This window comes from Larus michahellis, chromosome 12 (assembly GCF_964199755.1).
Source record: "Larus michahellis chromosome 12, bLarMic1.1, whole genome shotgun sequence".
In the NCBI taxonomy this organism is placed as follows: Eukaryota; Metazoa; Chordata; class Aves; order Charadriiformes; family Laridae; genus Larus; species Larus michahellis.
In genome coordinates, this window is record NC_133907.1 from 1,067,181 (window position 1) to 1,198,958 (window position 131,778).

Genomic DNA, 131,778 nt, shown 5'->3' on the forward strand with positions numbered 1-131,778 from the left:
TCCAGAAGCCCCCATCTATGAAGAAGTAGCTTTTCTTTCCTTTGAAGGTTCTTGTCACCACATTTGCAATTCCACTACGTAAGTCAGTGACCTGACTTAAATAAAGCCCGTGCAATGTCTCAGGTAAAGGCAGGCTGAGATTTCAAGACAGAAAAACCTGAGAAAAATCCAGAGCGCCAGCTTCGACTACAGTGTAGTGCTGTAGACATGTGCGTTAAATGTCAGGTAAGAGCAGTTGGTACTTCAGCTCCGGGAACAGTGAAGTATGCCCAGGAGAGAATTCACAGACTGTAATTTCATAAGCTCTTAATGGAAGGCGATGCGTATTTCAAAATGTTTTAAAGTCGTCTTTGGTTGAAGAGAGAATGGCCTCTCTGTCTCGCCCATGGAACTGACTCTTCTTGGAGAAGCCCTGAAAGGCAGAGCTGCAGCCCGAAACCGTAGGTGACGGAGCTGCAGAGGAGACGGTAAATCCTCCGTCAGACCCTGCCCTGGTGTGCCGTCCCACCGCAGAGGAACGACGCGCCCCCGAGAGCCCTTTTCACATTCACAGGAGATTCTGGCCGAATGTCACGGGGTCAGTAAGCAAATTCATTCCCTGTTCCACTCACACTGCAGGCATTCTTCACGAGTGAAAAAAGACAAGTTTGTGACCAGATCTTCAGAAACCTGTGTCTGCCTGAGTGTGAGGCAGCAGCGCGGTCTATGAGCTGCCGAGTGACGACACCGCTCCGCTCCGCTCCAGCACACTCCTTTGGAGCTGACTGAAGAACAACGAGGAGAGATGTAGTTTTTGTTACTGAGCATTTAATGTCTCTCCCTTCCCCCAGAAAACCCCACACCTTGAAACAAAACCCTAAACCCCACCAACATCCTCCCTCCGTGCCTCCCATCCCCCCCCCAAAAAAGAAAAAAGCCATTCAAACCCTGTCATATTTGCTTCAGAACATTTCGTTTAAGCTAGGGTACATAAAAAATGTGCATTTAATAGAGTGATCTGGCACTAGCCCTGGAACAAATATTTGATCTTCAGATTCCTTTTATTTTATTCTTCTGCCATAAAAAGTCCTAAGAGGCTTAAAGCTGCACAACTTCAGAGCGCTGTTGCCTCATGTGCAAAACTGGCCAAACACCTTCCTTACCAAGCAAGCGACGCATCTACGGCAGCTGTGAAACGCACTAACGCTCCACACTAACGGGGCTCTAACGCTGCTCAGACCCTTTGAATGCAAACAATTATTTTCCTTACCAGTTTCTCCCCCACCTGCCGACATGCCAAATGTAGAAAATCAAGGTGCAGCAGCAGCCAGCTGGGCACTCGCGGCCTCAGCAGCAGCGAACCGCCTGCTCTCAAGGTCAGGTTTTCCACCTGGGATCCGCGGGGTTTGCTGTGACGTTCTGAGATCCACGGTGGCGGGATCCGCCGCGTTGCAGCGCTGCGCTGCAGTCACGCTTGGCAGCAGGGCTCTCAGACAGGTAGTACGTGGCCCTGAAATGGCTTTTGGCTAGTGAATGGCTTGGTTTCAATTTAAAAACCGACACAAAATTTGTAACAAGGTATGTGCTGTATGACTCCTTAGAACCATGAATTTTTTTTTTTTTCATTGATTGTGCAATTTCCTTGACTTCCATGGTTCAGGGAGCTCGATTATGGCTACACACACAGTTCCATCTTGCCCGCGCCATTAGCAGGAGCAGCAGCCGGCAGCGGGTGTTTGACTGAAGTGCAGATACAGGAGAGTGCACGGCTCATGGACGCGATACAACTGTTCTGTTGTCTGGGAAACAGTCTCTTAAACTCTGCATAATATGACAGTTACCAGCCAGATAATGTTTTTTCTTGCAAGCATCACAAATGTGCATGTGATCAAGTAGGCAGATGATAATCTCATGTTATCACCCACAGCTCATGAGCAAGCACAGCAACAGCACAATTAAAGACAAAACCACATATTTTAAAGTACTTCGAAATTGCTGATAATTTTGTGTTGTTTGGAAATAATCATGCTTCTCCCCTACATCTGATCCTCGGTTAATCCTAAAGATGACAACATTTCTTATAAAAAAACACCATGCTATCAAACATTTGTTGAATGCAACTTTCTAACAGAAACCCTTGAAGAACCAGCCACGACAGGTAGTGGTCATAACATATTACATGTTAAATCACAAACACAGAGTTATATATTCACCCATGGTCTTCAAACCGTGTGCCTGTATCCAAAATTTATATAAAGCTCTTTCTTTCAGAAATCTTGTACTCGATCAGCTATCTTTCGACATGGTTGAAAGAAACCGCAACCTGGAAAGAAAAGTTGAGAATTCTTCATACACAAACTACTGCATGAAAGTGGCGACTTAGTCATCAGTGCTGGCATATTAAATATCATAGAGACAATTATCGCATCAATTATAAATCAAACGGTCCTGAGATCCCTCCAGCCCGCGTCTGTCCGTGGCTGACCACAGAGCTGTGGTGAAGGCAAGCCATTAAATCATTTTTGTTCAGTTTTGTGGGCCAGAGAGCAGCTAGATCCCAGATTTAAGCCTATTTATGCTGCCCTCGTCACTGGGATTGTACCTGCCACCTCTTTGGGAGGGGGAGGATCCGGTCCCAGCAATCAAGGGCGCAAGAACCCAGCTCTGGGACTAAGTCCTTGGACCTTTAATAGTAGCAGCAACTCAAGGCTCAGCGGGGCCTGACAGCAGCAATTCCCAACTCCCAGCTGAGGAGACCTTCTGGTGTTTGGATGGAACTGACAACCCACCGAGAAACAGCCTGAAAGTTAAAAATTGCCCCAGAAAGTGGCCCTTCTGGCAATGAGACACTCCCACAGCTCCGACATTGTGATACCCGACCTACCAGGCCAGCGTAGTTTCCTGTTTGTGGCTTCACTGAAAATCTGTAGCTTTCCCAAGTGGTCTTCTGAGGGTTTTTCATGAGTTTATTTCATCCAACCTAAGGGATAAACTATAAAAAAAAACAAATAACAATACTAATCAAACAGGAGAGTTTAAGATAGAAACGTAATACAAGTATCTTCTATGCAAATAAAGTAATAGAATACTCTTCACGTACAGTTGGGACAAAAGTATTTTCTTCCATGGTATTCTCTAATAAACATTTTAAACTAATAAACAGATTCCATAAAATCTTCATTAATGTAAAAATGATAGATTTCCATTTAGGAAAATTAAAAATCAAAATCAAAGGCAATGAGATGGTGTGATCAGAATTGTCAGTGTCCAGCTAGATCAAATGACTGACTCTGCTCCGTACCACAACCACCGTCTGATGCTTCCCACAGGCCACGGATGGGTTTTATACACTTAACTGTGAGATATTATAGCACTTAAAGAAAATGAAAAGAATATGCGGGAAAACTTACCATCCCAGAACTCCTGCAAAAGAAGTGGGCTGCCTTCTCCAGAGCTGTCCTGACCCGAAGCCAAACACATCTAACAGGCTGGTACAAGCCTGGGGCGTACAGAATAAGCAAATTCAAGTAAAAGTTATGCAACGCCTTAAAGAAGATCTAAGAATTCAGTAAGTATTACAAGTACGTACGGGCTGTTACAAATACAGTGAGAGAACAGCACTTGAAGCGTTGCACTTTGCGAGGTTAATGCCACCACAGCCGTAACTCCAGCCCGCGCACGCTAGTTCTTAATTGGGGCAGCTTCATTAGTGATGATTAACAAGAGAGCACTTTGGGAGACAAAAGCTTTTTCATCATCGTACTACCCACACTTCATGTGATGATGAAACCAGCTGTACACTAAGCTGTCTGCAACTGTTTCAGCAAAAGCAATAATTAAAGGAATAAACAGCATGTATAAATGAAAAAAAGGTTAAATTCAAAGCCACCGAGAAAGCATCAACCTTACCATGATATGATTAAGCCAACTTGGATTAATGCCGTCCGTGTCTTCAGGATACCTATATACGTTCTCTGTTGTATGTGTATAGAGTCCAAAACGTTAACAGCCACAAAATGAAGTGAAAAATATCTTAAAAAGAAATAAATACTTGCAAAAAGTAGCTTTAACAATGACTAGTATTCTCACAAAACAACCATTTCAAGTGTAATTTTTCATATCTGGTTCTCGCATAGTGTACATTAAAGCACTTCCCTACTAGCTGCCTCAATTTATTTATTTCTCTAAACTTGAGTCATTTAAGAACTACTTCAAGTTGCTGCACAAGTAAATAACATTTATATCAGTTCTACTGCACTAAATCAGCAGGATATGCATTGTTTTCACTGCGGGTTCACGGCTACTAAGGTGGCAAAAGTGGAGTTTGACCTTCTCGGTTGGTGTCAACGTATGGTTCTCGTGCTCAGAAACAGGAACAGTTTTTGTATACGCTTCCTACCAGTGACAAATTCTGAGCATCCAGCAGCTCTCTGAAACACATAAAATACCGCAAATCAGTAATTATTAGGTATGCATTCCAAACCTGCAATACTAAAAAATAAATATCAGAGAATCTGTTTTCTGAAAACCACAGTTATAAATGGAGAGAGGAGCACAACTGTTAGCCTCACTGAAACACACAATTTTTGGAAGAAGAACAAAATGGGATCGCACCTGTCAGCTTTGTCAGTTAATTTGAGTGCGTCAATTTTTTCTGTCTTTTCAGAAATAATATGAGAAAGCACGAGAGCTCCGGCAGATCACAGAGAACGCTCGCTAAGCCAAGGGGGAAGAGCAGCACTGCGAAAACGCAGTCTTCCACGGGGAGCGGTCTGGGTAACAAACTCCTCTCTTTGGCAGTTGTGAGTGTAAGAACAAAATAAATTACGACACACATCCCAAACAACAAAGCCTGCAGAATTTAAACAGTTAAAGAGTGTTAAGAAAAATTCTGTCTTTTCAGTACTTTATTTTTGCCATATTGATTTCCCAAGAGAAAAATGTGAAAGCACCTAGCAATTGCTTGTCCTGGCAATCACTGATACTCCTTTTCACTTGACTTAAATCCACTTAAACATTTTCCAGGTTTGGGCACGTTTATTGACTAATATGAGAGAGGCTGAAAATATTTTGAAGGAAAAAAAAAAATTTTCTGTGTTGACATCTTAATTGGCCCCAAGGTGGAATGCCAACGCATCCCCAAGGTGGAATGCCAACATGTCCCCAAGGCTGGATGCCAACACGTTTCCTGACAGGGTTTTCCTGCGAGTCGAGCCCCTGGGGCTGAGCCTGCTGCGGAGCGGCGTCGCCAAGCCCAGCGCAGCCCAGCCCGCGGCTGAAAACCTTTGGGGGGTGGAGATTCCATGGACTCACTTTTAATGTTCTTTAAGCTGAATTCAAGAACATGTTCTTTAGTAGTTTGGTTTAGGAAAGAGATAGTGTCTAAGGAGTCAAATTCAAGGCTCAATTAAAAGGACTAACAAAAGCATTGCTCCATTTAAGTGATGAGTAGAATATTGCTGAGGTATCACTGGCCTCAGGAGGGGAAATCAGCTGGGTTTCAACACTGACGTGTTTCTGAGTGCTTTTTGTTTTCCTGCTTCCCTGAAGCTCAATGGAGGTACTTGAATTTTACCAATGAATTCATTATGTTTGGATGTTTCGTTACACATTTTACAATGCTATCCGTAGTTGATATCTTTTCAGTTTTTCAGTGTTAGGAAATGTTCCCATTACAAGCCATAATAACTGGTGTTTTGTGTAGGAATAAAGAGGTAGGATATAACCTTCTTGGTACAGATGATTTTGATTAAAAAAAAAAAGAGAGATAAAAGATAAAGGTAAAAAGTGTGCATTTACAGTCTTAAATTGCAGCAACTAAATAGCATAATCAATATAACTAGCCAGGAAACTATTTACGTCTGACAAGTTAAGTGAGAATGACCACTAACTCAAATAAAAACTCCTAATTGTGTCGCAGATTCTTCAATGGCTTTATTCAAGAAAATTAAGAAATACTTATGCCCACAGAACTCTAGTGAAATAAGTAAGTAGTAGTATCTCAGATGTTACAAATATGAAAATGTTGCGGAATTTTCTCAAAGCTCTAGAATCAGCTAAGGACTCGGTGCCCAGGAAAGGACTAGTGGGAGCTGAGCTTCCAACTTGCATTTATCTTTTTCAAGGTCTGTCTTCGATGGCTTTTCCAAGACAAAAGAATGGTTCATCTGTGATTAGAATTTGAGGATTCGCAGTTCCCAGTTCAGCCAACGAAGCCACGTTTTCTCACTGAGCTTTCTTATATTTTTTTCTTTCCACGCACACAGGCTGTGTGTGCAGAGGAGTCCTTGAACAGGACACACAGCTTAAAAATTTGCTTTCCTGAAGTAATTTTACTAATGAATTTTGGGGTGGACAGGTCATCTTTTTCCCCAAAACTTTGCAGATGCTAGAGATTTGGAAAGGTAGGTAACTATTGAAAGGGCACTGTAATTTTAACATATGTTTTGTTCTAATGCTGTATTTTTAATCTGGAGCCTTGAGGTGTTTGTTAAATTGCTAAATATTTCAGAAACTTAGTTTTTATTAGAAGGAATCCTGAAAGGATAGCTTAGTAGTGGGTCTTTACAAACACAATAATTGAAATATATAACACGCGGACAGCTGCTAAGATGGCTGTTTCCATAACAGCACCCATCTACAGTCGGGTCCCCAATGGCAGAGGACACTGTTTCTATGGCAATGGAGCGTCTTAGCCTCAAGGATGCACAGAAATCCATTATGAACAGCAGGAACGCATATTTTAGATTAAAGGGGCTTCCTTGTTTATACTTACCTGCGTCTAGCCACTTGTCACCCTTTTCTTATACCTAGATTGTAAAGTGGTTGTGTTGGTGACTCTCTTTAGCTTGTTTTCCTAAAGCAATAGGTGGTATCGAGTCATTCTCTCTGTCCTCCTCTTACAACTTCTTAAAGTGTTGGTTAATTGTGACCAAGTCAGACTGTGGGACCGGGACTCAGCAGTCAGAGCGCAGCCGCCCAGCACTCAGAATCCAGACGGTGGACTCCGCTGCCGCTGGTCCTGCCGCGCGGGCAGGCAGCCGCCATGGGGACGAGGGGACACGGGACGAGCTGTGCCCACTCTGAGGCCCGGAGGAAACGGAGAGACCAGAAAGGAAGGGTAAGGGTATAGAATATGCATCTATGGGGCTTTGTAGACACACTGAACAGGCTAGTAAACTGTAACAAATAAATCCGAAGTGTTAGAAGACGGCACGGTAACAATTTTGGCACGGTAGGAGTGTGCACAGACACAGACAGACAGACACGTACATCAGCCTGTCTGGGAGTTCCAGTTTTTGTCTTCAGAAAAAGTGAGTTATTCCCCTGTTAGGTAATACCAGTTCTTAGCAACGCTGGTGCTCTCAGGTCTGTGCTTCGTCCACGTTCCTGTACCCAGTGTGCTAGCTATGTGGCCATAAAAACTCTCCCAGATTCTTCTGGGGCCAAACTTACAGAGGGTCAGTAACATGTCAGATGGGGGGGTTAACACCCAGCAGATTCACAATGGAACCTTTGCAGGTGCCCGTCAGAAATCAAAACTAATACCACTGAAAAACAGACTATTTTCAGTAATTTCAGCTCATATTTTGTGCCAAGATGAAGGCACTTTGGGGCAGGCATTTGGAAATTCAGCTTGTGCCAAATAGATGTCCGTTCAGTACAGACACGGTCAGGGAAACTTCCAATTAAAAGTTAACCGTCATGTTTCATTGTGGTTATTTAAGGAATCTTTAGCAACTTGCAACAGAAGAGCAAACAGGCTGAATCTCCCCAGTTTTGCATATAAATTATTAGCATGGACAGACACCCACATTTAAGTACAAGAAGAGATTGCCCATTCTTGCTAAGAACTCAATGACTTCGGTGAGAGACCACGTACAGAGTCTGAGCCTGGGTGAGCGAGCGCTTGAGGCTGAAGACACTTCTTAGCGTGTACCCAGTGTTTCAGGACAAGGAGATAACAAGCGTTAATAGCTGGAAAACTGCTGATACAGTTTTGGTGTCTGGTTTTGAAAATCAGAGCTGTTAACGGTGTCAATAAATTACAAAAAGTCATGGTAATCCAATTACTGCTATTTTAAAACACTAAGGTTCCTTTGTAGCTATGGAAACAAAAATGCAGACATTAATGAGCAAGGGGGAAAAAACCCCGGTGTTTCCTTGACAACAGATAAAAGCATAGCTCCATGAAACCCGAAGGAGAGAGGGACAGAAATACCTTTTACCATGACACACACCTGGAAGATGAGTCCGGTGCAATAACACGTCACCCTGCCCCGAAGCTCCGGGACTCCTCCACGCGACCACTTCCCACCTTTGCGCTGAAGTCACCCAGTAGCTCGAGCCATTCTGTAGGTTTCCCCCAGCATCCTCCTGAGGGCGAGAATTACAATGGCACGTTGTACCACAAAGCCTGTGATAAGAACTGGAGCGGTTTGTGGCACGCGTGGATTGCGCGCACACCCCTCCCTCTTTTCTCAATGAAAATCTGTGTAAATATTGGTAAGATTACCACACAGAAAGGGATATAAGGAGTGTACAACTTCAACTTAATTATTATCACTTCAAATTTAACTGGCGGCTCTCACACCATCCAGGAATATTTTGGTCAGAAGAATTCCACGTGGTTCAAAGCCAGTAGGATGAGAGGGATTGTGATAGAGGTGAATAAGAGGACACCAACAAGATTACGGGGCTGTTTTCCAGTGGGTAGCATACAGCATAATAGAATATCAACATGCAAAATAATTTAATGAAATTAATAAATAGAAGAGTTAATTGGCAAATTTCCCATAGGCATTTTGGAAGAACCAAATCTTCCAAACAAGGTCTTCCTTCAACTCTACGCAGCTTATGGTACTAAGAGCATCCCTTCCTAGTGGGAAGGAAAGTGTATCAATCCATTCAAAATCCTAAATTGTTTTGTGTCTGTAGCAATAAAGAGCTGGATACTAAGCTACAAGACTGTAGGGTTTCCTTGACAACATATTGGGAAAAAGCACAACTACATAAAAGCTTATGGAGAAAATAAAAAAAAAGTATAGTTGAGTTGTCTGAACGGCGTGGCACAGGACCGGTGCTGGTCTGGGGGCGCGGTGAGGGGAACGCTCTGTGTCTACAGCTCCAGCTATCGACGCCTCCTTCTGCTCTTCTGACGCTGACCTGAAAGCTGGTTCAAATGATCAGTGACCCTGTCAAATTCTTGTCTCTTTTTCTGTGAAGGACATTTCAGTTAGTGTAGCTGCGGGCTTTTAGAGCACTTCTGAATGCTGTCAGAAGTTCTGCACTTATGTTTTTCTACGAAAAATAGGAAACAGATGGAAAAATTAGTACGTCTACACTCTAGTTTGTGCACATGTAAAAACCAGCTAACCTTCCTGACTTTTTGAGTTGAAGCAACTGTTCCTCCGAAAGCTACATTGATTCGAAGTGCATCATAATTGTAATTACTCATATTTATGATGTGATACGCCTGAAAATACTATCGCTTATTACTCCAGCAATCTAAAAGAACTGGAAAACCCCTTCATATTCCTCCTGCAACACATCTACTTTGTAGAAGAGGCATCGCTACAATCTCCACTTTTTAACACCTTCACTGTCAGCAAAAGCCTGACTTGAGCGAGGAGGCGCAACTGGGGCTCTCTCCGTCCCCCGTCACCTGGCACTCCTGAAGCAAAGCCAGACTCACACGGCTGCTTTTCTGCTCAGATGTCTAGGTGTTTCCTTGGGTTGTAACTACCCTTGTGAATTAATCCATAGAACGGTCCTTCACCAGACCTGCTAAATACTGAAGAAACAAAGCAAATAAAACCCCAAATCAACCCTGTAAGATGATTCAGCATTTAGAGCCTTACCTAAAACGCATTCAATCTAAATTTGGAAAAATGGTCTGTGGGATTTTAATGGAAGATAGTTTGAGGCTAGCTTTTCTTCTTCTTTTCCCCCTTGGGTGAGTGTCTACACGTACAGCCCTGCTGTTGGGGCGTGAAAGTAACCCAGGCACTCTAACGAAGCAATTCAGTTCTTGGTGCAACACTCAGGTCGTATGCACAACCAGCTGGACCGTTTCATTTTTGTGATTGCCTTAGCATTTCCTCGGCAGCCCTTGGGTCTTTTCCCTATGGGATTCATTACTTTTGCCTTGTGTTTTAATTTTTCCCCTTGTACTGGCTTTTCTTTGGCAAGCAGACCCGTGTTTGCCGCTAATGAAGCTGTGTCTCTCCCTTTTGCTGTTCAAGCACATTTTTGTTTGCTCTTGGACTTTTTGTTTTGGCATGGCCTGACCAATATGTGGGGGTTACCCTCCTCGGCAGGGTGGCAGTTCTTCCTGCCTCAACAAAATATTCCAAAGCGCCATAGGAATCTCAGTGCTTATTATGCAGTATTGATGTGAGGGTGATGGTTGGCCGTCCCATTTACTAGAATGCCTTCATTCCTCCTGCTTTGAAGGTTCTTTTAATATATAAAATTTTCCAGGTTTTTAACACTTGCTTTAAAAGATTCTGTCAATTTACAGAGCAGTGATCTCTGGGGGAAAAAACCCATGTTAAGTGCTACAGTGGAAATGTGCGTTTGGTCAATGAAAGTTGAGCAGGCACCTGTGATTTCTGTACATTCAAAGTTAAGAGTTCACCTCTATAAAAGAAATATTGCTACTCGCGATAACAGACAGCAGCGCTACATAATGATTCTTCATGGGGATTAGTCCTCAGAGGAGGGTTAGGTGCATTTAGACATTCCAGATGTTACTTTACCTGCAGCAAAGCGTCCAGTGCCATGGCAGAAATGACGAATGCTGCGACGCCCGGGAAATGTGAGTGCTACAGAGTCACTGTACACAGCTGGCCGTGACGCACGGGGACAAAAATGAGCACGTACACCTTTCAGAGCTACTGCTTCAGGCTATGTATTTTGTTACTACACTTTTCAAACTGGGTCGAGAAAACTGTAATTAGTACTTTTTTTAAAAAATATGAATTATAGTAAAAGATTCAAATGATACTACTCATTAATAACACACAGTGTTTAACTGAGCAAAAAGTGTCTTCACTGAGCAGACAGTACACTGAGATTAATTTAGATTTTAGCGAAAGACAAAGTAGTAAAAAAGGTAAAAATCTGTCTTTTTACTTTGATAAAGACAAAAAATTTACAACACTAGAAAAATTACCAGTTTTACTGAATTGATGTAAGCAGTTTCAGTTTGCAGTCTCCACCAGACTGTACAACTGCACACCGTCCGCATGACTGTTACCCTGCTGGGAGCCAGATTCCTTTTCTCTCCAAACGTGCACTTTTCTGCATCACCTGAGGCCACAGACATTTCTCTGGCCAGATTTTCATGGAGCTGACCTCAGCCGTTAGTTTATGCATGGAAGAATAATTTAAGCTTCTACTGTGGCCAGTAGCCAGACCCCACTTAATACCCAGCCAGCCTGTACTTCTATGTATTAGCGGCAGTATCTCTTTGACAGTTTTACCAGACAGATAGAGAATTGAAGATCGTTTTTCACTCACTGCAGCACGAGTCATTGTTTAACTACCTTTATCAGACTCTTTGTTGAAGGCTGGGATTATTAGTCTGAAGTGCTCGAGTCCAGCCGTGCTGGTTTCACTCACTCGCTGCATTCTGCGGATCCGCGTTTGGCTCTGGGCCCTCCCCGCTGGAGCTCTCGGCCGCGGCAGGAGCCGGGGCGAAGGATGGCCAGTGACACTGCCCAGCAGTACGGGCACCAGGCCGCGTCACCTCTCTGCCCCGTCCCCTTTGCCCCTGTATCCAGTTACCCTGCTTTATATTGTCAGCAAAATACCAAACACAATAGGAATCCTATTTGATTTGAGGCTCATTTGAACATCTGAAAAAAAATACACACCTAAACCATTACGCTCAAGAATGCACACGCCTTGTGTCCAAGCGTGTGATTTTCCAGCTGAACATCTTCTCTCATACATACATGAAGATACGTATTTAACAAGTGTTAGTCCCTTCCTATCCTGGAGCGGCCAAATCATAAAGGTTCCTTGAAGTTTTAAGGCTCCTTCCTAAAACTGTTTTGTCTCTGTTTCACTCTTTGGGGCCAAAAATATGTCTGAGGAGTGCTCTCGCTTGTCTGACAAAAACCTTCCACCCGTCCCTCCCCAAACCAGTGCATTCATAACCATTTATATTCACCTTCTCTTGCGCCAATAATTAAATTTTAGCTTAAACAGCATTTTCCTCTCACTGCCCATATTATTATAGAGAACAGCCCCTTTGTCTCGCTCCCGGTGGTCGTCTCTGCACCCAGGAGTTGCAGCCAACATTCGGTTCCCTGCCCGCCGTGGAGGGGGAGGCCCCGCCATTGCCAGGCTACTGCCCAGAAACGGGCTGCCAGGATGTCCCTCTTCTCCTGGCTGTGTTTTGTGGAATACCCAAGGGGACAGTCACGGTCTAAGATCTCCCACCTGGCGGCTGTGCGGTGGCCCATCGCCCCACGCCACTCGGTGCTGCCAAGAGTTGGGCACCTATTCAGCATGGTCAAAGGCAGAAATAGAGGTCTCCTCTGAAGACTTTCACTGTGGAAACCTAGATGCCTTTTGGAACACGGGCTCTTGTAGGTTAATTAAAAAATATCAGCAAAAATCATAATAAAATGTTCTCACTACATAAAATCAAAAACCTTCCTAAAGACTTAATTTCCCTTTTTAAATTTAGAAGCTGAGGAATAAACTTGACTGGATTACATCTGTTAAGTTAAAAAAAAAAACCAAACCAAACAAAACACAAACCAACAAACAAGCCTTAGAAAAAGATAAAAGAAAAAAAGTAATAATTTTTCATTTGTGCCTGATGGGGTTGTGTGTTTTTTTTTTTTAACTGTTTGCAAATCTTCAGTGTAATGGTTTGAAACCCAGTCGTGTCATTTCTTTACGCCCACACACAGAGCTGCAGTAGTGCAGACACCGAGGCAGGCAAACCACATTACCAGCATCGGCCATTAAAACTCTTCCCACACCAAGCGTGGGCTGGCTGCACCCCCTCCGCTCCTCGCGCACACCCCACCACCCACCCTCCAATTTTCAAACGCTTAAAAAAAAGAGAAGAGAAAGACACTGAAAAAAGAAAACAGGATGCTTCTTTTGTTTCAACGCTATTCCAGGGAGACCTGAACCTCTCCACCTGCCTGTGAATTGGCCACCTAAAGGTTAGCAAGTGTTTCGTTATCATTTTATATAGACAGAGATATCATTAAGACAGAAATTTTAAAGTTATAATATTTTTTTATGTGATGGATTTTTCACTTAGCAGTGAGAACGATTTTGCCCTAAAACACAAAGCATTTTAGTAATGGCCCCACTTCTATTTCTAAGAGGGCTTTAATCAGTATGTTTTCATCGTTTAGTCCAACCTCCGAAACTTTAAAAGATGGATTAGGGTTATTATTTCTCTGTTAGAGCAACCTGTTGATTACAGACTGCTGGCTGGAGGTTGTTAACTCTTTCCTAACAAGGGAAATGCACAGGAGTGAATTTGATGAAAGGACAAAAGAATGGAAATCCTTTAAGCTCTTTAGATTTTTTAAGCACTAACAATCCTATTTTTTTTTTTCATTGTGAAGCCACCAACAGTGTTACAAAACCAACAGATGTGTTAAATATGTCTCTTTTTAGAAAGAAGTGGTATAAATTTTAAATAAATACATATAATAAACTAGAAAGCATTTCTTATGGTAGCAGCATAAGAAGTAGAATAGGAAATATTCTCTGATACAAATTGCAGGAAGAGATCAAAAGGGCCAATACGATGCTTACTTACGCATTAAAATATATTTTAGCTAACAACGTTCTTATTGATTTAAGCCTTTTGAATGTTTTCATTTATGAATATTCAAGAAAAGGAGAATCAAAAAGATAGCAAACTGTATATTTAATAATGATGAAAACACTGGTGCTGTTCTAGAATGAAGGAAAGGCATCACAGATCACATTCAACTTAAAAGGTTCTAATGCTGTATTCTGGTATGGTGTTTACAAAAATAAACCAATTTCACTGATATTACACAATCCTGTGAGTACAGTGTCAAAAACACTTGTCCTCAGGATGTGGTACAAGAATTTCAAAGTTCGATCAGTGTGTTCTCTAGTGGCTTTGTACTTTGACAACATGCCAGGCAGGGCAAAACTTCGGGAGCAATGACTTCGTAACAAGTAGCAAGATTTCCCAAAGTCAGAATCTGGGCAAGAAATGTTATCACTGAAAGATCATGAGGGTTTTGGATGATTAGGGAACCACACATTTTCATCCTAATTCTGCAGGGGGCTGAGCCTCTCACCTTTGTTGACAAGGGTTGAGTGCTCTGCACGCTGCTGCGCTCCTGCGAGAGCGGCCACAGCCCTTCCGAGCACGTGAGAGGTGAAGTCAGTACTTCTGTTATGAGACATTTCAGGGTATGAAGTCAAACTGAGAAACGGGCAAAGGCAGAAATAGGAGAAAACAAGATTAACAGTAATTTCTGGGTTAATCAGGAAATGTATCAGTTCCGTTTTGCTAGTTTGAATTAAGGTCTACAAAGCCCCAGAATCAGGGTACACTCCTAAACTTTTCCATCAAACAGGTGGTGTTTAAAGTACCTGCACAAAATTTATTTCAGCCCCTACGGTTCACTATTACTGTATTATGCTACTGTTTCAGTAGCAGCTTTGTCTAGTCAATCAAGGGAGCTCCTCATCAACACCGGCCCCTTGCGCCAGCCGTCAGGGGTGGACTGGCAACAGGAAACGGCAGTTCCAGCGTCTGTAACTTCTGCTGACAGTAAGACACCACGTGCTGTTCTCAGCATCATCGTCCCCATAAGAAAAATGAACAATTAACAATCCTATAAGATACTTTCTTTTCATTCAAGTTTGTAAAGTACTTTAAAATATGTAGTTGATAGGATCTTTGAAATCTATTTCCTTATTAGTACAGGAAGCACGCTTATCGCCACTTTCCCTTGCGCCCCTCTTTGACTAAAGCCCGTAGGTACCTCTGAAGGACCGAGGGTTTCAGACATCCGGGCAGGAGCCCTTTCCGCAGACTGCTGGAACCCAGAAACGCATACCAGCGGTGGGGGGGTTATCTCCCCGGATCCTCACGACGACATGAATCGAGAGTGAAGGGCGATGCAGCACCACGTACTCCCTACTGTGTAGCGCCTGACGCTGGGCTCACCTTTCTACAGAGCTGCAACAGATATTTTGCTGTATGTTGAGCCAACTGAAGTTAATTGGGTTTCTCTGAGCAGGAAAAGGTTTTGAACATAAATGAATGTAAGCAATCTTGCATAGAGATCCTGGAGAGGCGGTCGATGCCCCACGCCTGGCAGCGTTCAGGAGGCATCTGGACAATGACCTCAGTAACATGCTTTAACTTACGGCCAGCCCTGAGTTGGTCAGGCAGTTGGACTAGACAATTGTTCCCTTCCAACTGAAATACTCCTATTCTAATTATTCTATTCTATTCTATTCTATTCTATTCTATTCTATTCTATTCTATTCAGATTCCAGCCTAGGAAGTGACATCCAAAAACAGATTGGTTAAAAAAAAGAAAACAAAAATAACTTAATTTCAAATAGAACTAATGCAGTTTAATAGTGGTCCTCTCTATTAAGTGCACAGCTCAAATTACTTGTAGGCATTACAGCAGTCTGTTCATCCCTAGGAATGGGAAGAATCGTAGGGTGCTGTGGAGTCAGCCTGATTCCAGAGCCACTTATTCAAGATTCAGAGATTTTAGACAAAACTTCAAAAGATTCTTCTACACGCTGAAACCTGTGTGACAGTGCCAGACATCCATGCAGCCACTTGCTTCAGTTGTAACTTGCTTTATTTAATTTTTGTTTCTTTAAGCCTCTCAGGATAAAAAGTTTACAGTTTTAGCATTTTGAAGTCAATATGCTACTGAGTGTTCTAAATAATGAATTTTAAAAGCATATTTATGTTTCAGAGTTGTTACTAGTTCCAGGATACCACTGGAATTGTTAGTACTGTTTGAGATAAGTGTCCCTTTTAAGTAAGTTAATCTTAACTTAAAATAATAATAGTCTGTCTCAAAGTGGAATAAAATATAACAGAATTCAGATATGTGATAAAACCAAAGTGAAACTAATTTTGACTGCTTATGTAAAATGCCCATAATCTTCTGTTTGTATGACTTGATTCATGCCAGTATTCTGTTACAAGATACGCATCTTTTGTTTCACCGTTACTTTGTTGACTGTAGCATGCAATAACCCTCCAGAAGATCTCACTTACACGTGAGAATCCGTTCCTTTAGGAACGTTATCTCCCAGGAGAGCTGAAACTAGTTGCTGCATGTAGTTGTATCCATATGGACAGACTGAGCCTGCAGACGAGAAGCGTGACTCACCGTGAAGCAGTTCGCAGTGTCATGTTGTTTTAGAGATTCACTGATTTTAAGCATGTGCAGCGCCATTACCAATCACTGGGAGCATTTCGGGGTATAATAGAAACTAGAAGGATTTTAAGCAACAATACTAGGCCCTGTTAAGAGGTTTTTTGTCCCCTGAATAACTAAATGACAAGCAAAAAAGATAAGAAGAATAAAACAGAAATATTTCTCCAACTCCAGAATTAGAGGCCTACTAAAACAGGGCCCAGAAACAACCTGAAAGCAGCCCAAACCACAGGCAAAGCTCTCCAAGAGCAATAAAGCTGTGCAGAATGACAATCCATTGACACCTCCGGCATTAATCTATCATCTGAATTACTAAAATAAAGAGCTTCCACTGAAGTGGATGCTCGACAACCACAACATTACGCTTTCACCAGTCTCCAATGTACAAGGTACAGGCTGCGGCTATCGGAATTGGGCAGGTGCTCACCGCGCTAAATTATAACCAGATTAAAAGCTACATCTTCCAAAACACAATATTCCTAAGGAATTTTTACAGATCAGATATGCTGATTTTGTAAGACTACAGGGAATGCATACTGCGGTTTGGGATGCACTCAGTCCAACAGCAGCAGAGGACGCAGCCATTCCCGCTCCCCCAAAGGACGCCGCGCTCCACCGACTGCTTTATCCGAGGACTCGTTATGAAGCCAACCCACAAACAAAGCCTACACTCTTAAAATGATCTTTTCACTTCTCTTGACTGTCCCTTATCCCGTTTTCCCTACAGCTTTTCCCAGAGTTTAGGGAGGTCTGTGGAGCATGACTTAAACACTTTTGACCCTCTTTCACCGCTTTCCCCCCTGGTTACGCCCTACCCCACCGCCGGGCAGCGGGGGAAGCAGCCGGTGGGTAATGCCCACGCTGGATGAGGAGTTTAGCATTTCAAATGTAGCAAGTGTCTTCTCTCCACCATTCTTTTATTTTCCGACACATCTTAAGAGAGATCTTTACCGTAAAGTTACAAGGAAATTACCTTTAGGGGTATAAAGAAAAAAACTCTACCATTGTGTCCGTGTATTTGACTGGATGATACAACTGAATGCGGTGTACAGAATGCTACATTTCGCAGACAGCTGATTCTGTTTATAGGTTCCTACATGAATAATGATAAAGGAGACGAAGAGATTGAAATGCTACTTCACTTTCTTCTGTTTCACCTCTTCCTGTTTTCTGAAGGTTGTTACTGTGTAAAAAAAAAAAGAAAAAACAACTTCCTACTTCTAATCTGTTTCAAGTCTTTGTCCTCGTTTCCCTCTGCTTGCATCAAGTATTGACAGAAATGAAACTTCTTTTGCTGAAATGCCTGGCTCGATGAAAGGTACGTAAGCTAAAATTATTTACAGACTAAAGAGGATTCCACTTCTGTATGCTCTCTGGTATTATATTTAAGGTAGGGATCACCAAAAGCTTTTAAAAAAGACAAAGACTTCTACAATATAGTACACTATCTATGTTGAGAACGTTGAAAAGCTGCTTCTGGGTGGTTACAAAAATAAACTAACTCTATCATGTCTACAGATAACAGCTGTAGACCAAGCCAGGGGCCTGAGCACTGCATCTGCTTAAAGACTATGATGCTCCTTCCTCTCAATGGTGTGTCAAAAAAATTACTTGTAAGTGCAGGAAATAAATAGTTACATGCTTATTTTATGACTTTATTAATAATGATGGGCAGTTGATGGTGCATTTACGTGTGCCATGCAGAAGACAAAAGTCTTTTGCTTGTATAATCCAAGATTACTATAACAGGTCTGATAAAATGAAGCAAAGTTTATCAAATATATTTGAAATTAAGGGGAAATTATATAGAAAAGAGGAACACGTTGGATTTAAAATGAGTTTTTTATACCCCGCCTTATTGAAATACTTTATACTTAGTCTACTATGCTGATTTGTCATCTGAAACTTCTCCAACTTTTTGACTTTTCAGTGTTCCACAAACCTGAAGGTATAATTCAATCTAGGAACAAAACAGTTGTACTTAAATGGAATTTTAATGACCACTTTTGACAGCTTAAGAAACTAATTTAGAAAATTTTGGACAGGTCAAATCTTGCTTTTAGTTTTGCTTATTGGAAATTTTTCCTTATCTAATTAGGATCCAGTTTTTACACTAGTAGTTGGATGCTACACGTTACAAATTGAGTTCAGAACATGAGGCAGATGCTCAGTAATGGAGCCTGGGGGGTCATCAACAAAGGAAGTTTTTCTACTTTAGGCAAGGACTCCCCTGGATTAGCCTCGGGGTGGAATTAATTTGAGATAAGCTATTTTTGTCAGTGTACAAAGAAATACAGCGGCTTTTTTTTTAATATATATAAATGACAGACGTGAAAAGTGTGATCATATTCGCTGCAGTAGAATACAAGCCACGGAAGATTCACTTAGGAAGGAAGTATCTTTTGTTTGCTGTGAAGAGCAGCAAACTATCACAGCTGGTAGAAATGTACCATTAAACTATTAAAAGTAATGAGATTGTGTATCACCATTTTATTTGTTTAGCATTAGTTAAAACTTCCCTTTAAATTCTCTGTAATCATTTAAGTATTTTCTTTGTAGAACATTACAGAGCACTGAAATGAGCGGGGAGAAAAGGCAAAATCTAACACGTTGCTGTGTGCAGATCAGTTCACTTGACGGGTTCTTTTCTGGGGTTTTTATTACACTAAAATCTTTGGGTGAAGACAGAGTCCCACCGGGCAGCGACGCCTTTCCCATCAACGGTCTGACCCTCAGCCCTCGGCAGCTGGCCACTGACGGCCGGGGCTGAGGCGCAGTTTTGCTGGGGCAGGTACCGCGCGCAGAGAAGCCAATGGCCTGGCCCGTGCCCAGAAGGGAAGTCAGGGAGCGCGCCCGGGGACTGCAGTGCTGGCGTTTTCTCCACTTTTCCAGTTCTTGCAATCAGCAAGGCAGATCAGAGAGAAAGTGGAAGAAGCCCTGGCTGTGAAACACAAGCTGCCAGCCAGCAACAGAACTTCCCAAAGGGGTGCGGAGTGAGGAGCGCAGAGGAACAGGTGCCGGGTTCTTGGTATGTTAGTTTTCGGGTGCTCAAGGAGACAAGTATTTACAGTTGCATTGTGAGCTACGCAGAGGGATGAAATAATCAGTGGGATTAGAAGCAATATCCTAATATGCAAAACCTTTTCCTTTGCAGAAGACTAATAACCAAGAGGGTTGCTTTATCCTTCAGTTTCAGAGGTGCATACATTTAATATGAAAACTACCTGAATTCCTAGTCTATTTATTGAGATGCTAATTACATTTATTACTGAGCACATAACTCATTTGATCATTCATAGAAAGTTATTTTCCCATTTTTTCACATGACGTGAGTGAGACACTATCATTTTCAGTTGTGAAGGAACAGAACTTCTCTTGGATCTCCATCCAACTCGGTATCAGCTTACCAGCTTTATTAACTATTCTAACAGTAACTCTAATGGTACTCAAAATCAGTTACATTGAGTTTGCCATTTCTCCTTTATGTCAATTATTCCAAAATTCTCAGTAACTACATGCGACGGAGACTTTGCTTTGAATAATGGTAACGTAGTGAGTGTGTCACGTGGAACCAGTCCAAATTTCATATAATATTTTTGAGTAAGTTGTTTTACTATTTCCTAGTAATGATTACGTATTCAAATGATCCAAGGAAGGTACACAAACACCACTACAGACAACACAGTAAGGCAACAAACTGCAGGTTTCACATTTAGCCACTGATGATGTTATTTCAACTGGGGGTTTTATGACGGTTTGCACAAGAACGGCTCATTATTCGTAACAGCCAATGGATACAGAGTTGTGAGTAGAGTTTAATAAGAATTTGAATAAACGTTCCCAGATCACCTTCTAATTTTCACCCAAACTATAAGAGGGTATGCCAATGACTTTATCAGCTCTTCCAAAAATAATTTTCAACTAGTTTATCTGGATAGTTTCCTAATTTGTTTCTAAGAAAGAAAAAAGATAAGACATATTTTTGTAAAATAAGAAGTAGTCTGGACCACCACCACCCCTGACTATATTTGGACAGATTCCATAAGAATAGGTTCACTTTTTCAAAAACCATGTCTACAAAATGTTCTCATCTGGGATTGAAAGCAGTATACCACAGTATCACCTTTAATTAGACAAAATTAATTTGGGCTACACAAAAGATACCTTTAATTTATCCCACTATTTTGCTCTGATACCATCTTTTCTACTTCATACGTATTTATGTAAAACTCACTTGTAAAACAGGACATCGGTTTCATTTTGTTCAGATATTTTCATTTTGCATCACTCGTTGCTATGTGTCTGGCCTTTGCTTGCTTAAATTGGGTAAACGCAGGTAATATGCAGCCGTGTTTAACGTCCTGTGTTTGGGCAGGGTTGCCCACAGAAGCCGTGCAGTTTTCATTCCCAGAGATTTTCACACCCAGGCTGGAGAGACCCCTGTGCAACCCCAGCTGAGCGCGGGGCTCACGCGAGCCCTCCTGAGGCCCCTTCCAGCCTTAATTGTTCCGTGCTTCTATGTTAACATTTATTAATATAAATTCTTAAATTAAAAAACATGGTACAAGTATGTAATGGGAATAGAACCATAGAATGGCTTGGGTGGGAAGGGACCTTAAAGATAAACCAGTGGCACCCCCTGCCCTGGGCAGGGACACCTCCCACCAGCCCAGGTTGCTCCAAGCCCCGTCCAACCTGGCCTTGAACCCCTCCAGGGATGGGGCAGCCACAGCTTCTCTGGGCAGCCTGGGCCAGGGGCTCACCACCCTCACAGCAGAGAATTTCTGCCTGAGATCTCATCTCAATCTCCCCTCTTGCAGTGTAAAACCCTTCCCCCTCATCCCATGGCTCCCCTCCCTGCTCCAGAGTCCCTCCCCAGCTTCCCTGGAGCCCCTTTAGGGACTGGAAGGGGCTCTAAGGTCTCCCTGGAGCCTTCTCTTCTCCAGGCTGAATATGGTTCCAGAAAATTTAAAATTTATTACTTCTGGGGTGCTGAGATCCTCCATTTGCAAATCTGATGCTCAGATTTATTCCTAATACTTTGGGTACTTACTGTAGGGTCTAAGTGCAATGTTCAACGTTCTTTACACCGTACCGAACTTTAATTCCTAGCTAAGAAATGAAAGATGAGCCAATTTAACTGGAAAATGAAGTAAGTATTGCCTGCATATAAGATTCGTGTTATTCTTAATTGCTAACTTTCCCAGTCTGGCCGTGGCAAGTGTTTAATTTGTTTCATTCTCCTACTTTGTTTCCCCTCTCGTACAGCTACCTCCGTGTATGGCAGCCGGCCTTCGCGATGGAGCAGCCCGCCGTCACAGCTGCGGGGGCAGAGCCACCGGCTCCCGCGGCCCCTCTTCACCCCGCGCAGGTTCGGCAGCGGGGGCCAGCGCCGCCCCAGCCCCTCTATGTGAAAGCGCTCCCCGTGCCGCTGTACCAGCCCGGGGGCTGGCAGCCCGGCAGCCCGCTGGTGACCGGCAGGAGCTGCGTGCGGCTGGAGGGCAGCGGCCTGCCGCTCATCCTCAACACGCTGCTGCCCGCTGACGGCTCCCAGCAGCCTCCCTCCGCTTTTCAGAAGCAGCTCGGGCAAACCCTGACGCTGAACATAGTGAGCACTTTGCCGGTTTTATCATCACCAAATTCTTGTGTAAGTGCGTCTATTGGAAGCCCAGGAAAATCAAAAAAAGCTGGGAAATATATCTGCAAACACTGTGGACGAGATTGTTTGAAGCCAAGTGTCCTTGAGAAGCACATTCGCTCTCACACGGGCGAGAGGCCCTTCCCTTGCACCACTTGTGGTATCGCGTTTAAAACTCAGAGCAATTTGTATAAGCACAGAAGAACTCAAACACACGTCAACAACACCAGACTGCCCTCAGACTCGGACAACACTGCCATATTGGAGCAAAATGAGAAATCAGCAGAGAGCATTGCGTCACATCAAAGCAGCAAACTGCTCAGTAGCACCGGGGAGGACAAGGGGGTGCAAATGGAACAAGTGAGTTCAGAGACCAGCGCGGACACTAAGAAACTTCCTAATGACCTTTCGCTGCCGGCCACAAGCAATTCATCATTTGCTTTGGAAAGTCAAGAAACCACAAATCAGTCCTCTAGTTCAAAGGCTAATCAGGGGGTTCCTGAAAGAGAACCCCAAAGCTCATCATCTCCAGGGGCTTTGCCAAATGGTCAGTGCCAGAGAAAGAAGATACAGGAGCAAAGAAGCCCAACTGCCAATAAGCACATTCAGCTGCAAAGGCAGCAGGCAACCTCTTCGGAAAAGCAGTGGGATTACAAGCCGTTTGACTGCAAGCTGAAGAAGTGTGAGAGCACGGACTCGGGGTACCTGTCCCGCTCCGACAGTGCGGAGCTGCAGCTGGCGTCCCCCAGCCCGCTCCACAGCCTCTGCCAGCCCAGCGCCGAGCTGGAAAACCAGCCTGCCCTCGGCACCCCGGGCTGCGCCAGGCTGGAGGTGGCTGAGAAAGCTACGGCCTTGATGCTAGAGAAAAAGAGGCTGGAAGAACACATTTCAAAACTTATTTCTCATAACAAAAGCGTGGTGGATGACACCCAGTTAGACAACGTTAGGCCCAGAAAAACTGTCCTTTCTAAACAGGGGAGCATTGATCTGCCAATGCCTTACACGTACAAAGACTCTTTCCATTTTGACATCAGAACCTGTGATGTAAATAGGAAGAAGAACCTTTCCCTCTGTTCAGCAAAATCTACCTTCGCACCCCTAGAAAAATGCAAGCCAATGTTTTTCCACTCGGTCCCCACCCAGTTCTCCACCACCATCGACGCCGTGCCCGTCACCCGGAGCAACTCCCTGCCCTTTGTGGAGGGCACCAGAGCGGCCCAGGACAAAGCCGGCTGCTCCAAGCCGCTTTCTCTTACGAAGCAGCCGGTAAATCCGGGTGCTGCTGCTTTGCTGCCTAGCAACAATCTTGCTGCAAATTCAGTGGATTTTCCCAACAGCCATCCCCGAGCGCTAGTCCGACAAACAGCAGTGGATGATTTGCCGCTCAGTAACGTGGCTGATCATCCTCCTGCCCCAGGGGAGCTGCAAGGGAGCAACAGGCTTGGGGCTGGAGAAGGAATCGGTGCCAAAAATAAGAAACACCATCAAAGGAAGTTAAAGATGTTCTCTCAAGAAAAATGGCAAATGTATGGAGATGAAACATTTAAAAAAATCTACCAGAAAATGAAAAGCAGTCAAAATGCCAAGAAAATTAAACAAAGGGGGAATAAGCTTACAGATACTGCAAGCTTCACTCCTGACTCAAAGGAATCAGGCAGCAGTACTGAAATTGCTGAGGAGAGAGATGGCGGGAGCTCTGCAAGTGACAGCCTCTCCTCCCTCGTGACAACAGGTTTGAACACCAGTAAATCAGAAACCTGTACTAATGGTAACCATATTGTACAGGATGTGTCCTCTGGGGAAACTGCCAACAGTTCAACCTACGCCACGGAGACACCGCACTCAGGAAACGCTGGTGCGCAGGCTGTGACGAGCAGGACTTCCCGAGAGCTCGGTGGCAGCGACACAGACAAGTGCTCAGGTGGCCACGGCGCGTCACCAGCTCCCAGCAGCTGTGAGCTCAGGCTCCAAAACCCGCCCTGTCCGCTCAACGCGAACGGCAGGAACGACGACCGCTTGCCAGCACAGAGTAGCAAATGGGGAAAACCAAGCCCTGGGAAAGAATCCAGTACATCTGAATCAGGGTGTAAAAGCACTTCAAATGACGACGGAAACCGTAGCAGGAGCAAGGGGACCGGCCCGCGCGACCTGACGCCCCCGGGGGCCCATTGCAGCAGCAACAGAGAAGCTGCAGGGAAGTCCCAGAATTTACCATCAGAAAGAAAAAAGCTGAAATTTGAAGTGGAGAAGACAGAAGACATTACTTCAAAGTCCAGCCCTACTCCCAGTAGTGAAAGCAATGGGGGAAAAGAAGCAGAGAGGGTCTATCGCACCAGCGCCCAGTGTCTGTCCATGGCACCGCTGACACGCTCCAGTAAAGCAGAGGGGCAAAAATTAAGCACAGGAAATAATGAATGCACTGGAGGTACTGAGAATGTGGAGTATATGAAAACAATCAAACTCCCCACAAAAGCTCTTAATTACAGTGATGTTAACCCTCTTTCACATTCAGCAGGTACCTCAAAAGCTTCATTTGTGGGATTTTTAGGGCCTGAATTAAGGGGAAGTGATTGCAATTCTTTTGCCTTGCAGAATGCAACAGATGAAGATGTCAAAACACGTCTTGTGGAAACAGGAGCAAAAGCACCGCTTTTCAGTGACAATGCTGTTGACATGTCTTCTACAATTCATCCTCGGCAACCTGGTCGTTTAACTCCAGTCCCACAACAAAACGCCTTTGCTCCAAAATATATCCTCAAATTGCCGCAAGACAAGAGAGCCTCAGATTTGTCGCTTTTGCTTGGACCAGAACAGAAGATTTCACCTTGCACGTCTGCAACAGACACCTCAAGCAGCCCCCCTGGCTCCCCCACCAGCGCAGCACTCCGTTCTCACTCTAACGATGTGGTTTGGTCCCCTGTAAGACTTGAAGCCAGACAAAAGGCCAGCAAAGGAGAGCTACGGTGGAACGTACACGCCAACTGGAAAACTCCAGTATTTTGTTCACCAGTCCATTCAGAAACAACAAATAGCTTAACCACAGCAGGTAACACCTTTTATAACCAAAACTTCAGGCAGCCGGATATTATAAGAGATGCTTGGAAAAACAAACAGAACAAAAATAAATTAAATTATCAAAAGCAAACAGAAGAGAAGTGGATGCGCATAACTACTTCTTCTACACAGACCCCCAGGAAGAACATACGCTTTACTTCTATGTATCCAAGTGGTTTCTTCATATCAGCTGACATCAAAGAAGAGAGGAAGGTTTTACATCGCCTTCGCTCAGGAAGCGACTCTCTGATGATGCCGCCAGCCTCTAGCAAGGACGCAGAGCCAGCGGCCGAGGGCTGGGAGGGAGGAGGAGCTCCCTGCGTTCTGAGGGACCCTTCACCAGCGCTGCAGGACACGCAGCATCCTCAGCGCTCGACGGACAGCCCCACCTGGTTTTGCCATTCTTTTGGCACTTTCTATTGCCACACTCTCACCACTCGCAGTAAAGAATTCCCAGCACCACCCCACAATAATCTGACTTGCTGCTCTGGAAGTTTAATAGCAGCAAGCACGAAGGGCACCTTCCCATCACTAAATGCTGAACCTCGATTAACGTGGTGTTGTTTAACGAGAAGCCTCCCTCTGCCTGCCGAGCAGAAGGGGAGTGCAGACTCTGCCTACTCCTCCATGCACACCCGCGGCAAGGAGTCAAGCAATGAATGCACGCTGTCAAAATACGATATTTCTATTTTCAAAATGAAAAATATTAGACACAGCAAGACTGTGGCATACGGCTTAACAAACAGGAGTTCAAAAACATTGGTTTCATCCCTTTCTAAAGGACAACAGACGCGGGAGGTAATACTAATAATCCTATTTCCTTTCTCAAGAGGGTGCAATTGGCTAACACCCCCACCCCCATTAGAAAAATAAAATTATTATCAAAACTGTATTTACGGACATTTACAGGCTTTGTCGATACAGAATTTACAATTTGTGCTTTAATAAGATAAGTTACATATTCATTTGATGAATGAAAACCACATTCTTTTGCGTCAACATTTAAGTTTCTTTCACTCGGGAATTTCAGTAGGAATGCTGTCTAGGGCGAAGAGTGCATTTCTATGTCCTGATTTTCCCCTTACATACATATTCTTCTATAACAGCATATGTATTTCACTGTTTTCATTTGAAATGACTATTTCAATTAGAGTAGGCCTTCAGCAGACCATTAATGTCAAGACTTTATTGTTCTTGGAGACACTTGGAGTCAAAGACAGCCCGTGTGCTCGATCTCTCATTGTTTAGATACATGAAACGTCCACAAACCCAAACTGCATTAATGCCCTGTGAAGTGTTTAAGATTTGAAAGTTTTTCTTTTTCAGGTAAGTGAAGACAGACTGGTCTATCTGTCAGATCCTAGAGCAGCTCTGTAAGGCTAAGCTTACTTTTTACATAGGAAGAAGAATACGAAAGAACATGCACTAATTCTATATAGATCCACAAAAGCAGTGAGTTGTTTCAATTTTGTTTTATAAAAGTAGATGGACAAAGTGATTAGAAAAAACTAACAGACAAATTCTAGGAAAAATTCAGAGTTGTGCTATTTAACTACTATACTATTCAGTGCTATTTAAAAAGAGCATGGATTTCCAATCTCTCAGTTAATGTAATTCACAATTTTAATGTACTTAATTTTTTTCCAATATTCTCAACAGTTAAGCTCAGCAGCTCCTGGTGGTGCTTTCAGAAATATTTCAGAGCAAAAGAAGAAAATGGTAGTTTGCAAAAAGGAAAAACTCTCAACAAACAAAGTCAAGAGGAGCCACAAACAGAAAAAGATTAAAGTCACCCCAAAATGGTATGGAATATGGTTTTCACCTTCCCTAGATACAGACATAATTTTGCTAAAATGGGTGTAAAAGCGCCACAGAAAATAGAAAGTCATCCCCAAAATTCAACCTTGTCAAAATTGGGGGAAAAAATTAATCTCTCAGCAAGAGCAGCAGTTCCACAAAGGTAAACTATAAAAAATGTCCGTACGGGGTTTACTATCAGGAACAGACTTTTCTAAGCAAAACAGACATATGCCAAAGAAAGATGATGCCTGGTCAGTTGAATCTCACTCTGCTTTAGAAATGATTCCTGTCTGCCAGAATTGTCAGCATTTACTTTTATTTGACGGGAACCAAAAGACTTCCATTTTTAATCCTGTTACACCTAAAAGCCCCGTGCGAGACCCTTTTGTCCTCAGGAGATCTAGGTCCCGAACTTGTGTTCACAAGAGAATGCAGAAGAATAAATATCAAGTTCTACCACAAACTAACAAAGCCATCTGTAGTTTAAAGGATCGTTCGGTTTAAATAAAAAGCAGGAAGAACTTGGGTATAGAACTATCAAAGGCACATTGTATCAGGCAGCAGAGTTTCTCCGTTTTTAATGGGAGCTCGTATCGGTGGAAGATTTAGCCTCCGCTCCTTGAAGAGCGTGGGTAGCAGATGGCTGCTGACTTGCTCCAATAAGAAACACATATTGTGCACGTATATCCCTCTTATTTTATTTCACGACCAAAACCAGACAGAGTGACTCCCTTGTGCACAAATCAGTGTCGGTAACTTAATCACCGTGGCCAGTTTGAAAACAGCACTGCAATTTTGAAGGATCATAAGAACAAAAATAGAAAACTCAGGCCAACGTCACCCAGTCCAGTGACATTCCTCTAGGACTTCTTTTTCTGGGTTGTTTTGGGGGCGTTTTTTTGTTTTGTTTTGTTTTCCTGCTGGTCTCAGAATTTATTTATTTGGCTATACCAAGTAAGTACAGGGTGCTGAAAGCTCAGGGCATGCATATTAGCAGCTAACCGCCCAAACTGTTAATCATGAAATGTAATATATTTTTCTAATAATGCCAGACACCTGAATAAGCACACCCTTTTAGATTTACTTATTACTCTGTGTATAGTGACCGATTCCATCGATAGAGGAATGGGACCTTCCGACGTCCTTCGGTCCCAACCGTTGGGAGTTACCGAGGGACGTGGCCAGAGCAGGGGACGCGGCAGAGCCGGGTTATCCAGCGACTGGCATTAGTGCTGATGAGTAGGTAGCACATAGGAAGTGAAACGTAACAAAGCCAACAACTATGCGCTCGCAGGTGATTCCTGTGTGATTCACGTCTTCATGAAGTATGTTGTTTTAAAATTCCAGATATAGGAAAAAGCATCTGTTATTCCTGAATCCTTTTCTCTTAGCAAACCAAGAATTTACTGAATCCTACTGAGGAAAAACTTAATAAAATAATTGTGGGTCTCTTGCCTAAAATCCTGCTTTTTTTTTTTTTTGGAATCGACATAAATTAACATCTTCACAGTGGTAAATTGCTGTTAGACTTAAATTTACGGGATGATGTGGCATTATTCTACTCTGGCTGCTTTTCAATCCCACATACTTGTTTACCCTTTCGATGCCGTCGGCCACGCAGGACCCGGGGGAGGCACACGCACGGATACGCTCAGCTGAAACTGAGCCGCCCGAGCAAGCGGCACGGCTTCCCAAATAGAGCCCTGGAGGCTTTGAAGAAGGGCTCTTCGTCACAACCCTGTAAATTTAACAAGAAGTGCCATTCTGCTCAATCAAAGGTACACGGTAAGTATTTTGAACATTTTTTAAATGTACTGAATATTTATTTTTTAAGAGAATGAACATTAGCAGTATCTCTGATGCGCACCTGTTCCACATGGAACTGCAAACCCCTTTTTGTCCTTCACTTTGTTTCGCGAGTAAGAATACAAACACCTCGCACATTTTCAGAACCGAATGCATGATTTTCATTCACATACTTACATATGTGAATTTGACAATCAGGAGGACATTTTAAAAAGAAATAACTCAAAATAACCTTCCACTAGCAGCCTAAACAGTTTTAAGACAGATCTTTATCTGTTTCTGAAACAAGACGGTATGTTGCAGTGGGAAAGGGGCTTGGCGTGTTGATTTGCTTCCGTGTTTCAGACCAGCACCCCCATTTAATTAGCGGTATTAATGCAAATGATGTTTATGCCACAACCATCTTGGAAGCAGGGACAATACCCTGTCTCCGTTCATAGCAGATATCAACAGCTATTACTTTGCAGGGCAATAATGGCCAAGAAAACCCCCAAACCCAAACACGTATAAGTAAATGAGAAAATGTATCAGGCTTAGAATAAAAATGTACAGAAAATAGTAAAAACATAGAAGTTAGTTCAGTGATATGATGAGAAATTTAGTAAATTCTAGCATGTGGGGGAATAAAAATAAAAGTAAAAGTTTCTTTGACCTCTTTTCAATAGAAAATTACCTATACCAGCAAAAAGACACATCTCGTTCCACCTCAGACAAGCCACTTTGCAGGAGGAAAAAAGAAGGAAAGAATAACTCAGGAATATCTTCACATATTGAAAATCTAAACCATGTTAAAGAAAAAGACAAAATGGATAAAAAAGTAGGTATTGTACCTTAATTCATGTATTGCTTTTTTATTAAAAGAAAAGAAAAAGATATTGGGATATTGGTAATTAAAACTTGAATTATATTCAGCTGTTTTAAAGTTCAAGTTGAGACTACTTTGTGTCACAGATTTTGTTTAAAAATGTGTTAAAGGTATTTGTGGGGTTAAAATATCATGAAAACTTACTAATGTTAGAATTAGTTGTTTTAAAAGAACAATCACACTTGCATCAATTGACACGGATCATCGGCACCGCCGATGTCGGAGGTGCCAGCAGACGCAGCACAGCGTATCCTGAGGCACAGACAGGGAGCCTGAAACTAGGGAAGCGCAATGGCCACGTCGCATGGGAAGAACACGTACCCAGGCTGGCACCCCAATTTCGTTAGCCCTTGTGGAAGCTGGTGCCGCTGGGGTTTTGGCCGTGGCGGGACGGGCCGCAGGTCTCCGGGCAGCGCTCGCTGCGCGGCCTCGTGGCACTGACGCCGAGGCTTCCCCTGGCCCCGCGCGAGGACGAGAGCTGCCGAGGCAGACCGCTGCTGGGCGGCGTGAGCGCTGCTTCTTCAGGTACCATAAGCAGCATCATATTTAGGAACCTAATCCTGAAAATGTTTTTTACTAAGTAATTTTATTTCCTACACGTATCTCACCGCCTCGAACACTGTAATATTTCGTACAGATTCATCACAAACCTTTCCCCCTGCATTGCACAAACATCATTGCAATACTTTTAAATAGATATTAAAGATATTAAAAGATATAAAGATATTAAAATATCTTAACAAGAAGAACATCATCCTAGACGGTACATAAGAATGCAGCTTGAAACCCCCAACCCCTCTCACCCATAAATTATTAGCATGGTCTGTCACCCACCCAAGAAAAAAAAAACCTAAGGAAAAAATATATCCTTTACTACACCTCCCACACACACTGTGAGAAAAAAAAAGTTTTCTTATAAAAAGAGGGATGAGTAACTCGGTCTGCAGTAATGAAAAAAAAAGAGTGCAAATATAATCACAGTTGTATAAATAGAGGCTGACATTATGCTTAATTACTCAGTTGATACGAGTTACAGCAGAGGTAAATGTTTTCTCCTGATACAGTCAACTAAGATAATCACTGCACTTTTATGAAGGATGGAATTGCTCTGGATTGAAAATTGTACATGTAAATCTTCCCCCCCCCCAGTTTCTACAGGACATTTCTGGGCAAATCAGGGAACACACAAGAACGAACTTCTCTTTTCAGAACGTTACAGCTCCTCTGGAAACACCTCTGGCAGCCCATTCCTTCTCCTCCCCTGTGAGCACAGCCACCCCGCCGGCCGGCAGCGAGCCGGAGTCCTGCTGCACCGCGACACAACCCCCCCTGCTGCCCCCCGGCCCAGGGCAGTCGCAGCCAAGAGTCCCCAGCGACTCAACGGCATCTGCTGCTTGGTCCTGCCCCTCTGATTCTACAAGTACAGGCAGAGGTGACCAACCTGACAGCTCACACGCAGAGACTACTGGTCCTCTGCCCTTACATCCAGAAGCAAGCCAGGGAAACACACTGAATATGGACCCAGAGAGTCAAAGATTTGGTACGTTCGAGCCGCTGACCCAAGCCTCGGGAAGGCAAAACCTTCCAGCTGAAGCAAACGCATACTCATCTCCAAAAGACAACTCAATGCCCCGTTCCCAGCCTGGACGTTCACGTTTATTGGGACCAAAGGCAGAGTCAGTCACAAGGGCGGAATTACCCAGCACAGACTACACCGAGCAGCCAAACTTCTCTCAAAAAATCCTCGCCCTTCAGGGAGGCACAGAGAGGGACGGAGCCCACCTGCAGGCCAACAGCCACGGAAGGCCACGCAGAACGGCCACTGCTGCCTTTACAGAGCCCCCAGTTACTCTCAGGTCCCCCGAGTCCGAGACTTACTCTGCAACACCTTCCAAGGCATACAAGAAGAGAGGGTTAGAGATGATGAGGAAGCAAACCAGAGTTGAGTATGATGACACTAGCAGTGATGATGAAGATAGGCTTGTTATAGAAATATAGCACACGGGCTGCTAACGAGATGCTCGTATGATGGCCCATGACAGAAGGAAATACCTCGGATGTTTGATCTGTCTTTCTGAAGCACCTTAAAATCAGAGAAGCCATTCCTCTGTGCAATAGGCAGCATTCTCTTCTGAAGAGAGCCCTTTACTTCAAGGACTCAAACTTTTTAAAAAAAGCTCATTTGAAGAAAAGAGGGAGCTGGCATCACACACTTAAATGCAAGTGGTAAACCCATGTTTACGAGGGGTTTCCAGCATTGTAAACATTCTTAGCTAATTCCCACAAGTGCTAGCTGCCAGTGGCTGTATTATTAAAAGGCTATGGTGTATTTATTTACTACTAACAATACTGTAGTAGCTGCTGCCTCGGTATATGAGCTAAGATCTCCTGGAAGGGTACAGACATGTTCTTGTCTATATACTCTTCTTTTCCTGTAGGCACTTCCATCTGGACTCGGAGCGATACACTGGCATTAAGGGTCTGGAAGGATATTGGAAGGGTCTGGAAAAATGCTGATCTTTTTCCATGTTGCACAAATGTCAATGCTTCTTTGTGACAAATGACACAAGCATGCTTTGCCTTGTGTTTTGTGCCTTTTATGCCAAGATCTACTCAAATATTCTTGATTTCTAGTTGGAGAATATGGGTGTTAGCTATTGATATTTCCTTGTGGTAACATTTCTGACAAGGATTTTCTTGTTATATTCATCACATTGTGCTCCAACCAATATAATCTGGAATGTTTCACTTTTATTGTAATCTTAGGTTTATCTGCAATGATGCTACTTTATTGAGTGTAAAGAAGCTATATGGCATAACTTGTTTTCTTTTTTTAACAAAAAGTTTTGTGCTACGAACCCTGAAATTTACTGGTTTCTATGTGAATAAATAATTAGATATTTTAATTTGACCAAGTGTGTTCACTTGCTTGATTAAACTGATAAACATTAAAAACATTCCACTTCTACATTATAGTCAAATTCTATACTTACGCTTCTACCGCTCTTATATTGCATCACACATAGGGTTTTAAGGATTAACCTACAGGGATATTCAGAATTGTTTTTACTTTAATAATGCACAGGTAAGCTTATATAGATCATAGTCACAAAAAGATCAGGTATACTACATGAGAAAAATAAATGTATATGTGCAAAAAGATACCAGAACATCTAAGAGAGAGAACAAGTGCCAAGTCCCACGCAATTCCTGTGTTTTCAGATGTCTTACGAACATGAGAAGACTTGAGGTCATCCATACAGAGCTTCACCTTTAGCCTCAAATTATGTTCATAAATTTATTACTGGTACAGAAAACAAAAATAACTATCAAAATATTACCACGATTCCTAATTCTAATGTGTTAACAGAAAAAGTCAGGAAAAAAATCTACTTTCTCAGAATAGAGGATGAACCACGAAAGGTATTTTTCCCTTTCTAAAAATGTACAATATTACACCAATTACAGCAGTAACTGGGGCCAAAACTGCAAGGAAAAAATCTAGGAATGTTAGTTTAAGGGTGGTTTCTAGAATCAACTGCAGAGACGCAAGTCCAAGACGGTCAGTAATTCCCGAGCGTAGAGCGGGTGCTGTGCCATTCACGGGCTTTCTGCAGGCACGTCTGTTCTGAAATACGGGCACGGACATACCTGATGGGCCCCGCGTTCCTGTTCCTAACCGCCGGGAGAAGCTGCCAGCAGACTAGGACAGACTTGTAGAGAGCCTATATATAAATTCATTTTATACATAAAACAGCTTAATGTATAATATGTGGCAATATTCTTAGTACATTAACTAGTATTACAGTTCAAGCATATGAACATTTAATGATTTTTAGTAGCAATTATGCTAAATTTCTTAGTCCACCTCAAACCTTATCAGAAGAACTACCGTGTTACTCAGGAAACTTCTACGTGAGATTATTAGCAAGAAAAATGTTGATACCATCACTAACAGGACGAGTTTCACTAGGTTTGGTATTACAAGGACAAGAAAGATCAAAGCAAAAACTGTCCTGAAATCTTTCTTGCTCTGTTCAGAATTTGTGCTCCAAGACAAACCTGAGAGGTTTTGGGTGAATCCCGGGTGCAAAGAATGTAAATAGTGCGAGTTCAAAGAAGTACACACTAATATAACTGCAATTTGGGAGAAAAAGAGGAAAAGAAGAGGGAGAGGGAGGAGAGGACATCAATATTGCCACAACGTTCAGGAATGTTTTCTGATGGAATCACTCAAAGTCACAGCTGGATTCTGAATCTGCAGGAGCAGCTGGAGAAAAAGAAACGCAACGCTCCCAGAGACAGAGGGCAGCGCTCCCACAACGCTGCTGGGCACGCGCCGCCAAAGCTGCGCGACTGCGGGCCCGCAGGTACCTGCACGAACACGGTCATTACATTAGACAGCCAGACTAACAAAAGGCATGTGCCTGGTTTAAGCCTCTTTAACTTCAGATCTTTTTCCATCCTCATTTTCAAACTCCCTATCCATCTTTGTTAATAGTACTACGGATGACAAAAAAAAAAATATTTTCAAATTTTAATCAGAATTTTCACTTCTGTGCCACTCCATCCAAAAATTTGACAAAGTAAAATTTCAAATGCTTCAAAGTTCTGCAAAAAATGTATATTCTTTTAGAGCTAATGGAAGATTTCCATACCTATTAAACCTATCTGATGCAGCTGTAAAGAAAAGCTTTGACAAGCACCTTGACAAAGCCATGGCATCAAACCACACCAGCAGCCTCCGCGGCAACTATAGGCACCTCTTGCTTGTGCAAGAGTTTTATTATTATAATTTATGGACATGTAATAAATATGCTACATAAGTTTTTTGCATAATGTTTGTGGCTAAATGATGTGTTTTAAAGTGGAATTTCCAGATCAGTAATTTAGAAATATTCTAACGACAGGCTCAGGAGTGCTGCGCAAAGAAGCGTTTATCCTGTGTATATTTTACAGCGTTAAATATAGAAATTTCTTTGTCATACCGCAGCTGTAGCTGGAAGAAAAATGGAACAATTTTAAATTAGCTGAGAAAGAATGTTTTAAACTCTTTCCTGATAGAAGTAATCCTGGACATTTTAGCTCAGTATACGCTATAAAAATTTGCCCTAACATTAGAGCTGAAAACCAAAAATTCATAGCTTTTAAAAGCACCAATAGATCTAGGGTGGCATTTTTAACAGTATTGCTAAAGAAGGTAGCAGCTGTAGCACAAATCTGTTCAGCCATAACCCCCCTGGGAGGAGAACGGTCTGAACCACGAACATCCGTGTGTGATGGCTGGGAGAAAGGTTCGTGGTTTAGGGTCGGGAACTGGAGGAGTTTGCAAATCCAAACCCAACTGGACATATGGCAACAGCATCTTTTGGCTTTCTGGAAGATTCTGGATTCACAGAAGAACATGCAAGGCTCTGCAGGCAAATTATTTTCTACCTTTTACACCGCAGAAGTGTCAGCCACGCAGCGATGTATTTAATTAATCTGCAAGAAGCTGAACGTCAAAGCCACATGAGGGCACCAGGCACAGAGAAAAAACTGTGTTTCTTTATCCTTCAAAGTCAGCAGCAGTTCTGATGGATCATTGCTTCACTATAAGCAAATCTGAAATTCCTTTGCACATGAATGCATCTCATCAACTTTTTCCTCCTCCTCTTGCAGGAAGCAAATTAATAAAGAATGCTGATCACTGATAAGATCTATAGTCAACATCTACTCAAATAGACGGTAAATAAGAGGATTTTTCAGATTTTCCCTCTTTACACATGAACAGACTATTTCTTCTTGTTTCAAACTGTTGTATTAAACCTCACTAACTATTGATACTTCACCGATCTGCCTGGCAAACCCCAGCTCATACACAAGGGTGGGCGAGAGGGGGGCGAACCAACCAGAGCAAGCCCAGAGATCGCCAACAAATATAAAGATACACCCTGAATACATAATTTATGAGAAAAGATAACAAGAGCTGGCTAGCTATCAGAAGAGAAAATTACGGCAATATGCACAAAAAAGTTCAGTAGAAGAATGCGGGAAGACTCACAATCTTCTGTCTTCCACATCCATTCTGGGAGGATATGAAACGAAGGGCTTAATTTGCAGCATATAAACTAGATATCAAGAAAAGCTTCCCACTGCAGGAGCAACTAAGCACGTAACAAGTAACTCAGGGAGATCAGAGACTCCTCATCACTTGGGAACTTCAGTAACAGTTAAGGCAAGTATTTCTTATTATAGGTATAATATTATTTAGGGCTGGAACAGGCTTTCTTTCCAGTCCTGTTTTTCATTCCTAAATTCTTGTTTGTCAATAGCTTCCCCAAAACACAATGCCTAAAGTATTTCATACTGCCGCGGCTGTGCTCTGTGCCACTACTGGTACCCGGGGCGGTACCGAAGCACATTTGGGTTGCATTACTTGCACTCTGTGTCTGGTTTTGTACCTTGCCTGTGTTCTAGTTACACAACCAAATTTCTTCCCATTTGTGACTGTTTGTATTATAATCATTTTCATGTAGTTAAGTAGCTTTATAAAACCATTAATTTTACCTTAAGGATTTGCGTGGAATTAATGGCTGCAGATTAAGACTCCTGGCCTGTATTTTTCATTTACCATCAGCATTCCACAAAAGTCACATGGATGAAAAGGTCAATAGTTTTTTTTTTTTCTAGACTTTAAAATACTGTGAGATTTTAACAGCACATTTAAAGCGTCCGGGTGGAACCCGATAAATGTCACGTAGATGCGCATAACTTAAAAGCTGTGTCTCCCAGGGAACTGGAGTGTTACCACAGCTTGGTTATCAGCCATTCTCTTCAGTTTCAGCAGTACTTAAATAGAAAAAAGCGGTTTTCTTTCTCACAGTCAAAGCCAATGTACCTATTGAGTGCTCACGATGACTGCCTAAATATGTTCTGGTTTTATGTAATGCTTGAGTTTAGAAGAACTACAAGAGCCAGTCAGACAAGGGATGAACTCACTTGAACAAATCTGTGGGTGCTTTGCAAAGTACTCAGAAAGGATTCTTATGCCATGGGTGTATAGACTACTTTGGCTTTAAAAAACCCACTGGAAGTGTCTCATTAGCACTCCCTAATGATTGTTAGGGTTTAAAAAAACAAAACAAGGTGATTCTAACACAGTCGATTAATTAATCCACACTCCAGTTTTTTAAGCATCACAAGTTTTGTGTATATGCGTTTGTAGCATGTTTTTGTTTCACTGATTCACAAAACAAGCAACGCTAAGTACACGATTGGACAGAATATTAGGAGTATGTACTTGATCCAGCAACGATTGGAAGTATTTCAAAGTGAGCTAGTTGAGATATATTAGGCTGATTCTTATCAAAGATTCTTATGCCATTAACAAAACGAGCACTTGGACGGAATCCGTGGGAGCTGTGTTTCATAACCTACTGTGGGCTTGTTTTCCAGATGTCTCGGAATGCTACTTAGGTTCAGCAGTACTGCTGCCGAGGTCAGCCCTTCTAGACCAACGTGGACAGCCAAGCCCTTACGGAGTCGGGCTTCAGTGTGTCTTTCTGAATTACACTTAACCTCTGCAAAGCAAAGCCTCTGACACATTACAGAGGCATTCGCGGGGCAAAAGTAAGGTCGCATCAACAGCCCTCCCCACTCTTTCCACACTGAAAGCGCGATGTGACGGGGTCATTCAGATGAGCTGCTGTTGTCCCCTCTCCTCTGTAAAAAAGGACCCGTTACAGAAACTTCCCCCCACTCCATCAAAATGGTTAATGCGAAAAGAAAAGAACAAAATTTATTCCTGTAGCATGCTTTGGCAGCAACCTAGGTTAGTGACTAAACAGGGGAAAGGGAGCCAGGGTTGTTCCTACCTATGTTAGGAAACCACAGTCTGCGAGAGGAATACTCCACCGGGAGGCCAGGGCTGTAATAGCTAGCTCCCATCTCAAACCCTGTGTGTACAAACGCGATTACAAGATCGGCACAACTAGCAATTCCGATAGCTATGTGCACATACATGTTTATGTGTGTTGGCTGGAAGGAGGAACAGGGAAAATGACACCTCTTAAAAAGTAATTTGACCGTTAACTGTACAAGGCTTCTTAATGTTCTCATTGCTTCCGGAGAATAATTTGCGTTGAGGTCCTCAAATGGAAGGGAATACAGGCATAAAACACAGCACTGCAGCTGCTGCAGCCCACGAGGGGTTTTTATTCCAACTCTTCCTCTTATGAAGAAGTTTTGCATAACTTTGTTGATTCTAGTTACGGGTTATGCTAGCTCCAAATGAAGCAAATATTCAAAAGGGAAATGATACAAAGGTCTCAGACCTCAAATCACTAGTTGTCCAGAAGCAAGAAAGTAAATAGAGCTAAGTAAAGCAGAAAAAAGCTGCCTCATCCTGTGCAATATTATAAAGCTTATGAGATTATATAAAAAGGATTTACAAACTTCGATTTAAAAATTAGAACAAAAGCAAAATGGTCATTATGACATGTTTAATATGAAAAACCCAAGAACTTTTTTATTTGTACCAGATGTGGATAGGCAGATGCGAACTGTTGGACAATAGTCAGAGAAGTGGAATTAGGGAAATATCCATAATTAATAACATGCCTGCGGAAACATGTTCTGTGCTTCAAAAAGAATTCAGGTGCTATTGGAACAGGGAGAACCTCCTTACCCTGAAGACGTTGACAAATTTGAAGACATTCCAAGCAGGGGAAAAAACTGATTGGGGAAATAGATTACTTATGCAGAAAGATTAAAGAAACCCGTCTTCTGCTCTCACTTACACCAATGTGGTCCAATTAAATTCACTGACAAGGTACCAATATAACCAGGAGAGAAGCTTGACTGAAACGTATGATAGGAAGAATTTGCTTAGAAATGCTCAGAGAAAGAATTCTCTTTAGGAAGGAAAGGAATTGGTAAAATATTTTAGGGAAACTATAGGTCCCGTAATAAGGTTTAAACTGAAAAGAAGGAAAATATGGCCACAGAATGTTCCACTGCAGTTACATCTACTAAATACCTCTTCTGGGATATTTAATGTGAAGCTAGAACACAGCCACTCACTGGACAAAATAATTATACCCAGGAGGTCGCCAGAGAATGCAATCAAGCGGTTCTCTTAGATATCCCTGTCATTCACAGAATCAGACACAACGTCTACGTTCACTGTTTCTATGCCTACACCCCTTATTTCTCTCCACCTTAATTCACATAGTAGCGACTAATGCAGTACGAGAATGTATCCAAGCTGGATCGGTTACGAAAAGGTAATTGCATTGCCTTTATGTGCTAAACCTACCAGATGTTCGATTTTGTATTCATCAAGAACACACTGTGTAAGAAGAGCTCCTCAAAAAAAAAATAATCAAAAACCCACACCATTCTTGATTTAATTACAATGACACCGCAAAAAAAAAAAAAAGACAGGGCCAGAAGGAGAGCAATCTTATCACTTATCCTTGCCTCCTCGATAATATGATCAAATGACAGTTTCTACAGTAGATCTGGAAATACACATATATGCTGGTATTTTGCTTTTGGAAGCAACAACAATGCTTGCCAGTATTTTAATTTATGAAGCACTAGGCAAAGAGATTCAGAGCATGTGCACTTAAGCCCAAAACGCATCAAAATTCTGCAAGTGGGAATCCAGATAGAAATAAAGAAGGCAGAAAAATGTTTGCAAACATTCATATCACTATCATGTTCAGGGTTAACAATTGGAAATTTAGCCTCATTGTTAGAAGTACCCTAGCAGCAAGCACTTAAACCTATTGTTCATCATTAAAAGTATCTGCCAAATCTCTGAAATCGGTCACTCACAGTTCAGATGTGCGACTACATTCTCGACTGTATTCTTCCTCTTCCAACTTCCAGATCTTGCCCTTAAGATTCCTTCCTCCAGTCTTACAACTAAAATCTCTGTGTAGAGCTTTCAGACAGAGTGACTAAGTCAAATCTACACCAGTGCGATGAAACTCATAAACCAAATGGAATTGTCTCACTGTATTTCTGAGTAGACGAACATTCAAGGTCCACATCCTGGTGGTAGTTTCCGTAGGCAGCATAAAACCCTCCATGAAGAGACGAGCGGACCGGATTTCTTTTATTTGCTTAGATGTTATTTATTTCATAGAATCATTCAGGTTGGAAGGCACCCAAGGGGTTTCTCCAGTCAGATTTTGAAAACCTCTATTGAATGGAGATTCAAGAATCATTCTGAGAAACTTGTTCCAATGCATAATTATCCTCAGAATGGTTTTTCCCCACCTTTTATATGCCGCTGGAATCTCCTGTTTCAACTTCTGATTATTGTGTGTCATTGTCCCAACAGGCAGCTCAGTAAAGACTCCAGTTCCATCTAGTTGGTAACTGCCTCAGAATTATTGGCATGCTGGTACTCAAACCCAAAGACATCTTCTCTTTTCCAGGGTGAACATTGTCTCAGACTTGCCTCGCTGACTACAGGCTCCAGCCTCTGGATCGTATTGGTGGCCCTGCACTAAACTTGCTCATATTTACCATCTCTGTGGTACCGGGGAGCCTAAAACTGGACATGGCAATCAGGATGGGCTCTAATGAGTGCTGAGTAAGGGGGATAATCACTTCCTTCAACCTACTGATTATGTTCGTGTTGATACAGCCCAGGATAGTGCTGGTGCGTGGTTAGCCCACCAGAACTCCTGATCCTGCTCAGAAGAGCTGCCACGCAGCCAGTCATCCATTGAATGAGGTCGGTCCATCCCAGACGTGGGACTTTGCATTTATCCTTGCTGAATTTCATGAGGTTGTGGTTGGTCCGTTCCTCCAGGCTATCCGGGTCATTCTAAACAGTCACGCTACCTTCGTGTGTATTGACTGCTCCCTCCAATTTGGTGTCAAGCAAATTTAATCAAGCTGCATTCCATTTCCTTCTCCAGGTCATCAATAAAGATATTCAATAGGATATTACACAGATAGGTCCAAGAACAGACTCTCAGGAGCTCTGTGGGTAACTGGACTCCAGGCACAGAATCAGCTATTAACTGGTACCCTCTGAGGGCACTAGTCCAGCCATTTTTTGCATCCACCTAGTATTCCACCTGGCTACACTAACATCCCAAGTCGGACCCAAGGATGCCATGGGAGACTATGTCAAAAGTCTCGCTACAGTTGAGGCACACAATAGCCACTGCAATCCCCTCATCCACTGATGTAGTCATTTCATCAGAGAAGGCAATGAATCCATGCTGACTAATCCCAATCGTGACCCTCTTCTTCTGTCCAGAAATTCCTTCAGGATATGGCTGAGGTTCACATGCCGGGCAAGAGACATGCTTTACTCATCTTACAAAACCAAACCTGAATGATGTAGAACTACTATTGTTTAAGTGGAACAAAGAAAACGGGTAACACGTTAACTTGATGCTATCTATGAGTATCCGTATTGCATGAACAGGAATTCCAGAAACACTGTGTTCTTTGTACTTTCAATTCAACTAAGCTGAAACAAAGTTAGACTAACACCAAACATTCTAAAAAATACATGTCTTAGTCTACACACAAAGCACACGTCCCATGCCAAGTTACTTGAGCCATTCTGATGACTCTGCTATCCACCTCTGCAATTCTATAATGTTTCTGGCTTCAGAAATCAGTGGAAATCTTAAGCCCCAAAAATAACAATACCAAATCTTCAGCATAGCAAAGAATCCATCTAAAATTAAATAGGATTTAATTTGTCTCTCAAGCTCTAGCTGTGACAAATTTCAGAACAATGAGATATGAAACATTTAGAAGTCGGTACTCAAAATAGCGTTTCTGATGGAAAGATTCCAGATTGGACTGTAGCAACAGTAACTATGTTGCAGTAAGGCCAAGTCTAAAAAAGCCACTAAGATACACAAAGCGAGAGCACCATTTTTTCACCCTTCGTCACATGCATATTTCTACCACCCTTGATCCCATGCTGCGTGACAATAAGAAAAAGAGAGCTTGAGTCAACAGAAGACTATTCAGTTGACTATCCCTAAGCTCTTTACATAGCTTGTATTGCTTTAAATATCTTTGCCCCCGAAAAGTTAAATTCATTCTACATTCTTCTGGGAAGACTCAGGGCTAGCGTTCCAACAGGCAGTTAACTTGGATGTTGAATTCCCTCTGTTGAAGTGTGTCAGATAATTTTGTTGAAAAAAAGAATATGTTTAAATTACCCATGAATGGATCTTTCTGTTGTTTCCCATAATCTACATAAATGCTAACACAGTAGCAAGCTACATGCCTTGTTTCAAACATCTTTTGAAAAGAAAGCCAAAAAAGGCAGTTACGTGCAATAGTTATTTAACTAGTGCCTGACTTTTGCTTAAAAGCGATAGTCTTTTTAATATACGTACACCAGTGGCAGACCAACTTTATAGCTTGCTCTTCTTTTGTCTCACTAGATGCATTCTATTACTCTGAAATCTGCAATTCGATATTTTAATAAAGTAATTCCATTGGAGACAGCCAAAACATTTATTACTAAAAACAAACCTAAAACTTAGCAAGTTTTTCTTAACTAGTCTGTTTGTAGGAAGTACTGCATCTCTGGGAGAGCTTTTCAGGAACATGTTGATTTTTCACCACCACCTGTTTTTCCACTTCATTCCATTGCTCTCGCTTCCCTTGGCTCCATTTACACGCTGGTTTCCTCCATTTACATGCTGCGTGGACATTCCGATGTGCTTTTGGGTTCAGGAAGAACTAAGCTGGCTCTGTCCAAACTCTCTTAACTCGGGTTAGTACTGGAAACATGGAAGATCAGAACAGACATATCAAGCCGGCTTGAATTAAACTGATTCAGAGTCTAGTTATGCTTATGGGGAGCTGCACCTAAGCCAACAAGCCCTGTTGAGAAGCCTTGGAACTTCTACAAGTGATAAAAAATGGAATTTCAAAGCATTTAATGAATAGCTGTGTCATCAGACTACTTCCAACATACCCTTGAGGACTGGTTTCAATGCAACATTTCAGGCTGGAGTGTGTTTCCAGTCTACTCAGAATCTCTCTCATTCACCAAGTCCATCTTCACTTGCCAAGTTAACGCACTTGAGAGAACTGAAGGAAAAGCGGCAAGGGGATCCAGTCAGGTAGAGTTTTAATTCATGTTTGTTCTTTATTTCCAAATTCCAATGGGTGAGGAGGGAAAGGGCTAGGCTGCGGGTCGTTGTGGAAAAAATACTAGCGGAAGGATAGCGATAGGTATCTGCCAGAAGACAACTCTATTATTCAAGCAACCAAAGAGAGGAGATGTCGTTCTGCAGTAGAGGAATTCAGGACAGGGAATGAAGCACAGGACTGTAACAGCAACGGGGTGCTGCAGGGAGACGACGTAGCTGCAGAGCAAAGCTCAGACAGAAAAACTTCTTATTCAGCCATGGATATTGTTTAGGGAGTTAATGCTGAAGAGCTGCATTTTCAGGGCAGAGAGCAACAAAGAGACCTCTGGTGCCTTCCCCCGCCAGGAACCATGGCAGAGGCTCTGGGGATTAGCTGATGAGCGGGTGCTGAAACCAACAGAGATAACAGCCTGAAAAATGGGCATGGGAGCGAGATCAGCAGCAAATAAAGGAAACCCGTGAACATGAATTAGGAAGAACCTTGCCCAAACACGTGGGAAAGCGTAGGTTTGTGAATTTTCTCTCTCAGTGCTGTACCAGCAGTGCCAGAAGGAGACTCAGCACCGCAGCGATATCAGACCAACGAGGGATGACCTTCCTCTCCCTCCCAGAGAACTGCCTGACGAATGTTAGTAGCCATTGGCCTGCAGCACCCAAGAGGAGTCTTACAGAACTGAAATGTATTCACAGGTACTTTCCTCTCCTCCACCAAGTGAGAAATCAAAATTATGCAATGGAGGGAGAATTAACATCATTTGGGAGACAAAGGCTTCACAGAACAGCACAACTTAAAACAGACCACAAGCCTGCATTAAACGCACTCAACTCCAGACAGAAATACAGAAAGCAGTAAATTGCTCCAAGGGTTTCTAAGCCTGCAAGTCTTTTTTTTTTTGAAATGAAATGAAATACTAATAGTCCCTTATCAGACTAAAGGATTTAAATTCTTTCACTCACTCAATCAAGTCATAGGATTTATTCAGAAGAAATTATACTTTACCAATGATGCTCTGCAGGACTGTACGACCCTAACAAACATAAATGCTGTAGTCAATGAAAATAAGACTTGTTCTTCCACTCAAGGCTACGGATCTGATCCTGCTTCAAGTTGTTTGTAGAGTCGCTATGTTCTGCTATGTTTAGATGAAAGTGAGTCCGAACACAGAGTGCAGGTTACAAAATTGAATATTACTTGCAAATAATGATTTAGTGGAAACTCCTGCTTTCAAGTTTCCTATTTTCATTTTGTCAACATAGGGAATTTAGCATGATATTTTCCTCTATGCACTGTCTGACGCAAACAAACTTCCATGGAAAGACTTTCAGAGAGGAAGTAGGTACATACCTGTGCAACCAATAATTACTTTAATGGATCTCATCTCTTTGAGGCTGCGCAGAAGTCCTGCCTCCCTGAAAAGATCTCAATCTGTTGGCAAGGCGCAACTAGCTAATGTCTTCACTTTACCAATGTCGCTTTGGCTTCACCAGCTTAGTGGCACGCTCACAGTAAACAACTTGCTGTACTCTGCCCAATTTCTGTTACATTCACATTGTACAAAACTGAGACGCTCTTCTACTCTTCTTTCCCCTAAATGGGCATGAAATGGAACTCTGGCAACAAGACATTTCAAGAGAAAAATATGGATGCCATTGTTTCAAATATTACTAGCCCGTTTTGTTCACCAGTGGAACAGAAATATTTGTTAGTTGTTGCAGCTAAACAACATTATAACTGGCCTAGTTAAAACCAACAAGAAATCAATTCCTTGTGCCAGCTGCGTAATTTCATTCACAATTATACTTCATCTTTTAAGCAATCTCAAAAGCCCTCAGGCCCTCCCCAGATGCAGAAAGAAGGAAGCCTGTGCTATTTTGTTTTGCAAATACCCTCAATTGCTAGTTCAATTTAACACCTTATGGATTTCTGTACATCCTATTTTTACAGGCTGCCATTGCAAAGCAGGTACTTTTACTCATAGAACAAAATTATCTGCTACAATGCAGGACATCTGACTTGGACATCAGGTTGCAGAGTAATTTTAAAATTTTCTGTAAGTATTTCTTTACTGTACAACCTTTTCTTTCAGATAATGCGGTGTAGAGAACGGCTATAGCTAGTAGTGTTTGCGGGGTTTTTATCTACTCAATGAGCACTTCTAGTTCTACCTAACCTTGGATTTTCCTTCCATGAATAGTTCACGTCACACGTATCAGCTCGGAAGTTCCATCTTTATGCCAGTCACACAGGCCTTAGCGTCTTCTACAGCATTTTATTACATGGGAAGAATATGATCCCTTATGAAAAATAGAAATTAATTACTCAATACTTAATTCCAGAGCTATTAGTGTGCTAAGAAAGAATACTCTTTCAACTGGGGCTAAAGGTTTTAAGCTTCTTTAAATGATAAAAGAAAACAAGCAGCCTGCCATGACTATAACACTGTCCAACAATTCACACACAAAACACAAGTTTCCAGCTTTCTGCTGACAGAGAACAGCCATCCTCAGTGTTAAAAAAGCAGTTTCCCCATTAGGTGCCCTCACAAAGTTTTCAAACTGTTCAAATGCAGAGGCATAAATCAAGAAAACAATGTTGGTGCAAGATGTTACATGTAAGTTATACTAAGACATTAAAGAAAACCATCTGGGCATAAAATGTATATACAGCCAACACACAAAAATTAAGACGAAAATAAGATCAACCACACATTTCAAATGCCCCAAATACAGAGCCTTCATTCTGTAAGACCACTGAATTTTAACTCCAAACATCCATCTCAAACAAGACATCCAGCTTTCAAAATATCACTGAAACAGAAGACTAAAGCTTATGCAAGATGCAGCTTTTTCCAAGTCTTTGGCTTCCTTAAGATCCGGTTCTTTAAGACAGGGAATAGCCAGCCTCTCTTCAGTGGTACTTACGAATCAAAGCTGGAGTCACTAGAGGGACTTACCATTAGATATTTTGTATTTCAGTTGTAGTTAGAGTCAAAATGCAAATACTGAGGCAGATTTCACACAAAAGACGCGGAGAATTTGCCTCAAACACTTATAACCTAAAGAGCCGGGCCTGAGGAACACCCCTGCCCCGTTTGTAACATGCTACCAGAAAGAGATGGTGACTTCCTAAATCATAATGAAAATTTCTATTGGAATTAACCCTAAAAGGTTTGTTTCAGCCTCCTATATTGCTGTATCTTCAGTTTCCGAACGGTAAAGCAATCTGGACGTGCTTCAGAGACCCGAGAGACTGTGGGTAATGCTGAGAAGCAGAAAGAAGGAGAGAAAAAAGCAAACGGCTAGAGAGACAGCCCAAAGAGAGGAGGCTGCAGCACTGGAGGAAGAAAGGCTCTATTTCTGTAAAGCAACTGCTTTTCAGAGGTATCTAAAACAAATTAAAAAAAAATCTTTTTAAAACCCAAACCTATATTTTAAGGGGATAAAATACCAGAACTCTGGATTTTTCATGCTGACTTAGTTCGGATCACTTGCATAAGCAACATGCTTGAGGTTTGATTACATAGCTAGATTTTTTGTTTATTTATTTACTTTTAAACAGGATGCTTGCTTGGGTTTAACTTAGTTTGGGGAAAGGGAAGTAAGGAAGATTTTTGAAAACAAACAAATTACTTACAAACAAACAAGTTAAAAAAGAGAATCTGTCGTGCCAGAGCCCCCTGTCTCTGGAGGCTGGTACCTTTGGGCTCCCAGCACCCTCCTCCTCCTCCTGCCGGGCCGAGGCAGCCTCAGCCCTGGCAGAGCCCAGCTCCCCGGCGACGGGCCGCAGTGTGTCACTGGCTTCTGAGATGATTATCGAGGCAGGGAATCCTGGCTTCAGTTCCCGATTCAAGAAGGGAGTACGTGATCCCAATTATAAACCATACAGGGAGCAGCAAATGATGTCTTAACAGCATTTATAGCTGAAGTTTAAAATACTCATGCAGTTTGTATAAAACAGATGTGAATTTTCAAACTAAACGACAGATTTTTACTGAGAGGAAAGAAGTTGAAGCAACAGAGGAGAGCAGTTTGTCTGTCCTCCTCTGCTTCTGAGGAATCAAAAAGTGAATGATGGGTCTCTGACAGCTAATGTAATAAGTTTCAATTTTCCTGCTGATCTGTTTTTATTCTCCTTTTCCAAACAAATTTTTCCTGGTCTGCTTTTCATATTTATAGGAAATTCTAGCTACACGTGACTTTGTTGACAGGTCTCATCTGTTTATTTAAAAATATATGTTTTTTCTTCCCCACGGATATGATTTTTTATTACAGTCTTCTGTGTTGAAGTTATTGTCCCAGATATTGTATTTGCTTGGGCCTTTTGCCTGGAATCTGCATCCGTTCTTAACCCATTTATTTCGCTATAGGAGCCCTAATGCATCTGTAGAAGGATCTCAAGTCACCAATGTGTTAGGCTCTTTCTCCCTCCTCTCCTGGACTACACAATGTGGAATAGCCTGGGCCATATCCTGGAATGACTGTATTTTCTAGTGGCCAGATCAGTTCCTGGATTTAATTGCACTTGGCTTCATAATGCTTTGTGTAATAAAGAGGGACTGCTAGAGACTGCTCATATTGAACTTGTTCTGCATAAAAACCATTACTGTCAGTTATTTATTCTATCTGATGTCAGGCAAAGGTGTTTCACAGTATTTTCCTTTTTGAAATCGATCTTTTCTAAATCATCTAACCTACCACTGCCTTCGGTTTTCCAGCTGTGCAAACCTACTGTCTTCACCAGGAACGATGAGAATGGAGGAGGCAGGAACTGCTCCTTATGCAGGTGTGGTGTATCTAGCAATCACATCCTTCCTCTGTTTTGGCCCTTTAAGTTGATGCTACAAACCAAACATTAAAAATAAAAAATAAAATCGCTCCATGTCATTTTCAGGGAGGCCTGTGTAGCCTAATGCTCACACAGTCTGTTCTTTCACTCTGGAAAGCATATACTGAAAAATTTCTACTGATCGTTATTTAGCTGTGAAGTCATGCTGAGTGTTAGGATGGCAAGAGAAACAAAATAAAATAGTGAATAAAAGAGAAGCGTTCACTGAAAACTGGCAACTAAACCTGAACCTTAATAGAAAACCACCGACTTAGAGCAGAATTTTCTTTATGCATAAGAAATAAAATTTACCCTTTAATTAAAGCTTAACATGTTTCTGCCAAGCATTGATGTGAACAGGCGCAGAAAGTACAGTGGAGATTTCCAGTGCCTGATGTGGCATTGCCTCGAGTGGTGCTGTGTTGGAAAGAAGTGCTTTTTTAGAATCAATTTGAACTGTGACACAAACTTTTCATGAATGACAGTCTCAATGGGTTGAGGCATTCTGAAATTACAGGAACTGTAAAAAAATCTATCCAGATTATCAGGAAAACAACTTTTGATTTTTGGAAAAAGCCCAGGAGAAGCAGCAATGGCGCCGTGCCACGGTACCGGAACTCTGCAGAGCACCAGTAGAAGAAACGCATCCAATTGACTCAGAATTCAAACGCCTCCCCCCCAAACCCATGCAAAACTGGCTTCTGATTGTTTCAATAAACAATCGTGGGGATTTTCTGCGTAGCAGACATATATGGAGTTTAAACAGTGTCAGCCCTTCATCCCCTGCGAACTGCAATGTCTGGCCATCGGGCACAGCGGCTGTCCCTGCCTGCGCTCCCAGTTTGATAACAGGAACCTCTGACAACTGTAAATCATGATTTGTGTTGCTGCTCCATAACTTCTCCTCCCTCATCTGGCTTTCTCTACTTATTTTACTGGCAGTAAAACTCAGAAGATTAATAATGCTATTAATATTTTACTTTCTCTGCCAGATCTTCTTGGGTGGCCAGTTTCCAGCAGTGTAACTATCTTTCCTTCCTCACATCTCCTTATTCTCGATGCCAACCCTTTTTAGCATTTTTATTATGTTCTGCAAATGTTAAGGTCCCAGTGCATTTTCAGAATCACAAATATAAACTATCTGAAGCAGACACATTAAAGCAATGGTTAGTTACAATTACCAATAACTCGTGCATCTTTTCACTAAGCAACTAAAGGCAAATCAAGCTATCTGAATGGATCTCTGGCTGATCAGACACCTACTAGATTCAGTGAAAAACTATTCCGTGAAAAACTGACAGTCACTACCCAATTCATATGATATGCTATTTAACTGGAACCTGTAATAATCATCACCCTTTTTGCAGCTACCTTATAGTAAGGCAGTGAATTTCTGCCCATCACGATTATGACAATGATGGACATACAAAATCCTTGCCCCTGGATTCTGATTCATCACAAAATGAATACGAGTCCTGTGTCCTCCTCAGCTCTATATCATTACAACCAATAGTCACTACCGGTCTAACTTTAACTGGTATAGACATTAGGTCGATCTTTGCTTGCAAAATTGCAAATACAAAAAGTGGAAAGTCTGACTCCTAGTTCTCTATTCCTAGTCTGAGAAAACACAAAACAGTAAAAGAGAAAAGTGTCAAAAAAACCGATAAACTATTTCAGAGCCAGGGATAATACATTTCATTATGGGGCTTCTAACATGTGAAGCGCTGTTTTTCAAAACTCAAAACGTATGCAAACAATTGCACTTCAGCACGAGAAAAGTATGATCACGACTCTTTTGTTCTTCTAGTACAAACATGTGTCCGCACACGCGGCCCTTGCCGGCAGCTGTGATGCATTGTCTCGTTAGGCCAGCGAGGTGTACCCAGACTTCAGAGAACAGCTTGGAGCATCATTGTTTCTTTGGAAGTGAAAGTCTAAAAATACTGAGAAAGGAATGCAGCCAGACTGTTAACAGAGTTGTACAGATTCCAGTCCTTCTTCATTCCCTCCCTCATCAAGTCCTTCAATCAATAAAATAGCTTTTTGAACTTGCCTTTTGTTCTAGTTTACCTCAATATTATTTTCAATGTTTACCACAATCTATCTTCTAAAATGTACGAAAAGTAACGCTTACTAAGAAATTACCTCAGATTGTCTCTTTCTCCATGCCCTTAACAACACAACCATGGCCTGAAAGCATTTGCAGCTGAAGAATTTTCGGCAGGGAAATAGCATAGTACCTAGGAAGCTCAAATGACAGCCAACTAATCTAAACAGCCTAGTGCCTGGCTATTTGCTTTAAAGCAGCACTCGGGGGCAAGAAGCAGAAGCAAAATCCTAGCCATGCTTACTGTTAGAGGGGTATACTTGACCCTTGGGAAGAGATTAGCATCGCATTTTCTTCCTCTAGGCTGTTTCTGTATTCCTTTTCTCTACTTCCCCCATTAAATTTCCCATTGTGTTTTTTATTTTTTGGTTGTTGCTCATCCTTTTTCCTTTTGTTGTCTTTATATAGAAAAGATACTTCTGTGAAAAGCGAGTGAATTGACCTTCTCCTTTCCCCTTCCTTTGGCCATTCTTTTTCCCCTGTTATCTTTCCTATTTTCCCACAAAGACTGCTAACTTCCCCGGTCTCTTTTGGTTAATGCCCCAGTAATTCTTCCCCAGCAGCTAGGGGAGAACGTTCTTCTGGCACCCGCTCTTTTCCTATAATCAGATGTACGAGCACTTGCTTTGCCAGCCCTGGCAGTTGTAGAAAACGTGAGAAAGGGAGAAGCTGCAGCAGCTGCATTCAAACCGGGCACGCAGGTTGTACGGCGCGCTTACTCTCCACCTCTCTTCCTGTCCTGATGTCTCAACCACAGAGAAAATAACGCATGTACTTAAATGTACAAAACTCCTGCCACGTCTAAAGTACTGCGCTGCTGTCATTCCCAGGCTTACGTTATTAAACTGGATGTGAGGTTGAGACCCTCCAGAATAAGTACGACCATGGCCATGAGAACAGCTAAACAGATTAAGAATTCCCATGTTACATCAGGCTTATGTTCATCCTGTAGCTCTCTACGCTCTGCAGGTTTCTGCCTCTTCTGGAGAGCACTGTTCCTTTTGAACCATCAAGAAGGATGCTGCCAACTCTTGTTCTTCCAGCAAATCCGACTCAACACAACATAGCCACAGACACAAATTTCCTACGACTCCCTTGGATGCCTGTGCCATCTGTTATTTACCAACAGCAACCCAAGCTGAAAACGAGCTGGTAATCTGGACCTGGATGGTAATGATCTCTTTGCCGTAAGATGTGCTAGGCCCGTAATGCACACCTAAATGGATTTTCAGAATGCACAAAAATAGCTGTGCACCCTCCGTGCACTGCAGAAAGGGCCAGAGCATAGCTCATAGGCTTTGGCAACACAGGAGCTTCCTTAGCCCCGTTAGTTAAGTCTGCAGCAGCCCCAGGCCACGCAGCCGGCGCAGATGGCCCCCAGTCTACCCCAGGGCTCACGCGCAGCCCCTGGTCCCCACACACAGGCTGCCCAGGTACTAGAAGGATTTAACCCCCGCAGGCTGTGCACCCAGCCTCAACGCTCCCGGGGGACTGAGAGTCAGGTCACTCACGACACAGATGCCTTTCTGTTCAGACATTTGTGTGACTTCATCCCAACAAATGGTCTGAAGAAAATCTGGAGGATTACAATATTGTGCCATTGCACCCGTGTTCACAAAGCCAGGTTCAGCAACTAAAGGTTCGGGTTCAGTCAAAGCTTATCAACAAAGCCCGGGCCCTCAGAGGGCTAGGTGTGAGCAGCACTTGCAGTTTGTCATGTCACACTGTTTAAATAATACAGGTTCATTTTTCATTCTGTTTTCCCTTTACTAGTTCATACAGGCAGACACTTGTTTATTTCTCTCTGAAAGACTTTTCTTAGTGAGAGATAAGTTACTTGGGGAGCGGAGAGGTTATATATTCAAACACGGTGTCAAGGTTGTTGCTAGACTGATGAGTCTCAGCTGTGGATCCTCCACAAAAAGAAACGGTCAGACCTGTACTTGTACGTAAAATTGGATTTACCAAGAAGCTGCAATAGGGAGACACTAACTTCGTTATTAGCTGGTAACTGCAGCAGAACTTTTATTGACACTACCCTACAAGGCAGCACCAGAAACGTTAATCTCTTACCAATGTTGTTAACTACAGATGTGAAGAGGAGATTTGCCACAGAATAAAGGTAGTTACGCCCAGCCTGTTTGGTCTTCATATAGGCGAATAAATTATTTTCTCACAGTATACTGACTGCTGCATGTATGTTAACAGTCTTGTCCACCTGCGCATATCACATAAGAGTTTTTTTTAGTGATGCGCACATATTTTGCTACTGTGCATTTTATTAAGCTTTGTTCCAGACCGCCCTTATTAGGTAACAATATTGGCTGTTAGAAGACACCCATCTCATCTACGGATTTGTAAAAAGATGTTCCTGTGTATCAGTGGTCCAACATAGGGGTTTTTAAGCTCCTGCAGTCACCTGCATGTCCCATCACTAAGCCACACTGCGAAAAGGCCCCTACTGCTTAACCAGGCAAAGAGGAATTGTCACTACTCAAAGAGGCCAACCATTTCCACAAAATCCACGTTCTCAGATGAAATCCAGCAGATGTTGTAAAGCCTTCACAGCCAGAAGGGCTACGAACACAAGGGCTTGCAACACAAGCTTCAGGCTTTTATTCCACCCAAGCTGCTGCATCTCTGGACAAAGGGAGCCGTGGAAAGGAGCGTGGCTGCGGTGCCCCAGCATCCTGGTGACGGCCATGCAGCGCCCAGGCGCACAGCGATGGCAATGGCAGACACTCACCTCTCCAGCCGCCCAGCGCATCCCTCCCTGCGGATCCTGCTCCAGACAGGACAGTCGCTCCAGGGTTTCTGGTCCTTTGGCTTTCCAACAAATGCAAAAAATGCCCTCTTCAAAGGCACGCAGGCAGGCTGCAGCTCAGCGCGCTCCAAGAAGGGGAGCTCTCAGGGAGGTGCTGTCAGAGAAACACATGAATTTCACTTTTTGTAGAATAGCCTGAGGGCCTGCCAGAGTCGTCAGGACGTACCTGGTTTCTAGCCACCTTCCTCCTTACCTTTACACCTCCCTTTCCTCCCACCACCACAGACTTCCGCAGTCACTCGCTACAAACAACTGACCACAAGTTCCCTACCAGGCCGCTGAGGAAGGAAACCCAGGCCAGAACCCCAATCCCGATCCCTGCACCCCACTCCCCGCTCTTCTCATCACCCTCCAGACCAGCTCCTGCCCAAACTGAGGTGCTCTGGGGCTCCTGTTGTCTCCCCCTGGCCGCGCACCCCCAGCACCCCGCTGTCCCTCCCGCGGGGCCTGTCTCTGCCTCACGCCGTCCCAAACGTGCCAAGTTCTTCGGGCAGAAGAGCCACCTCGGTTCCCACCTCTAGCTCTTGTTTGCTGGCACCTCCCATCCATTCTTTACAAACACAAGAAGTGTTCAGATTGATCATATTTTGATACGGAATTCGCTTTGTTCGGTAACGTGCCCAAACCTGAATACATCTCGAGGAAAAGAACTGTTTCACATAATAATTATAGAAAATTCTCTTCCTGTAAAATCCTGTTATTTTGACAAAGACGGAGATTGTTTGGGTGCAGGAAGTGAGGTCAGGTTCAGATCCTGGGGAGAGTGGTGGGGAGCGATAATAACACTTCGGATTTTTGCAGCATTCCTTATCCAGAGATCTGAGCCCTGTCTCCAGTATATTACAACAGCAGGATATGTTATCTTATGCAAACTCCTTCCTAAATTTCACAATAGCTGAAACAAGCAGGAATCATTAAATTTGTATGTTATTGCTCTGCTGCTATGAAGGTTGAAAAACAGCAATACGGTTCCTTCTTTACTTTGCTTTTATCTAAATAAATCGTAATATGATCAGAGCAGAGTCGTTTGTCCTCTTCACTGTTTGCCAAGAATCTACATTATTTTTAATGGTGTATAAATATGAAAAATAATAAAAAGAATGGGAGAACAGAAATGGGTAACAGAACTCTCCTCCTTTAAGCAAGTTGCCCAACTGCGAGCCCTACAAAATGCTCAGTTGCCCTTTTGCTACATCTGGTTCAAAGGCCACTAAAAATGGGATTCTTTGCGCTGCCGTCAAAGGGCTGTGCATAGGGCTGGCTGTAACAGGAGGGGAGACAAGATTAACTTCAGCTTTCTGGCTACGGAACCCGAGCAAAAAGTAACTCAAATAACAATCAGAAGATAACGTTTTCTGGAGAACCTACTGATTTCAGCACATTTTTTCAAACACCAGCTACCACCTATTAAGTTGCTTGCTTTGTGAGAGCGATGCAGAGCGCGCTAAAGACAGTGCGTGCAGCTTGGTACGATCTTTTCTTTCAGTAGCAGTGAAGAACACTGTGATTAAGAAGGAAATGAGAGAGTGGGAAGAGAGATACAAATGGTGTATAAACGTAATAAACAGAGGGGTTGCCTTTACTTAGTATCACATTTGTATTGATCAGCCTTTTCCTTTCCTCTTGGCCTGCTGAGAAGCTGTAAGAATAGATACCAGTGCCAAAAGATTCCCCACGGCTGCTGAAACCCTACCCTGCCTTTTACACACAGGCTTTATTACTAGTGTAAATATATCCTAGAAGGTTGGCTTTTTAAGTGGTTTCTCTCAGTAACCAACCTGATTTAAACACATCTGGAACTTCTTTATAACTCGTAACTATTTTGTGTAGTCACCTGTATGATGAAGGTTAAATGCTGTGGAATTACCGCGGGGGTCTCTGATTGCCTCACAATCGCACGAGTGTATTTACAAAGTAGGGATCCAAGGGGCAGACAAGTACTAAACAAAACCAAGATTATGTTCCTAATTGAAATGGCAGTTCAGGGTTTTCAAATATAAAATCTGGAATCTGAGCTTACTTTTCTTAACATCACCCGTTTCAGCTGCTCCGCATTCCAGGACTCCTTCAGCCTTGACCTCATCCCTAAGATATATTCTCCCTTCAGTCAATTAGAAGTTCTCAAATATACAGTATTGCCACCCGGCACCAGGGCAGATCTGCTGATTGTCTTCCTGCCGCTGCCTGGGTGGCCCTCAGGAGGAGGAAGCGTCCTGGCGGGGGAATTCCCCTGGGCGAGGAGCGGAGCGGGGTCCCCCCGGGAGGCTGCTGCAGCGGGGCCGGGGGAGACCGCTGGAGGTGGGAGGGGAGGGTAGGAGGAGAAGCACTAACTCCCCACATTTTGTCCGGGGCTCTCGAGAGTTTTGCGAAGTACCCATCCACCCTGAACATCTTGACACTGAAACAGAAAAAGGAACCTACAAAATTTAAACTATTTCGGAGGAAAAGCTGTAAAATAATACGAGTTGGATCTCTTGGCTTCCAACCTATGCCCGCTACCTCAAGAGCTGCTACCTTTTATTTTAACTAAATGAAAATATTAACCCTCAAACAGATTTACAAAACCATTTTGCATCACGTTAGTACCACTGACACTGATATCCAGACATCATTTATAACTACCCCAATTCAAAATGGACCCTTGCATTTTAAAAATGTATTATTTGTTGCTCTTCACTTAACCAGCATCCTTCTTCTGTGACTGCTGTATCTGCTGAATGAGAGAGTCTCGAGTCATTAGGCATTAGGTGACACACACAACTTGACAATCAATGTAAATGAGCATCAGTCCCACAGTCCAGAAGTATTAACGCCTTTAACGAGAGTCTCTCTCTTCCTGTAGAGCCTATGCCTTACCTTCTTCTAAAGCTTACCTGAGGTCATCTGACCAAAACCTTGCCCTGCTTAATTTCTGAACCCTGATAGCTAATTTCAGAATATATTTTATTACTTCTTTTGTTTGCACAGCACTCGGTATCAGTGCTGATATGGCCTCCCCTGGCTTTTCAGAGATTAAACAGCACACGGAAGAAAAAATAAAGCAATATAGAAGAGACCTTCAAAATATCATTTTAAAAAACCAGAACAATATTTTTTAGAAAAATGGGGTTAAATCAATTGACAACACGTGACCTTTTTATGCCATAACAAACCTATACGGATGATAGTTATATATTACTCATTTTAAACTTTTTATTACTATGATAATTTGACATCATTATTAAAAAAATACGTTGCAATGAAGAAAATGAAATTCATAAATGAGAATGTGGACTCATGTCATTGTTATTTATCACACCAGCAACATATAACCCGTACTTCCCACTCCCTGCAGTGACGAGTTCTGTTAAACAGTAACTGCACAATAAATCTCTTTTTATTTTTCCTTTTTCAGGCAAGTTAAAACACAATCACCTATCCAAGAGTATCAGAGTACAGTATCTAGAGCTTCCCGATTTGAAGCAATTAATTTTTCTACTTATGTATGAAACAGAAAGAACTTCAAACCCTTTCTTTTTTCAGAGATGTTTTGTGACGATATCTTTCCAAGTGGCAGCAGCTACACAACTCGGAAGCCTAAGCGTCACCCTGCTGATGCTCGGGGAGCGTGACACACAAGCCCGGGCGCAGCCCCGCCACTGCACCAACAGCCCGGTCACTGCGACGATCCCGCTCGCAGGGGAGCCGGCCCCGGCTTTCCCACACCCAGCGTGAACTTCAGCACAATGCTGCCGTCAGGGACTTACCTGGCATCTCCTTTACCCCCCGGTATTACTCATGAGGACGTTAGCGACTGCAGTGAAACTATTTCAAATTAGCAGAACTACATTTGTTGTCACTACCCGAGCAAACTACTTGCAGCTACGTCCTCGTGCACTGCGCTCACTGCGGTGGGTACAAGCCCTAGAAATTTACTGAAACCTTGTTTTTTCTAACCGGGTTTTGGAGACAGGGCACGATTAATGCTTCTGACATTTCACTTCTATACTGCAAAGTCTGGGCATTTGCATAAACTGTGCGAAACAAAAGCATTTTAAGTTTCCACAGAGAGCCGTAGTCTCAGCAAAACTTGAGAAAACGGAACTTTCTCGCTATGACCCTGCCTTTGATGACCATCGTCCTGTTGTCATTATCTGGGAATAGGGTCAACTAACGTTCTCCCACAAAACTCAATCTTTAGAAACTGGCAAAAGGCAAGGTTTGACAAAGTGACAAAACATGACATCTTAATGAGGTTTTGGTAAGTCTTGGTACTGAATAGTCCTTGCCAGAAGCTGGAATTGGGGGAGGAACACGATGCGGGAGAGAATGGTGTTCCTACTTCAGATAACATGACCTAAGCCATCCTACAACTAGTTTTCTACTTGCAGAACAGATTTTAGTGAATATGTCAAATTGGCATGATACATAAAAGCAACTTTGGCTGCAGCTCTTTCTGTTAGCACTGAAAGATTCTTAAATAAAACACTGTGTTTTGATTTAAAATGTCCACAATTAAATTTGCTAACCTTTCTCCACGTGCTATCTACACATATGTTTCCTATAACAGGATGTATTACGCATACTACTGTAAGAAAAGATATAGCCAGTTCCCTTAACCCTTAGACCTTGCCTATTATCACCGAATGGCTGATGTTGAGATAGCAAACGGGGCCACATGCAGGAGTGGTTTTCTAGGCACAAGCGTCAGGTATTTCATACAATTCAAAATCGCCTTTTACCTTAAGTTTTGCACTCTAGGTAAGTTTGTCTGCAAGGAGGCGTCACAATTAAGTGGGGAGAAAGAAAGTATTAGTTAATTGGTGACTTAATTTCACCTGGAAAACAAGTAGCAGAGCCCTGGGAAAAAAGTCCCAAACAATTCCTAAATTTGTAGCCCAGGTTTGAGTGAGAACTTTGCGTTTTTATGGCACAAGCCCTCTCCTCTCTCCTCCTGGAGCTGCCCGCAGGCAGCCGGCTCGGACCATCCACAAGCGACGGGCTCGGCCGGGGCGAGGACCGGGCTGTGCCGACCCCCGGCCCTGGCGGCGGCGCTGCCCCGGCCCCTCACCTGCCGGCCGGGCGGGGGGCGGCGGGGGGCGGCGGGAGGCGGGGGGTGCCGCGGGGGGAGGCGTCTGCGGCTCGGGTTTCTGCCGGGCTGCGGGGGTGGGGTGGGAGGTGTGTGTGGGAAAAGCCGCGCCATGGAGCTTCCCTCCCTCTGACACCGCTCCCCGGCGGGACGGAACAGCGCGGCGGGAGCGGGGCTGCGGGGGCGCACCCCGCGGCGAGCTCGGCAGCGGCGGGAGCCACTAGCCCCGCACCGGCACCGGGACTGCCCCGGGAACGGCTCACCTTTGCCTGCCGTTAACGAGCGTGTAATTTGGGGTTAATGGAGCTGGGTTTATTGTTCCTCTTTGGACTTACAGTTACGTCGACTGCAGGTAACGAGGGTTTCTCTCTGCGCCCCCCGCACGCACACAAAGGCGGGCCCGGGGCTGGGGACCGGGGGGTGGGTTTTGTACTTCCCGAGGGCTGCGAGCCGCCGCGGTGCGCGGTGAATCGCCGGACGGCAGAGGCACGGCTTGCCCGGGCTTAAAGCCGACTCGCCGCCGAGCGATGCTCCCCAGGCCGGGGGCCGCGGGAGCTCCCCCGCCGCAGCGAGTACCCGCGTAACGGTGCCCTGGGCAGCCCCGGCGCGTTCGGGGACGGATGGCGGGTCGGGTCCCGTTACACGCGGGGGCGGGGGGGGTATGTGGGGTGTCGGTGCTGTGGCGGGGGGAGCTGAGCGCTGCCTTTGCCTTCCCGCCGTGCAGGGTGGGCGCTGCCCCGCGCCCCGCCGCAGCCGCCCGGGGCCCCGCGCCCGGCGGCGCTGGGGCAGAGGCAGCGGGAGGAGAGCGGGGCGGCGGCGCTGCCCGGCGGCGGCAGGGCCCGGGCGGACGGCGGGGCGGCGCGGCGGCGGGCCCGGCGCTGCACTTGCTACACCTACAAGGACAAGGAGTGCGTCTACTACTGCCACCTCGACATCATCTGGATCAACACCCCCGAGTGAGTGAGTGCGGGCGGGACGCGAAACGGCGGGGCGGGCCGGGGTGCGGGGCGGGGGCTCCCTGCGCGTCCCCGGGGCAGCCGCGAGGGACCGGCCGCGGGGGGGCGGGGGCAGCCCGCCCCGCTCCCCGGGCATCCCGGGCCCGCCGCCGGCCCCGGCAGCGGGCGGGGGGCTGGGGCTCCGCCGCACCGCACCGACGGGGCGGCCCCCGGCCACCCGCGGAGCGCGGCCGCGCCCGGGCACCGCCGGGGGGGAACCCGTCCCGGGGAGAAAAGTAGCTATTTGGGAGGAGAGCTCTGGTTCTAATAAACCACTCCTTGGGAAAGGAGGAATAGTGTGTGTGTGTGCAACTGTACTGGTTTTGATAAAAATTCATGTGGAAAAATACTTTAACACAAAAATAATAATTGTTGAAAGCCTCAATACACCAGATTTAAGATGTTGCAAAATAGTGCCTTTTCCAATTATGTTTTATGAGAATGGTGAGCACCAGGTTTTGTTTCAACTCACAATAAAAACAACTTTTGGAAACGTGATGTTTCCCATGCGCTGGCGACGCCGGGTGTCACGCAGGTCAGGGGGGGAACTCGCATCCAGCAAAGCAGAGTCTGGTCCTAGCAGCACTTAATGAAAAGAAACCATCCCGCAAGAAAGACGCTCTGCCTACATCCCAAGGGTCAGAGGCCGCCTTTTCCTAGACCATTCCCTACATCCTCTCTCTCTGAGTAACTAAAACAGCCTTAAGGATTTGTAAAGATTTTCCTCGGTTTCCATCCTGTAGCAACCACAGCCATCAGTTAATTAAAAATAATCAGGACATCAGATGAATCAAAACCAGCTTTCTTTTGATGGACTTCAAGAATTACAGACCATCGGACTGTATGTGAACTTCTACACGCCATCAAGCACTCCACCAACTACCGTTTGGGAACAGTTGTACTAACTCGGATCTGCCTCTGCATCAATTGCAAAGCTTTTAATCAGATTAAAATAACAATAGAAAAATAGAAAGTAGCAGTAAAATAGGTTACGTCAAATGGGGTTTTAGGGTGCTTAATTTGTAAATTCATGTGTGTGTCCTGGCTGGAGGCCATGCCTGAGGATGGGTCCTTTGAACTTCTACCAGCCTGTAAGCATCATGTATTCACACAAGTCATTCAGTTCTTTGAGTTCCGTACCTGCACTAATCCACCCCAGGATTACTTAGAATTATTTTAGCCAAATATTATGACTCAGTATATTTAAGTCAGAGCTCGCCAGTGAAAACGGGGAAATGACACTCCTTTTCCCCTACACACTGAATACATAGAATTCTACTGATTTTAAACACCCTCCCCCTCTCTTTTTTTTTTTTTTTTTTTTTTTTTTTTTAGGATATCCTGTTTTAAGTCTACAGGAATTACAATTTTCATTCCAGCGGGAAAAGTATTTAATATGCACTAATTCAGCAATGTGGAGAATTTTTTCCTACGTGAAAGTTTTGTGCAAACATCACCAAAAAAAGAACAAAAAATAGAGAATAGAGATCTATAACATTTTCATGATACCTGTAGCATTAGCAATGAAGTACGTATAATAACCCAAATAATAAACAGTCAGGACTATAAGCATCTGCTTTCTTAACAGCAGTCAGTCGTACATAAATTAACAGCAAATCTCTCAGATATGTAAGGGCTACCCCCGCTGCCCAGTGTGAAGGTTAGTGGTGATGATTCGCTGTCAGTTCTGGGAGATTCTGATTCTTACCGCACCTAATTTTTAGGCCATTTGACCAGCCATTTCTATGCAAGCTCCAGAATGAATATATTAAATTTAAATATTCAATTTGAATATTAAATATTCACATAGAATGGTAACTTTTATCTACTGCGCTCCGAAGAGCTGAACCTGTATACCCTAGTAACACTGTTGGCACTGGGTTAACCAGGATGCTGGGGGCCCTCTGGGGTTGATAAATGGTGAGTGGATATGGGTGGAAAGCAGGGGAATTAGGAAGTGAGTTTTCTGGAATCTGTAAGTGCCCATTAGAACTGGAGAAGGGGGGTCCTCCCAAAGGTGGCTGCCTGCGGTGGCTTTGGCTGGGAGAGCCGGGTGTCAGAGCCGTCCCGCTCCTCTGCCTGCCCCCGCAGACCTGCCCGCGGCGGGCCAGCACGGCCAGCCAGCAGGGAAAAGCTCTGCTCCAGGTGAGGTACCTCTGCGCATCTCCCTCTAGCCCGAAAGAGGCAGTCTCCATTTTCAAAAATCCTAGGAGCCTTCCTAGGAGTGCGTCTGTATGCAAGGGCAGAGGTAGTCCCTGAAATGAGTGGAGCTATCAGACATTTTGGACCACGTTCAGTGCAACAGAAGCAGGATTAAGATTTCCCATCACGCATCTGAATGAAGAGGCACTGATTCTGGCCTGGTGTCCCACCTGGAGCGATGTCTCAGCAAGCCAAAAGGTGCTTGGGGGGGCGAATGAGAGCAGGCAGGCCTGCCCGTGCGATTTAGTATCCCGCGCCAGTTACACTGCTGCTCTTAAATGGAAGTAACCACTGGACGTGTACAGACTGGCTGTTTGTAAATGGGGCTTTTCTGTTGCTGTTGTAGGCATGTTGTTGAAAGTGTTTATATTTACTAAAAATTTGGCTCAAATGCAACTTTGAGGACCATACACACAATGGGAGACCAGAAAGATGGTGTTAAAGATTGGAGAAATTTTCCTGACATCTGTTGATTCTGATCTTTTTCCTGCTTATTTACTTATCACATCTTTTTGTGGTTTATTTCCTACATCACACGCTACAGTTGCTTTTTATTATTTTTTTTTCTTTCTTATCCCCCCTGGCTTATGTCCTTCACTTTATCGTTTCTTATTCCCATCACAAATTCCTTAATACTTTCTGTTTCCAGGTTACTCTCTTCTCCATACTTCAAAGACAAACTTTACTTCCCCCTCTGGTTTCTTGCCCCTGTTTTTCCCAACAGAAGAGACTGGTAAGCGTTGTTGTAATACATTCAAAACAAACCTTGGTCACAGCCTCTCCTCCTTTTCTGGAGAAGTGCTTAAAGTTCTTACTGAAACTGCTGGGGGCAGAGTGATGACAGAGGGTCTGTTCCTGAAAAACCACTTCCATCAGCAGGGTGGCAGTTGTAGAACTGCAGAATGCGCAGCCTCTGACGCTATTGCCAATTAAATGAGACGTTACCCCTGCGCTTTGTACTTGCCCGTGAGCCACTGGGCTAGTCCAGAGCACTGAGCGCACCAGTGGTATTTTGACAGTGAGTCTTTTACACTGGGAACAGTGAGAGCCTTAACTGGGAAAGAAGATGCCTTAAAGTTGGGTAAGTCAGAACAGACTAATGCAATTATGTGGTGTAGAGAAAGGCTGCTTAACAAAGATAATTAAAAGCTGGTAAATTGTTCTCACTGATAAGATTGATTACTCAGGAATTAGTTGGCGATGTGTGTTTTTTTTGTCAAGTGATTAATTACGCTTATCTTGATCTATTGCTACAGACATATTTTAAAGAAGAAGGAATGGTTTATCTCTTAAACAGTACCCACTGATGTAATACAGCCACAACTTGGTGCTTAATTCTGTCAGTTAAAGAAGAAAATAGAGGCGAGACTTCTTTTAGATCTGCACTTCTTCAAAGGGGCCCTATATTTCAATATGAACTGAGCTCGTGCATCAGACAGCAAAATGTGGTTCGATTAATAGCATTAATGTTGCTGTGTGAAGCTTTAGAGATGCTCAGAATGATTAGTAAAAGATTAAAAGGTGAGGACTATAAGCAAGTGATGCTATCGTAAGGACACGGCATCAGATACTCAAGCGGTCTTCATTTCTGCAATAAGTGTAACAAGGATTTTCACAGGAGAATTAGCATAGATCCACAATGGTAAAGGTATTGCCTCACTCAGACTAAGCACTAAACCCAGTCATTTCTTGAAGCGTCTAAATCAAGGCAAAAGGTTTTTTTTCTAGACGACATGCCTTTTTTCAGTATTCACTGTTATGCTCAATAGAGGAGTAACTGAATGAAATTCTGTGACCATGTTATAAAGACCAGCTTATGTGATGATCCAACATCTCTCTGCCAATTACATGAATTTCTGAATCGGGAGAACTGGACGGACAGAGTGGAAGGAAGCATCTGATCTAACCTTGTGTTTGCTGCTCCGACCCTCTGCGCTTACACATCTCCCCTTTCCTCGGTGGAAGGCCAAGGGCAGGCGCGGGCTGGCAGGCGCTGCTTTGTCCTGTGGGACAGGCTGGTAGAGGGTGTGGCGAGCGTTTCACGGAGTGCGGTCACATGGGGACACTACAAGGATGTGGCGCTTTGTCACTTCAATAAGGAAGAAATTTGTTTCTGTAACATATGCGAGTCAGCTATTCCTTAGCACTAGGCTGACTCCAGATAGTTCCCCCGTAGAAATCTCTTTTCCTGACCTTTTGTGACACCTGTTGGGGTCATTTTTCTGGTCTTTCCTGGAAGTGATGACAAATGGTTTTGTTAGGGGTCCAGGACTTGTCAGAAGCTACACGGACAACAGCAGCTGATTCCACGTGGGATCAGCTCTCTAACAGTTAGAAGTTAATGATCTTTGCTCATTACTGGCTCAGGTCACCAGCAGAAAGTCATCTTAGAATGGAAGCAACTTGTACCCTATCATCGCTTCACTCCTAGTTTTGCTGATATATAGAGTGGGAGTGATGCCTTGGGATGCTGTGACAAAAAACTTCCAACAACCAGTTGGATTCTCCTGTTCTAACTGGATGCTCTGCTGGCTAACTTTTCCTTCATCGCGTCTTCTTGTTACCCGCACGTCACTGGGGATTGCATTTTGTTGAACAGAAGCCCACAGAGCGTAATTTAAAATGCTCTTCACCCTTATGGATATTAAGTGGTATTACAAAGTATTACAATTACTCCATTTTTTGAGAATTATCTCCATCATTAGATAAGTATAGATGATGTCCTGTATATTACTGGAAATAAAAGTACACAGCTAAAGATCTCTTGTTCAGGAAAACAATTAAGCACATGCTTATAATCTTAGTAGGTCAGACTGAAAATACCTGCTAGCCAAAGGCATGATGATAAAACAGTGGCTGCATGCCAGGCAGTTCAAATAAAGAAGCTGATGTGTTGGTTAAACAGCGCGCATGGTTAACCATCAGCACAAGGTGCCAAAAAGGAAGCCGTGAATCTTCTCTTGAGTTGATTTTATTTTTCTGAATGAAGTTTGCCCTGCGTTTTGCAGACTTTGCTATCCACATGTTTGCTGCAATCTATTACATGTGTGGATGTTACCAAGATTAGACTGTATGCCCTAATGTAGCCTGAATGTGGAAGGATAAAAAGAAAAATCTTAACAAGCCAGGAACTATTGCAATAACTAAAGCTATAGAATCTGTGGTCATACTTACTGGTAGAAAAAATACCAAGTATAAAGCAGATTATCTTCCTTATCTCCATCAATTCCTTTTAATTCTTCCTTTTTTTCTTTTCTAGTTACAAGTTTTTGGGAAAATTTAAATGACTGATTGCAAATATCTGCAGTCCTAAAAATTGGAGGATCTTTGGTGTTGAAAAGCTGCACGTATCTTCACATCAAATGGAGAGTATTTCAAATAGATTCACTGAACACAGCAATAGGCTCCTGCTGTGACTGTTATGTTTTATCACGGAGAAACTGATTTGATTTTTAGGCCTGTTTTCAAACATAGTTATTCTTTCATATTTGAATCGTGCACTGACTTCACACTTCCAGTGTCTTACTGTCTGAAACCTGCACAGCTTGCATGCCCTCCACCGTCTAAAAGTAGAATATATCCCTTAGCCTTTCTGTAGAGCTTCTTTACCATACTCACAGTATTGCCGTTTTAACAGCAGCATTCTCAGAAAGACTCGGAATGATTTGGCTCCGCAGGCTGGAATCTCCTGTGGCCGCAGAGCTGCCCCTGCAGCCGGTGGGTGAGAGATGGGTCACAGCCAGAGCTCGTGCCTGGGCCTTTCACCACTGCAGCTCCTGCGGCTCTAAGTCTAAGAATGAACAGTCTCGAGGGCTGTCAAACCACAGTCACTTTCATCAGTCTTAAATTTTAACACCATGTGTTTATCTTCCCCCCAGGTTTTTGTTCTATTTATTTTTAAACCAGCAGTGGATTTTGAACCATATACACTGTGGAGAGTGGTAGAACCGTACATGAGAGCGCCTGTCCTTCCTGCGCACTGGCACGGTGGCTTCAGAAGCTAGCAATAAGTACTCTGTATTTGAGTTTGAAAAAGCGACCATTTGACACCTAGCTTGATTCCTTTCATCCATATTTTCCAGCTGCTCTGCCTTTTGGGATTTACCTCAGTGTATCTGCGCCAGAACCAGCCCACGTACTAGTAATGCTCCCTGCCACTCGGAGGAAGAAAAAGGAATAAGGGGAGTTTGGGCCTCTCAGACAGAAAATGCTGCACTGGATTTTTTTTTTTTTTTTTATACTAACAATCATATACCTTGCCATAAAACTGGGAGCAGATTAGGATTGGTATGAGGTACTGAAGGATATGAGCGGTGTTGCTTTTAGAGGTATTTCTGGGAAACAACGGCTCGGTTTATTAGGGCAGGTGAGCTCTACCCAGCCTCTCTGGGCTTTTGGGCTGGTAATGGAAAAATACACCCCCCCACGCTTGCTTCATATTGCTACCTCCAAAAACGTACCCAGCTTTTCCCTCAACAGCTCAAGATATTTTTCTGATCATATTTGAAAAACAAAACGTGTAACGTCTTTTAGACGGCTGCAGGAGGAGGATGACCAGCAATACAAAGCCTTCAGCTTCTCCCACAGCGCTTAACTTGGGTACCACGACGTCCCAGTAGGAGGGAAATCAAAGAACTCACGTGGTCGGTGAAACTGGATGATGAAGCAGATGTGTGCAATCCTGAGCTTATTAACTATGTTAGCTATAGCTAATTAACTAATTTGGGTCCTCACAAACTAGCAAGTATTAATTAAAGAATAAGACTGAAAAAAAAAGTGAAGGTTCAACCAAATCTAGCAAGATTGAGGAGGTACATCTTTTTGGATATCAGCAGTCTCTTAGGTGTCTAGGAACACTGATTACTACTAAATTGAGGATTTGGAAAATAAAGGTGTGTCTATAAAGGATAAAAGTTTAAGTTTCCTCTGAAAATAATTCTAACTGCAAAAAGCTACTCAGAAAAAGTACGTCTTTTGCGAATGGAGCATGTGGTTAGGGTGACAAGACCAACAAGTCAGGCATTTCTTTGAAGAAGGCGTTTTACTTCTTCAATGATGATGGTGAGGATGAGGAGGAAGGGATACTGTGGGAGATACACCTATTGTGAACTACTCTGTTAAAAAATATGCTTGTTACAGAAAGAGCTGGAGCCGGCTCTCAGAGCAGCCGATGATTTCTTCATCTGCAGAGCCACACAGTATTCCTGCAGCAGCTTTAGATCAAAGTATGCACAGAAATATCTGGTATTTCCCCCAAGCATCTTTCATTCTGGAGACATTTTGTTTCACTTGGAGGATGTTAAATTTTGCTTCCTTTCCACGTTCTTTGTTCTCCGTGGTCCTTACAGGGATCTCATACATTTCGAGATTGTCTGAAACCGCTGGAGACTGTTGGGAGCCTTGTTGGCCTGGACGCACGCCAGAAAATATATTGCTGAATACTGAAATCACAGCATCTGAGATGATTGCTGCAACCCCCTCATCCCTTTGTTTTGGCTGAAACTCTCAAGTGCCCTGGAGGTATCTACTGTGTTTAAGTGGCTGGGAAAGTAGAAAATAATAGCAGCTCATAGGTCAATTATAAGATAGCATGAGAAACTCAGCCACATGTTATAAAAATTAAAATTAACCAATTGGATTTGTCTGCCTGAATTCTGAATGTTCACTGTAGTATAAACAAGGGGCAGCAGGACTTAGGCAAATCATACTTCCCGATTAGACTTGAAGGTATTAGTCATTCAATGGGCAGGGTTTTTCTGTGGGAAATTTTCACCGATATCCCTGGTTTAGAACGGCTGTTTCACTCGTACTCAGTACTTCTTGTCTTTTTCAACAAACAAATGCCTATTTCTGTTAATTTAACGGCAAAAACTTGCTTCAAGAGCTAGCTGACTTTTAGGGGGAGAGCTATTACGATTGTGTTTTGTGGACACAAAGTACAGAAATAATCTAGGTTATTTCATAGAATCATAGAGTTGCTGAGGTTGGAAGGGACCTTTAAGATCATCAAGTCCAACCATTAACCTACCCTGACAAAAACCACTTCTAAACCATGTCCCTAAGTGCCCCATCTACCCTTTTTTTAAACACCTCCAGGGATGGTGAATCCACCACCTCCCTGGGCAGCCTATTCCAATGTTTAATAACCCTTTCAGTGAAAAAACGTTTCCTAATATCTAATCTAAACCTGCCCTGACGTAACTTGAACCCGTTTCCTCTTGTCCTATCACTTGTCACCAGGGAGAAGAGGTCAGCCCCCATCTCTCTACACCCTCCTTTCAGGGAGTTGTAGAGGGTGATAAGGTCTCCCCTCAGCCTCCTCTTCTCCAGGCTAAACAGCATCTGAGTATCCAGTCTGCAGATCTATACATTTTTTTTTCTTAAATTCTCAGAGAAACATTGGCTGACCTAAAGATTGCTGTGTGTTCCTTCCATTGCAAAATCCAAGAGCACACTGTGCTTTGATTAGCTTTGTGCTGCGCTCTCTCTCTAAGATATGTATAGATGTATATCTATCTTCAGATAACAGATCTGTTGCACTGACTAATTATAATTTCATCATATGGAATAATTCCAGGTACTGGAGAGTTGTGTTAGCATCTTCTTTTTTTTTTTTGCATACAGACTAAAGAACAAATAGCGCATACTGAAGCAGAAACTATTTCCTTAAACTCAGACCTTCTGTAATTTAGCAAGTGTTTTAAAACCGAGTATGTAGATGTTTACACACCCACTCCCTGGCTGCAGTGGTCATACTGGTAACTGAATTCTACAAGAGAGGGTCACTCCCACAGAAACCTCAAGTTCGTATGTTGCCACGCAGATACCAGGTCAAAGATGTACCTTGGAAAGGCTGATCCAGAACTGCATAGGTTGGTTTGTTCTCCACTTCACAGAGAAGAAGGGTGTAAAGGACACACAGTACACATTAGCTCTTAAAAATGTGGAAAGCCCTTTCGCTGCTTCAGGTGAATTTCATTCTCCTAAAGAAAGCAACGATGCATACTGAGTTAAAGGCCAGAAATTCAAAATTTCTTGCAAAATGTAGATGTTAAGAAAATGTAAAGAACGTGTGGATTTTGCATAGAAATTTCAAGCAAGTTTGCAAATGGCTCTTAGGCAGTACTTTGGCCAGGGACCTGGTGGTAACCGCGAGGAGCACAGCGTCAGGGCACTGGTTGTTCAGCATCTGCAGGAGCCTGGCGCGTGGCTGGCGACAACCCTGCCTCTGCTGAACTGTTCCTCCTCTTCACCCTGGAGACACGAACTGCCCTGCGCATTCTACAGCCAGCTCTGGCTAAAGACAGCTGGTGCCTCACCTGAAATGGAAAGCGAAGGGACTTCTTAGCAACACAAATGCTCAGTGGCAGTTACATGTCGACAGCCTTTCCTATTCAGCATGTAGAAACTGTGATTCTACTTAACTCATCTGGGACTGAGTGTTGCAGCACCATAAAAATATTAATAATAACAGTAAAAAGCAGCATTTGTTAATCACGTGCCAATCTAAGATGAAGCATGCTGCTAGGCAAATGCTTCTGCTGCTTGTTCAACTGAACGGCTTTGGCGTCTCCCCTCGCTTCTGAGGTGCTGAGAAAGAGGCATGAACTAACTTGAAATCCCAGCGCGTTCAGCTGCTGGAACGATAACCCTACACGCACCAACATTTGCTTAAGGGTTCTGATTTATGAGTTGCAGAGTAACTGACAGGCAAGAAAACATCTACTATATTTTTTAGCTCTTTCTGAACGCTGTTGGAAAGACTCTGGGTTGCTATTGAAGTTTACCTGGTTTGGGTTTGAATTTTTGGGTTAGAAATCAAACGCAGGCATATTGGGAGAATTATTGTTTCCATCTCTGATTGGCACACCTGCACATTAGCTTACATAAAAATTTTTGCGTGGGCATTCTAGTTAAGATTCTTACACTCGAAAATATCATTGCATTGGCATGTATTTCTGGACCTCTGAGAATGAAGGGGTCTTGAGTACATTTTGCAAGCTATGAAGCATACTTGTATCAGCATTCTATGTTTCATAGAACATGAGGCACTTCATACTAGTCTTCTCCTTCGCTTAGGGCTGTGGTTCATGTTTCTTATCACCTGTAATCACACTGTATTCTCCACCCCTGCCTGTTCGATGGAATTTACTGTCTCTTAGGAAAGACAGCAGACTGTTAACGTGCCCGTTCCTCAATCGCTGTAGTTCACATACGGATGGATTCAGATAAAACTGAAGCTGGTGACAGTTCTAGTTGGTCCATTAATTTGCAAACTGCAGCAACAAAGGAATACACGTGTCCTTCTTCCTCTCAGGCCATTCAGGCAGAACCTCTGACGCAGGGCAAACTGCAGAGATTCCGATTTAGAGAGTCAGAGTAAGAAAAAACAGTCCCATATTGTGTAAAAGTGGTCTTTTTACCAAGGAACCACTTTAAATAATGGGAATAACATGCTACAGTATGTCTTGTTAGCACAGTGTGGGATGACATCTGCAAAAGCTTTAAAAAGCTGCTTTATCCCCTGGCATGCTATCTGCCATGAAATAGGGGGTTCACGTTTGGCCAGACCAAGCAAAATTCGTCTTTTCCTTTCAGCCTAAATCTGAGCGGGAAGTTGAATAACAGAATTTTACCAGACAGTTTTCATGGAGGGCTTGCCTTGCCACTCTTAAAAATACAACTTCCTCCTGTTCCTGTCTCTAGATACCAGCCATTACTTCATAAAAAACACGAACGTATAAAAAATATGACCATATAAGTAATTATTTATGTTAGAAGTTACCCACGTTAGCTATTTAGCATTCATTACTCTAAAGTAGATGGCAGTATAGAGTTATTAATATTCTTCAATCATAAAATGGGACTCACTCCTAATCCTGAAGACAACAAAAAGATTTTTAAATGACTGTTTGAGAAAGGGGGCCAAAATCAAGTCCTAAAGTCTTCTAAGACTAATGTGCGTATTCTTGGTCTCTCCCAGTGTCTAGGCATAGCTGTAGAATGAAGGAAGTAGTGAAAATACGCAACAATTTTCTACATACAGGCGAGGGAGACCAGCATCTGCTGCAGTAAGACAATCTCCTGGTCTCTGACACACAGAAATTCTGCTTGTGACTTTCTGTCTTTCAGTATGATTTGATGATAAGTCTATAGATGATGGGCGCACTCTGGTTCAGGCTGGGAGAGCCGAGACGTGCTGTTAGAAGCTCCAGGTACTGTAAGTGCAGAGGTTTGAATGAGTGATTTGCATCAACTGCACTGATGTTACATCAAAAATTATTGCAGAGATTAGGAAAATAATGTTTCTGAGCCTTTCAGCCCACCATGAGTGTGGGAAAACGGAAAGTTTGCAGCTTTCAGTTAACAGCCTAATGATGTTTTTATGAAAGCAAATGAGAGAAGCACAACTATGTGGCTCCAGACTGATTATTCAGGCTTTGTTCTGTAACCTTTCTGTAACCTTTCTAGACCTGTTCTTGCGTCCTCTCCCTGGCCCTTCTATTTTCCTCTCCACTCCTCTTTCTCACTTTTGAAGATGAGATTCTTTTCAGATATTTAGTATTTGTGGATTTGTGGGTTGCTTAGCCCGTCCCTCAAGTACACAGGAACTTCGGTGTGTCTCCAGAAGTTCCATGTGGTGTACACCTGCTATCCATCGAGATTCTTTAACAACTTGTAGGAGAATAATTTATGATATCAGTCTAAACTATCCCAGGCTTTTTGGCGATGTTAGCAGGCAGTGACGAAGCACGTCCTTTTCTGATAATAATATTGAATATAACCCGTGAAAGAACAAAGCATGCCAGACTGCAGGGAAATAAAGAGAACTACCTCTTAGTATTTCTTGGTGTGCTGTGGTACAGAATATGATCTGTCGTAGAAAAGTACCAATAGATACACATGAGGAAGATTATTGAGCTGTTTCTCATTTTTATAACTCCATGGGTCATGTTCCAAACATGATGTGGTAAATGAATCATGCTGACAGTTTTCTCCATTTCTCAGTCATAAAATTAATGGCAAATCCGGCTCTGAATCATGAAGATGCCAACAACGACATGATGTTACTCATGTGGTGGCAATCGGCACAGCTCCTTTGTCACTTCATACCAGCGACGGCACTGAACGTCACAAGTTTTGTGCATGCGTGGGAGGAAACCAGCACAATACGGGAGTAAGCAGTGAAATAAGCAACAAGCTGGGATGTATTTGTATCAGCTGTTAGGTAATCACAATTTTTTTAGATAGCCAGTGCAGTTACCAATTAATTCTGCCAGTTGAGCTGATTATCTGCTACTTTATAACTTTGTGAAGGCTTGAGCTGATTGAGCAGAAGTGGTGATCCGTTACAGGCAGAACTTCTTACATAAGCACAGGGTTTGATTTTTGTGCCGCTCTTTATTGCTTTGCATCAATAGATCTATTTTCCAAAACAGAAGAGATATGGAATATCATTTCACTTGGCTTCTAAAATACACAGTATTTGTGATTCTCACAACAGGAGGACTGTGCCATATGGGCTCTCTAACTTCAGAGGCAGTTTTAGAGGCAAAAGGTCTACAGGCCAGATGCAAAGCACTTTCCAGCCTTCCTTTCGGTGTTCTTGTTTGGATGCTCACGACAAACAGTGTATGCAGTTTTGCAGAAGAATGCAAGACAGAAGAAGGTGAGTATCTTTTCTTAATATTGCAGACTGTCTACATGATTTGACTAGTTAATGGAGATAAATTAAGCAAGTTGCACGTACCAAATGAAACCGATTAACAAATATATTGATTTTAAATAAAATTCTCATCTCCGGTTGTGGTGGGTTAACCCTGGCCAGCAGCCAAGCACTTACACAGTCGCTTGTTCCCTTCCCCCTGATGGGGGACGGGGGAGTGAATGGGAAGAACAAAAGCCAGAAAACTCACGTGTCACAACCAAGAGAGTTTAACAGGTGGAGGACAGAGGCCAGACCCAGCACAGTACTGCTCTGAATTTTCTTTTTACTCTTTCTCTTTATGATGTGGTAGTTTTGAAACAGCAGATCTCCTGTCCAGTTAGAAGCATGCTTAACATTGCACTATTTTAGAGTGTTTTAAGTTTTATCTAGTCTAATGAAGAGTATAACATTGTCATTTTAGAACGGCTCTGTAAGGGTAATTGATGAGAAGACAGTGACAAACTTAGAAAATCTCTCTCCCCCAGAAATCATGGATCACTAAAAAAGACAGAGGAGAAAGACCAATGCAAAGAAGAGGAACACGCTTTCTTTCAATAGCGTAGAGAGTTCGGAGGATTCTGAAGAGTCAGGTATGCGACAGATGTTTAACATTGAAAATAAGTATTAATTTTTCCTAAATTTTCTTTGTATTTGCAGAACTCTAAATTCTTTCAACTGAATATTATCAATTCTTGCTAAATAAGGTCAGAATTTGGCCCACGGGTTGTTTGATTGGTTTTTCAATTTATTTTTCAAAACCTTTAGCATACACAGAACTACTACAACCTTCCTCACGCTGATATAGCTCCTTCAAAAGTTGGATTCTTTGGCTATAAGCCAATACATATTTTGGCAACAGTCCCCCCCCCTTTTTTCTTTTCTTTTTTTTTTAGGGCAAGGGCTGTTCCTGTCTATCATCTTTTTGCTCATTTAGCACTGCAACAACTTAAGCTACGTGTCCCAGTGCAGTGCTTCAGTAGAACATAAATTGTGAAGGTAAAGAAACAGAACAATCTTTGTGGAAAAAGTATTTGGAGGGAAAAATAAATCTACTTTAGATGTCAGATGTAGAGAGGTTACTGTGACCTAATAGCCAGTTTCAAAAAGTTCCAGTTCCAAATCTACCCAAATCTACTATTGCTACATACGAAATGCAAAAGGGTGTCAGGATAAGCAAATACTCGTAGTTCTGGGTAAAATGAAGCAGCCATTAGAACTAGAAAAGTCTGGTTTTTTTCTAAAAAAGACACACTATTACCCAAAATTTTTCGCTACGAAGGAAAGCACTTGGATTACAAGTCCCCAGGCTGAACATATTGCTATGATTATTGGGTCAGAGCTAATTAGACAACTGGGTAGCATTCACTGGGTGTACACATAATCAAGGGGATGAACCACAGTTCTAACAGGTAATAGGGAGCTAGTTCTGGGTAATGAAGCAGTTTGGGTTTTGGTTGGTTGGTTGGTTGGTTTGTGGATTTTTTTAAAGCCTTAATGTTTATTTGCTGAAGCTCAGAAGCAAGACTACAGCTCTCCCTTGAGATGGACAACCGTGACGCTTCAGTCTGATGCCACGGAGAACTCAGCTGTGTGCGACACTTCCATTTCGGCAACACCGCGCTGAGGGCACGTGAACCTGTACGAAGCAGCTTTCTCCCACGCTGCCCTCGCCAGAGTCTCAGTACAGGATAATCTTTATCAGGTAACCTGGCAGGGAATGTATCACCGGTGAAGAAAACTTCCAAGGCAGATCCGAGCTTCGGCAACACAAAGTTTCACGGAACATTTTTCTACGTGATTTAAAAAAGTACAACAGAAATCTACTGTTCCACTTACTGTTTGCTGTATGTCTGAAGAATCCATCCACAGCTTTATGCAGGCAACTGTAAAAGGAGAATGTGATGAGTTAGAGAGGGGTTGCTTATACATGAGTTCTCATTAAGAATAAACAGATACAAAATATTTCTCTTGTTAATGTATGCAAGCCTGAATCATCATATTGTAACTGCGTGGCAGATATTTAAATGACAGTATCTATGCAGAATAAATATGAATGGCTAATATAAATATTATTATAAACTATAGCAAGTTAAGAGTATACATTGAGTATTCAATAGATCACCTAATTTAGGCACAAATTATTCCTGCACTTCAAAGTTCCATTCAAAAACATCTACAGTGATTTATTTAAGGATGCACTGTAGTCGATGAACAGAACTCCAATTATTCATCCCCAAAGAATCTCCTACAGATGAAGGGGTAGGACTGTGGAACTTCACGTAAAACTTCATCCAATCAGAACAACTTACGGTACTAGACCATTTGCCGTTCTAAGCCTCTACATACGTTATCATCCACAGTACATACACTCGTCTTTGCAAGCACCATACATCACATTTTTATCTCTTCATTGAAACAATCATCACCGAATAACTTGGAAACTTGGCAATAAGGATTAAATCCAACCCTGGACGTTTTTCAATGTAAATGATTTCTTCAGAAATTACGGACTTTTTTTTTTGATAGGACGATGCAAGAGTAAGCTAGGGAAAAAAAGAGTAACTTCTGCAAATCCTGTTCTATATTATTTAAAAAGAAAGAGAGGAAATCCCTTACTTGTGACATTACAGATATTTTTTTTGATTTGACTGACCTTCACGCAGACTTTCCCCAGGGCACATAGGTTAAACTGTAACCTGATAACATTAAATTATGTTTTATCAGAAGAAAGATGGAGACCAAAAGAAAAATGAAATTAACAGTAAAAGTGGTTACATAGGCTTAAAACAGTGGTAATAGACTTTGAAACAAGAAAGGGAGGTCTTTGCCAAAATATATATATTTTATATATATGTGGATATATTTCATAAATAAATTATTATAGTTATAAAATTAAATATATCTTTCAGTTACTGCATATGTATTAGTTTCTTACTTGCTGTACAAATGATTTTGTACATTTATAGAAAATAGATTATTTATTGTATAAAAACATTTCACATACTGTTTTCCCATAATTTTTAAAAGACACTGTATAGTTTTGGGGTTTCTAAAAAATAAGCAAGCTTTGTTATGAGGAATGCTTAATGTTCATTTATAACCACCAACTGGAATTTTTATTTCCCCCCCGAACGCTTGCGCCCAGGTCATACAAAAACGTGCCTTCTTCAAGAGACTAATCACTCTCCTAGCAGTTTGAGAACTGACTATGAAAACATAATAAAAATGTCTTTGATAATAATTATGCATAAAAAGTTACATTTCAATTTTGCGTCCCTTTTGCTATAAACGTAACCCTCATCTGGATAATTCATATCCTGGGACAAAGGAGGCGGCAGCGGCCGTTTGGACGGCGAGTTCTTTTTGCAAACAGCGTTCACTGACTTCAGCTTCAGCCATTAGATCTTTTTCCCTGGAACTGCAAACACACGGCAGTGCCAACGAGGCTGTAGGGCCTTCTCGACTGATAAATTCCGCTTCTAGATCAACTGCTCAGTCTACACTCGGATTTCTACTGTCTTCCCTCATGTTAATTCAATTTAAATGTTGCATTTGAAGATGGATTCATACCTTCCCCAGGCCCACATACTTTCACTCTATTTTAAATGTTCCCAGGGAACAAAAATAATCAAGTTGGGTTCTTTGGCATGCGGGTAGATTTAGGCCTTGAGTAGTGGGCTATAGGTGGTTACTGTTGTGCTTTTTCTTCAAGAAAGAAAAATCCAACGTTTTTCTACGTGAATTCCACTTTGAGGCAGTCTGGGTTTGGGACTCTGCCCAGCAGCTGAAAGCACAGTGCCGAGGTACTGCTAGGACGTAGTGTAAAAATCAGTCTGTCGCGGATACCGCAAAAGAAAGAAAATGAGAAATAACTTATATCAAACCAAGAAGAGGGAAAATCTAAAGTTTACTGTAGACATCTCTGAATAAATCTATAAACCACACCATATACCTGAAAATTATACGTGCTGGGTTCTGGAGTTGAACTACTGTTATTCTGTCTGGGAATAGTTAATGGCCATGAGATCAGTTTTACCTAATTTCATATGTTTATAGAAAATGTCACCATGGATATTTCTCAGCTCTTAGGGACTCAGTTTGCCTGTTTTTAATTTGTAACTAGAAGATGTTAAGCTAATTTGAAATCCCATTCTTTAAAAATTATACAAAAATGAATTTCATACACAACTAAATGAATGTTTTTAACTAAGAAACAACTCTTAAAATGTGATAAATCATAAAATGATTACTTGCAGAACTTAGAAACGAATGTTCTTTCAACACTAACATTAGTATAGTTAGGTGTACTGCAGAATTATTCTTGGTCTGGGGTATTATTTTGAGGACGCTTGCGTTTAATTTTGTAACAAAAAAAATAGTTCTGTTTCTTACTCTATTCCATGTAAAACCATTTATATATAACTCTGCTCTAATTCTGTCACAGTTGCATAGCTCTCATTCTAGTTCCCATTAATAAAAGTTCCGTTTCCGGTTGTTAATAGCAGTAAGAAGAATAAGCGATCAAGTCTAGAAAACACTGTAGAAGGGAGGTTTGGAAGAATTTCAGTTTTTTAGCCTACAAAGGAGGAGGAGGAGGAGGAGAGGGGCTGGGAACACAGCCGTCAAAGGCAGAGGGCTGTGACAGAGGGAGAGCCGTGCTTTGCTGCCCGTGTCCCCAGAAGGCAGAACAAGGAGCAGGGGACAGGAACGGTGAAGTGCCCTGAAGACCACGGTCTCCATCATCACCTCTCGCTCCGTGGCCATGCCTGGTGGAAGGCAAAGGCTCTGCTGGCGAGTCCTTGGGCCCTCACAGCTGCAAGGGTGAAAGTTTTGGGGATACCGTTCTTTTGCTTCTAATTCTTCCCACGTGTTATAAAATGCTTGTAAAACCTGGGAGTCAAGTTCTTCTGTAGATCCTTCTCCTGTTACGTCAATGCAGGGATGACAAAATAAGGCATGCAGGAGGAAAAGCAGCTGGTTTTTAGCTGAGTTCACCAGGAAAGATGTTTCATTTTTGCAAAGAAATGTACACAAATTAAGAGACCCTTGATTTATTCATTTAATTATCCTCACCCTTACTAAGGGTTTTTTTAACGTACTGAAGTCTAGCAGCTACCTGAATGTGGGAGGAGGCGATACGTTTTTAGGGTTTTTTTTGTCATACAGGCAGAAGTAATTTTCTCTTGGCTAAACTGTGATGATTTAAATCATTCCTCATCTGCTTTAAAAATGTGCCACATCGTATTTACTACATCCTCCAACTATTTATTAAATACAGCAGAACTGAATTGCTTTTTTTGCATAATAAGACATGGAACTTGCTGGCATGATGTGCCAGCAGAGACTGAATTAAATGCTGTTTAATTGTTGTTTAATTAATGTTTTAAAAGCCCCAAGGTTGACATCTAAGCCTTTCTCACAAAACACAGCTGAGCAAAAAGAGCTGGTAAGAGCTTCTCTTGCTACAAGAAAAGATGCACGTGTCACGTGCTCTGTAATATTTCTATAATGACCAAAAGAAACGGTGGCCACAATTCCAGGATGTGTTCTTACCGGAGCCACCCTGAATGCTTTTAGATACCCAGCACTGAAGCCTGCAACACGTTCCCACTGGCAGCATCTACCGCCTTTCGCACGTTCTCACGGTGTCGCTTTTAGGAGTTGGTTTTCAGAACAGCTAGGCAGAAATAACTCTGAAGCGAAAGATTGCTGAGGGCAATCACGACAGTTTGGTTCAAGGTGATTTAAGAAGACAGAATTGTGTGTCTTGATAAAAATAAAACACAGGCTAACATGAGTAAGACTGAATAATGTAGCTAAAAGTTACTGTTAGAAAAGAAACAAATTCTAGCCATATGAACATTAAATCTTTAAATCCACAGCTTGAAATCTACTGGAATAGTAATCAAGCAAAATTATGAACAGATGGGACTGGAAACAATGTCTGTTTTCACTACTGGAGTTTTACAATACAAAAGATATAACCTGATCTGGAGAGCTTTATGCTACAAAGAAACGTCAGGACTGAGAGACTTAAAATACATCAGGCAAGTTAAACAAAGCCCGTTGAACCTTCTGTGTACCCTGCAGTAGGATCTTGCCAAACTTTGTTTAAAAGCACACTTTAAACAGTATTTTGACTTCCAAGATTTTCAGAAGTGCTTTGGAAGACAGGCCTGCCTTGATTTGTACTCCCGAGCTGTCTCTAGCTGCGACCCGCGCTGGCAGTGGCACGGCTGAGCTTCCACAGAGGGCTGGGAGGAGGTTCGAGTCTCCGCTCCTGCTCTGCCCTGGGAAACACCTCGCTGAATCCTGGGGCTCCTACTGGGTGTTAGCCTTAGTCACACCAGTATCCACGCTGAACACCCCTCCCCATGTCTACGTCTTCTAGCTTAGAACTCGCATTTTCTTTCAATACAATCCTTATCCATTTTATAACGGCCCAGGCTGCCAGTCATCTCTGGTGTGCGCTTTTAGAAACGAGGTAGTTCTGTACGCCCACCTAAAAACTCCCTCTGCACCCCTGTGGTTCTTCAGGCATCTAAACGTCTTTACCATGTGCCATCACGGGCCCATCAGTAAACGGATACCTTGACTCAAGCTTCCTGCAGATGTCTCTGTCAACATAAATGGAACTGTGCTGACTTGCAAGCGCCAAAGTTCTAGCCCCTTAACAATAAGTTGACTTGAAGTCTTTGACATTCAGACTCCATTTTTCCTATGAATATTTTTAAATCCTATGCAGACAAGATCATTTAGACACTAAAGAGCCAGTACATTAAACAATGAAATAAACTTAGAGAAGATGAGAGTTTCATTTTTACTGCTTACAATGGATATTCCATTAGACAACAAATCACAGTTATTAACTAATCGTTTCTGTTAGAGCTGTTTCTAGGAGGGTGAACCAGATCTCCCTTAAGTTAGTGGGTGTTTATGCATTTTATGAATGGTAATTTTGCTGTAATTGTCCAGGAATTATTTGTTCTATTGCAATCAGTTAAATAATTTTCATTTTTATTTTCACAGTTAATTTTGATTTAGCTCCCCTCACATCCCCACCGCCCCTAGAATCCAGATCAATTCCGAAACGCTTCAGTGTCTCACTGTTTCTCCTTGGTGTTCCCAGCCTTGCAATCCCTAGTCCTCAAGGGGTGAGCTGCCTTCGCTTAGCCCTCAGCTGTGCAAATACTTTCAGTGTACGCGAAGAGGGTTGGAGCCTTTTGTCATTGAAAAGTAAATGTGCAAACTATTGCAAGCAATATAAAATATATATTGAATAGCTAGTGGATTAGGTGAACTACAAAACCGGAGTACAGCAGATGTAAAAATCAAAGCCCAGAGGCTCTTTCAGAACATTCCTGGAACTGTGTGTGTTTATGCAATCCTAACACCATTAAGATGCAGTTCCCAAAATAGATGTTTTTTAAACCTGTACTTTGTTTCCCTATATCTATCGCAGAAGAGAATTCCATTAATTTCACAACGAAGCCAGTTTACAGCTCCTTCTGGTGTCAATTTGGATAGTCATGGGTCAGCTAAGGCTCATGTTTTCAGTGTTTTTAAAACACTACAATTAAGAACCAGACTGAAACTAAGCATTTGAATTCTTAAATGTAAAACCTTTCTTTATACAAATCTGATAATGAATTAAAACATTCAAAACACCTGTGCCAGATCCTGAGGTTTATCTTTGATTAACATTCTTTGAGCAGAGTTCCAAAGAGACTGGATAATTTAACTGTGTGTTTGGAGGAGCACGGAAGGAAAAAGAAAGCTTAAGGAGAGTAAATACTGCATTAGAGTTCAATAAACCCTGAATCATAATTCTGATTCTGCTACTATCTCATGATCGGATCTTGGGAAAATTACTTGGGCTCCTGTTGCATACACTCACACAAGAGCAAGACCAAAGGCAAGGTCCGTGTTAAGATCCTTGTGGGCCCAGCCCTAAGCCATGTTTCTCCCCAATTTTACTTGCAAGTGCTCTGGTCATCTTGGAGAACATGTGAAGGATCAGCGTCTTTGGGTGGAACTGTCACTGTACCTTTTTGAACCTTTTCAAGGAAATGGTCACCTGTTGCCTACCAGAAAAAAATGCCAAACCAAAACTGAGTCTACAGAACAGTCCCACACTGTACGGAGAGTGGCATGTACACGTGAAACAAAGCCTGTGGTTCTGGCAGTGACCCAGAGCTGAACTAAGGCACATCGAAGGTCTGACTGGCCGTTTCCCTTGGTTATGGCTGCCTGGGCATTCAGGCGTGTCTTGGCTGCCCTGAAACAACGTTGGTATTGCTTTGGCTGGTTCCAGTCCCCCTGCATGCTTTCAACCAGAAGGGTTAGGGACGTTTTTAAAGGAAAGCTGACATGTTATTACCATTATCTAAACTGAGGAACTGTACTATTAAGTAGAAACCTAAAGAAAACTAATCAAGGGGCATGAGGTATTTGATTATCAACTCACTGGCAATGTACAACCCATGCAAGAATCTTGGGGAAAAACAGTCCCAGAAAGCAAACTGATGTACATAGTGTTCACTATGCCGACGTGCTCAGAAACGCCTCACTATTACAGCATCTGTTGCTAGCACCAGTAACATTCAAATGCACATCCTAGTTGCCCACGTCCAACCCCTGAGGTCCAAGGTGGTGTATGACCTTGCAGATGTTTGCCAGGGCAGCGCACAATGGCGCAGGAGAGCTGTTCCAGCGCGCAATGGCGCAGGCGAGCTGTTCCAGTGCGCGGGCACTACAGAAGATGACAACGTGGGCACTGGGCCCTCTGTCCTGGGATGTGGAACTATGGCACCCAAGCAAAGGATTCCAGAGGAGGGCATTTTACTGCAACGAGTATTTGTTTCACTGATGTTGCAAATGTGTTCTTCCAAATATCACAGAGCAAACCGCGTAAACGTGTTTTGCCACTCACGTGCATTGCGCTTCATAAAACAGTTCTCAAAGCCTTTATTTCCACATCTGCAGCACTATCAGGAATTTATTTTCAAAAGGCAGTGCCTGTTTCCAAACCTCTTCTACCACGCCTGCCTCACTGTGTGAAAAACACCAGTTTTGAAACAAACACTGTCTATTGGAAGAAACATAAGTTCCAAACTCCCCTTTCCCAATTTTCAAGAAATGCTGGTAAGGAACGAACATGGCACAGCTACAGTGTCTGGAACAGAGAGGCCTCCAGCATCTGTCGCCGCTGCCGCAGCAAGACAAAGTTCAGTACAATCTTTCAACAACTTTTTTTTTTTTTTTTTGCACAACTGCCAACATTTTTGATAAGTGTGTTTTTTCTCATCTGGCCTGAATAAGGTATGACTTTTTTTTCTTTTTTTTTTTTTAAAACAGCCTCTTTAATTGCACTTTTATAGCGGGGCTGTCTAACCGTATGAATTGGAACATTACCCATCCAGAAAGTTCCTAAGTTAGTCAACTTTTATTTTTCAAGTGTTCTTCTGCTTGTACACAAAATAGTTCTCACACCACTTTTTGTGCTTCATCTGTTTCTCCTACTGAAGATTCCACTGTTTGCAGAATTCATTTATGGAAAACAGCCTCAAGATGTTTATCAAGCTTGGGTTTCACTTAAAAGCCATAGGAACATTGTATGTTGTACAAAACATTACAACTTCACTTTCTTGAAAAATTCCTCTGGAAATTTTTCATTTCTCTGTCAAACATATGTATTTACTAATCTGTGTGCACCCACCAAAGGCTCTTCTTAAAAATCTTGTTTCTACCTCAGATCCTTACGACCCTGCTCACGCTGCTTCGTATTTTATACGGCATGTGTATTAGCTCAGTCCCTCCTGATTAAACGATTACCTTACTGAGGAACCTCACGTGATATGTTGTTAGCAACTTGGAACGTAGTTTTAAATAATGAAGTGTTGTAGATGGAAACCCATTAGAAAGACATTAGTCACATAATTTATTCATGTTTTCTGTTACCAGCATTGTATGAACAGTATTGCAAACCAGTTATTGTTCCGGTTTCTCAAATACAAAACATTATTTTCTAACCTCTACAGACAAACCCAGTCCTGCTAACTGTCCACTGCTGTGCCATGCCCGCTTCTACACAGGCCCAGAGAGACCTTGTTCAGATACAGGCTAACCATCGCTAACAAAATGCCTTACATACAAAGTGGGGAGCAAATCCTAAGTGACATCGCTCAAAGTTTATGTATTACAGCAACTAAACCATTTATTCTATGAAAACAGATCAAAAGAAGTCTGACATCTTATGGATGTGCATTTTTAAAAATAAACTTATTAAGTTTAGTTGTACACAATTTTTCTGTTAATTCCTCACACACCTGTACAACTCTGTCCTTTTTCCCCCGCTAAAACCCCTGGTTCTTCAGAGGATTTTGGCAGAAATGGGCAAGCTTTGAGGGATTATAAACATTGGTGGATGGGTCGTCAAAGACAAACTTTTGAATGAACTTTCTGTTGCCTAATGACCTACTCATACTGAACTTCTAGGCATTTAAGTATTTCTAAGATTATTAACTCATTCAGCCCTCTGTCAAAAGTGCTTGCAAGCAGCAGAGAGTCTGAAAGGTTCAAACACACCCAGCATTTACCTAAAAGGCAAAAGTTTGCTGTCTATAGGGAGTAAGCTAAAATGCTTGGAATTTTAGAGTTGTGCCAAATTAAATCTAAGTCTATATAGAAGTACAACATATTACCTAACTAAATAGCTTTTTATGCAGTCCTTTCCTCCTCATAATAGTAAGCACATCTCAAAACTATAACAACATAATCTTTTATTTCAGTTTCAATCTCATGAAAAGCGGCAGTTCAGTCAAGAGAAGGGAGGAAGTTTATGGTTGAGACGCACTCTCAAAACCTCCCCAAGATAGAAGTTTTTCCTGTAACGCTATGGAAGCAGCAGTTACCCAGAGACTTCACTCTCGCAACTGCCCGTGAATTGCCATGACGTGCCCCTTGCACTGTCTGACCATCTACGTCTTGGCACCCTCACTCTCCACTCCGGCGTTTTCCTTATTGCAAAAGAGGGGCAGGTTCCCCCCCAGCGAAATGATGCTCCCGGGAGAGATGCCTCGTCGGCAACAACAATTCCTCTCTGCGGCAGCAAGAGCAGAAACGTTGCAAGGTGTCTTTGCTGTTCCAACGGGTTTCGTTTGAAAGAGCAACTCACATGAATACACACACACACACATATATATATGAATTTCTGAACTCCATTGCCCCTTTCCTCTGACACCACCACTGCAGGCTAGTGGCAGTCCTGCTTTTGATTATGGCGATTTATTTATCGTACTCATGAAGAAGTCCTCATATGGGAATGATTTGTGGTCATGAATGATCTGATCTGGACTTAATTGATTTAGAGGTTAGTCCAAGAGTATCTGCACAACTGGCCAAGTGCTTGTGCGAATAACTGTCACATATGGTTACACACCACTTCACACATTCTGTTACATTTTTTGCATGAAAGAAATAAAAAAGAGCGCTGAAGATAATAAAAAACCAGTTAGATTTAAGACTAATACCTCAGCTATGCAGGTCATGGTCTGTAGCTTTCTGGTAATAACAGCTTCTCAGTACTTTTAAGCCTTGATTTTATATAACAAATTTTTGGTACACCAAAGATGGTAGCTGCATTGCCTTCCACATCTATAATTTTTTATCTAAGGAAATTAATTTAAACTTTGACTTTTTTTTGAAAATCCAACTTCCGCAGTAATTCTTGAAGTTTTAAATGCAAATTTGAAGAGTGGGAAGGGGATGTTAAATACCAGAATTACCTTTATGATCAATATTTAATTAAAATGTTTTTGTCAGCATACAGTTTTTGGTCCGTTTGAGATTAGTCTCTAGAACAAAGATGACGACTGTATTCCATTTTTCTATTAAGGGCAATTATCTTTAATTAGTCGTGTAGTCTATCCAACCCTTAAGGCTTTGCTCAGCTTTTGTAGCACACCTTACCCTCAAAAGACTCCGTGCTAATCGTAACATCCATTGGAAGCAATGGCACTCCGCCAGTACTTAATGTTAAATACCTTGTCTAGCAGACAGAGATACACAGAGGAAAGCAGAAATGGCTGTCTACTTTTGAAACGTCGCCAAAGCGAACCTATGCAGCTTCCTTGAGGACTGCAGCAATTCTGCTGCGCGGGCTAGGAGAACAGCACTGCCCCATTCTTACCCACCAGCAATGCCTTTCCCAAACGCACCAACTGGAAATAAAACACTTCTCCCATCCTAAAGCTGTTCGCCTCTCAGTCTGTGAGGCTCTCCCAGTGTTCTAGGGATCAGATCCATCTTCCTATTTTTTGATTGTATGCTGTCTTGCAGAATTCCAGTTTGCTTTGCAAACACGTCTGTATTTATATAGCTTCTCTTGAAGGCAGCTAGAAGAGAGCATACTCCACGCGTACAACCAAAGCGTGGGAAAAATGCTGCTCTTGAGAAGTGCATTTCCAGAAGAATAAACACCAGCGTGCAATTACTCATCTGCAAGAGCAGTGCACAAAGGCAAAGGGAAGTCGCTGGCCTGAAGAGCTGCGTTAGCTTCCAGGGCAGGGCCTTATGCCTGCAAATGCTCCTCAGACATGCAACTGGTCTGCACGGTACCTCCAGCGCCTCCCAGGAACGGGACTGCACAGGAGCTCAGAGCAAAGGGAGAACATTAGCAACACAGTAATCGCTCTTGGACACAAGCTTTAGAAAGAAAACTTAATAGTAAACAGAAAGGGAGCTCTGTTTCACATTAATATTGCAAAAGATAACCAAGACTTAATTATACTATCCCACTCAATCCCTGCAGTAGCAGGGACTTCTGTTATGTATTCTGGAGGGGTGTGAAGCTGAAGATAATTCCACAGCTGCGGTGAAATCCCTAACACAACAATTAAAGATTTTGGAATTCAGATTTAAGGTCAGTTTTTCAAGGCCTCTTCTGATTTCCTAAATACTTTTCATTTATTCTGAACAATCTTTAGTCACTGGAGCTTGGCTCTGAAATTCCAAAATTGCACCGAACTCGAACGGATTATCTGTAATTCTTACATGGTGCTGCTGTCACCAAAAGGTAAGTATGAACGGCAGGAGGTACATTTGTACCTTAAGAAACTTGAGAAAAGTGATCGGATGGCTGGACCTGTGCTTCATGAGAACAGAATTCATTTTCCTCCTCAGCCGGAGCCGCTGCAGGTGATTCCGAGTTGTTTATGCAGCTCAAGGTGACGTACACTGGCAGTTTTTGCACTGCTGTTACCTGCTGAAGCTGTACTGGTGTACGTCCCTCTTCAGACATCGGTTTTAGCAGTTTTGGCTGATTCTTTATGGCTTCTTGAAACCAATTTCCAGATCATAAAACAATTCTTAGGCAACACATTTTTGTTATCTCTTACTAAAAAAAACCCCACCAATGCCCAGACGCAGGGTGACGCTTGAATAATAAGACTGAGTTAAATTCAAACTTTTGTTTAGGTAAGGAAATTAAAAGTTCTCCTTAACAACACAGCACGATTATGTTGTGCTAACCCAGGAATAAAACAGCTACTTGTTTATTCACAGTGATCAAAGCAATGCACTAATGTGCTAGAAGTAATTATTGATTTAAATGATTAACAATTATAAATGCTACTAACATAGTCAATCATGGCACCTTGGCACAAATAGTAGAAAACAGATTAAAAATATGTTTATATAGAAAGTCAAGTCTGTAGTATTAACTGGAAAAACATGCACACACGCTTTGCTTGTGGAAACCTTTAAGCCAAATGATGTCAACTTTGTGCATTGTAACAAGTTCTAAGGGCAAATACATTCAAGAAATAAGAGTTTAGAGACTGTGGAAGAAAGGAAGGTGCTGCGATGGCACCAGGGACAAAGAATAGCTGTGTCAGGGTCATCAATACCTTGTATTCCTGTTGTTTAGGAAATTTTTCCTTATTGGCTATTTCCCTGGAATAACCTTTCCAAATACAGGAAATACCAATCTGTATCTACCGTAAGTAGTTCCCTACGTCTTCAATAACAATGGCGTAATTTCTAAGGCCAGACACAGAACAGAATTCTAGTGTTTCCACTAAACACAGTAAGAATTAGCCATCACTAATAAACTCATTTTCTGAGCAACCTTGATTGGGAGGAAGGACCTGCGTTCATAAACACTCTTGATAAAACAAATACATCTCATTCAGTAGGAGCAAAATGACCGTTCCGGAAGAATTCTTCTAAAACGAACTAGTTGAAATTGCTTACACCCCTTACACATTGAGTACCAAAATTTATGTTCAGGTTCAGTCTAAACTTAGGAATTACTAGCCAAAATAGGAATCCAAATAAAATTAGGGAAAAAAATAATCCATAACCTGTCAAAGATCTGGAAATCGCGCACTTCCCCAAAAATACATTAACGAAGCCCAGATTCTTCCATTTTCTCCTCTTCCTCTACCTAGGAAGCAAGAGAATACAAAATTTGTTTTTATGTAGTATTTTTTCACAAGTTTTTTTTTTAGGAATATGAAAGGAAGCCAGCATTTCTATTCTAGTTTTATTTAAAAAAAAAAAGAAAAAAGAAAAAAGAAAAAAGTGATGGCTTTGGAAATGTGAAAGGGGAAAAGGGCAGATATGCTTACAAAAGAGCATTCAGACTGACCCCAACACGCATTCTGAGAAAAAATGTTTGGTTTTTTTTGTGTTTACTATCTACTAAACAAGACAGACTAGCAGGAAAAATATGTAGACGCACATCAGAAGGATGAGCCTAACCAAAGAGTCCACAGCATGGACGACCTGAAACAAAACTACTAAAGGCAAAAATAAAATTGCATTTGGATCCTATAACTTGCTAGTGACACTACCTTCTCTTTCAGCCAACCCATCTTCGGCTGTACCTTTGAAAACCTCTCCCAAAGTGGCTGGTGCTTTAGGCTCATTGCCCGTGGCCAGTGACTATCAGTCCTGTGGCTGCCCTGGGAACGGATGGAAGGCTACGAGCAGCCGCGGTAACAGAGGAGAACATACACTTATCCTGCTCCCGCTTTCTGTCATTCCTCTTTCTGCCCACTCATTCTCTTCCATTCTGGTTTGGGGAAGCAATAAGAAATTATCTGCCTTTGCTAGCACACAGAGCGGGGGGAATAACCATTTAGTTGCATTTTCAGCTATACTTCTGGTAAGGCTTAGTTACTGGAAGTATCACTCTTTGTAACGCTTATTTTAGGGACAGCATCAAACCCCAAAATCGCAGATGACAGGAAGAGCCACCAAGTCCACAGCAGTTTTATCTCCGTGTTCTGGCGCAATAAAGTAGCTATTCCACGCCAAAGTGTAAAGCTCCCAGGCCTGCCACTGCCGGTATTCTGCAGGGTTTTTTCCTTGAAAAAACAAAAAACAACAACAAAAAACCCCTGAGGAAATGGCTACTTTATCTGCTCTTCTGAGCCACTCTTTTTGGCCTTTCTTTAAAACCATGAAGATGAGAGAGGGATGAGAAAAATGGGGAAAAGGATGAAAAAAAGTTAATCATACACTTACAAATGACTACAAACTGTTTCAATTAAGAAAAAAAATATTTTTTTTTTTTCCTTTTCTGATCAACCCTAGGAACTTCACAGCAGAGCTTTTAGATACCACAGCAACTTAGCCTACTGCTGAATCTCATCTAAAATAGAAAGTCACAGCATGATGCTGGGGACTGGATTCTGCTTTTAATTTATTTTGCTATAAAGTTAAAATAACTGCACAGATTTTAATAGGACTGCACTGAAAATCCCCTGAGAATCTCTCTTTTCTATGACAATTTTATTTAAAAATAAACTTGTGATCAAAACTCGGGTTTTGAGCTTGTATTTGTGCAAACTGTTAAAATGAACGCACTTCTATGCTCATCAAAGGTAGCCATGAAATGGAGCCCTGAAGACGGCTTTCACCTCACTACGTTTAGTTGCAACAACTTTCAACACTTCCGTCATTTCATCTCCATGAGGATCTGACACCTATGCAACGACTTTTTTATTCATCTCAAGTAAGTTCTCCCAAGTAAGGGCACAAACTAGGAGAAATTCGGCTTTCCTCCACCAGGCACAGCGGCAGAGCAGACTTCTGTCCAGGCGTAAAAATTTCTTACCCTAACAGACAAAAGCCCAGGCAGGCAACATCCCAGCATCGGTTTAGCATAGTCTGTGTTCATGGGCATACCAGTAAAGATATCCGGAATATAATAGCTTAGAAATTATGATTTTGAGTCACAGTGTAGGCTTTTTAGTGAGTCCTAGTATTACTTCCAAGAAGAGTCCGCACGTCCTGCATTGAGCCCTAGCTTGTTAAAGTCCAAGAATGACCGAAAGGCTGAACAGACGCTCTGATATATTACCTTGTTTAAAAAAAAAAAATTTGGATTCATAATGGGAATTGCTAGCTTTTAGTAGTTACAACAGTTTTTTCAGTTACTTCCCTATTTCTGCAAGAATCTCAATAAGCTCCCCCCGCACTTACCTACATGTGCATTCCATATGTGCTCTCTTCCCCTCTCCACTGTGACTGCTGCAGTATTTTTTCTCCTGTCTGTCTTTCAAATACAGAGCTATAGGATTACACATTGCTGCACTTTTAATTACGAGGTAGGCACTGATGTGATTGATAGAAGCATGACAGGGAAACATTTTATCAGAAGCCAAGATTAAGATTTTAATTTTTTTTGTACCAAAGCTGGGCCATAGACATTTGACGCTGATCAACCCGGCCTCTGTACGCGGCACTGATCTATCCCACCATTCCTGACTTTCCGTGTAGAGCTCTCAGTGCCTACATGCTCTCCAGATTTAAGCAATTAGTACTGCACAGGACGATCTTTGTCTGACCTCTTATTCCCATATGGTGTCCATTAAGAAGGTGATCCACAAACTGTTAGCAGTGTGGCGGCACTCTTGCCACAAAGCAGAAGTCGAGGACAGATGCCAGGAGCGCCTGGTGACACACTCCCACTTCTGATGTGTCCGGCATCGCAGGCATCTAGGAGGCTTCCTTTGATTACTACGTTTCTCCCTTTCCATCCTGATCCTCGTTTTTTTTTCCACGTCACAGTTTACTGTCTCTACAGCTGTGCTTATGCACCCGTCTGTGGGACCATGTGGTGAACCAGACTGGTAGAAGGAAAATCTTTCTAAAGATCCTTTATCATGCATTGCTCATGTCAGAATTATAAAATAGTATATATTTCAGAGGAAACCTCTGAAGATCATCTGGTCCAATTTCACAGCTAACTTCAAAGTCAGAGAAAATTTCAATTTTAAATCAGGTTGTTCAGGACCTTGTCCAGCTGAAAGCCTCCAATATGCCACAATTTCTCTCAGGCTCTATTCCAGTGACTGAATACCCTCACTTGAAAGAATTTTCTCCTTCTGTCTAGTCAGAATTTTCCCTGCTGTAACTGGTGTCTGTTCCTGGTCATCTGGGTGCCTCGAAGAACCACCACAGTCTGTTTCTGCGTCGACGGCCCCATCGCGTCGACGGCCCCTGCAGCCTCAGCTCCAGGCTGAGCAAACCCAGCGCTCTCAGGCTCTCCTTGTCTCTAAGTACTTCAGGTCCCCGAGCAGTAGGTGGCCTCTGCAGGAGCCTAAGCTTGGGATCCCACTCATGTTCCCAAATGTGAACTCAGAAGTGGGGAGAATACGGGGTAAGAGCCTCTTCGTTGACCATCTGGCAGCCTTCTGCACGCAGACAGCCTTCAGCTGCACTGACAGAAACAAAGGAGCAGTAAAATTCTGATGCGTAGGGCTGCCTAGAACATAAGTTTCCACTGAGACTTAATTTAAAACTTATTGAAAAATAACAGAATCTTTCCTGACTTTACCCAGCGTTCATTCAAATCCTCACTAGGGCCTAATCCTGCATGCCCTACGGCTTATCTGCATGAATGCATTTAACTCAGAACAAGATGCATCAAACCAAAAAAGTACTTTATAACTGCTTTGATCAAAATGTGTCAAAATGAACCATCAGTCTTGTCTTTACCACAAACCCTAGCTCCCCAAAAGGGGGTGGCTTTTTCCCTAGGGACATGAAAGCACTGTAGAAGGGACAGAAGGGATTTCTACAGTTCTTTGTGTTGCTGCCACCTCAGAAGGTGGGAAATAATTGGGCACGTTGGCATACTGCAAAGGAGAGCCTGGGACTGTACCTGGTCACAAACTGAACCTGGGACTGACAACATCGCACTTGCACCAAAACAACACCATGAGCGTTGACAGGTTTGGATAATATTATTGCTTGAAAGATGCGGGAAGTAATCCTTCCTCTTCGGCAGCGCTGTGTCTAAAAAGAGTGCTCAGCAAGAAAAGAAAGAGCCCAGAAGAACAACAGAAGTGGTCAAGCATCTTTGCAAACATGCTTGTGAGAGCAGAGGGAGAATTTGGAGGTGTTCTGCCCATGCTTTTCCACATTTTCCAGTCTAAGAATCAGCTAATCCTTATGCAGAATTTCTTGGATTTATTGTGCAATGCTCCCGTGCTAGTCTCCACTTTCAATCAAATAAAAATTAGACTAACCTTTAATTAATTTAGTTTAATTAATACCGTTTGTTCTCCTCTGCTTTGCTTGTATCCATATGAATATGTGCATAGCTGGTTTAAAAAATACTGTCTACATAATTATTTCACAAACTGTCTGCAGGCAGAGAAAAGCTGGTTTAATGTAAAGAATAGACAACTGGGGGCAGACACGCGTGGAAACACTTCTCAGCTACGTTTATGCTACTGCAAGAAGAAAGGCAGTAATTGTTTTCCATGTTGGCTACTAGAATGGTCTTAAATGACAACAAATGTTATTCATATCAAGTATTATTTCAAGGCTTCTCTCTTCTCATGAACCTGGGTGCCAATAAGCAAGTGGGTGAGAAAGATGAGTCTTAGGAGGATAAAGACAACAGAATCACGACAATGCTTTAAGAAACACTCTTTTTGGTACAGCTTCACTCTGCACTGTGCTGCTGCTGGGTCTGAAAAGCTGATGTGGCCACCATATGTTACAATGCTTGTCCCACGTCCCATGAGAGTACAAACAGTTTTTCATTCACAAGCTTTCTGAACTGTATTAGGGAAAACAAAGAAATCCATATTGTTGTGCTTCTCTCTTGCATGAAGCCTGTGAGTTCATAAATGGAAAGGGAACAAAGATTTCAGACTTTGGCTAATCCCAGGAGGTTTGTTAATCACAAAGCAGATTAGTCTTGGAACATTTGCAATACTAGAATTTTTGAGAAATTTCAATAGTCTTCCATAAAAAGAAAGTGTGATGGCTTAGCAATGAGTATTAAAACTACCTTGTTGTAAGCAGATTAGATTGTAAACCGAAGAACTAATTAGAAAACTGCCACGATTAAAAAAGCCTCTGTCTAGACTTCTGGTTCACATCAGCCGCAGGGCGGCTCAAGTGTGACTGTAGGGACTGAGATGGAGAAACAGGGTGCCTAACGCAACACCTGAAATAACGGGTCACGATCTGCTACGTGTTACAACGCTGTGTTTGCAGAACATCTGCTAGAGCAGAGGACAGCACCTCACTGAGGAGCAGGGGAGAGCAGCTTTCAGTATGGTCTAAGTATCCTAAATGCCATGCGGGGAGGCGCATTTTTCCCCTTAAAACAACCTTGTTTGGTAGAGCACACATAGGTTTCTGGCCGCGTCACGTTAACTCTGCGTGCTCTTTGGCCATCTGATTGTTTAAGCACAGCAGAACCCAAAAAGTAACTATTTGGGGCTTTCCGTACAATGGACGTGTGCAGTTTGCTGAAGTATGTATCGATGTTTTCTTAAAAGTTAAGCACTGTGTGTTTTTTGGAATAGAGATAGGAAAAGAGAAGGAAAAAGGGAGGGGGCCATGGAAGCTCTTTTTTCGTATTTCTTAGGTCAGTAACTTCGCTTTATGGATCCTGGCTATGTGAATGCCTGTCTCGATATCAGTAATCGGCTTTAAACACTTCCCTACGTTTCTCCTTCAGTATGAGACCTAGCACAATTTCTCACTGCTTAGAAAGCTTCCTTGGTAAGAACTTTAACTTTTGTGCTTCTCATAATCTTTGTGACGTACTTGTGCTCCCAGTTTGTCTACCTAACGGGACCTTTTGTCCTTCCATGGCTGTCTATTACACGTATTCAGTACAGGAAGGTATTGGTCTACTATACAGCTGAAGGCTCTACAGCAAAATAATCTGACTTTCTTATTATGAGTCCCTATTACATGATGCTTTCATATATGACGCTTTCAAATTTTCTGAGACAGGTCCTATCTTTTCTGAATATATATTTTTAGTAATTTTTTCTATCTTCTACAAATACATCAGCGCAGAACTGCTGGACCATCGTGGTTGTAATGACATTTATCTGCCTGTTTTGTTTTTAATGGTGCTTTGATCCTACAAACGTCCATGCACATACCTTCTTCATACGAATGGTCCTGTTGAAATCAACGGAAATAGCTTCACATATGAAGTTATGCACCAGCCGGTGTATTTGGAAAATGAATGCTTAAAAATTCAACCTCACCAGAAGCAAGAAGTTAAAATCCATGTATGGCCTCTCTTAGTAGATTAAAGCCATATTTTAGGGCTATTACAATTATTTTAATTTTCAAAATATAAGCAATGACTTCTAGAATACAAGGCTCAGTTGAAACTGAAGCACATAAAGGTACACAGACATGTAGAAAACAGCTCTGGCATATTACAGAATAGGTGAACACTTAGAAGCATTCCAGAATTACAGTTTGTTCAAACAAAAATACTTTTTCTCCTCCCCATACCAAAATATATCTAGATTTCAAATATTTTTGTATGCTTCATTAAAAGCTGCTGTTCTCAGCAAATTCAGCACTGCACATGTAAACCCCGTAAGCCCATTACTTCCTTGGCAAACAGTTCAAAGACAAGATAGGGTTTATGTCTTTGTTTCAAGTCAGACTGTTTCCCCTTCACCTTTCATCTTGAAGAGAGATTGGAAAACTGATAAATATAATCTGCTGAAGGAGATATTTGTAAATCTTTTTTTGCTCTAAAAACACTGGAAGGTTGCTTATTTTCAGAAGCACCATCGTGTACCTTTTTAGGAAAAAAAGAAACTGTACATGAAGATCTTTAAGTGACAGGCACTTCAAAAGTTGTCTAAAGAAAAAGCTCCAGTTGGAGTGATGACAATTTATTCTTATACCATGCAGTCTCTTCCTCTGTTGCCAGGTTTTACTGAAAATTAAACGCATATTATCTGCACTGGAAGGACTCTCATCACCTCTAGCTCTACGGAATATTTCACGCTAGAGACAGTTGGAGCTGAGGGCAGGACTCGAGGAAGCCTCATGCCATCTCTTTGTTCTGCCCACCGAAATTTCCCAGGAGAACATCACAGCATCTACTGAGCACCCATGGAGGGCTCCAGTGCAGCAAGGAGCTACCACAGCATATGAACAAGGCCAAGGATCACCACAAGCAGTTTTATAAAAATAAAATAAACTAAATGTTTCAGAAACTCAAACAAGATAAGCAAACACACAAAGAAAATCCAGAAACTATCAGATGGCTGATGTGTGGTAATGATCACTTTCCATTCCCCGCAGTGGGGCAGACTCCTTTTACTTGCCAAGTAGACATTTTACTTCTGTTTTTCTTTAAGTTCTGTACTTACAGTTTCCTTACAATGCTGTCTGCTTTTCAGCCTAGGGACAGATGAATTAACTTTGAAATTAATTTAAAGTCGACTAGCTCAAGTATGAAAGTGGTTTAGCCACAGCAACGCTGTGTCAGCCAACTTACCTCGTGTGCACAAACACCCAGATAAAACTCCTTTTTTGAAGGGGGAATTAGCTTCCATGGTGTTACACACTACTGTGTCTAAAATGGCTCTTACCAAGCTGATGGATTTAAAACTAATTTGGTCATCTCTACACTATATTTCATAGTCACGTGATCATTCATCTAAGACTACATCTACAAACCCAACTGTCGAAAGTTTGGGATTAATGTTATGCCAACAAGAACAGGAGAAGCGTAGAGTTAAGTTGTTCAAAAGCTGAATCTCTTCATATGTGGGGGAACTCCCCTTTTCCCCTGAAGAAACCGTCTCTAATTTCGCCATGCAATAGCACTTTATGGGTTTTTCCCTGGCATTCTACATCATAACAACACAGAACCTTGCAAACATCACAGACACTCATGCCAGACAGGGACTTTTTTTCCTTTTTTTAACTAGGAGGAATCATCAAACATATTAATTCACAACAGCATTCTTTTCAATTTTTAAAGGCCTAACAAAGGACGGTTAAGAACAGCTCTGTAACATGTCTTTATTACAAAGCTAAGTATCACTTCACAAAAAAAGAAATGCAAGCTTTGAGAAGTGGACAGCAGAAGCAGCAGCGTTCAGAACAAGCTTCAAGGTAAACAAAATATTTATGAGATTGCAATTTGTCAAGACAATTTTAGAACCAATCAACAGGTCATATCATCTGCTGATTTCTACACATTGGAAGACATTAATTCAAAATCTGTGATAAAACCTCTACAACTTCAAAGAAATTAGTGACATGGAATCTACTGATTTTTTTGCTATTAAATTCTCTCTGTTTTAAAAAAATGTTTTTAAACATACAAGTGTATTAGCATCTTGAATACAGAACTATCGTCCTGATGTCTGCATCAAATTAAATGAAATTTGAGGGCATAGGAAGACCTTAAACCCACATCCCTCCCCTCAGGGACAAGAAGTTTCTGCGAATGTTACAACAACAGGTATTGTATTTGTTTTCCAAATACTTAAAGAAAGACTCCTTCAGGAAATGAAGGCATTTTAGATATTTAAAGCATGGTGGTAACAATAAAAGAGATGGGTCTTTCAGTATTTCACCCCCACTCAGGAGAGTTGAGGGAGCGATTTCACTGTGTTCAAAACACCTGACATAGCACAAGACTAAATTTACAGAGGGAGAACACTGATTTGAGAAAGCTGGATGTGGAGACATGTCAGACCGATTGCTCTTTTAAAAATTGCTTTCTCTGAAGTGTTTTGTTTTAAGTAACATATTACTTTTCAGAAACAAGATGTGTACTATAAAACTGCAGAGAATGGAACCGCAGGTGTTGACCTGACCTGCTGAAGGAGATGGCAAATGAACAACAGAGGGTAGAGCCCAAGGCCTCAGCCTGGGATGAGCGCACAGTGGAACTCTACACCAGGAAAGGTGACGGCTGGAGGCTTAAATGGGGTGCTCCAAAGGAGACCACGAGCAGGGTCAGGGAGGCAATTTATTTAGGAATTGCCACACTGTTGACCAGCGTTTTTCAGGGGTAGGGGAGACTCGCCTCTAGTTTGGCAATTCAAAGTCTAAAGTGTAAGAGCAGTTCTGAACGCTCGTCCGCCCTGTGATGAGCCTGCTGCCAGCACCAAGGCACCACAGGAGCCTGCCCAGCATCACCTGCCCGTATCATCCACAAAAAGCAGGTTTATGGAGAATCTACAAAGCACTATAACCAAATCAATAAAGACTACTTTTGAGTTTTAGAGACTCATCGCAGGTATTGGCATTATATCAATTCCAAGCCATCGGGACTCAGGAGAATTCCTCAACAGCTTTGTTCTTGTCAAAATGTTCTTTCCAGGACTTGACTGCCACCGTGACCTCTGAAAGGTTGATCAGGTTACAGGGTATAGGTGCACTTCCCACCCTTGTATGTGGAACAAACAACTCTTACCATAAAATAGATTTAAATATACATAAAACGGTAGATGCAGCTGCCAACACTTAGTTAATAATTTTTACTTTGGAAGTGAACCAAAACCATCTGTATTTGTAACAATACCTGCCACTCCTAAAACCATAAGACTAGCCTTAACTCAGAACTGAGAAATGCATTCATTAAAAAAAAAAAGGAATAAGCAAGAACACTTACAGAAGATTAGATGTAAGAGTGTAATGATGAAAAAGTACCAATTTATATAACAATCTAACAAGTCTGTTGAAAAGTGTTTTGTTATTTTTCCAAATCCTCATGTTGTAGAACATATAAAGTGAGAGGTCTTGTTCTTTCACACTTAGGTTCTGATTTTGGATTAGTCACTAAAGAGCACAAGCACATGAGAAAAGCTAGCTTTGCGTATGAATGCAAATAAGATATATTTTCCTGTACTCACTACTGAAATGTTTTGACTGGGTATGACTAATTTTGCAAGAACAGACACTCAGTGTTTTAGAAAATTCCCTCCAGATTATATCCAACCACACACACTGTTAGTCACTCAAGATACAATTATTATTTTATTTATCAGGATATTTTTCACTGTTAATCACTATGGTATCCCTAGAGGCACTAAATGACTAATCTTACAGACTTTATTGAGCCTCCTTGTACTATTCAATGAAAGAAAGGATCTAAAAAACTACCCCAAGCATTATACTTTGCAGAGTCAAAGTTCCTTTTATTTCAACAGGCTTCAGACCAGAATCCAAAACCTAAATTATTTTTGTCCAGAAAACCGTAGTTTAGTAACTATTTTTAGTTATTTTGGTATGCAATCTTCACCCAGATCCACAAAGATTTACCCATGGAGATACCCATGGATATTTGCAGATCTTAGTCAACGTTTTTAATTTAATTCCATAAATTTTCTGTATTTTTTCTGCACTAAGTGGGTCCATGTAATCCAAATGATGGTCTTGTATCTGTCCTCACAGTTAGGTTCATTCATGTGGTGTGATTTTTCAAAAGTAGCTAAGGGCCTTGGGAGCATGAAATTCCTTGTGCGGTTAAGCAGCTAGAAGCTTTGAAAAGTCCCTCCCCTGAAGCCAGTGTTACCACAACATTAACATCATAAATAACGCAGTGCCTAGAAGCTCCCCAGCGGCACCTTTGAAGGGAGCATTAAAAACCTGCTGTGTCACAAAAGCAGCTGCAGTTAGATTTATTTTTTTTTTTAATATATACAGTATCTGTTCGCCCAATACACCCAGCTTATTTAATTGGGAGTGTCAAAACATGTGGACATATATTGCCCAAGACAATTACTACCGATTTGTGTACAAGAGATTCAGATCAGCATTCAAAGACAATTTAAGGTGATTAAATTATGTTATTTGGTCATAACCTTAACAAAGCTGCAAACCAAAAAAACTTTTAAAAAATGCTGCAAAGGATTTCAGAAAGTTTATCATAAATGTAAACAGAAGAAAAATTTTGGATTTGGAAATAATATGCTCTTGTGCTAGAAACGTCAAACTCTTTGACCTGATAAAAAAAGAAAAAAAATAATCAAAAGTAAATACAAACCCTCAGAATAAGATGTTACAGAATATTAGCACATGTAGCCAACAATACCAGCAACAGCCTACATGGATGCAACCAAAGAACAGCCGTATTGAATTCAGTACCCCCAAGTCTCTCACATGAAGAACATAATGCACTTCACATCACTGATTCAAGACTGAGAATAATCTGCATTATGTCTAAACATATTTATGAAGTACTTTGCAAAACATTTAGGGTGTGTTCTCCAGAAACATCCATTCAGAGCTTCAGCTGAAGCACAGGCACGTCAGTAACACAAGCCCATAGGATGCGCGTGCATTTGGAGGACAAGAAGGGTTTGCATTTTCACCAAAGGAAAACACAGAGCAAACGAATTATCTCAAACAGCACAGTGGGATTAACTGAAAAATGAATAATAATGAAATAAAAAAGTTTCAGACTTGCTGCTATTGACCAAAGTAGCTTTCAAATCCATAGTAGTATTATAATAGTTTATTATTCCAATTCATAGAACAAATATCTACAAAGAATTCTCCCCTCGACAGAATTTATGCCTTATGGGAAGATTTTCTCATGAACTGGTCCAATTCAAACCAAGCAAGGAAGCAGGAAATTAGGGTCAGAAAACTGTAATAGAACAAGAAAGAAGAATGCTGTAATTTAGTCTCCATCCCAATTACGTTATTTTTACAGATGGACCTAAAAAAACACTCAAGGAGTTTACCATTAAATTTCTTGGGAGATCAAAACCAAAAAGTCCTCTTATCAGGCTGTTACATTTAAACAGACCTCCCATTCTTACAGGAATCCTGAGTCACATTGCTGCTGGAAACTGCTCTGTAACCGCTAATCCTAATTTTGCCAAAGGTTTGGGCTTAGTTTCTCGGTGAGAGCTGCTGTTCCCACTGCTACAAGAAAATAATTTCCTTGGCTAACAGCGCACATCTCATTTTCTTAATTCTGGTATTTTTGGCTACATCTCAACCCGCTGCCTTCTCTTGGACTACCGAAGGTAATATTATCCATTTCATCTTAACAAACAGCAGTGCAAGGGAAGTAAGAGAATCTGGCTAACAACATAGTGAAGCCTTTTGTTCAAAAGTTATTTATTCTGTCAAAAAAATAGGGCTCAGTCCCATAACCTTTCCATAGTGGGATATTCTGAAGGCTTACGTTAGAGTACAGATAATCTCTTCCACTTCAGGCAAACAAAAAAGAAGAGTATAATAATAAAAAGAACCACTAGACAGGAATATTAAAAGCTTGGACTACATTACAGTCACTTTCAAAGACTACACATAACCTAAGGCAAAATTTGTTGTGTAATGAAATCCAATGACTCATTTGCATTTAAACAAAATAGGTTTGTTTCATGCTGTGGGAATATTTACGACTGATGGACACAGTGCAGGCTAATACTTGGCATGCTGATTCAAGGAGAAAGAACTTACCAGCGAAATTTGATTAAAACTCTGAAAAGTCAGAATCAGTGCTAGATAACTCAATTAGTTCATCAATATCTCTGAGAAGCCTCAGTACAGACCCACCTCACCTTATTCAGAAGTGTAGTAATGTCTATACAACATCCATCAGAATTTTATCTAACATCTGGACCACGATCCAAAAAATTGGAGAATCCACAAAATTCTTTGCTTTTGAGGATACGAAACTGGATAAAGTTAGGATTTAGTGGGAGAGGGGAGGAAGAAAATTAGTTCTGGTTAGTTGTGTTTAGCTTAAATCAACTTTTTTTTTTTTTTTTAATCTGCTTCAATCTTTTGTGAGGATAGCAATTATAAAAGCCTGAGCTATCATTCCAACCAAGTGCTAACAGTTGCTTCTCCGTTCTTGGGTCTCATACCTGGCTTTTAGAGAAACTTTCTCTTTTTTTGTGGTGGGGCCAGTCTGGAAGAGGGATTTTCTACATGCTTAAGGTCTTTAATTCAGCCTGTTAATTGAATTATCTTTGTTCATGTTTGGATTCCAATTTTTCCCACACTTTTTTCTTTAAAAAAGTCCTCTCAAGAAAAATGCTTCATCACCAATGAAATACAGCTTATTAGCCCGAACTCCCCTTTTCCTTCCCTTCCCCCCCCGCTTTAGATCAGGAGATTTCTGACACCTGAATAAAATATTTTCTTTGAAAGTAAATGCTCTAAATTATGCCAGTGCTGGGAATATTCCTGCTGTTACACCTTTGGCAATCCGTAGCAGTAAGAAATCTGCCTCGAGAAGACTGGGCATGGACCACAGAGAGCACAGCCGGGGGCAGGGGTGTGGGGAAGTTGGCCTACAACGCTTCTTGCTCTGGGAAATGTATTTTCCAGAGCATTCTATTTATTTTTAAATCCTCCTCCCTTAATTTTAATCACAACCCCTCTTGCTTACTTTCTTCAGGCCCAGTTCCTTCCTGAAATGCTATTCTTCTCACTCTGATGGACTTCTACAGTGAGAGAATGTGGCCATTTCACAATGTCTGGATGCCTCGTAGCACTGAGTAGCCGCCTCCGTGGCGCCAACAAATAAAGCCTGCAAGAGGCGAGGGACTTTGCATCACCCTCATGTGCATTGTGTTCCTCTGGACAGACACTGCACATATGCAAGAGACGCAGGCAGTGACCGAGTGTATGATGTGTACAATGTGTACGTAGCACTTTTAAACACACAGAGAATACGTTATTTATTAGAGCAGTGCCCACCTTTCTGAATACCTGGCCGCCAGGCATGCAGGAAAGCAGCCAGTTGGGTTTTTTCCACATTTTCACGACACGTTACACATGCTTTCCATAATATGCGTGCTCCCTCTGGGTATCCTCACTGGATGCAAAAGTGCATTCCTAATTTTGTCCCTTTGTATAACATAGGGATTCCCATGCTGCATCCCAGCACTAGCTGACAGGTCACACAACCCCTTTGAAATGTAATCTTGGGGCCAGGCCCTGTTTGCTTATGGAGTTTTGTAATTTTTGCAGTTCTTTAGAGTCAGCTCATCCCCTTAGGCAGTTCAAACACATTAAGCTCTGCCTGTCACCAAGCAATTACCTCCAGTGCTCTGAAACAACGCAGTCTTCAACTGCTGCTCCTTGGCCGTGGGAAGAACTTGGTAGTAAGCCATCAGTGTCTTGAAAATGAGCTACTGCTTGCCAAGTAGGTGCAGAGGCAGAAGTCAAGTGTGAATGAAATATAAATGCACTTGCAGCAATAGTTTCTCAGTTTTATTATCAACATCAATATTGCTCAAAGTTGACACATTCAAAGAAAAGAAAAGGAGAACCTCTTAAGAGATGCAAAATGGAAATAGAGCGTTCTGAGAGAATACGCTTCAACAACTTTATATTTTAGCACGCAAAAATGTATGGGAGGCAAGCCCTGGAAATATCCAGGGGCAGTAAAGTGATGCAAAGACAAGTTTTTAAGAGTTTTTTGGTTTGCTTGTGGGGTGGTTTTTTTTAAGCATGCACCATAATAGCTGTCACAAGATTTAAGGAACTAGCCCAAACCCAATTAAATCAATGGGTGATGTCACAAAAGTTTAGACCAGGATTTACATCTCAATTCAGGACAGCTTTTAAAGTTTAAGTTTAGTGAAAGTTCTGTGAAAGCTACTTGTGGCAAACATCTACGGTGACCTTGCTGATCTGGAAGTTGTGCCAGGCTGCACTGCTAGAAAGCAATGAAAAGACACCATAAGCAGCTTGTATATTGTGTAATGACTACACACTAAAGAGCTCTGCAGCCGCTGTGCAACGTGAAGTCTGACACTGCTTCGTCTAATTCTTTGTGATCAACTTCAGCAGCTGAGAGACCACCCACCAGGCTGAATCAGGACAGGGACAGACGCTTCTGTGTAACTTCGCAACTCATTTTTTGTTAAACCTGAGACTGTTCTAGGTTGAATAGTAGACAAGTCAACAAGAATGACACCTTTTACCATCTGAAAGAGATTGAGGACAAACAGCAATTTGCAGAATTTGTTGGCTTAAATTAAATTAGAGATAACCCTACGGAAATACAAATTCCTGACAATGCATTGGACCCGCTTTCAAGGAAAACTATTGCGGAAAAGCTTTTGGGGTTCAAAGAAGAGCAATGAGCTCTTCTGTTTCAAAAGGGAGATCCAGAGAGGTAATAAAGTCAAACAGCAATAGACACAAATTCTTCCAAATACATTCCTGATTACATGTTAATAATTACGTATGGCTAAATCATACTTTAAGATCTTAAAATCTCGAAAGAATTCTAAAGAAATTAGATTCCACTTCATAAATCACAATTTGTATTTTGTTAAACATAACAATTTATATGGCTGTTAATAACTCCTCACATACAAACAAATAAAGGATTTAATAACAGCAGAATTTTAGCCATTTGCACTCTTGTGCTATGATTTACATAGCCCTTGGTTTTCATACAGCGTTCCCTAAAGGAACTTCATATAACAATGAACTGCCATGCTGACAAAACCTAACACTGCAGAGATCTGCAACTGGAACGTGAAGGGCAGTACATATCAATGCATTCATTATCATGTATAAATATAACTGGTGCTAGTTAGACTTTAAGGAGAACACAAGACAAAATTTAGACATAAGACTATCACAGAATCATTTAGGTTGGAAAAGACCTTTAAGACTGAGTCCAACCATTAACCTAGCACTGACAAGTTACCACTAAACCATGTCCCTCAGTGCCACATCTACACATCTCTGAAATCCCTCCAGGGATGGTGACTCAGCCACTTCCCTGGGCAGCCTCTTCCAATGCTTGACAACCCTTTCCGTGAAGAAGTTTTCTCCAATATCCACCCTAAACCTCCCCTGGGGCAACCTGAGGCCGTTTCCTCTCATCCTATCACTTGTTACTTGGGAGACAGACCGACTCCCCTCACTAGAGTCTCCTTTCAGGGAGCTGCAGAGAGCGACAGGTCTCCCCTGAGGCCTTATCACACAGTAGTTCTTAAATCTGTGGTATTCCTTATTTTCTTTTTAAGAGGCTTTAACGTTTATTTTAATATAGAGAAATTACTGCCTAACAACATTATTGCTTTGAATTCTTCACTGACATGAGCCCAAACAATGAGGCAGCTCTTCTGGACCTAAGTAATCAAAATACATCGGGTAATTTAGCAGCCCCAGTGCGAGAAAGCTGCCCCTTGAGAAAAAAGCTGTCAGTAATGGAGTGGCCAAAAAAAAAAAAAAAAAAAAAAAAAAAAAATCTACTTAGTAAAGAAAACTATATTTAAGCAAGACAACTAACCTGCGCAAGCCTTTCAATGGATTCTCACGCGTTCGAGGCCGGTGCCCTGGCGCGGCCTGCCCGACGCTGCCACCCAGCAGCCCGGCGGACCGCCCGCCCCCACGGCACCGGCAAACCCCCCGGCTGCCGTGCCACAGGGCCAGGGGAACGGGCACCAGGGGCTTCCATGAGATAACTGTACGGAATAAAGCAAACCCAGCGTTTGCTTCAGGCACGAGCACGCGATTCCCAGAGAAGCCGTTTGGAACTGTGGGAACCGCCAGGCAGCGAGCGCTGGACAGGAGCAGGGCGTTGGGCGCGCTGCCGCTGGCGAACACTGCGCGTCCAACAGGGATGATACCAACTACAGCACGGGTTTGCCTAAAATCCTCAAGTTACACACGCTGCCCTGGAAACAAGACTTACAAGAACAAGAACTAAACAGATGAAAAATCTTAGGCTTGTAAAATTAATTCAGTTTCTAAAATAGAAAGCACTTGCATCTTTAAAACAGTGCGAAAGGCGGCACTATTGATTAAAACTACCTAAATTTTTCAGTCTAGTCATATGCTATTAGCAGAAACACAATTAACAGGAAAATTGTTATTAAGTGGTGGTACCTTGCAGTTTTGAAAACACATGGTTACCAACCCAAAGAATTTCTTGTACAATTACAGGCGGATAAGCAACCCATGATGCTGAAGACAGATCACACTACTAGTGCATTTCGGCTGAGGTTTTACTTGAGGTCTGCTCCGTTCTCATATGGAACTTTTCGTTAGATGCTTGACCACGTCTTGATCACATGTGCGCATCTTCAGAATTATGTTTACACCATCCTTTGCTTAACACAAGATGACCTTATGATCTAAAGTAAAGGCGAAGGTAAGGCTAAATGGAAAAAAAAGTTTTCTGAAAAAAAAAAAAAAAGCCAAGAAAGAACTCTCAAATACCCCTAGAGCAAGGAGGTTTATCGCAGTATAGACTAAAGATGAGTTACTTGGATATTCACTGCACGCTTTACCTAGAAGTCATCCTACAAATCTAACGGCCAGGGAAGGAAAAGAATTTAAGCCTTCTGTACAAGAAAAGTGAACCTCTACCAACAGTATACATAATTAACAGTCTATGCTTCGGGACAAAAACCTACTGGTAGTGAACCAGGAAATCAGTAATCATTCCCTTTTTATTGTGTAACAATGGGAATAAAAGTGCATGTGTTATGTGTGTTACAAAATTTCCAAAGGAAGAAAAAATTCTCAGAACCAAAACATTTGAGCTCCATTTCCTCCACTGGAATCATTGTACAGGAAATGAGACATTTTAAAAAAATCAGTGAAGTAATCTCTTAGAGGTGGCTGTGGTTACCAAAACTACATTTACCTCTATAATTTTTGTTGATTTCCACTAGGACCCCTTTATGAGCACATACACTTTTTTCACTCGTCCCATGCCCATAAGTGGCACAATAACTTTATTTCAGCTTAAGAAATGAAAATGAGAGGAAAACACCAAATCATGTCGGAAAGGAAATAATCTAACTGGAAAAGATCCCTGGTTCTAAGCTTCAAGAGGATGGAACAATTACACCACGTGGGACCCTACACGTACTGAAGGGTGAAATAATCTGGAGTGGGAGCAGAAACCAGAATTTTCTCCCCGAAGTACATTTCCTTTATACTTTCCCACAGCTGTTTTTGAGCCAACAATATTTGTGGAAATAGTTTGTACTATATTCCTCACAGCAACTATTTTGCACGTGGTCACTGTCAACCAAGTGCCTTTGAGACTAATTCACAGTTGATTAGATGCAAGATCTTAAATGGGTTGATAAAATCTCCATTAATACTCTTTAAATCCATCCAGGGTTTCTACTTATTCAATTTCTGAGCACACTATATAAATTGTCAGTCCTTTGACTTCATCTTCCCCTCCTCCTTTTCTGAAGATATTCATAGATTCTTAAACTGAGTTATGCAATCATAGAAAGAATCAAGGCAAGTCACCTCTATTATATTTGAGATAGCCACTTAATCGATAAACTCCATTATATGTCATGCATAAAATATTTAAGACCAGAAGAAAAGCTACCACCTGCATACTGTTTTGCTAGCCTAATTCTACAGTCCAGATAAAATTGTACATATCCATCTAAAGTTCAAGTCAGCGAAACCACTGGTGCGGCTCAAAGGTCTTCTACTCCTTCAAAAAATAATCTTACAACTACAAAACTTAAATATGAGTCAAAATCTGATTGCGTTTTCATTTGTAAAAGTTTTCCACAAGGAAAGAAAAATCAAGCATTTAAAGAAAATTAGAATCTTCAAATAAGACCTTTCACATACCTCAAAAGCAAATTTTCAGTGGGGGAAAACGTTAGTGTGTCAACCTGCATTGGTTGTAAACATCTATTTGACTTGATATCCAGTTTGGGTTGTAACAAATGACCAAAATTGGAACATTTAAAAAAAGCTTCCATTCAATAAATCAACATTTCCACTTTGAGATTCTCAGAGAAGGTCTTTAGACCTTCATGATTGACCCCAGTGTGATAAAGTTGTCAGTCTCACCCTACTGAGGAAGTAACGTATCGTGGAACAGGAGATACATGTCTGTCTTAATTGTAAGGGAATTACCTGCATACACCTTTTTCTTTTGGATTTTTTTTAAGAAAAAAATATTTTACTTTTTTTATTTTAAGTCTAATACTTTTTATTAGAATTCTGGACCTTTGATATACAGTACTCTACTGAAAAAAAACCTCTAAATTCTCTATATTGCCTGCAATAAAGTAGACTGTGCTACTGCACAGTTTAAGACCATTTAAAAATAAACTACTCCAAATGCCACAGATTATCAGCACAAACAATAGGTACTACTTTGTCTGCGAGACAAGAGCTGACCGAACTTCCCGTAATTCTTCCACGGCAAAGATTAAAAAAACCCAAACAAACACAACAAAAGCTCTAGCCCAGAACTCTGCTAACATCGCTGACCAACCCCGTGGGGAACAAAAATAACAATCTCTTAGGATGTTCCTGGTTTTTTCCCCTCCCCTGATTTAAGCTTTAATCAGCAACGAGCATTTTATATTAAACAGGATCAACAAACCCCACAGTAAAGTGACTATACAAATAATTTTTTAATGTTATTAATTTGCTTAAACAAAGTTTAGACCTTAGTTTTTGAAACATCTTGAGAAAATGCTTTGCACGAATAAGTACAAATAGCCAGAGTCTGGAAAATGGATGGATGTTTTCTGATCACTTCCACGAAAGAACAGAAGACGGTGTAAAATTTGCAGTAATATCAGTAGGACGGGGGAGATGGCAGAGCAATTCTTGTGCCTCAGAAAATAAACTTCATCTTAATCCTCTGCAAACTTTATACAAAATATGAAGCGGCAATTTTGGAAAAACAACACTTATGCTTCAAAATTTGCAATTTTTGCAGTCCTCCTGAATACGTTCCTGTTGATTAAATTCTTTTAAAGTTCTGTTATTGCTTTTAAGTAGCAAGAGTAAAATATGTTTTAAATACTATATATTTATATTGTGTATTTACTGTATGTAAATGATATTATGCTTTATTTCTAGACTTTAATAACAGCTTAGTAGTTTTTCTATCAATCTTGTATTTGTGTGTGTGGATATCTCAATTTATCAAAGATTCTTTTAGGCTTACTGGCAGATGCAACTAGTTACAACATTAGATCACCGTTGTTCATTAAAAATAGCTTTAATGCGTAGTCCCATCTTTATTTAAAAATCTGAACTACATAAGCAACCTTCATAATGCCATATGAATACTCCTTGCCAGATTGTATGATGTTTTTAAATAGGATACAAGAACTCTTCATTTCTTTAGAACTGGCTCCAGTGCAGAAGCAAAGAAGATTTTATTTCTGTTCTTGAGTCTTTTGCTTGAAGGGTCACAAAAGAATCAGACAGCAAAGTATAATTACCAGATGAGTAAAAATAAACAACAAATAATTTCATTAAGACTGGATTCATACCACAGACTTCAGGGAGAATACTCATGAGCACAAGTTAATGTAAATAAGATTACAAAAGCAAATTTGAAACATGCAGCTTTCTGACTAGGCTGTATTTTTGGCATAGTAAAATTCTAATATAAAATGACAAATTTATCCTGTAGTCTAACACAAAAAGCATTCCGTTGCGTGTCAGCAGCTCTGCAGTAATGCAAGGTCACTTACTCTTTCCTTCCCCAAGAAAAAAAAAAAGCTACTTCACGTCACATTTTTATCATTATACTCTGGGGGGAAAAAAACCCCATCAAACAGACAGTAACAACCGAGACCATTACACTCAATAACTTTTGTTTGTTTGTAAAGGTTTGGTTCCTGCACCTTATTCACACATCCTTTGACTTCCTGAAGGCATTGTGCTCTAATTTCACATTTGAGTTAGACCTGTACTATGTATTTTCACAATTGTAATCTCCATTTCAGAAGTACACGATGATAATCAGCCATGGATGATATAGATCTCAGAGCAAAAAATAAATGCCATTTCCCAACTTTTACTTTCCCTGTCCTTCCTTTCTTTGCTTTTCTAGGCTAATTAAATCTAGCAAGCAGTTGTTTGAGATAGGTGACCAAGCGTAACAGTAGGAAGGCGAAACCACGTGTCTGGCCTTAGCACAGCACCGCTGCATCAGATGCACGCCATGACGCCCACGGGAACACAGACAAAAGCGATATCAGACGCCATATCAGACACTGAAAACCCATCATTTTTCCCCTGCAAATCCATGATATGTGGGCCAGCACAACCAAACACTCAAAGGATCGTTACCTTACACCATCACTGCTCAGCTATCACAGATGAGACTGAAGTGCATTCCAGAAGTACTATAAATACATAAGAGACCTGTTTTGCCTTTTACAGTCTAGGGACAGGCAATAATAGTAAGTATTCGCTTTACGTATATAAAACCGTGGCACTGAGAGAGGTGTACTTGCTTGGACCCTAAAATGGAAACTAAACCAAGGCCTCCCGAGACACAGTCCATTGCTTTAACAGTACTGGCATGTCCACTCTTGTTGGTTCTCCTAATAAACACAGGAAGAGATTTTCAATTGTATCATTTGGCCCCTAGTTGGTCAGTCATTACTGCAGCCAGGCAGAATGGACTGGAACAGGGAGCTTTGTGAGCTTCCCCATACTTAGCCAATATAAAATGAACAGGAAACAGAATTATAAAATCAAACTGACAACAGTATAACATATATACATCTATATTTGGAGCTCTAAGCCCCCTTTTGAATATTCATTTCATCTCTCCCTCAACACTACATTTTCAATTCCAAACTTTAAAAAGCACCAGAAAACTTTGCTTGGTATTGGAAATTTTTCAGCTCTAAGTAGGTTTTAATATGAAATATTCTTCAGACTGTAAAAAGAGAAGAGGGGGAAAAAAAAAAAAAAAAGAAAAAACCTATAATAAGTTACTCCCCTGGTCATTACCCTCATTACCAAGGCTTGGATTAATTTGGAAACATACTGGACCAAGAAGTACTTTGAGCATTCTCAGTTAAGCCTGCAACAACTGAAAGCCAATAATAATATGTAATGATAGACCTTCTTTAGCTTAGACTTGCTCTCTACTCTGTCAGCTTTACAGACTCTAATTGCTGACTTTTTCACCATAAGGCCACCACTGATCCTTATTTTTCAGCATTCCTGGAAATGTGTATTAACACACTTAAGACTTCTGAAAGCTTGAGGCAAAGCTGAATGTTACAGACAAGAATGTTTACTAATGAATTTCCATTTATTCACAGTCTCTAAGACCAAAAGGTACTTAAAACATCCAGTCAAGCAGTTTTCAGTCTTTTTTCCCCCACAGTGCTTCTCTGAACACACTCCTCCACCCCCTGTCCCTGCCTGTTCTAGCTCATTCTCAGACCTGTGGTTATGGAGGAACTCATGGCATAACGATCCCATCCTTCCCTTCCCAGCCCTCCGCCCGCCATCGCCCTGCACCAAGGCTGCTGTCACCGGGCACAGGGCGCTCTCACAGACCCCAGGGCATGGCCGTCCCTGGGCATCCCCCCTGCGCCCCGGCAGAAGGGCCCACGCCGGGCAGTGGGCAGTGCGCCCTCCGTGCCGGGCAGCGCGACCAGTCTGTCCCAGACACTGGCGGGCAGTGCGACCCATCCGGGAGGAGCCGGAATGCAGCCATCGCAGCAGCAAATAGAACATACAAAGAAAATCAAATATATAAAACCTACAAATGTTTGCGTTTTAACCAAACGGCTCCAGACTCACCTCAACTCTGCTCTAGGGACTCAAAAAAATTGGGAAGAAAGTCCAGAAACTCAGCTGGCCTCCTCAATCTCTGACAACTTATTCTCAGTAGTATCTGACAAATTAGGTGCTTTCTTCCTTATTATAGTGTTGCCAACCCCATTCCTAAATGGATTTTTTTTTTTAAGCCCTAATTACACAAGTGGCACTGAAAAACCAAGATCCTAGTCTAAATCATTCTGTGTGCAATGGTGATGGGACAGAGTCTGTCTACAACGAAGACTGAAACCAGAACTGAACTGTTAACCCTGCGTTTGCCTGCAGGCTGCAAAAGCCGAGCTGCTGCTCACAACTTAAACAAAAGATGGGCTATAGACTTTTCAGAATACTTCAAAACGCAAACATGTTATGGAAGATTCACATGGAGTTATTACAAATTAATTTGCATGATTTCGAATGTTTAATCTCTGAAATTTAATGCCATCCCCTTTTTCCGAAATAGATTGCTACTTCACTAAACATAGTAACCGAAGGGCTCGTGCTGAGTGCGGTAGGAATTGTGCAATGCAACATTCCTGGCACCCATAAGAACATAGTAATTTACATATAAAAATAAAGTCTCTTCACTCACTCTCATTGTTATCTTTGATTCTAAAGGATTTACCAGTGACAACTGCATAAAACATACACAAAGTTTACACAAAATATTCTAGTCAAAGGATTTCAGGCTGTCCAACGAATACACGACCTCATTTCTCCTTTCAGGCAGTTAACCCCCTTTGGGTACGTCTCCCAAATAACTCAGTGTACTCATTTCAGTTATACACATCTTTATGACCTCAGAATGGAGGCCTTAACACTGCCGATGATAAAGAGAGTAAAAATCACGAGGGCCTTGAACGCCTGTGGATGGGGGCGCTCCAGCTGCATGTGAGTAGCGCCTTCTCTGCCCGGCTCTGCTCTCTCCAGTTGTGAAATGCTTCCTCTGCATTTTGTTCCCCAAAGTCTGGAATTCTCATCACAGATGGGCTCACCCCAAGGACAAACATGTCTAAAACAAATATAAATAAACTCAGTCCAAAATCAGCAAAGGATTTTTGCTGAAGACTGAACTTCTTACCAAAGAACTGGATCTGCATTTTGGGAGTAAATGGAAAAAAAGTAAGTCAGTTTGTTTTGTGGGGGTATTTTTGGCTGGTTTTTAAAAAAAAAAAACAAAAACCAAAAACCAAAAAAAACCCAAACACATGGATAAAGGGTTTAATTCGCTTTTCAGCTCCTATAAATATTCTGCTGGCTTATATTTAAAATCAATACCTTTATCATGGTATTTTGTGAGTTCTTACATTAGGATACTAATTGCTTCAGATGCATTTGTTTATGCTCATTTCTAAATGGATGAGTGAATGCAATTAACACTTAGCGATTTTATCTGGCTGGCATCGACTACGGTACAATACTACACATTCCAGAACAAGCATTTAATGGTGCTGCAGAAGCCAACCTTGGGAAGGGTACTTCATACCACCAGAGCCCAGTTATTCCAGCAAAAATGGGGATGCTGATGTGGCGACGTAATAAAACACTTTGAGACCTAGATAGAACAGATATCTCCTAATCGGTGGGTCCTTTTATTTATTCATTCACTAAAGATGGACTGAAGATACATTAGTTGTGTATCAGACTGGAAAGAGTACTATTTTTGAAGCCCTTCTTTCTTTTGTGTATTTTTTGAAGAGATCCACTTGATCCATTTCCTGTTCAAATGTCAAACTACTTCTGAAATACTTACTACACAGAATCTGGACTCCATCTGTTAGTAAAAAGATTACATTTCCATCTGTTAAATTAATAGGATATTAATAACATTTGCTTTTATTTTACTATTATTACTGGTGCTTTTATATTCACAGTATAGCACATAAAAATAAGAAAACTAAACTCATACCAATCCGTGTGTTTTTTGCACTACCCCCCCAAATCAGAAACAGCCTCTTTGCTCACGTTTGAAAAAAAGGCATAACTCTTGAGGATGACTTTGATTAATCAGAGACTTGAAATTAAAAAAAAAAAACCAAACCAAAAAACACTATGCCAAGAAAATGTGCAAGTACTGAGACAGACTGTAGCGTAAGGGTGGGTTTAAGGAGGACGGAGCCAGGCTCTTTTCAATGGTTCCCAGCGACAGGACAAGGGGCAATGGGCACAAGCTAGAACATAGGAAGTTCCGTTCAAATACACGGAAAAACTCCTTTACGGTGAGGGTGACAGAGCACTGGAACAGGCTGCCCAGGGAGGGTGTGGAGTTCCCTTCTCTGGAGATTTGCAAGACCCGCCTGGATGCAGCCCTGAGGGATGTGCTCTGGGCGATCCTGCTCTAGCAGGGGAGTGGGACTAGATGATCTCTAGAGGTCCCTTCCAACTCTGAAGATTCTGTGATTCCGTCAGCCCAAATCCACGAGCTGAGCAGGACCCAAACCAGACTAAATCTGCACGTGCTGCAAGCTCACTTAGCTACTTTGCCACCAGTGACAATATAGACTTACTGAACATTTGGCCCTAATTAACATATAGGCAATGTCTTTTTCACAGCGTTGACTGGCACTACTACAGAAGTGATTTAAGTAAGGGGCAACAGCATTGAGAAGGAACTGAGAGGGGATTTTGGAACGGGCTTCAACTGAAGAGCGAGCTCAGGAGAGAAGCCACCGGGCGAAGTGGCAGCTCAGCAGAGGGGTGTCCGGTCCCACTCGGCCATGCGGGCAGGAGCCAGCCCATGCCTGGGCAGCGACAAAGGCCAGCGCCTGGTAACCCACGGCCAGCGAGTCAGGGGAAACGATTGGTCCCCTCTACTCGGCAGGTGTGAGGCTGCATCTGGATCTGGAATATCACGTCCCATCTTGGAATGCTCGTTTCACAACAGAGATGAACAAACCCAACAGTCTCTCAGGGTGAGGGGCCTGGAGCACGTGGGACCAAGGCCAATGGACATGGCTTTGGTCAGCCCAACAAACACAAGTCTGAGGAGCAACCTGTGGTCTTCGCTGCCCAGAGAACCTGGAGCTAAACTCTTTTTTAGAGGTGCATGGTTAAAGGACAAGGCACAATGATCACAGGTTGCAGTAAGGGAAATTTTGACTGGATATATGGAAAAAAAAAATACAGAATGAAACTGATTGAGCACTGGAACAAGTTGCTCAGAGACTGGAATCTCCATCCTTGGAGATTTTCAAAGCATGACTGGACACGGTCCTGAGGAACCTGATTTAACTTACAAAATGGCCCTGCTTTGAGCAGGAAGCTCAAGGCCTGGATAACCTCCACAAATCCCTTCCAGCCTAAATGTTTTTAGGGTTCTGTGATTTCTAAAGAGGGATTAGATTTGAATAAAAATATATACACACAAGAGATCCTTGAAATGCAATCATAACATTGCTGCTTTTACATTTCAGAGAACTAATAAGAGCCAATTAAAACATACAGCCCTTTACCATATGTGAACTCAGAATGACCAAGCATACTCCTTTATAGGTAAATAAGCACCGAAATTCTTTTGGAACACAACATATTCAACTATTTTAAGGAAGGATAGAGCACCTCTCTTCGGAGCCTTCATTCCGTCTCTTTCTGGTGGAACATCCAGATGGCCTAAAATTTCCAAAGGAAAAAAACCCACTTCTGAGGACTAAATAAGGTAGAACTAGAAGAGAACACACTCCATAGGCAGAACTACCACAACATTCAGTTAAGAACTGACCATATGCAGGCTACTTCATATTTTGAGCATGGAGAGCATAGTATATTCCGTTTCTTATAACCAGGACGACAGAACTACTGCATACACCAAGGATGCAAACTGTTTTGGGGATTCACCCTCCCACTTTTCTTTTGCACTAACGATGGAACAATTTGATTGAAGTTACACACAGAAAACCCGCAGAGCGTTTATTTGTGTTCTTTACCCCTTCCTATGAGCTTTCAGGGCAAGAGGACACGATGTATGAGTAGAGAAAAATGCTACATGAAAGCAGAAACCATTAGTATGTTAAGCTTCTTCATAATTAAAAGTTACTCAAGTTCACTTTCTGATAGCAAATTTAGAGGAAATTATTTTTTGTTAGCGTGTTGCTATTTTCTACATAAATTCTTCCTTGTCTAAAATCCAAACTCTTTATTATTGGTCTGTTTAAAATGTTTACCTTCATCAAGTCAATGACTTGCTGCGGCTGATCTACAGAATACTCATTAGTTTAACAGGTTTATTTTTATTACACTTTGGTTCCTAAACTAACAGTGTTTTCTCTGCATGAAGTAAGTAGCTGCCATTAGGTAATTGGAACTCAAAGGGTTGTTGCTGGTGTGTAACACAGGAAGTTAGTAAGATGTGGATGGTCACTGTGCCTAAAATCTCTGTTAAGACAAACATTTCTTCATTCTGGGATGCGAAAAGTAACACAGTAATTTAACACTACAGTGTAGCACATACATATTATTGGAAACTTTCTGTATCGTTTGTGGTAACCAGAAGACTAAAGCAAAACAAAAACACCTATAAAAATCTTTTAGTTTAGCTTTGTGGACAAACTATTCCAGATTACTGTTCTGCAGGACGTATAAACACTTAAGGGTAAACATCCCATTCTTTCAGAGTTACTAATGCTAAAAGTTAGTATTGGTATCAGTTTATTCCTGGGACTCCTTCCTTTCTTTACAGATGGAAACAATGAGCAGAACATAAAGTAACAGTGAAACGCATTTCACAAAGCCACTGTCATCCCTCAGATGCCTCATCAGTTTGCATAAGCCTCCTGGCAGGCCAGGAAAACTGGGGATATTCCATTATGTCAGTCGAGAAGGGGATGAACACATACTAGTGGAGAACACAGCAGGGAACGGCAGAGCTAGGAGATGGATACCGGGAAGGCAAACAATGAAACATCGTATTCTTAACTCAAAAAAACCCAGAACGATGCTAAGCGTCTTAATTAAAGGGAACTCATTGCCAGCCACTCTTGGACAGTCTAAATATAAAAGAATGAAATAAACTTGAGGCTACTCTTCAACAGGCTCAGTTGAGTAAGATTTAAAAAAAAAAAATTTACTTGGGTTTTAACACTGCAGTGCTGAGAGATATGACTGAAACTTCTGACATTTGAGCTGCAGGAAAAAAATACACACTTCTAAGAAAAAACTCTTAGTATTTATTATTCTAAAAATCCTATAATTTGAAAGCAAATATATAAATATATTAAGTCTTAAAGAGAAAATTGTGTTGTGTAAGGTAACTTTATATCTTTCTATTTTCAATCTAAAACTAAAAAATAATAATAAAAAAGATGCATCTAATTGTGCTGTCCACCTACATTACCCGCAAACAACCTTTTATTTTTCTGGACAACTTAACTAAAATTAATAAAGTCATATAGATGTCTTTTTTATTCTTATTATTATTTAATTGTTTCTAAAGGTTTGTGGAAACCAGTTTCTGGCCCTAGGTGCCGGCAGTTAGTGGTGCCTTCGCAGGAAGGGGAAGACTTGCGGATGCGTAGGTCAGCCGGGTGCAGGCAGTGGGGAGCGAAGCAGAGCAGCGAGAGCGTAGGGGCCACCTGCGCCTTGGGGAACTCACCAGGGAGCTGTGGCCAGAGAGGGATATTTTGTGGGTAAGCCAAGAGAACACAAGGGGTTCTGGTCACTGAAGTGAAAAGCATTTGATAATGGGAGGCCAGGGAGCCGGGTAACGCCATTAACACAGTTAGTACGGAAATGAACGAAGTCAAACTCTACAAGAAATTAATCTGTAGCAGTTCCACTGTTTTCAGGGCAATTCACTGCTTGTGCTCACCCTGGGGTGATTTGGGCTGCAGCTGGAGAAGTGTCAACAGGACAAGGAAAAATAATTTTACTGGCAGGAGGTCCGCTACCCAGAAGTGGAGATCTGCTAGAGAAAGTAAGATCACTGCCTGATAAGAAAGCCTTCCAAATCTCCTCAGAATGCAACTAGCAAATAAATTCTCAGTTTCACAAAACAAGCTTACTACCTTTAACACACAGCTTACCCCCTGCATATCCCATTAAACTAAACCTTACCCTTGCAAATTTATAGAAGACATTAGTATTTTCCTGCTTTTCATTACACCGTTTTGTAATTTGTGGGGTTTTGGCTGATTTGGGTTTTGGGGTTTGGAAAGACCCACGCACCACACCCTGGCCTAGGCATTGCCAACAGAGATCCAGACAGTTCTGCATTTCATCGTGTCAGTAAACAAATTGGGGAAAAAAAAAAAAGTCCTGGTTGGTCAATTTAGACAATAAAAAGCTCAACACTGAGAAATGAGCAGAGTGTGATTTATATGCTGTCATATCATTCATCACAAGAACATTAACCTTTAAACCGCGGCTAAAGCAATTCCAATTTCATTACTCCCTAGAGGATTCACCTTGGTAATACTCTGCAACCCCTCTGGGCTTGTCTGCGGAGAGGTAGGGGGTCTTCCTTTCATCTCCCTCTGCAGTTCTAGAATGCAGTTCAGAATACATTACTGTTTGTACGCTTGGCAGAGAAGACACATCAGTCACAGCAATATCTGAGCTCAGGATATTTGCTTGGAGACTTTTTTTTTTTTATGCCTGCTTTGCAGTTCTGCTTTAGTCCATTTGCCCATATATACTGCAAACTTCTGTTCACGCAGTGAGCGTACTTGGACCTCTAGAAGACTGCTGGGTTGACCATGGAAACACGGAGCGCAGGGAAAACTATGCCTTGAGAGCAGTTAAACAGCAATACATTCAGAGACGCTTGAGGCAGGTGAGGAAAACCAGCTTCGTACCCAGCACAGCCACATCAGCAACGTGCTACGCACCGTAACGAAGGTGCTTCGAGTGGGCTGCCATAGTGCCAGCACAGCACTGCCCCGTCCAGGGTGACACAGGCTCTAGGCAGTTTCCTGAAGTCAAAAAGCAAACCTCTAGGTTTTCGTTTCAGGACCTTAGAAGAATGACTGTAAGCTCTTTGTTACACACACCTTACTGGATTTATATGCCAAGTGTAGCACGGTGCGACCCACTCTGATGCTAACTGGTGTTTGTAGAAGAAAAACCACGAACCTACTGCTGCAGGAGTTGCTTGTATTTCTCTTTTTTGGCTTAACAGATAAAACTTCACTTGTGAATTTTAGTTTATGTACAAATGAGTGAAATGTTACTTGTGCACACCTGAGTTCCCAAGATCAGGTCTGAAGTTTGTTTAAGTTTTATAGTAGTCATGATTTCAGTATAATTGATATGTCAGAGAGAAGTTCCATTATTTACTGAGACTAAACATGCCAGATGCCTTCACTTAACTTCCATTCATGGAAATATTAAAACCAGTGAGAGGTTAAACAGGATATTAAAACTTTTCCTCTTCTCAAACACACAAGGAGTTCAGCCATTTGATTACAGTAATTAAAGTGACAAAGAACAGCTGAGCTCCACTGAACTAGTCTGAGTATCCCACTAAGGAACAGACACAGAGAAAGGAACATCCAGTAGAGACCTAGAAGCAAAGCAACATGTGCTTTCAGAAACAGCTTGTTCATTTTCTTCAGTATAATACAGCCCTTCTCACACTTCGACACTGAAAATACAATCCCAATTAACTTCAGATCTGAATCAAGATTAGACTAAGTATTTGAAGAGTTGAGAATCAGCCATAATGTAAGATACTTCCAAAATGCCCCAAATGGTTCTCCCGCTGTATCAGACAACCAGAACCCAGAAGCAGAAACAGTTTTGGTTATGGAGCTGCAAACCATGAAGGTGAACCTCACAAGCAACCGGCCTTTTTGGATGAAGCACGGTTACCGTGCTTCATAAATACAGCATTCCACATTGATTAGACTGAAGTTAAGTGCTAAAGTTTTTGATCCCAGATCTTAAAACTTCGGGTTGTCTTCTTTATAGGACTGAAAGACACAACTCCCTTTAGCTTTATCAGACAGTTTATCTCAGAATAGATAGAGAAAATGGATTTACCTTGTGGAGGCATCTATTGTACTTTCAAGTGCAGAGATGACGTTACGCTATTTTCTGCGCTTCCTGAGAGTGAAGTATCAGCAATGGGCAGAAAGGAACAGAAAGGGCACAATGAAAACCTGAAGGTGATGTGCTGGCAGAAAAAGTAAAGGGACTTTTCCAGCCAATGTCAGTTACATGCAAACTCAAGTTTTTAGAAAGAAAAGCCATGGCTTGAAGACATTTTCTTCTTTATGCCCAAGGATAGATATATCTTAAATCTTAGAAATGAAAGTACTTTTGCCACTCCTAAAAAATAATACTGAATTGAAGTGGCATAGGTCACATCTTGTCCACATTAAAATTGGCAGCAAAATCTCTTCTGACTTAAATGAATTTAGGAACTAGCTTTTAAAAAACAGGAGTGGTGAGGAAAGATAATCAGAAGTTATCTCTGTAAATCACAGGACTATGAGATTAAAGCTGGCAGCAATCACTCTGAAAGCATCCCACAGCAATACACAACAAAACGAAGCTGCTGATGTGATAAAGCCCCCAAACTGCAGGAGATGAAAGAGAAAAAACTACCGAGGGACTGATCCGTGCCACTTCCACTCTGAATTGAAGCTGTAAGAGCCACTCTACAAGCGACAGAGAATGTTTCTACCATTTCAGGTCTTCCACGGCAATTAATTATTGCTTTCATCTTTGTATAACAGGACAGTGAGGTCTTTGAAGGACCCTAGCTCATAACCTATGGAAAGAGAAAATACTGTCTCATTGAGAAGAATCATGTGTCATAATCACTAAGTTAGAAGTTTCTGATGTTATTTATTTAGTTGACAGGTTTTCAACTAAAACAAGAAATGCTTCCATCAAAAAAATGAATAATTGAAAAACTTAATTGATAGGGTAATAAGCAGACTTTCCAAGAAAATACAAGAAACAATCCAGAAGGACGCTTCCCTGCGCATCCACCGCCCAGCGGGCAGTTTGGCATTCCAGAGGGATTGTGCAATCCTGCTGCAGCCGCGGGACAGATCCTCTCTCCGCTGGATTGAGGTAAATCAGAAGTAGCTCTGCCACCAATGCATTCATGCAAAACCAAAATGCTTAGATGTGCTCAAGTCCAAGTGTGTTCAGTTAAACCGTACAAGTCAGGTCTTCAGCTGCTACACCGAGCAGCTGGCTTTCATACTAGGTAGAATTAGATAACTGCAATTAGCGTGTTTGCCATCCTTCGCTTACAGTTTCTAAGACAACTGTAAAAGCTCTAAAAGGCAAAGTAATATTAAAGTATAATCAAGAAGAGCTCCTCTGCCATGAGTGATAACAGCAGGCAACACACACAGCAAACCGATTTCCAGGGAATGGACGCGTGGCCCCAGCCAGCCTGAACCGTCGGAAGGTGTGTTGGGGAAAAAGACGCCAGGCAGTTCCCATCCCCTGTCTCCAACTGTGCTGCAACTCATTTAGCAGGACAGTTGTTTGGCCGCCTTCAGTGATTTGCGGTCTTAATTTATATTCATTATCAGATCCATCAAAACGTTCATCTGATGGTCCAGCATATGTATTTGCTTAGGAACAAGCTGTCTAAATATTTTGTCAACTTGTACTGCAACTGCCATGAGGACAATTTGGCTTTTTGATTTCCTCCTGTCTTCGATAGTCTTAAAAGACAAGAGAGACCGAAGGGGTCAGTAGACGTTTGCATTTTTTTGCTACAGAAATGCTGCTAGAAAAAAAAAAAAAAAATCACAATTAGTTTATCACACAATTATATTTTACCCTTAACTACCACAAATGAGGCTTGAGCTGTGAGAAGATGCCATAGCACATAAAAGCTTAATAAATACTGAATTACATATTATTTTACAGGAAAGAAATAGTGTACCAGCCAAATATAAAGCCAGCAACCTAGCCCAAAGTATAACACAGACTAACGTTCATTTAAAGAACTAGGAAAAAACCCCACAATGCATTACACCTACGTAATTACATTTGCATAGCAATTCACAAACCAGAAGACTTTTGTACTGTGATTTTTCCAGAGGTCATTGAATCAACAATGTATAATTCAGTTATATACAACAACATAAATGGAAAATGGTTGCTCAATTTCAGGATCTAAAATTCGCCCTCCTGGATCTCAGTTCTATGGGACTTGAACCCGGAAAGCTTGTCTGTTTGCATATTTAGATCCCGTGACTGTTGCATGAAATCAATTAAGCCAACATTATTTACCAAAATATCATTATCCCCAATAAAACATGCACTTACATTTTAAAATAACAAATGCAAAGTTCAAAAGGACTCCTGTGGATATACAAAATAAGTATAGGGTTTATGAGAAACTGATGGGAGGAAAAGATGTTTATTTAAATATCATAGGATGAGATATTAGCCTGTCAGCTATGCATATAAAACAACCACATTTAATCAAAAAGAATAGCTCATAGTCTTTTGTTACTTTATTAAAAGGAGCAGTGTTGCAGACGATTGAAGAGATATTTTAAACAAGTCAAAAGCAGCAGCTGGAAAACAACATAATTAATAAAAACAGGTAAGAGCACACACTGTTCTCGTGAAGCATTACTAATCACAAATACTGTACTGGGTTACTACCATAACACAAGCCAAAGCAAGTTCTACTAGGATATATTTAGCCAGTTCCACTAGGATATATTTAGCAATATTTTGCACTTGTCCTTACATTATTACAGAATATCAACATTTTGTCTCTTTTCTTTTCTCTTGAGAGCGAGAAGCACTAGAAGGCAGCATTGCTTGGTTGGTGCCTTGAGGAAATCCTATCAGCTTTAGATGCACAATACTACCTTAGCAGCCAGGAACGCTGGTTAAATTTGTAGCCTCCATTATCAAGGAAATCTGAATCAGCAGCATAAGACAAGACAGAATAGGACACACACAAACTTTCAAGTCAAAAAATCCAGCGTAAGAAATACAGTTTCCAAAAAATCCAAATATTGTAAGAGGTTTTGGGTCTGTTTTCAAAATAAAACTAGACAGCCAATTGCCCAAACTCCAAGCAAATATGTATGCTGGTCCTAATTCTGAGAATAGCCGCAGCTGCCCCAGGAAAGATAAGGACATTCTATAAAGTCCTCTTAAAGTTAGGGCAAGCGCTATCAGGCAGCATAAAATTCCAACACCCCACTTCAGCCCAAAGGTGCCAGGCCCATCAAACTGATCACTGCTTGAAACGCATGGCAGGGAACCAGCAGGTCCCAGCAGCCTTCACTTAAGATAGGGCACTTCCATCCCAGCTTTCAAAACAGAATTATGGAATATTTACAGTATTCTGGCCAACAAGTCACAAATACTGAAAATCAACGATTTTTAGCACCCTGCAAGACAACCAGGCAAGTTTCTGACAGATCCGTGACTTATGGTTAGCGGAAGTGTGTTGAAATAGGTACATTTTTCTTCACCAAGCCAGTATTTTTCAATTAAAACCCTACCTATTTGATTGAAAAGTTTCCAAGCTACCTACTCAGAATCACTATTTTGCTGTATCACAAGCATCTTTATTTCCAGCTCTTCCACAGGAATAATTTCGCAGTTTCGCATCAGCTCTCACTAAACTAGATTTCCAGTGAGAACTCAAGTGGCATTTTGCGAACAAACAGCACTGATACATCCATGTTACACACCTAAATCCAAACGTTACTTACATGCAGAAAGTATTTTTGCCCAGTGTCACAAACCAGCTCATGGCATCTTCCCCCAAAAGAAAACAGCAATTCTGCAGACTCAGGGGAGTTGCCCAGTGGTCACTTGTACCCCGTTTCTAATTTTGCACTGATATTTTCTCAAGTGCTGTGCTTCGCCAGAGGTTCACTCCCTCCCTCATCAGTGAGTCCTCACTCGCATTTTAGACACATCACCTTCCGCCTGGAACAGAAATCCTCCGAAATTCCCAGCTGCCTTGCTCTCCATGTTCCAGTCCATCCTAAGGGGGCTCTCATGTTCTACTCTCCTAATCTTAACTCATCTCCTGAGAGAAGATACAACTGCCTGGCATAATGTATGAATTCCCTTCCCAATTTAGAAGCTATCATTTCTCGGTTTATCATCCTCTACCCAGCAGCCACTTAATGTTAAGAGTTTTTGCTTTGAGGGTGTTCCTTTATTTACCCACTCTCTAGCCAAATTAATAATAATTGAAAACTTCATTTAAAAGGTCATTATGGAAGACTGTGTACAATAAAAATAAAACTAAACAAGTCTTTAAGAAGCAGAGTTCAGTCCTTCACATCTAGGACTGATGGTTGAGAAATTCTTAATCCAAGTCCCTGATATCCATTATCAATTTGAATCTTCGAGCATTCACATATTACCTTTGCCTGTCTCCTGTATCAAAAATCCACAGTCCTGCCCCAGCATTCACACACACTCTCTTCATACAGGTTTGCGTTGCCACTGACTTTAAGATAAGACACATTCCGATAAAGCTGGGGGATCTGTCCCCTTTGGGCTTTTAATCCGAGTTGGTTGTCTGGCTTTTTAGAATAACTGGGTTTGGATACTCACTGCAAGAGGGGAATGCACATCAAACTATTTCTTATAAAGCCAACATTTTTGCATTAGGGGTCTGCACTGTTCCTCTGTAACTCCTGTGATCTGGCTACCGGTGTATAAGCGGCCTCTTAAAACACGAGGAAGGAACCTCCCCAGCTGCAGCTGAAGTATGCTGGTCACAGTTCACATTTTTATCACCTTTATACACACTTGGTTGTCAAAAGGAAAAGCATCAGGTGATGACTAGTTATTAAAGCACAAGCAGCAGCATGTTGGGCACAAAGATTCTTCTCGGCTAGTTAAGATGCTGCTGACATTGGTCTTTTATCCCCAGTTGCCTACGGGCTCCCTAATCAGACTCCCTTCCCCATCATTCATGGCACTAACTAGTCACGCCAGTAACAGCATGTTTAAACCACTTTGCTGAGGTTTAATTATTGCATTTGATGACACCTGCATGATACAATTTCACACTGTTATGAAATATTAACTGCTTTCTGTACTACAGAATATAACACATTCAAGAGTGGAAAAAAATAATGCTGTTATTGTCTTTATAATGTCTTTTTTTGTTTGTTTTAAACCAAAGATTTTAGATTATTTTCCACGCTATCACTAAGCTAGCAAAACAAACAACGTCTGTTCTTTGCCACATTTTCTACAATCTTGGGCTGAAATTTGCTAAAATAAGCTTCAGCCATCTATAGAGCAGCAGATCCCTAGTGTTCGGACCTTCATCTCCTACTGAAAGGTCTTGATTCTGTCGGAAGGACCGGATGGAGGATAAGTCTTGGTCTTCCGAGATCAAATGAACACATCACCTCACTTAACAACCTGCAGGTACCTTGCTTGGAAACTACACTAACATGATAAAATGCATTCTTAGTTTTTTTTCCAAACAGATGGAAGTTAATCTCCTCCTTAAAGCCTGAAGGAAGCCTATGCATATACATCGCAAAGCCACCATCTTCATGGCAATGAAGATAAGGATGAAGAAAGATTTGCCTGCGTGTTTCTCCTGAGAAACCACACGTTACTCAAAGCCCTCCTTACTTCCGGGGCTAAAAAGCAGTTCCATAACTACAAGAACCATCTTCCATTTTCCCCATCACCTTCTGCTACTCAAGGCAAAGGACAGAACTATTATTTTATGATGTGCCTCCAAAACGTCCCTCCATGTCTCACAAAGAGAAAAGTTAATTTTTCTCTCCTAAAAGAAAAGCAACATTTATTTTTCCTTATCTCACACGCTGGTCATTAATGCCAGTGACTGCCATCTTACGTCACTCCCCTTGAGAGCTGATAATGAAATGATAGAAGACAAAGGTTTACTTCATGGAAGAGTATGTGCAATAGTTTCCACGTCTTAAAAAAATAATTAAAAAAAGAAAGAAAAGAAAGTCCATGTCTTAAGAGGGGAATATAATCTTCAAACAATTTCAGCCAGCACCACTACTGGCAAATACCTAAGAGCTTAAGTATTACAGTCGAGTTTCTTATATGTATACAATGTACACATTCAAGGCTAACTTTTAAGCTCAGCTGCTGAAGTTTCCTCGATTACTTTAATTAGGAGCAGCCAACACACCCAGGCTCAGCTACAAAGAGCGAACACTGCAGAACATGTGCCAGTACGGAACACGCCGGGCGTTCCCGTCAACCATGATGCAATCCCTGCCACGCCGAAGTCAGGAGGAACTTTAGGTACTGACTCCAGCAGGGTGAGGATTTCCGAGCTCGGGCTCTACTGCCGTCTCATTCACGTAGAGGAGAGAACGGAAGCACGATTCACTCCAGCATCGCACCAAGTCGTGGGAATCCCTGTAGAGTTACTGTAGGGAAGAAACCCCAAGAATTTGCTCATGACTTGCCAGTTCCGTGGAAGGACTGAGAAAGCACAAGCAGGCTGCACACCTCTGCCCTGTGCAGGGCCCGCCGGGCTCGTCTTTGCAAAAATCTAGAGCTCAGTGATTCACGAGAATAATTTCAAAAGTAATTAAGACCAATAAATACCAAGTTACTGTAAATACAGAGCTCTCTATCTCTACTTGAAGGTGAAGAGGGAACATTCTTTTGGAAAAACGATGTGCTGATATTATGAAAAAGAAATACTTGTTAGTGCACCAATACATATGTGCATTTAAATACGAAAAATATGCATCAATTGCCCCAAAATAAAGTGAGTTTAATACTCCAAGGTTGAAAGGGAAAGGGCAGATTCATACAACACATTCAGAAACAGATCATTAGCCAATACAGATTACTGTAGTTTCACAGTTGAAGAATTATTTTGATGCATTCTTTTATCCTCCAAGGCATTTATTTCTAAGATAAAGCAGATGAACCAGTGACAGGCATACCTGGGAGGAAGTATCTGGAATATTTTCCTTCAGGGTTAAGATGCAATCTATAAGCTTTCACAGCCAGAAAAAAAGAAGAGTATTTCTCAACCAAAGAGAAAAAGGCTCAAAGTTTTAGTTATACTGGAACACATATGAAAAATTGTATGCTTTGAAAAAAGATGCAATAAAGTAGGCTTAGACTGGGTTGGAAGGAAGCAGAATAACATTGCAAGTATATAACTGGACGATAAGTGGTGGGGGAAGCATTAGGTAACCAGATCTTGGTTAAATAACCCATGCAGATTAATTCTTTAGTCCTCGCTGTAATTTTGCTAAATTTAAAGTACTAGACAAACTGTTACTGACTTTCCCCATCTCTCTTTTCTGAGTGGGGAAAAAAAACCAGTCCTGCTACTAATTCCAATGCTACGCAAAAAAAATCTGTTTCATTCAAAAATAATTATGAAACTCACTGTTAATCTTGATATGGATTTTTATTTGTAGTTTTTTCCTGTAAGAGTGAAAAACAAAAATATTTTCTTTCAAGAAAAGAATTTAAATTTGGAAGGGGTGGACTCATCTTGGAATAAAAATCAGTTTAAAAGACTTAAAACCTTTGTAAAACAGAATTTCCATTCTCTTCCAAAGTGCATTAGTAATATCCTTGGAGAATGTAAGAACTTCAGCCAGAGGCAAGCCGTGTTGGGACAGAGAGAACACACATTAAAAAGGAATGCTGCCATCCCACTTCAAATAGAAAGTTTTTCACAGTGAGAATTTTGTTTTAAGAAGAACAGATACAGATGAGAACCGTGAACAACTAGATCACCAGTCGAGTAAGGAGATCTTATAAAACAAGCCAGAAGACATGACTCAAGGAAAAAATACAGAGGAGGAAAAATTCCACGTGTATCAGAGGATAAAAAAAATCAAACAGTTACAGACACCAAGGGAAGGAAGAACATTGATAAACATTTCTTCTAAAAATACTGAAGGTAAGGGTGGTAACCAAGTTCATAACCTCACCAATTTACAAAACACCATCTAAAACGCCAGTTTTGTTTTATGGTAAAATCCAAATAACAAATGATGAACAGAAGCCTTCCTCAGATACTAATATGCCACGTTGACCAGAACAATAATCTCCTGCTGGTTTATATCTCAATTCTATTTGAGATGTTTTCAAACACTTAAATTAGTGTATTTCTTTCAAACCTAATAATTACTTCCGATGCCTACAAACAGCACAGGCTGCAATTTAATTCTCTGACAACATACCACAGCAGTGCTCTCCTCCTCCCCACCCCCCAGACAGTGAAGTTGTCCACAAAGGGAACAAATAAGAAATTATGTTACTGCCTCTGAACAATTCTGAGTGAAATCCCTTCCTTCGCAGTCAGGTTGACACTCTAATCCAAATGTCTTGACTGTAAAGCAGAAGGGAACAAAAATGTGAAATTCTGTGATGTGATTTCATTAGCTTAAAATGCCGAGAGTACGCTAGCATCATTGAGCATGCAAGAAGCAGGAAAGCCAAGTTCTGAAAAACAATCAGCACAAAATTAAAAAAAAATATAAATTAACGTGTGGACGTTAAGTCTCCATAAGATGCAAAACAATTACTAGCACTTGCTTTATATTCTGAATAAACAAACAGCTTTTAGAGGTCAGCCTATAACAAACAGCTTGTAACATTCCGTAAAACAATGGATCCCTAAGCAATATCCAATTTCCAGAGCATTATGGTAATCTTTTAAATCCTTTTTTGATCTCAGCAATTGCTACATGCAGCTGCCTACAAAATAAGTATTCAGGAAGCTCATATAAGCGTCAAAATAAAACCAGTTTTGATCAGACTATGTGACAGGACAAGGCCCTGAGGTACCTAAGCTAAGTCTGAAGCTGAATCCGAGTTCCACCCAGCTTTGAGCAGGGGTTTGCCCAGATGACCTCCAGAGGTCCCCTCCAACCTAAATTATTCTAAGATGCTGTGTATACTCAAAAATTATTCCCAGAAATTATTTTTAAAGGATTACATGTCTGTATGGTGTTTACAGTGTTCAGAATATTTGAAAACCAGGCCACTTATTTAGCTGCTTAAGGGTGGTCTGAGAAATCTAGCTCCACAAATAATTATTTCAAAATATTGAGATATAACATGCATTTTTTTCTATTTCGCTTCTGCTAGACATTTACTAAGAACTGTCTCTTCACCAAAATAAACCAAGGCCTTAGGGTGTTCTTACAATATAAATTACATGGCGTTATTGGGTCATCTCCATGTAAAACCTCCAAATAAAAAAAAACAACAAAAAAAACAACCTCTGAACGAACAACCGCTGGATTTCATAAACCTTTCCTAGTCAACAAGCAGCTAAGTAGAACATGGGCACTTTTATAATGCAGTTGAAGTAAATTCAATTTCCACTGCCATCAAGTGAACATTCAAATTCTGTATTTCATGTTGCAGTCCCTCTCACAACAAACAGGTCAAGAAACTACATTATTTAAAAAAAAAAAAAAGAAAGAAGAAAGAGAAATAAGAAAACAGCTTAACTTTATACACTAACAGACCATATTTTAAAATATCTATAAATAGGAAGACTACATAAGGATAACAAATTTATTCTTTTAAGACTCCCGAACTGAAAAAAATGTAATAAGACAGACTCAAGTGCACAATCTTGCCAGGAGAAGAGTTTGCATTTTTTGAGACAATACATGCAAATACACGCGAAGGACAACTTCCGCCGGTGCAGTCTGGTGCAATCATGCATTTATCCCATATCTCTAGGTATGAAAAAGGCACAACTATTTCTGAAATTCAAAAGATTCATCCTCCAATTTCTAGGTTAAACTTTCAGATTTTCCTTATTTTAGTCCTGAAACTCTATTATCTAACCTGTTTTCTAGCACCACTGACCACCACCATCTCGAGGAGATCGGGGAGCAGGTTCACCTCACGGCACACTTACAGAAAGCAAGCAATCTTGGGGTGCATGAACCACACAAATGACAAGTTTTTCAGTCTCCCAGGAAGCCAGTAACAGTTCCAAAACAGTCACTTCCATGAGACTTCTCTTCAAAGGTGCCAAATGTATATAGTAAAAAAAACCCAGTAAAATAAAAATCTTGAGATTTGATTAAAACTCAAAAATGTCATTCCGGTTCTTTAATATTTAGTAGGTAATATTAAAAATATCGCTTGAACACCAGAAACATAATCCTACAAGTTTTAAATGTCTTTCATCTTACTCATAAGAAAGTCCAGCTAAATAGAATGCCCTCTACTTTGGTGGGGATGAACACCTGAAGAATCAAGAACAGAACAGATTGGTTTAAATATTCTAAACTGACAACAGGGTTTAGTTGCAACCACTTACTTCAAGAAGACCCAGTAGACTTATTTATTAGCTGCCCTAGAAAGACAATCTGATTTCGGCATGACTTCTGCTGCCTTTACTCTTTCAGTCAGAGCAATGAAGACTTGAAAATGCAGACAGGAACAAATACAATATGGCTAGATTAAAACAAACAATCAAACTACACAGTTCGTCTTATATTTTTTTTTTAAATTTAAAAGAAGTTACCATGGTTTGTCACTTCTGCAAAGCTACACCTTTTAACAGTAACTGTGAAAGACCGATCTGCCAAGTTGTGCTTCTGCATAGGTAGGCTCATTTCTGGGCAGCCAATTTTACCGGATTAAAGCTGCCAGATTCCAAGAAAGTGCTGAGAATTTATAACACAAAAATAAGGTTTCTTAAAGGAGCTAGATACAGAAAAACAAAAAGAAAAACCCTCCTTTTTTTTGGTTCTATATCTTAACAAAGTTATTTACAAGCATATAATTTTTAATTTTCATTTGATCCAAATAGAAACCAAACCCAAACAAAATAAACTAAAATGGAACAAAACCCCCACAAAGACAGCAAGCATTTAGACACTTAATCATGCACAGAATCAAAAGATGAGAGCAAAAACATCCACCACAACAAAATCAAAGTGTATTAAAAAAAATTGGCATACCTCAAAGTCTTTTCCAGGCTCTGTGTGCGGCTCCATTGGCCCTGGCACCAACTCGCCCCAGAGCTCAGCCATAGCCCACAGGGCAGCCTGCCCCTCTCCTGCTTCTCACCAGCTTTTTCCAGAGCTCCTTTCCAACATGTTTTCAAATCCGCTTTGCAGGACACTCTTCATTTCCTCCTCCTGCTTTTCCTTAACGCGTGTATGGTGTGCCCAGGGGCACAGTGGGATGGCTTAATTGCTGGATCCAGGTGCCACTTGAACCAAATGAAGAGCTGATTACAGGACAAAATACAGCTGATCACATTCACAATGGAGTTAAAAAACAGTGGGATCCTCATTTAAAATCACACTGACAAATAATCCCAACCCTGCCTTAAATTTAAGATTTCAAAATTTTTATCATTTGGCGAAGCGTTTTGATGAAATGATGGCATTCATACTTCTTTTTACCCGAAAGTCACCTCAAACCCTTCATGATGTGAAAACAACTTCCAGCCAGGTGTGGAATGGGTGCTGTAAGACTGTATTATTTGAAGAAGCTGCTTGTTCCCCCTCCCCGCCTTGCCATGGTGGCCTCAAGCAAAGCCTCTCCCTGCCGGCCTGTTCTCCTGCCATAGGTTTGCCATCACCGATTACTGCCGTAACGCTCCAGCCCAGAGCTGCTGGCACAACAGGAGCCGTGTCTGCTGCCCGATGAGGGCAAGAGAGGCCTGGGGGGCCATGTCCCACCACATCCCTGCGCACTTGGACGGCACCTTTTGTGCCCAGTGAAGGGGTCAGGTCACGCTGGGTGGCAGCCACTGGGGACCAGAGGGAGGAAGGAAGAGAAGTAGCCCATTTTTTTTTTTTCCAACTTTCTTTCAGCAGCAAATTTACTGAGCTACCCAAGCCAGCCCCACCCTGCAGGGGTAATTAGCAGGGCCCTGGGGCTTTGGATTGCAGCACTGACTTTCGCCCACACAGCTGAAACTGTTTTCCTGCTACGACACCAGCATGAGCACGAGCAGCAAAGCCACCGTTTGTCCAGAATACCTGCCAGGATATTACTAAATCTACCTCATACGTAGGATGTGGATGAAAAAACTGAGAGAAAAGAGACTTCAGGCACGAGGTTTTCTGTAAGATCCCTGGGTATGCGGCATCAGTCTACACCAGTGAAAATCTACATTTCTTGGAGGACAGGCCAGGCAATCAAGGAAAATTTATGCCTTTAACACCATTTTAGAAGTTTCCATTGACTGATTTTCTGCTTTGTGACTTCTCTCTTTTGTGAAAAATAACGAGTTAAGGCCGGTGCACGATACTGACCAGGCTCTTCCACCGGTCTCCTCAGGAACACAACCCTCTTCTCGCTGGAGCAGGCGGGGAAGAGGGAGGAGGCCGAAGAGGCCCGTCAGGCTCGGGCGTGTCACCCTGCCCTTTGCCAAGCCAGCAGCGGTCATCAGGCAAACGTGAAATCCAAGCTGGTGACCAGCTCTGCCCCACTGAAAACATGTTTTCCTTCTGACTATGCAGACTCTGAAAGCATTAAAAATGACTAGCCAGAAAATTGAACGCATTATCTAATCTTCACCCTCGTGCCAGCTGCACTCCAGCCGTCTCTCTTGGATGGGGTAGGACAGCATAACCAGCGCTAAACCAGAAAAACAACCCTGCAAAACCCGATGCTTTCAGTTGAATCCCCTGAGCTGGCTTAAGCATCCAAACGCCTTCACTTGCACAAGGAAAAGGGCAAGAGCAGAATCAGGATCACATCAGCGGTTGCTGGTTATTAAAATGGCTTAATTTTATCACAACAGCTGAAGCGCAACCATTTTTGGGGTAAAAGTTATTCCCACAGCTCTACTTGTAGCAAACCAAGAAACAAGCCAACAGAGTATGCTGTTCTGATTCCCCGTCCATTGTCATATCATTTATATCTCATATGTAAAAAGGAATTATTACACCTATTTGGCTTTTATCTGGAGATCTTACATTACTCTAACAGAAGGATTAAAAACATTATTTCTTTTTTATGTGCGCAAAGGAAGATGCAGAGGATAGGAACACACAAAGAAGTTTCTGCAGGGCAAGCGAGGGTATAAACTTGAAGAGCTCCAGTTATTCCGTGAGAAACAGACACATGCACATCCTTATCCTAAAAAGCAATTTTTTCAAAAGGGGATAAAATCTTGTCTTACCTCAAGAGGTAAATATGAAGTGGATTATTTTCTTGTCCTGGGGTAAGAATGTCTGTTTGGCAATATTGTCGAGAAGCTGATGTATTTCAAGTTCACACAGCAGTTTGCCCTGAAATAACTTGTTTACATGTCCCTAATCAAAGAGACTTGCCCAAGGTCAGTGACAAAGCCAAGACAGAACGGTGCACGTGCAGCTAGCGGAATAATTCTTCACTACATTGGGCCAAATATTACAGTTTTAAAAGCATTTTACACAGTTCATCAATATCACCTGACAATTTATTTTTTAACAGCTTTCCTGGAAAATAATGTAACTAACCCCAGTTGTTTTCAGTTTGCTTTTAAGAAAGTTTACAAACTCAGTTCAGGACATTTCAAGAATCCTCCTCATCATACCGGAGACCATTTTGCTGTGGCATTGTCTAGGGGCGTTGTTACAGCTTCGTTAACAGATGTGTCTCTTACTTTATGCACACTGAAATGTTGCCCAGAGACTTCAGCCCACCACTAGTCTTAGCCAATATAGTTCATACATATATGACTGAGAAATCTTAATGCAATCAGAAAGAATTCTTTTTAGAGGATGCCTGATTACCTTTAATTGAAATTCCTAATTAATACATCATTTTAAAAACTATATTTTGCGTATAAACCTACAAACCAAAATGCTAAAGATACTTTATGAGACAGACGAGCAGCACAGATGTGTAGTTACCGTAGCATCTGCCTTACTTAACATTTGTTATAGATAGAAAATTTTTGTAAGCCTTCAATTTGGTTCCTATCAGATGCTTCCCATCTCTATTATCTTCTTCCTGCCAAAAAGGATTTTTAAGTAGCGTTCTTATAAAAATGAAACAATACAGATGATATAAAAACTTCTGCTCTTGAGTATTTGATCTCTTTTCCAATAGCTTCAACAGTTGGATGGAGAAAAGAATAAGGAAATATAGAAAATGAGTGTGATGAGTATTAAAGTAACCAATTTAGCTTGGTGAAAAGTAGTTTTAAATGAAATTGCTTCATCATCAAGTCTCAAAAAAGGCCAAGTGAGTAATTGTCTACACTAGCACTAAGTACTAGGGACTTTTTTGGCCCAAAGTCATGATAAGTTATCTTAGGTCATGAGAAAAGTGTGAACTTTCATACACTTTGCCTCAAAAGGCAAGAACTTGTGCTGCAGAATTTAGGCCCTGGCTACCATACTGGAAACAAAACTCAATACTGAAGTCACAGCTACCTGTTTGCTTGGAATTTTTTTTCACAAGCTGTTTTGACCTCCATGTTTTACACCTTACTCCAGAGAGGACTGGAAAAGACCTAGTCATAAAGCTGGTCACCTTTTGCTGCAGCAATCACATCATACACTAGTATTAAAAAAGAAATAAAGTTTCTTTTCAATTTTTTTATTTAAATTTGATTTTTTCAGTGCTGTTATAACCCCCCTTTTGTTCGTGCCCCTTGTGTTTCTATAGACACCGCCATCCTCTGGCAGCTTCCATTTGGTACCCCAACCATGAGACGAGGCCCTTTGAACCCTTCCTGGAAAATGCTCTTCGATTCCTTCCTCATTGCAGTAAAACCACTGTAAAACCTTGCCCACTGCAAATGTCACACAGTCCGCACATTCCACATGTTAAAAACTGTGAACAAACCAGCTCTCAAGCAGTAACCATATTACATGCTTACAAATTGCTTCAGTGCATCCAAAGGGAAATCCAAGCAAGCGTGAACTAATCCAGTTTATCCAAGCTGGGGATCTGGACTTTTCCCTTCTAAGGAAAGAAGCTGTGAGCTCAGGTAGCAGCAGCAGTTCACCCAAAACCATAGCAATAACAGGACAATTTACACTGGATTAGCCAAATATTTTCAAATTTATCAATTTGTGAATTAAAAAAATAAATCTTGAAGACTGCATCTTTTAACTTGGATCAGATGTACGCTAAATGATGAGAAAGAATAAGAAACTCTGTATTCACACTACCAAGATGGACACGAAACAGCCTTTCTCAAAATTAAAAAGAGAACGAGAGGATCACACATATTTATTCATGATAAACCAAGCGTTTCCTTACATTAGTCAACTGACTATTTCTCTGACACAAAAATCATGATCCAGTTTCCAAATCATTTCATATTTTGGCATAAGTTCTGGCATATTTGCAGGACACCTATAGTTCTCTTCTAGAAGATGGTCTGTTTGGCTACTGTACAGAAGAAATCATTGAAGATTCTGTCAACAAGATTTTTCACTACCATGTTGCACAGCTTTAAAAATGTAATTTCCCTCCTTTTCAATGACATTTTTTTTAAGATACAAAATTTGCTATCATTTGAATTCCTAACTGCGTGTAGCCTTTTTTCATGGCTGACTAAACGTTGTACTCGATGTCATGAATTCAAAGCCTGATGAATACCCTAACCCCTGGCTCCAGGCAGCAACGAGCCT

At 41.7% G+C, this 131,778-nt stretch overlaps 2 protein-coding genes and 1 long non-coding RNA gene across 14 annotated transcripts; 2 read left to right on the forward strand and 1 right to left on the reverse strand.

Annotated features, from left to right (window-relative positions):
* Window positions 1-984: 984 nt before the first annotated feature.
* Window positions 985-73,335, reverse strand: LOC141750476 (uncharacterized). The gene is made up of 7 exons (XR_012589678.1): window positions 73,289-73,335; window positions 52,402-52,573; window positions 8,220-8,355; window positions 3,889-4,409; window positions 3,390-3,478; window positions 2,864-2,971; window positions 985-2,302 (listed from the first exon to the last, which is right to left on the reverse strand). It is a non-coding gene; the product is annotated as an uncharacterized LOC141750476 (long non-coding RNA).
* Window positions 12,567-32,490, forward strand: ZNF831 (zinc finger protein 831). 11 transcript variants are annotated; one of them, XM_074605570.1, is made up of 7 exons: window positions 12,567-13,169; window positions 17,511-18,034; window positions 21,690-25,911; window positions 26,773-26,915; window positions 28,424-28,698; window positions 29,385-29,536; window positions 30,734-32,490. In XM_074605570.1, exons 2-7 carry the CDS (start codon window positions 18,012-18,014, stop codon window positions 31,580-31,582), a joined length of 5,664 nt encoding a protein of 1,887 aa, XP_074461671.1. In that variant the 5' UTR covers window positions 12,567-13,169; window positions 17,511-18,011; the 3' UTR covers window positions 31,583-32,490. The 11 variants fall into 11 exon arrangements, with proteins under 11 accessions (XP_074461671.1, XP_074461675.1, XP_074461672.1 ...); XM_074605574.1 differs by having other exon boundaries at window positions 17,511-17,739; XM_074605571.1 differs by having other exon boundaries at window positions 17,598-18,034.
* EDN3 (endothelin 3) lies at window positions 57,698-73,151 on the forward strand. 2 transcript variants are annotated; one of them, XM_074605589.1, is made up of 5 exons: window positions 57,698-57,899; window positions 58,272-58,503; window positions 71,249-71,413; window positions 71,938-72,042; window positions 72,964-73,151. In XM_074605589.1, exons 1-4 carry the CDS (start codon window positions 57,848-57,850, stop codon window positions 72,008-72,010), a joined length of 522 nt encoding a protein of 173 aa, XP_074461690.1. In that variant the 5' UTR covers window positions 57,698-57,847; the 3' UTR covers window positions 72,011-72,042; window positions 72,964-73,151. The 2 variants fall into 2 exon arrangements, with proteins under 2 accessions (XP_074461690.1, XP_074461691.1); XM_074605590.1 differs by having other exon boundaries at window positions 72,969-73,151.
* Window positions 73,336-131,778: the final 58,443 nt, after the last annotated feature.

What these genes read in the sequence shown, in the direction of transcription:
- ZNF831 (XM_074605570.1), top strand. Translation starts at nt 18,012, where the DNA reads ATGGTGTGTCAAAAAAATTACTT. An exon ending in TGCTCAATCAAAGGTACACG is followed by an intron (nt 28,699 to 29,384) that starts GTAAGTATTTTG and finishes TCTTTTCAATAG; the next exon opens with AAAATTACCTATACCAGCAA. An exon ending in AAGACAAAATGGATAAAAAA is followed by an intron (nt 29,537 to 30,733) that starts GTAGGTATTGTA and finishes CCCCCCCCCCAG; the next exon opens with TTTCTACAGGACATTTCTGG.
- EDN3 (XM_074605589.1), top strand. Translation starts at nt 57,848, where the DNA reads ATGGAGCTGGGTTTATTGTTCCTCTTTGGACTTACAGTTACGTCGACT. An exon ending in TACAGTTACGTCGACTGCAG is followed by an intron (nt 57,900 to 58,271) that starts GTAACGAGGGTT and finishes CCCGCCGTGCAG; the next exon opens with GGTGGGCGCTGCCCCGCGCC. An exon ending in AGAATGCAAGACAGAAGAAG is followed by an intron (nt 71,414 to 71,937) that starts GTGAGTATCTTT and finishes TCTCTCCCCCAG; the next exon opens with AAATCATGGATCACTAAAAA.